Source organism: Myripristis murdjan, chromosome 17, assembly GCF_902150065.1.
Source record: "Myripristis murdjan chromosome 17, fMyrMur1.1, whole genome shotgun sequence".
NCBI lineage: Eukaryota > Metazoa > Chordata > Actinopteri > Holocentriformes > Holocentridae > Myripristis > Myripristis murdjan.
In genome coordinates this window covers 12,490,877-12,621,984 of record NC_043996.1, presented here as the reverse complement: position 1 = coordinate 12,621,984, position 131,108 = coordinate 12,490,877, and the positions used below count along the sequence as shown (strand labels likewise).

At 41.8% G+C, this 131,108-nt stretch overlaps 9 protein-coding genes across 10 annotated transcripts in view; 6 read left to right on the top strand and 3 right to left on the bottom strand.

Annotated features, from left to right (window-relative positions):
- The window catches only part of angptl1b (angiopoietin-like 1b), a 9,895-nt gene extending 1,232 nt beyond the window's left edge, over positions 1 to 8,663 (top strand). Inside the window, exons 2-5 of the mRNA XM_030074067.1 lie at positions 2,048 to 2,894; positions 4,175 to 4,368; positions 5,521 to 5,791; positions 6,039 to 8,663. Coding sequence (XP_029929927.1) covers positions 2,093 to 2,894; positions 4,175 to 4,368; positions 5,521 to 5,791; positions 6,039 to 6,226 — 1,455 coding nt within the window. The 5' untranslated portion in view covers positions 2,048 to 2,092 and the 3' untranslated portion in view covers positions 6,227 to 8,663. The remainder of the gene's footprint in view (positions 1 to 2,047; positions 2,895 to 4,174; positions 4,369 to 5,520; positions 5,792 to 6,038) is intronic.
- A 5,080-nt stretch (positions 8,664 to 13,743) lies between these two features.
- On the top strand, positions 13,744 to 18,749 carry tada1 (transcriptional adaptor 1). The gene is made up of 8 exons (XM_030074068.1): positions 13,744 to 13,901; positions 14,346 to 14,437; positions 14,555 to 14,620; positions 15,535 to 15,629; positions 15,829 to 16,041; positions 16,899 to 17,050; positions 17,270 to 17,426; positions 17,578 to 18,749. Exons 1-8 carry the CDS (start codon positions 13,828 to 13,830, stop codon positions 17,728 to 17,730), a joined length of 1,002 nt encoding a protein of 333 aa, XP_029929928.1. The 5' UTR covers positions 13,744 to 13,827; the 3' UTR covers positions 17,731 to 18,749.
- A 509-nt stretch (positions 18,750 to 19,258) lies between these two features.
- LOC115374915 (transcription factor AP-1) lies at positions 19,259 to 21,461 on the bottom strand. Its single transcript, XM_030074069.1, has one exon. The coding sequence runs from the start codon at positions 21,071 to 21,073 to the stop codon at positions 20,114 to 20,116; it is 960 nt and encodes a 319-aa protein (XP_029929929.1). The 5' UTR covers positions 21,074 to 21,461; the 3' UTR covers positions 19,259 to 20,113.
- A 2,809-nt stretch (positions 21,462 to 24,270) lies between these two features.
- On the top strand, positions 24,271 to 36,488 carry fggy (FGGY carbohydrate kinase domain containing). Of its 2 annotated transcripts, none has more exons than XM_030075350.1 (16): positions 24,271 to 24,370; positions 24,741 to 24,948; positions 25,550 to 25,661; positions 26,807 to 26,958; positions 27,248 to 27,336; positions 27,551 to 27,666; positions 27,831 to 27,959; positions 29,074 to 29,177; positions 30,222 to 30,329; positions 30,917 to 30,978; positions 32,035 to 32,197; positions 33,060 to 33,134; positions 33,485 to 33,605; positions 34,009 to 34,103; positions 35,067 to 35,128; positions 35,856 to 36,488. In XM_030075350.1, exons 2-16 carry the CDS (start codon positions 24,751 to 24,753, stop codon positions 35,935 to 35,937), a joined length of 1,668 nt encoding a protein of 555 aa, XP_029931210.1. In that variant the 5' UTR covers positions 24,271 to 24,370; positions 24,741 to 24,750; the 3' UTR covers positions 35,938 to 36,488. The 2 variants fall into 2 exon arrangements, with proteins under 2 accessions (XP_029931210.1, XP_029931209.1); XM_030075349.1 differs by having other exon boundaries at positions 32,023 to 32,197.
- A 583-nt stretch (positions 36,489 to 37,071) lies between these two features.
- LOC115375199 (peroxiredoxin-6-like) lies at positions 37,072 to 41,149 on the bottom strand. The gene is made up of 5 exons (XM_030074581.1): positions 40,976 to 41,149; positions 40,096 to 40,252; positions 39,096 to 39,245; positions 38,326 to 38,472; positions 37,072 to 37,992 (listed from the first exon to the last, which is right to left on the bottom strand). Exons 1-5 carry the CDS (start codon positions 41,065 to 41,067, stop codon positions 37,864 to 37,866), a joined length of 675 nt encoding a protein of 224 aa, XP_029930441.1. The 5' UTR covers positions 41,068 to 41,149; the 3' UTR covers positions 37,072 to 37,863.
- A 688-nt stretch (positions 41,150 to 41,837) lies between these two features.
- Positions 41,838 to 44,152, top strand: LOC115374840 (phospholipid phosphatase 6-like). Its single transcript, XM_030073982.1, has 2 exons — positions 41,838 to 42,303; positions 43,764 to 44,152. The coding sequence occupies exons 1-2, from the start codon at positions 41,922 to 41,924 to the stop codon at positions 44,150 to 44,152; spliced, it is 771 nt and encodes a 256-aa protein (XP_029929842.1). The 5' UTR covers positions 41,838 to 41,921.
- Positions 44,153 to 46,716: 2,564 nt separating this feature from the next.
- Positions 46,717 to 49,214, bottom strand: LOC115375436 (myocilin-like). The gene is made up of 3 exons (XM_030074824.1): positions 48,671 to 49,214; positions 47,825 to 47,917; positions 46,717 to 47,555 (listed from the first exon to the last, which is right to left on the bottom strand). Exons 1-3 carry the CDS (start codon positions 49,161 to 49,163, stop codon positions 46,753 to 46,755), a joined length of 1,389 nt encoding a protein of 462 aa, XP_029930684.1. The 5' UTR covers positions 49,164 to 49,214; the 3' UTR covers positions 46,717 to 46,752.
- A 7,883-nt stretch (positions 49,215 to 57,097) lies between these two features.
- On the top strand, positions 57,098 to 78,978 carry dnm3b (dynamin 3b). The gene is given in 22 exon segments (XM_030075275.1): positions 57,098 to 57,413; positions 57,935 to 58,254; positions 60,227 to 60,300; positions 60,500 to 60,649; positions 61,761 to 61,964; positions 63,104 to 63,202; positions 63,465 to 63,625; positions 64,028 to 64,170; positions 64,651 to 64,786; positions 64,978 to 65,045; positions 65,894 to 66,032; positions 66,343 to 66,429; positions 66,646 to 66,716; positions 66,994 to 67,048; positions 68,713 to 68,826; positions 73,246 to 73,355; positions 74,830 to 74,944; positions 75,439 to 75,556; positions 75,559 to 75,602; positions 76,211 to 76,446; positions 77,002 to 77,175; positions 77,345 to 78,978. Coding segments are annotated over 21 exon segments (2,502 nt in total). The 5' UTR covers positions 57,098 to 57,413; positions 57,935 to 58,093; the 3' UTR covers positions 77,388 to 78,978.
- A 1,740-nt stretch (positions 78,979 to 80,718) lies between these two features.
- On the top strand, positions 80,719 to 96,283 carry LOC115374838 (SUN domain-containing ossification factor). The gene is given in 28 exon segments (XM_074933736.1): positions 80,719 to 81,029; positions 83,723 to 83,828; positions 84,111 to 84,236; positions 84,665 to 84,917; positions 85,027 to 85,131; positions 85,477 to 85,615; positions 85,707 to 85,815; positions 86,363 to 86,461; positions 86,464 to 86,483; positions 86,601 to 86,668; positions 86,817 to 86,924; positions 87,281 to 87,356; positions 87,358 to 87,387; positions 87,950 to 87,970; positions 88,462 to 88,517; positions 89,552 to 89,634; positions 89,995 to 90,060; positions 90,169 to 90,234; positions 90,501 to 90,591; positions 91,545 to 92,232; positions 92,456 to 92,937; positions 93,034 to 93,121; positions 93,691 to 93,731; positions 93,733 to 93,793; positions 94,219 to 94,376; positions 94,726 to 94,824; positions 94,917 to 95,039; positions 95,209 to 96,283. Coding segments are annotated over 25 exon segments (3,546 nt in total). The 5' UTR covers positions 80,719 to 81,029; positions 83,723 to 83,828; positions 84,111 to 84,236; positions 84,665 to 84,717; the 3' UTR covers positions 95,678 to 96,283.
- The last annotated feature ends 34,825 nt before the right edge of the window (positions 96,284 to 131,108 follow it).

Below are 131,108 nucleotides of genomic sequence, written 5' to 3'. Positions count from 1 at the left end.
ACTGTCACTTGTGTCAAGCAAGGCGCTGTGAGATTCATATTGTGTGGAAGTGGAGCCATGCAGGCGAGCCAATTGCCAAGGCCGGGTTTGTGAGGGTGATGACCTGCTCAAGGAAAGAAAGGAAAAAATGCTCTCTGGGTAATAATAACTGGGTGACAGTGCCAAGGTGTTTTTGAGATGTGACACATGGCCCGTTTCTTCTAAATCCTTTTCCCTTGACTGTCAGTTTTTCAAGTGGCTTAGAACCTAAGACATAACAAGCTGTAGCTTTCTGTTCTTCAAAACTTTGTTCCATATGATGTGTCTCAAGTACAGGCTTTGGAAGAGTCTTCAAAATCTTGTGTCACTGAAATTTTAAGCCAGACAAAAAAGTTGAGGAAAGTTAATCTTGGCTGCGGCACGTTTCTTTCTGTCAATAAGTCATTGTGCTCTGTGAAAACACAAAAACTTGATATCATCTATTTTCTTTGAGGCAAGCATGTTTTTTTTCCCTTTCTGACAATGATAAAAGGGTACAATTATGCTACAGCAGCAGTTTGGGCTTAGGTAATGCTCTGGGATCTGTCCCATTAACTGTGGTCAGACTCTTCAGCGCAACTAAACATCAAGAAGAGACCACAGAAATGATTCAAAGCCCCTGCTGTCTCTGTCTTACACTTATTTAGTTCTTCTTCCTTGGCATCTGTTAAAATACTCAGATGATTTGTTTTGATGAATACTGATGTAAAGTGGGTCATATTGTGTGCCTGTCAAAAGTGTTAGGTGAAGGTTATTTAACCTCCTTGGCCATTTTCTCCACAGACTGCCTTCTGGTTGGAATTGGCCTCAGTGCCAAAATCATTCTTTAGTTGGCCCGCCATTAGCTCCACTTCCAGAGCCAAGCCCAGCTATTGAATATGGAGGGAGGGATCTTTCACTTAGCATGCATTTTTTAACGTCACCCACCCCTGCTCCATTCGTTGGGCTGTCAAAACCAATAAGATCAAAACACAAGCTTCCCTCCCAAAAATAGACTCCAGAAAACATTACTCATAAATCAGGGACTCCTGCTCCTCCTGCTGCTTCTTAAACACATCATCCTCTTTCATTCCTCACCAAATTCTGATTTATCCATTCATACCGGCCTGGCAAAAAATGGCATAAGTTAAAATGAGTGAGTGATAGGATCTTGCGGACTTCTGCCATTCTGCTGAAGATTGATGTTGTCCTTTAGCTCTTAAATCAGGCAGAAACCAGAAGGTAAATTTTAGAGCATTAGGGGAACAGATTCACTTTCATCTGTGGCCAAATAAATTCTTTTTCAACACAATTCATCTTCAGTCTCATCTTTTGAGAGACTTGGTCATTTTTTTCGACATCATTTGACTCCACTCAAGCTAATGTAGGTATGGTAAAAGGCTGTGGAAAAGATCTGAGAATACTCTAACTAGGGGATCTACACTAATATGAAAAACAGATCCTAGCACTTGCACACACCACGACACCTGATACAGATGTGGTATGGGCCATAATGAAAGAGAACCCATGAGGGAACGTATTGAGAATATTAGCTGTGATAACAGAGGGGAGCTGCATGGGCGGCACCGCTTTGCTCCACCGCGAAGGAACGTCTTGCCAAGGTCATGGCTGTCATGACTGCACCACCTGCCACAGTCTGCTAGTTTTCGCTTCACATTTTAATGCTCATACACTTCATAATTAAGCAGGACCCTTGTGTTGAGTCTAGACTGAACGCCATATCCTCTGTCTTTTCAACACTTGTTCCTTAAGCTTTGCAGGCCTCACAGTCATACTGGATTCTATTGGATTAGAGGAGAAAAGAAAACATCTGTACTCCAGTCTAGTCTACTAATTATGTGCCCTTTAGGAGACTCAACAACAAGTGCAAGATGAGGAATGTGGCCAACAGAAATATAAATAATAAAATTAATAAAATTGGAGTGAACAATTAAACAAATAAATAAAAAAGAAACGAACAAAAACTATTTATAATGAATTTATACATACTCAATAAAATATAATAGCACCTTCTCTGTCCTTATTATAGATTGATAGCTCTTTAGCTTTTTTGGTGGTAAAGAGAGGAACAACTATGGGACCTGGAGAGTGGAGCCTATTTATCCTGTTTGGTCTGTCCCTCTGGAGCAGCAGCGAGGGCCTCACCAAGCATCCCATTCTTTCCCGGATACGAAGGGCTCCAGCGGACACTGGAGACGCCAAGAAATGTTCCTATACCTTCCTGGTCCCTGAGCAGAAGATCACGGGCCCCATTTGTGCCGCCCGGGGTTACTCCACCGACAAGGACCGGGTGACGCGCCTGGATGTGGCCGCGGTGCGCGACTTGTTGTCAAAGCAGCGCCGGGAGATGGAGACCCTGAAGCTGGTGGTGGACGTGGACGGCAACATGGTGAACGAGATGAAGCTGTTGAGGAAAGAGAGCAGGAACATGAACTCCAGGGTGACCCAGCTGTACATGCAGCTGCTGCACGAAATCATCAGGAAGAGGGACAACTCCCTGGAGCTGGCGCAGCTAGAGACGCGCATCCTCAACGCCACCGCCGAGTCACTGCGTCTGGCCTCCCGCTACCGGGAACTGGAGGCCCGATTTGCGGCTCTGTCCGCGCTGGTGAACAACCAGTCGGTGCTGATCGGAGAACTGGAAGAACGTTGCATGCAGGTGTACAACCGCAGGCATGAACCGCTGCCCATGGGACCCCCGCTGGTGCAGGTGGTGCCTGAGAATATTCCTGTCAATGTACCGCGTTTCACCAATGAGATCCAGAGGGACCACACCAGAGCTTTTGCCCGGGAAAGGGGTTCACGCTCTGGGCCTTCTCCTACTGGCAGCACCCTGGAGCTCCAGAAACCTTCTCCAAAAAACTTCAGCGCTGAAGGTGAGTGAGTGAGTGAGTGAGTGAGTGGGTGAGTGAGTGGGTGAGTGAGTGAGTGAGTGAAGGAATGAGTGAATATTAGCTGAGTATGTTGAAGACTGGGTGAGAGGGTTAAGGGATTGAGAAGGATTCATTCACTCATCCACCCACCTATTTATTCATCCCTTCATAATCAATGCCACTAAACTACTGTGGCCTTGCAGTCATGAGTTATGGAGGGCAACAGGCCCACCAAAATAATTCCCGTGACTTTGAGTAAAGCTGCAGGTGGGCCTATGGCCTCATTTTCAAAGGTTAGAGATTTGCATATTCAGCTGGAACTAGGTTCTCTGTCCACCAGAAACAACACAGACTATGATGGAAATAGAAATGTTGTAATGTCTAAAATCAGGTGGGGGACGTAAAGCAAAGGAAGTCTATAAGATCTAGCCAGTGCGATTTTGCTCATCAACTGAAATTCCTGACACATTTGGATTGTCCCAGCCCAAAAATAATAAGGTGTGTCGGATTTCAGTGCAGCTGTGCATGAAAATGAATCCTTTGCAAGACTTTCCATTGCATGTGAAGCACAGACAAAATCCAGGCTGGCATTATATTCCTGCAAACCACAAAGCAGAGGCACTTCTGTTTTACTTTATACCCGTAAAGGTGGGTGGACAACCTCCACACTGTAAGCCAGTGGGGATTATTTTCCCACTAAATAAACTCACTGCTGCACATCTGTGCATAATTCATTTGTTAATAAGGACTATGTTGGAAAAAGGTTGATATACACCATTATAAATAATGGATTAACAAGACATCTAACTTAACTTGTTTGTTTAACCACAAGTGCATTGGTTATTGAATTTCCTTACATACTCCCATGCTGCTCTGGTGGTGTAGGACACAGTAAACAAACATTTCTTTGTAAGCCTGTTGCAATGTGTTTTTATTTTATTTTATTTTATTCTGTCTGCTTGTTTGATTTTCTGTCTGCTTCACTATTTGTGTGTGTGTATGCCTTTTTGCTTACCTATTCAGCCCTTTATCTATTTTAGTCCTTGTTGAAATGTACTCACCACTTGGCCTTTAGATGCCTTCTTATCATTTAAGCTTCCCAGCGCTTGTGTTGTTATCTTTCATGGCTAATCTCAGCCCTTCGGCACCAAAATAGGCTCAAACAAAGGGTTTTGCAAAACTATTCCCAGGTCTGCTGTATTTATCTTCATATTGTGCCACCAGTCTGTTTCATTTACAGCCTTCCCCTGTCTGTCTCCCTTTCTGACTGTTCCTTCCTTCAGGACCATACCGAGACTGTCTCGAGGCTCAAGAAGCCGGCCACAGCACCAGCGGCATGTACCTGATTAGACCAGATGATTCTGAAAGGCCCATGCAGGTCTGGTGTGAACAGGGAATAGACAACGGAGGCTGGACTGTTATCCAGAGCAGGAGAGACGGATCAGTTAACTTCTTCAGGAACTGGGATAGCTACAAGGTGATGACAATAACACTTCCTCTACTCGCTCGTTCTCTCTGTCTGTCTTATTTCCCTCCCTACTATTTTGAACCATCCTTGGAACGTACAGTCCATCCAGAGACAACAGTGGTGCCGTTATATGACCTATCCAGAGGAACCAGCTGGGATCATGGGGAATATTTGCTGGGCCAGAATCCTTGTGTTTTCACTTACTGTAAAATATAACGCCTCGTCAGCAGCATTATTCTTTCGAGGCCATTTGGTTTGAGATCCCCATTATGAAACATTAGATGACCTAGTAGGAAGGTATGTTCCACAGCTCAATCTGCAGACATTGCTCTCCAAAACCGCTACTACTATGCTGCCTTCCTGGATGGTTGGCTGGGTAGATGACTGGTTGGTTTACTCCATCATGCTATGTACGCCCACTCATCAACGCTCTTTTTCTGTAAGGACAAGATGGCGTGTATCAGTGCTGGCAGCCTTGGTGATTCAGTATTCCATTCAGCCTGGCCAGGCATGTGCATGTTTAAATGGAAGCTAAATTGCTCTCTTCAACATTGATTTGCCTCTCTGCTCTCCCACAAAGCCACCGCATGCATACACACAGCACCAGAGAGGAGGCCCCTTACTGAAACCCTACATCATTCATCATCTGCTGGCTCAACCAGTTAATCCACGATCACAAACCACAACCTTCTCTACAAAGTGAAGTGTTCTGGAGGCACATGGCCAGACATAGATTGGCCGTGGTTATTCAACACAAGCACACACGCCAGTATCGCTATTACCCGTGATCCAAGAGATCTGTAGAGGTTGGAGAGATGAACCAGTGGAGTCCCTTCAGAAGACTGATCATTATTTTCCATCATAAATTCTATAACATGTCGTTCTTAAGGGTTTCAAAGACAGTGTGGCATTTCCTCGCCACAGCGCTTGTGTGTCGGAACATCAGCTTTGTAATCTCTCTTAACTAGCATAGCAAAGAGCCATCAGAACGACAATTATAATTTGAACTTGTACAATCCCACGGCCCCTTCCAAGAGAAGGTTTTATGTTCCCAAACAGTTCTCATGTTTCCAAACTCTATACAGTACAACATAACAAACAACTCACATTATTTTCCTGTAATCATCGTGTAACCTTCTTTGTAATCTTTCTATGACTCAGAGTGGCTTTGGCAACATAGACGGGGAATACTGGCTCGGTCTGGAAGGTATATACAACCTGGGAAAGCAGGGTGACTACAAGCTGCTGATAGAGCTGGAAGACTGGATGGGCAAGAAGGTGTATGCTCAGTACAGCAGCTTCCATCTGGAACCTGAGAGCGAGGGCTACCGCCTGAGGCTTGGCACTTACCAAGGCAATGCCGGGGACTCCCTCAGCAGCCACAACGGCAAACAGTTCACAACCCTGGACCGTGACAAGGACGCCTTCTCAGGTAGATGAAACTGGGAATCCTGTTTGGTCTCATAGAGTTTCCTTTTAAAGTCCACCGTGCCTGTTTTGTTGAGTTTTCAAGTGTCTCTGTTTTCAGTATTGCATAAGTCCAGATGCATGCCTTTTCTGAAGACCACAGTTATTCATCTGTGGTTGTGTGAATCATTCATTCTATGAAAACCACACTGGAGTAGTACTTCTTGTACGTCACGGAGTTGACCATTGTTGTTGTTCTTTGCCCAACACAGGTAACTGTGCCCACTTCCACAAAGGAGGCTGGTGGTACAATGCATGCGGTCAAGCCAATCTGAACGGTGTCTGGTACACTGGAGGGGTCTACCGCAGCAAGTTCCAGGATGGGATCTTCTGGGCTGACTACGGTGGAGGCTTTTACTCCATGAAGTCTGTCCGCATAATGATCAGGCCTATAGATTGAGGTGATGTTGTAGGCCAGGCTAGTGCAGGGGCAGCTATGAAAGAGAGGGCATACTGGGACCTTATTCTAAATTGTGATTATACAAGTCAATAGTAATTGGATAAAAGGAGGTCATACTCCATAACCCCAGAAAATAAGTTGACATAGTTCTCAATTACACCAATGGAAACAATCAATAGTGACTGGAACTGCCTCCTGTAACAGACATGAACTCAATATGAACGTTGTGTTCTTTATGTTATAATAGATAAAGAGGGAATTAGGTGACATGATTATTTAAAAGCCATATTCCTCCTTTAAGCACCATATGTGGATATTTGTGATGGTCAAGGGGAAGAAACTGCCTGTGCAGTTTAGCAAACGTAAGGTGTACTGCGCAGCAACATAATGTAAGCTATCTGCTTGATTAAGAAACAGCAGTGTTTTCCTCATTACTAGGCCATTACCCAGGTAGACTTCCACATCTTAAGTGAATTTCATTAGTATTGATTTCAGTCATAAGCTTTAATATCGCAGGGTCTAAATGCAGGTCTTCCTACCTCGCCAAGAAAAACATCTGGGGGAAATGCTCATACATGGTGTTTAAGTTGTGCTATAGTTGCTGTGAGCTGGAAAGAGATTTTGCTGGTATGTATTTAGAGTTACACAACTCTGTATCCATTACCACTCACTATTAAGACCTAAAATTACCAGTCCAACAACTTGTTGAGTTGGAGAAAATAATGTATTCTAAAAAGGTTTTATGTGCAACACTGTTCACTTGAGTGTACAAAAACGGATACCTATTTTATGTCTTCTCCCTATATTTACAACGACTTTTTACTGTAATTTGAACTACTTTGTCCTGATGCAGATGGCCGGAAACGATGAATAATTTATGTGTACAATTAACTATCATAACAGTGCAACGGACCAGGCGTCCTGAGGAAACAGTAAATGATCCTATAGAAACAAGAGAGAGCTCATTTTCTCCACTTATGACAATCATTTTCAAAGTGTGCTTGCAAGGCTGATAAGGTATGTAAATTGCTGTTATATGTTTTTCTCATTTTGCTGTTGATTACATTTCAGTATGAGCCAGGGAAAAACAAGCATTGTTGAGAAAAAAAGATGGAATTACGTTTTGTTTTGAGTGGTTTTGGAGCATGAAAAATATGCAGACCAAGCGGGTTGAGAGTTATAGGCACTGGGACAGACAACGAGAAACACATTGCTGAAAGCCGGTCTGGATGGAGAAGAGGGGAGAGAGCGAGTGAGGGGGAAAGGAAAAGAAAAGAGAGAAGAGCGGAGGGGACGAACAGGGATGGACTGTGTCCAAATTTCCATGTTTTTTTTCCCCTTTCCTTTCAAATACAGAGAAATTTACATTCTTTCCACACAAAAGTGCTTGAACAAATATCTTTCATTGAAAAAGTCATGGCTCCCTGCAGTCTGTAATCACTGGTAGGGCAGGAAGGCTCCATCCCGGGGGAAACCATCCCAGAGGAGGGGGTCAGACCAACTGGTGGGACGAGTCTGAACAACAGCATTGCATCCACAGCACACATGAAAGGCAAAAATCCTTAGGTCTCATTGCTGAAAATAGAACCTCATATTGAACTGTTTTCCTTATTGACCACAATGGCCATCACGCCCAACTATTTAACAAACTTTTACAAAGCAATCAACTAACCAGGGACACTGGTCAAACCCAGTTGGGCACTTTGAACATTTCTAAAAGGAATATGTTTATAGACATGCAGAAAAGAACAGTACCTAATAAAAGTGGCATTGTGAAGTTAAAATTAAATAGCAACAAAGGCCAAAATAGATGACTCAGTACTTTGTATTAGTATTGCAAAACAGAATTACACAACTGCAGTAAATAATTGCTTAAGGGGACATTGTTGTTTTTAGGGTTTCAAAAGAACTCCTTTCATCTGTTATGGTGATTTATGCTGTTATCCAGAGCACTATCTGTGCATCAGCCGTTCATTTCCAGCCACTGCTGAGATTACATACACAGCAAATTCAGAGCTTTACTTGTGAGTCATCTAGATAAAATGAAGTTGACTCAGTTTATGTGAGTCTTTATGAAAGCTGATGTGAAACAGTGTTTTCCCATTGAAGTCTAGAGACTCATTCTTTGTTGCAACTCACTCATATTTACACGGGATGGTAACAGGGTCTCTCCCAAATGTGTGTGGCTGTGTGTGCTCCTATTTGCCTGTGAGTGTTTGAGTGAGAAATTTTTGGTGGAGAGAGACGAGCACACCACAAAGACAAATCACTACAAATGGTAATACTTTTCAGTGGATGACTGGACAAGGACAAATCATCAATCCAAGTCTGGCTCACAACTTGAGTCACATAGCTTTCCCCTTAGTCTCTCTCTGCCTTTGTTCTATCCAGTTGTCATATCATAGTGAACTGCGGTTTTCTAAAATATATGCCATTCTATTTTATTTGTGACTCCATGCATATCTGGATTTGTACTTGTACATTTTGAGTCCAGTATGTGTAGTGTACATACATAAGAAGAGTTAACCATGCCCCGTCAACCCACATGAACCCTTTTATTAGGATGTGCAAGTCCAGACACCGACAGTTTCACCCAAGAGGGATAATTTTTTTTAAACCTTTGTTTTTCTGGAGAAAGTCAACTGAGCGCACTTGCCTTTTCAGCAAAAAACTGCACTCCACTCCATTTGACGGATCACCACATTTCCATCAGGACAACCAGTCCTTTACTGTTGGCCATTAAGCAGCCTCACTGAGACAGCCAGGGGTTGAATACTTTGCTCCAGGACACCTTGGCAGTAGTTGCTGAGGGAGGTCTGAGCATTGAGCATTACTTAGTGAAGGGCAATATATCAATATTATATCAACATTGTGATATGACACTAGACATCGTCTGGGATTTGGACATTGTAATATTGTGATGTGGCATAAGTGCTGTCCCTTCTTCTGCATTGCAGTAAAGGGATGCAATTTTCTGAGTGGATTAGGCTGTTCTGTTATTTGTTTCAAGCTATTTGGCCATTAAATCCACATTAGTAATGGTTGCTTATCAAAGATCTTGTATATCTTATGAAGGCAGCGATTGTTGTTCCTACAAAATCATCACAATATTGACATTGAGATATTTGGTCAAAGATATTGTGACATTTAATTCTGTCCACATCATCCAGCCCTAGCGTTACTCATTTACTTTCAATAGCCACATTTTCCCAGCCAGTCCAGGGATTCAAGCCCACTTCTCTAACCTCTGGGCTAACCACCTCAGCTACTGCCAGTATGGGATCCTCTGCCATATGAACCACAAGAGCTGTAACTGAAGTCTTCCGATAAGTCTGCCCACCACACACTGCACCCTCACACTTTACATAGCCTCACAGAGGTATGGAAAACCAAGATTACCCCACATGTGCCAAAACCTTATGCAGTCAGAGGTTGGAACAGAGAAGGTGACATCCTTGGCTCTGGTGAAGGGACCACACTCAGGTTATACCACCTCTGATACCCGGCCAGCAGGCTGGGGATGGACGAGCCCTGCTGTGGTGAGGTCCTTGGGAGACTCTCAGGGGTTTCAGAGGTGAAAGCCGTCTTTGTCACAGAGTGAAGCTCCACTGTCTGTGAGTTTTACCACCAAAATGGCACAGAGCTCGGAAGATTTCTGGAGGAAGCTGGCTCCACGGACCACTGCTGTTTGCTAAAAGGCATCTGCTGTTGGGAATGTCCGTGAGAGTGACTCATTAGTCCGCAAAAGCTCAGTTAGTGTCAACCAGCAAATCAGCGCAGGGGACAAGAACTGTTTTCTTTCAAAATAAGCAGCATGACTAATTTCTGTCTTCACTGAGACATTCAAACAACTCCCTGACTAAGTCTATTCCTAAACACTTCTCAGGCTCAAAGCTTAACTGACACTCATTTAGGATGGATGATTACTTAGGGGGATCTGGGAAAGCTCACTCTGAGACAGCTGGAGTTCACCCCCTCACTTATAACTCTAAAACACAGAATGATATTTCATTTCATCGCACAAAGCACAGAAGCTAGTGCTGAGGATCAATTGAGTTTATTTTAAAAGCACAGAGAGGTAAATCTAAGCACAGAGCGTGATCCAGAGATAACAAAGGAAAACTCAGACCTCGAGAAGTGTGCTTGTCTGCCTTTAGCCAAGTTTCAGCTGCCATTTAACAGCTATTTAGTCTGTTAAAAATGTGTATTAGTGTTCACTTGGGGACCACAGAGATCAGCTTTCACCAGGATATTTTCATTGCTCTTGCGCCTTGGAATGAAATGTTAGTTGATTCTAGACCCAAACCTTTAAACCTTTGATATGATGAACTGCTATCCTTTATGTAAAAAGCCCTTCCAAAGCACTGTAGATTTAAAGCTCGTCAGTGGACTGGAGAACCTCACTAATGGCCTACATGTTGGTTGACTGTATGTGTAATGTGCACACCGGATATATGATTCCAATTATTCTGATGAATGGCATGAGTCATGGAGGTCTGTTTGAGGCCACAGGCTGTATGACTGTCTGTCTCTGATTGGGAATGCAGAGCCAAAGGACCTATTGCCCTAAGTACTCAGCTGTTTTTACGCCCTAGTTAAAACACTGAAAAACAAAAGGGCCTCACAGGAGAAGTATAAACCAATGAGCCACACGGGACAGAAAAAAGAAACCAGAGAAAACTTGGACATTCTACCCGGTGAGAGAGAGAAAGATCTACTGTATATACATTTCTAGAGGGTGAAGGATCTAGAGGATATGACAATGTAAACTTGGAAATGGAAACTCATCACTTGTGAATGGACAAATGACCTTTCACATCAGTTTTAATCAGGTATACATACCTCTTAGCTATCACTATATTTTCACTTCAATGAGGCTATAAACAAGACCTGATGATTTTAGGCTGCTCTCAGTGGTGAAAATAAAGAGTTGTTATTGAGAGCTCTCAAGCCACAAGGAGGCATTCTCTGTTGACTTACAGTACCACAGATTATACAGTATAAAGGCTGTTCCATTTATCTAACAGCAAAATATAAAAACTGCGCATTCAATCACATTAAAAAATAAGAGTGGCTGGCAATACAAAGGTAGGACACAACAAAATTAAATAGTGAGCAATAACATGCCATCACATAAATGTGAGTCTATAAACATGAATTAAAGGTGCACTATGAAAAACTGCAATGGGATGACTGAAGTGAAGAGCCATTGGTCAGGTCAAGTCAAGTCACTTTTATTTATGTAGCACATTTAAAAATAACAGGAGTTGACCAAAAGTGTTTTACAATCATGGCAGAAGGATTAACAGTAAGAGTAATATTTATAAGCCAAGACAAAAATGGAAAACACATGTAATTTTTTTTTTTTTTTTTTTTTTAATTCAAGTCAACTTAAGACTCTACTGACAAAAACATGGAATTAGTGGTTGATCTATCAATGAGCTGGTCCCATGATGAGACCCATGTAGACACAATCACAATCACTTCCATCAACCCTGAGCAATTTTGCATAATGCACCTTTAAAGGTAAACAGGATTTGATGTGTTTATTTGAAACAAAGAACAGAATCAACCTCAGTCTTGAGTCCAGACTGAGAGAGTGAGTCAGAGCAGCTCAGGCTCACATCGTGAATCGTGATCTGTAATGTCGCTAGGAGGAGTCAAACCTGACTGCTTTACATGTGGAAAAAAAATCTGAACATCATGTTAAACCCGACTGGTGACCAATTTTGAGGTGCTCAAACTGGGAATATATGGTCTCTTCATTTAGTGCCCATTTAAATTCTAGCTGCTGCAAGCTGGGAGACGTGAGGGTGATTTTTGACTGAGGCAAGAATATAGAGTCTTAATGAGATGGGATAAAAGATTGATGCTTTCTCCAAATTTATCAAAAGTCCCTCATTAGTTTCTGGCCCGGAGCTTTGTGTTGGAAGCAGACTACCCACATCATTAAGGATAATATTTCTGGAACAAGGAGGGCAAAATGGAACTCTATCTGATTTGTTTTTATTGAGTTATATATATAAATATAAAAAGAGAGGTGTAAGATCGTTAAGAATAAACATTACGAGTGAAATTTCCCAAGCTAGGGGAGAAAAAGTCAAACTCTTTCATATTTGCTTTTAATGAGTTGTAAAATGCTGTAAGATGTCCAGCAGTTTCAGAGTGTCTGTGCAGCTAGGGACACATTCTTGGCAGTGATCAGACCTGCGCACAGCTGCACTGCCTGCGACCCTGATACTGCACCTACACTTTGGCTTAGGCCCTCCTAAGCCCACAACACCACAGCGGGTCACTGTGAAATCAAACATGGCCAGTCTCAGCAACAATAAGCAACAGAACAGGTGATGCTGCCGCCTTTAAAACACATATACAGCAGTTCAGAAGCCACGCTGTATCAGCAAGCAAAAGCTACTGGCAGAGCATGCAGCTCAGAGATATAAATAGCTGGGAACTGCATATTTTGCCATGGGAACGATCAAAATGTATTGAGTTATGAGTTTACAATGAACATTTTAATCAAGAGGCAAAAATAATGTGTCATTGTTCCCTTATTTATAGAGTTTATGGAAACAGGAGAATTTGCAGTTCTGTAGAAGAATCCAAAGGCAGTTAATTATGAAACTCAAGATCTCAAGTCAGTATTTCATTAGGATGAAATCATTTTCTTTTATATATTTTTTTGGAGGAAATATATACCTGATGTTAGTAATTAGGATTTGCTTTAGTGTTTTGATTCAAATCATGTTAATGTAGGGTTTTTTTTTTAGACTGTGTATCTCTAATTTCAGAGGCATTGGGATAATTTCTTTTTCGCATAATAAAACCCGGCTGCTGTACAAAATTTACTGTGCTTTGTAGAATTTACTCCATACTCTAGCACCATCTAGTGGTGGAGGATTGCACTACTTTGCCACGCCATCAGGCTACTTCAGCCGTGGATCCCACAGTGAGGAACATGGCAGGATGGGGGAACATGTGTCTTTGCACTGAGCATCATGGACAATATAAGAATAAATGGCAAGTTTGCAGGTCATCTGTAGATCTGCCACTCCACATGATCCACCCTGGAAGACAACACAAGACATCAGAGACTTTCTCATTACCAGGACTCTCCACATACATACACATCTTACAGTAGAACCCATTTTAAAAATAATTTTGTCCTTTGTTGTTGGTTACAGGATATGGAAAATAGAAACACTGTCACGTCCCTGCTCTATATATCTTACATAAAGAGTGTGTGACACTTTTCTTTTATCAAGTCAATTTCCAGTGTTCAGCATCTCATACTTTGTCTTAATGATAATACTTTTCTATTATAAATATGAAATATGGTACAGAATTACATACCTGCCTGTGATACAGCTGGCTTTGGTTGTGATCCAGTTGATTGGTGAGATAATTAAGAACAGAATTAAATTAGTTTTCGTGCGTGTGGACCCCCTGAAACCACCCAGGACCCCCACTTTGTGAAAAACCTCATGCATGTTGCAGCACACAGCGTGCAACAGGTGGAGCTGCACGCCCTGAAACCGGGGAGGGAAAAAAACACTGATGTCGCTGCTTGATGACGTCTCGGAGAGCCTAAATGAATCGCTATGGCAGGCCATGCTAGCGAGCTTGAGATTGCAAAGAAAAATTTGACTGATGCCATCGGCGATAATGTTAAGCAGTGAGTGTGCGGTTGTTTGTGTTTGTCTTATGTCCGTGCTGTTCATTTTATAACTTGATTTGTGGGCCGGCCGCTGCAGTTTAGCTCTGTTTAAGGTAGCCGCTTGCTAGCATTTGCTAACGTCTGCAGCATCTCTGTCCAGTATCTGCTGCTCCCTGGTCTCATACTAATGTATAACATTAATTAACATAATTCATTAAATATTGACCATTATCAACTACATTTACACTTTTTGAAGATATGTGTTGGTCGCTTTTTCACTGACCAAATTGAGAATATCAGTTGAAATGAGTTGGCGAGCGTTAAACAGCTTTAAATAGTCAGAAACAAACAGAAACTCTTGTGTTAAATTATGTTTATAAAGGCTGTGTGCCAAATTAAATGTAAATTACCTGACGTTACGTGTACATAGTGAGGAGAAATGTCGGTTTTGTCTCCCTGTAGCTACTGGGCAAACCTGAAGCTGTGGTTCAAACAGAAGATCAGCAAGGAGGAGTTTGACATTGAGGCACGTCGACTTTTGGCCCAGGATAATGGTCAGTATACAGACAAGCTTTTTCTTTTTGTGCAAAGTCTGAATTTATCTTACAAAATAATAATAATAATAAAAATATTGTTGGTTATTCTGTATTCCCTGTTTTTCCCTCCTCCAGTCCATGTTCACAATGATTTTCTCCTGGCCATTCTCACACGTTGCCAGATCATCGCCTCCACTCCTGGTAGGCTGCCTCTTAAATATCACTCCTCTCTCTGCGTCTGTAGGTTTGGTTGTGGATTTGTTTGTGTTAGTGTGATAATTATTCACTGTGCTTATGATTTGTGACATGGTTGGCCGTTAACAACCTGCTCTATACTGCACATATATTAGATCTGTCACGGTGCTCTAGTTAAAATATATTTGAGGTGTATTTTAAGGATTCTAAAGCTAAAGTTGCCAAGTTTGTCAGTTACTAAATAGTGAAACTAGGGATGCATGATAATATTGGCATTGGTATTGACCAATATTGGCTTTAAAATGAAATATCAGCATCGATCCAACATGAGGATTTCTGTTGATATGACATGCCGATGTCTGAAATAGGTCATATTTGCCCTGCTTGTGGCTGTTGTCAGGATTGTCTCAGAAAGAGTAAGCCTGTTTGAGTAGGAGGAATCTTACAGTTTTGTTTGAAAGAAAATGTTATTTAAAATACATATGGCGTGTTTTACATAACCTAAGTTGAAGTAGTTGTCTTATTTTGCCCTTGAATGTTTACATTTTGGAAAGCATTGTATTTTATGTCTGCATCTGCCAGCTCAGCATCATAAGAGTAGGCATGATAAGATGTTAATTCTACTACAGGAGTCTTTCCTGTAATGTTTTCTGCAATTAGGTGGAAAAAATATTTGTATATATTGCTTTGGCATCAGCAATTGGCCAAAAGAGTTGGAAAATATCAGCCTAATGGTTAAAAATCCAATATTGCGCATCCCCAAAGTGAAACTAAAAGTGTTGGTGATTTAGAAACCTGTGAGGCTATAAATATTGATGGCTGATTAGAAACTTTGAGAATTGCTGCTTTTAATAGCACCTCTTTTTACTTTGTGTCTTCAATGCATCCACTGTGTTTTGTGTTCTTTTTCTGTCCTCCAGAGGGAGCAGGGTCATTGCAGTGGACAGGTGGCTCTGCTTCAAAGCCTGGCAAACCAAAAGGAAAGAAGAAATTCTCCTCCAGACAAAAATTTGATGTAAGCTTTCAGTTTGAGAGTGAGCACTTAAGCCAAAATTAGCCCTCTGTGATGTTGCAGTAATTCAAATAGCCTAACGATAAACGATGACACTGTGCCTATATTATTCATGTTGGTGACACTGAATAAATTTCTGTGTAAATGACGAAATGGCAGGTAGCTTCATTTGGATGTATGTATTCTCTGTTTTTGTGTTCAGCATCGCTTCCAGCCTCAAAACCCTCTGAGCGCTGCCCAGCCTTTCAGCCCACGGGAGGTGGGAGGCGAGGAGGAAGAGCTGCGACTGAGTGCACACACTCTGCTGCTGCCCACACGGGGTCAGCTGGAGGCCCGCATGATGGTGACGGCCTTTGAGCTGGGCCTCGACAATGTCACAGAGGAAGCTGTCAGCACTATGATCTATGCTGTGGAGGTGTGTAGCATGTCGTCCTGTGTGTGTGGGAATTAAAGACAGATGAGTGAGCGTACGCTTACCTTTGTACAATGTAAACGTGTGACTCTAGGTATAATTGAACTCTATTGTGTATGTGTACGTGTGTCTAAGCAGACATGCATGTGTGTTTTCTATGTGTGAGTTCCCTTCCTTTGCTACTAGCTCAGACTTGATCTCCAGTAGAGATTTGCGTACACTTACACAGTGGTGGAAAATGTGGGCAGAAAATGGTTAACTGATTTAGGCTTTGGCAATATATGGAGAAAATCAAACATTATAATATCTTTGACCGGATTCAATGTTGATACTGCATGGATAACCATTTGTGCTTTCATATATTATTCATTATTATTCATATATTTTATTATTTATATGCATAAGATATTTGGCAAGCAGTTATTAGGAATGTGGATATGATGACCAAGCAGGTAGAGCCAAATACAGTGAATTAAGTTTATGACATACTCGAAAAGCCTAAGTAATATTATTTTCCTTATTCTAACTACTTATCAAGTAGTATTAGGCGTGGGGCAGTGTGGCTCAGGAGCTAGAGTGGTTATCTGGTAATTGGAAGATTCCTGGTTCGATCCCTATAGAGAGTCAAAGTGTCTTTGAGCAAGACACTGAACCCCTAACTTCTCATGATGGACATGGTAGCCTCTGCCATCAGTGTGAAAGTGTGTGAATTGGTGAATGTGAGGCAAACATTGCTTTGAGTGGTCGGCAGACGAGAAAAGCGCTATAGAAATGCAGCCCATTTACCATTTGTAGTACTAACAACAGTGTTTGACTTGGAGATTGAGGAATGTCTCGTTTCGTGGTCTGATTTCTTTCAGCACCACTTGAAAGATGTCCTGACTGCCGTCATCACCCGGAGAAAGGCATATCGGTTACGTGATGGTCACTTCCCCTATGCCTTTGGCAGTGATGTCACACCACAACCTTACCTGAAGAACAGCCTTGCTGCTTACCACAGTGTCACTGAATGGTAAGGGAAAAGCTGCAGCTCTCTTCAGCCAGCAAGTCAGTGTTTGTTCTGGTACTTTTTATAATGCTTCGTTCTTCCTGTAGTAATACAATTACCTGATTTATTTTGGTATCAATAAAGGCTACTGATAACTCTGATCATATTCTTGTCTCCTAGCCCTTTTTAACTTTCTTTGGAAAAGTGCCAGCCTATAGCAATTTCTGATTTACTGTCCTCCAGCCCTCCTCCAAGTGCTTCTCTTCCTGCTGGCCCACCACCGCAAGTGTCACCTGATGAAGCCGAACAACAAGCTGTTCACTTATTGGCTTGTTCGGCTGACAGCCTTCCTGCACCCCTCCCTCCAATTAGCATGTTTGATCTCTTGGAGGCTTTACAGGTAAAAGGATCAGGCTCAGATGAGGTTTGTTCATTCACACAGTGGTTGCCAATACTATTGTTGATAAATCTAGTGTGCTGTCATTTGTACCATCAAATGTATTTGGGTTGATGTTCTTTTAAAACTAAATGCCTCATTATACTCTCTACAGGTTCACCGTGGTGTGATGCCCTCACACACTATGTACGCCCTGAACATGGAGCGCATCCTGTCACGGCTTTGGCACCCCAGCCATGAAGAACTAGAGCAGGACCACGTGCACCGGCAACGCCTTGCCGGGAAGGAGGGCGTGCTCGTCAGCTGAGACACACTGACACAGGCAAAGATGGACTATTAATGCGATCAGCAACAACAAAAAAGGAAGCCAGTCATTTCCAAAGTGAAATTAAAGGGGATCAATGTGTCCAAAAACTGAAAACCTGAAAATGTCTGGAAAAATAGCATCACCAGTGGACAGAAAGATATTGTAGAACATGGAGTAGAGCACTTTGGATGCAGGGGTGATCAGTTAATGCCAACCACAAACCAAATGCAGGCAAATGATAACTGTGTCCAGTATATTTGTCTGCTCTACCAGCCACTTTGGTGGGGCAAGCAGCCATCATCTCAAAAAACCTGTTCTGTAAAATTGTGGTGAAAGTGGTGCCTGGTTAATTTTCAGTTTTACCTGCAACTGTGACCAATGAACAGAAAAAAATGTCAGTGTTAGTTGGGAGGTGCATCTATAATTTGGTGATGACTGTGCCACTTAAGAGCCTTAGACTGAGCCAGAGCTGAGTTGCAGCGCGTACAACATCACGTGTACTAGACCTGTGCTGTAATTCAGTAGCCTAGATTACAATCAAATATTGGACACGACTCATTTTTCTTCATTGTATCAGATTGCGCTGCAGCTGATAAAGAGGTGAAGTCATGGTGCACACTGTGCCAATGCATGGATAACACCTAAATCTGGGATTACATCTAGATTACAATTCACAGTAACCTAAAAAAGAGGATTTAGACCTTTCTTAAAAGCTGTCAGGCAGTGATGTGTTCAAGCTGTCTCATAAGTATTCCTAAAAACATTGAAATTTGTCATGTTTATGGCTAAAGAGCTGGTTCCATCATTGATAATGTTGGTCCACAGTGAGTGCAGTGGACTTGAGGCCCAGTTTTTCTGTCTCGGTGCACCTATTTTCCATTTTTGTGTGCAGCATCTTATTCAGGTAAACCATGTAAATGTATATAAGCTAGTACCTTTTTTACAGCAGCCATGTTTGGATTCTTTTTTTATTAAAGGCAATGGCCACGATTTAAAAAAAAAAAAAAAAAAAAAAAAAACTAGGCTATTACATCTTGTGTTATCTACTGTTTATACAAGTTGTCTTCTGCTGTGATGGCTAACAGACTTGACTCTGAGAATATTCCATGAAACAGAATCTTTTCTTCTGTACCTCGCCACATTTCCCAACATGTGTAAACAGATCTGTCTCACGCTTCAGACTCTGCCTCTAGCAATTACCGGTTGTAGTGCGAGAGTGTGGCTCAGACGCACACCCACCCGTCCTGGTGCGCACTGAGCGCCTCTCCACTGCGCCCCTTGCCATATTTGGCTTGCCTGCAGCTCACTTCCTACGCCCTGCTGGCCAATGGGCGGTCGAGTAGAGTCCCCAGCCATCACGAGCGCTACACTGCACTGGAGTGACTCAATATCCTGTCCGTCCCAGTTCCTCCAACAACAAACACTTAGTGTGATGCATTATACAGACCGTATTCGCTTGTGTAATTATCTTTTCATACACCTGCCTGCTGCTGTCACGCTATTCAACAAGAACACGCACTCAGTCATCTTGCATGTGTCCAACATTTTATTTGTCATATGTACAGTTCTGAAGTGCTCAAAAACGGCGTAAAAATAGTATTACAAAGTATTATTTAAGGTCTAACAGACGTTACACCTATATCACAAACTTATCAATGTAAAGGTTAAGAAAGTAAGGCAGTTTTTTTTCTCTTTTTGTCAGTAAACCTACACACCTATGAATCCGTGTCCTTATTAAAGGTGTGAAATATTTGTAAATGGTGTTATTCTGTACATATCGTCGCTGGTGAGAAAACTCAGTGCTAGATTCAAGTCTATATGCATAAACTGCTACTGGACATAGTGGGAGACTTGTTGGGCAAGGCCTGGCTCACTCGGTGTCACTGGCCATTGCAACTTGATCCCACACGGAGTCTGTCATTCTGTCAGAGCACAAGACTGCATGAGCTTCAGTTGGTTATGGAAAGGTATTGGCACTCGCTGTACCTTAGCTTGACCGAGCCGAAATTTGATTCTGTAGTGTATTTTAGAATTATGAATGGGAAAGATGGAGCCAAAATGCCCCCAAAAGCGCCACATTTCAAAAGATGTCTCAGAGAAGCATTTAGAAGAAAAAACATGCTCCCTCTGCGTCTGTGCAAGATAGTTTGGTGATCTGCTTTATAATCTGTCAAAACTGTCAGTTATCAGCCACTGCTCCACTTTGTCCACAGAAATTTAGTGGATTTAACCTAGGTTTGGATATTTTGGTATTAGATGCAGGGAACTCTGCAACATATACCTTACGGTTTAGTGAACTGACGCCCCTGCAAGGCGCTATCAGGCCACTTGGAGCTGCATTTGGTCCCCAACACAATAACCCTCGGTCCTTTCTCTTGGCAGTCTAGTAAGCCTGAAGCTGCTGCGTCAATATGAGCTGGCAGCCACTGTTAACATGGTCCATGACCTTTTGCTTGAGCAGGGCCAGCTCGTCCCGGAGGACATTGGCAGAGGAAACCAACTCCGTGTGCTGGCTCTTCAAGGTTTTGACCCTCTCCTCTAGCCGAGAGATCCTCTCCAGCTTCCTTTTCCGGCATTTGGACGCGGCCACCCTGTTTCTCATGCGCTTCCTCTCGGCTTTGATACGTTCCTGGGTCTCCATGTCGATAGGGGAGAGCGGCGGGGTCTCGCCGGACATCTCGGGCACCGTCTGCGGTTCCTCTTTGAAGGCGTGTAGCCGCGGGTGCTGCGCTGCCAGCTGGGGGTCGATGTGGTTCTGGGACGGGACGGCTGGGTAACCGGCAGATGGGTGCCTCTCCCCTCCAGCAGGTGCAGGCGCAGAAGCCACGGGGCGACTGAAAGTGCCCAAGTTGGTGTATTCCGGCGGCTCGGTGCGCACGGTGCAGCTGTAGGGAATCCCGCTGTCGGACACGGCGGAGCCAGACGTCAAGTCGTTGGCTACACCGGTCTGTGCGTCAGGGTTGACGCCGGGCATTTGCTGCTGGTAGTGCAGCTCGGCCAGTGCCCTCACAAACCCTTCGGCAAACCCCTCCTGCTCGTCGGTGATGTTCTTGGGACAGATGAACTGAGTCGGGGTGGGAGTCGTCAGCCCGCTGCAGGACTGGATGATCAGTCTCTCTAGTTCAGGCGAGGCCAGCTTCAGTAAGCCAACATCAGGCGACGTCAGGATGTCGATGGCCTTGGATCGCAACTGGGGTTTGAAGTTTTTCGGGTCGTTCAGGTTCAGGGTCATGGTCTGTTTGAGGGTTTTTGGGTTAAACCCATACACCCCCGTCCCCTCGCGCTGAGAGTTAGACGCATTCACTGACTCGTCGTAGAATGTCGCTTCCATTTTGGTGGACATAAACTTTTAATTACCGTGAGGGAGGGTTTTTGTCCGATCAAAAGTCCAAGCATTAAAATGTTCCCCCCAACAAAATCGAGCGATATGTCTAAATGTGACTCGCTATCTCCCACAGCTGCCTTGGATAGAGTCCGCCTATTGTTGAAGTTCAACTCACTTGACAACTTTGTGTCCTGTGAAAACTTTTCTCTTGTGAGCTGTGCGATCATTAAAAAAAAACCTTTTCCCCGGTCGACGAGCGGTCAGCGGTTTCGCAGCTGAAATATCCTCTTTGATTTGATATTTTTCTTCTCACAAAGTAAACACAGTGTCTCGATAATATTTTCTATCACTTCCAACGTGGAGACGAACTTTATCCACCTCTAAGCTGGAGCTCTACTGAAAATAACAATGATGTCATTTCTACAGCCTCTGATTGGCCGAGGATGATTTGGTGGGCGGGGAGGGGCTAATAACATGCAGGTTGCTCTGACAACTAGCCATATCCCCGCCCCCCGCGATGGTTTATGGGATTAGGTAATGCAGAAAGTGAAGCGATGGACTATGGGATTACGTAGTGTTTTTTGAATATTTAGTTACCCGCTCAATTATTAGTTGCCTAATCTGGATAGTCCAAATGGCCTGTTAGGTTTAACACTGATTCAGGTGTAATAGCAATTTAATGAGTTTATTGATACAACATCAAAGCAGTATGTAAATCCAAAGACCAACAAACAAGAGGCTATTCAAACTTTACCGAGATGTTTATTTGGTTTGAAAACATTAATTACACCAAATAATAAGTATATAAAGTAGAAGTTGTAATTTACAGTATCATATGTCATCGATTACAATTTATCAATCATCAGTTTAATTTTACAGTTTGCCATTTAGTATTTAATCAATGCAAAATTGATTTAAAAACACCCTATTATGCAGAGTCTAGGTGATAAGTGAGAAAGACAGAGCTGAGAATGAAAGGTCATACATTGTAATAATACAAATATTGTGTTCTTAATCAGTACCGACTACCGAGGATTTTCCTGTTTCATAATCATGACATGCAAATTTGATGTCTTATAAAATTGTTGTTTTATAAAGCATTGGCAAGTTTCCTCCGCAAAGGATTAATTCACATTGGAGCAAATTAGTTTCCATTCTGCAGTGCTGTTTGTTCTATTGTCCAGCTGCCTCACAGGGCCCTCAGTGGGAAACATGAAGCTCCGCTAAGGGCTCAAGGCTCTGTGCAGCCACAGTCCGGTCTGCTTGGCCTGCCCCTTTGTATTATTCAACACATTCTCTTCAAGCCAACTATAAATAAGTTAACAGAGTACAGCCCCAGACAGACTGGGAGAGCGCTGGCTGCTTGAGGTCAACGCTCTTGAGATGACATGCTTGTCCTCACAACACGGCGGTGCAACACCCATTTGGAGGCATTTGACACCCTGAAGTCGGAATCCAGCTCTGGCTTTGGAAATGTTTGTCGCAGCATTCATGAAAGCAGGCATCAAAAGCTGATTTTTTTTTTTTGTCACTAATTTGATCTCCTCTCCTGTTTTCTCTGCACACAGCAGGCGCCAGTGAAATAAAGCAGCCCTCTTACACAACACACAACACCACTCGCTACCCTGTTTTTAACTTTCTCTCTCTCTCTGTCGCTCTTCCTCTCTGTACACCTGTGTTTAGACCCACCGAGGAGCATTTTCTCATCAAACTGACGCTGTCCACCCACCCCCACCCCCAACCTCCGCCTCCCCCCCGGCTGTGCTTCCTGTTTCTCTGTCAGCTTTTCCCCTCGGCTGGCCCGACGGGGTCACCTTTAGATAACACCACTTCCCTTCACCCTGCCCTGGCCAGCTGTTTCCACTGCATGCAGTTTTCTAATCAGGAGTTGGCCCTGCCTGCCTCTCAACAGGCCTGCTTTTGTTGTACAGAGGTGGGAGCAGTCCAGGGCCCATGGAAACACACCCTTCCATGAGAGCAAAACACAGCGAGGGCTTCACAGTCATATTGCATGTGTTGATCTATCAACAGAGTGAAGTTTAGATTACCCTCAAGCGTGGAAAAGAGAGCATACACACACACACAGGCACGAAGAGCACGGAGAGAGACAGATGAGACTTCAAACATTGTCCTCGCAGTGTTTGTTAAGGACCATCTGTTTCTTCCTGTCCTGCTGCTTGGTTTTTCTCCATGCTCCGTCTCCACTGTTCATCCCTGGCCCAAACAGCCTGATCACAGCCAGCAGTGTTTCCTTTAGACAGCTGTTTATCTCCTCGAAGAAAAAGATACAATAGAGCAGCGATGACGCTGGATGCTGAGAAGAAAGTTGGACATATCCGTTTATGGCCAGATCCATTGTTTTTGATGGCAGGTTGGTTTGCCTCTGCGTGTTTATGTTGGCAGTGAAGTGATTTGTATTGCCCTTTAACAGTGAACCTTTACTGGATGGTTATCAGTGATTTGTCCTCATCTATTCAACTCACATATGCATGTTTACTTGTCAGTGTTGATGTGTGTTTATTTGTTGTTATGGTTTTGACTCGGTGTCCTTAAATTTTCCCAGTGACTAATAAAGTCATCATGCTATACACACTACTTCTCATCATTTACAAAACTGAGTGCCTGCAAAGTTGCGACTCATCTCAAATCAGATGCAAGCCTGGATATGTGCAGTATATGTGGCAAAACTTCATTATAATATTCCTATAATATCCCAGACTTTTAGTGAATGTGTGCTACTCTGTAGTGCCTTCTCTGTGACCTGCTGAACTTTATGGGAGGTTTATCTCCTATAGTTCACCATAATGCAGCTATAATTTTCATATACAACTTACACTATGTAGTTTTTTTTTTTTTTTTTTTTGTAATCCATCCATGTTTCCATACTGTTCCATCATTATTATTGTCATTCCCCATCAGGGTCCATTTGATGGAAGTCAAGCAAATACTTATAACGTAACCTAACATAACATACCTTTAACTGTTACACAGTACTGTATGTAGTTATGCTGTAATATTTACACATTGTCCTAGACTATTTACATTTTTTTTTTTTTTGGAGCAAAATGCTTTAAACTAAAATACAATAACTTTATATTTTTTAAGGGATGTGTGTCTGTGTCAGAAAGAGTCGGACACACAGAGAGAAAGAGCCTGTTTTCCCTAATCACAGTTGGAATAACGCGACCGAACTCTTTTTGTCCCTCTTCGCATTCCGTCCTTACTTTGCTGCTCCCCGGTGTCCCTGTTCAAAGTACGCTGGCTACACACTCCAAAGTGATGTTTTCTGCTTCACATTGACATTTTGGTTATCAGGTAAGTGCAGAAACGTGTTACTGGCTGACGTGCAAGGGTTCACTCTTTTTTGATCATGCGTGGTGTGCATTTTTCAAGTTTAATTCAGTCCAATCCAGATCCCTTCAGTAAAATCCTGGAATCAGTTTCATGCTGCAGCAGCACCGTACCATCCTCAAATCAAAACCGCACTATTTTTTACAGCCTGTGCATTTCTACAAAAATTAAAAATCCTATCAATGATACGCCAAAGTGTAGAAAATGACGCTTTCGAAAATGGCGAAATAATTCGGTGTTTACTTGTATACCGCTCCAAACAACCTGTTATTAACACTGCAATCTGTTACTGCTCAATTCCGACATTCCTGTGCTCCCCCTCCTCTCTGTCCAGGTCTTTCCACATGGCAGGGCCCGTGCCACCACAGTGCTATTATGTCGGGGTGGATGTGGGCACTGCCAGTGTGAGGGCGGCTCTGGTGACCCGGGACGGGCAGCTGAGATGCACTGCAGAGGAGCCCATCAGCATCTGGGAGCCCCAGGCTGACCACTATGTCCAATCCTCCTCAGAGATCTGGGACAGATGCTGCACTGTTGTCAAGGTACAGTGAGCTGAAGCCGTGGGGCAAGCCATTTGTGCCACTGTCACTGCAGCATTTATATGACCAAATCTCCAGTGAGAATTCAAGCTTGTTTTTATTTTCAAGCAGACTACATCACATGTACAAGGGCTGCTGGCCTTATGGTACTGAATACTTGTGCAGAAAAGCTGTAAAACCTAGGGCTGCACCCATACCACTTTGTCAGGGCAGACAGAGATGCTGAGCACTGATCTGATGCATTAGTAGTGAAAACTTGGACCATATAGGTTTGGGTCATTGGATAAAAAATGATCTAAAATACTTTCTTGCACCATTTGAAAAATACAGGCTTTTGTGTGCCACAAATTGAAAAACAAAACAAACAAGCAAACAAAACCAAAACCAAAACTTGATACCAATATTGCATTTCAGCTCAGTACTGGCGTTGACACTTATACCAATATGAGTACTGATGCACAACCATTAAAAAGTGTTGCTGTTGTGTTATGTGATGTAGTGCCACCATTCCTTCATCATTATGCTCACCCAGTAAATGCAATACTGATGTGTAAAAGGAATGAGCTAATCTTACTTTTAAGACTATATTGTATGTCGTTTCCAGAGAGTTACCCAGGGTGTGGAGAAGAGTCAGGTCCGGGGGATCGGCTTTGACGCCACTTGCTCTCTAGTGGTTTTGGACCAGAACTTCCATCCTGTGCCCGTCAACCAGAATGGTGAGTGACACACTGTTCCCTCAGCTCCTCACACATTACCTATTAGTTTCCGTCGTAAGCTGGTGCTATGAAGGTCTTTCTGCTCACAGTGACTTTGTAAAGGCCTGTCTAGAGGCTGGGGGTGAACACCTAAGTGCTGCTTACGTGGTAATATGTGACTTAAACTGACATTTCCATCCAAAATGCCAGAACCTTCAACCATGTGGTTGTGGTTGCATCACCGCAGGGTTTTTCACTGCTCAAAACATTTTTTTTATGTGAATGCATGTGCACTGTTTTGTGGTCCACTTTATTCCAAATGTTTAATCAGTAAGTAAATAAGATATTCAGGTTATTATATCTATTAATTAGGACAAAGTACATGATCAAAGGTATGATATTTTACAGTAACAGTCTATAGGTGATAAAATAAAGACTCAATTACATGTATTAAGATTAATCTTTAATTGAATATATTAATATAATCCCAATCCTTCATCCAAATGTAAACAGCACTAATGATTGGAAACTGCTCTTGCAATTGTCATGACTGACAGGTTGCGCAACATAAAGATGAAGATTAGACAATGCCTGGATCTGTGTTTTTTGATGTTTTATGATACTGCAATTAAACTTATGGAATGGAGATCAATGCTGCAACAAGAGAAGAGTGGCTCTCTAAATATAAAAATGCATAAAATAGGTGTGATACTGTCTCAATATCCCCTCAAAGGTACAGGTTATTATTGGTTAAAAAATACAACATTATGGTTAAGATGACCTTCATCAGACAGTTGGCAACAGAAAGAGAAAACCTATATAATTCAAAGGGAATTTCTAATTGGTATTTTTTTTATAAAATGGACACAAGGTTTTGGAATAAACCCCTGTAATTCATTATTCTAATGTAATGCATTGTTTTTATATCGATCCCCAAAAGAAATTCATCCTTCAGCAGACAATTTACAACCCATGTCAGTGGGCTGAGGGACAGTCTCCTCATTGACATTAGTTATCTATCCTGATTAGACTAATGCTGTATTGTTTGTTTTTATTCAGTGTCTCCTAAAATATCAGTTTTAAGCACTAGATTCTGGAGAATTCAGTCAACCCATTCTTTGTCAGGTATTTTTCTTTTCTTTTTGTTTGTGCTTTCACTGCTCCAGGTGAGAGACAGAGGAATGTGGTGATGTGGATGGACCATCGTGCTGCAGAGCAGGCTGCTCGTATAACCAGCGCAGGCCACAGGGTGCTGCGCAGGGTGGGAGGGGTCATGTCACCAGAGATGCAGCCCCCTAAGCTGCTCTGGCTCAAAGAGGTGAGAGGTGAGCGAGGTCACCACTGGTCACTGGGTGTTTTATTGTTGCACTCTTCACTGGTCAGCTAGTCAGCGTGTGCACATGCTGTTTACTACCTGCTGTCATTTTGGATGTTTTCAACTGCCCCCCTTCTTTCTGATGGTCGGATGCCTCTAAACTTTTAAATCTGGCCCTGTGAGTGAGCGAGTGTTTTATTGTTGTGCTTTGACCCATCAGCTCATGCATGTGCTGTTTATTGCTCACTGCTTAGGAGATTACTACCACCCCTCCTTCTTGTGTCTCAAACAGAACCTGAGGGAAAGCAGCTGGAAGGAAGCCGCACACTTTTTTGACCTCCCCGACTTCCTGTCTTGGAAGGCAACAAACTCTTTGACGAGGTGAGCTCTGGTTGATTTCGGATTTAGGGTTGGGTTAACATTCAATAATATTGATTATTGCGATATTTACAGCTATGCAGTATTTTTTTACCACTCATCAGTGGTAACGGTAATTAGTGTGACCCCATTCCTCTGAATAGACATTTCACAAGGAGCTTATTTCGCTGAATATCTTGTGCGGCATGTTCGAGTACTGTTTTGAAATGTCCCACAGGTCTTTATGTACTCTGGTGTGTAAGTGGACTTACTGCCCTCCAGACGGATGGGATGACAGTTTTTGGACTGCCATTGGACTGGAAGACCTCTTGCAAAACAATTATTCCAAAATAGGTCAGACAAACATTCATTCATTCATTTTTTTGCAATATGAAATACTTTAGAAAAGTAAATATCATAAAAACATAATAGATTCCATCTTATCAAATGTTGTTGGGGTCCACCCAAATACCTATACTAGAGACATTTTCTTTGTTGTTGTGTTTGTGTTGATCCAGGCAGTCTGACTTGTCCTCCTGGGACCTCGCTGGGCCAGGGCCTCACACAGGAGGCAGCAGCTGATTTGGGTTTGGATCCAGGAACTGCAGTTGGTGCTTCCCTCATTGATGCTCATGCTGGAGGACTAGGTATCACATCTAGGAGCTGCTTCACAAACAGATTGAGCTTAGACCAGGCCCTGTTAAAAATCTTCTTAACCAACAGAGAAACTATTTTTAACAGCCATGCTTAATGGAAACCAGCTAATAAAATTACAATGTTATTATGTCTAAGATTATGTCACTAGGCAAAAATAAGGGTTGCATGCATTAAAGCTTAACTAGGCAACTTCACATGGTTGCAGCTTCACATAACAGCGAGAGGTAACTGCTTGAAACATTTCTGTTTTCATACCCAGCATCAATGGCATCAGTGAACTGCACACAGCTTGCTCATGTTTACCAACCTGGCCAGTCTGTGATGCTTTATACGAAAGGAAACCAAGCAGACGAGAGAGGCCAGATATAATGTTGATGACTGAGTTTTGTGATTCATTGCTTCCTGTGATGAAGAAGTGCTACGAGAAGTTCACTTGGGGAAGTGGGCCAATCTGTGGGTTTTCGTTGCAGCCACAGTTTGTGATTTAGGCTGATAAAACAGGCGTATATTTCTTAAGAAATCTTGCCTTGTGTGGCTTTACCATCGTTTGTAAAAGTAAAATAGTGAGCACTCTAGAGCCAGGCCAGCAGCAGACATCTCCTCTGGCTCAGAAAGCCATCTGGTTTTGTTCAGGGAGTTAAACTGCTCATGAACTCTGTCCTCTGACCCTTCGCTGTGACCTCTGCTGATCGCACATTGTTGTATCAGTCACAGGTTAAAACACTATGCAGTTTTAGTTGTTGTACATGTCACAGTGATGTACACCCCCAGGCCCCGCTCGCAGATGTACCTCCCACCTCAAACGCAAACCAGCTTGGCAAACATTATTCTAGCAGTTAGTGTCACCGCTGAATTCCATGTGAAGCTCAGGGAACTACTTCAAAGGATCAGAGAGCTTTTGATCCATAAGACAGACTGATTTGTCCCCAGCGGAGCTCTAATTTGACTTTGTAACCTTTGTGTTTTGTCTTCCAAACTGAATGTGAGAGAAAACCTAAATGTGAACACGGTTTTATTCATCAGAAAAAATGCCTTGTGATATTCAGGGCTTCAAAGTGGATATGAACACATGATTATTTCTTTCAATAATGTTTCTTATTTCAGGTGTGATTGGTGCAGATGTCAGAGGCTTCCACCTGCCCTGCGAGGACCAGCCCATCACCTCACGCATGGCGATGATCTGCGGGACGTCGTCCTGTCACATGGCAGTGAGTGCTTCTGAGCTGCACATCTCATGTTGTCTGACTTGTCAAAAATCTTCCTCCCTAACAATATAATTACAACAACTACAGTTTTATTGTGCTTTTTTTTATGCAAGGCAACATTATTACATTATATAATATTTCTAAAAACATTAATATGGTTATAAACTCCATAAAGAAATTCTGTATATAAAGTATATCCGCTGTTTTGATAACCATTTTGTAGCGCTGGGTGATAAATCAATTAAATAGATTAACTCAAATTTGTTTTAAATTGATACAAAAAAACAGCTGAATCACATATAATGTGATAAGAGCTGCCGAGCACTCTGTCAAACAAGCCCCGACTTATTCATCTACACAGAACCTGCAATGCCAGACATGCATGCGCGAATCACCTGTCACATGATCACGCCCACAAAAACTCCCATCAGTTAATAGTGGTGGTAAGTGAAAGAAAGAGAAAAATCTAGATTGAAATTGTAAATAGTAAAAAGTTGGAAAAAAAAAAATTAAGATTTTATTTTTTTGGTCGTATCGCCCAGCCCCACCCTTTTGGCAGTGTCTTGTTTTGAATCTTGAACACAATGTTGTTCTAAGAAGAAATTTCATTCCATGTCCTGATCCAAGCCCATGCGATATCAGATCATAGACGCAATGCATTTTTGTGAAAACAAGCCCTCCGTCCTCTAGACTGGGAATTTGCCCGTCTGAGTTGATGTACGCTAATCCTGTTATACAGATGAGTAATCTGTCAAGTGAGATTAATCACACTGTAGAGATGACCAGGCTGCTCTTGAATTACATCCGTTTCGCAGAACTTGCGTGTGACGGGTGAGATAAAGGTGTGCTGAGTCACACTGATAAAGGAATGGTCCTTCTCCTCCTTTTCTACTGATGCTTTTGATGTTTATTATACATGCAAATCCTCACAAAATCTTTTTACACAGACTTTTAAGTATTCTGCCCTCATAGCCAGACAGCTCATATAATTATATTAATGTGTAATCTTAACAAAAGCATTGTGTGTTTTACCTGAATGTGCATCAGATCAGCCAGCAGCCTCTGTTTGTCCCAGGCGTGTGGGGACCCTACCTGTCCGCCATGGTGCCTGGCATGTGGCTGAATGAGGGAGGCCAAAGTGCAACAGGAAGGCTGGTGAGTGTGCCTCTGGGCATTAAAGGAATACCCCAGCGTTTTGCAGAAAATACCCTTTTTCTGATTTACCCAGACTGAGACAAGATGTTCGATGCTGTTTTCACCTCTGTACGTCCCGTGGTTTGGATCCTATGGGTAACATTTTGTGTTAGCTTAGCATAAAGACTCGAAGTCTATGGGAGTCATTAGCCTAGCTCCATCAAAGTAAATAAAATAAACCTTACAGCACCAGAGCTCTCCTTTGTTTGGGAAAGCAGATAACTATATGCTGCAATCGCCTTTTAATTTCAGGTTTAAATGTAATCCAGTTTAATCACATCTAGACACAATTCAGATCCAAGATAATGCCAGATGTAAACAGGGCCACTCTTACACGCAGCAGGTTCTTCAGTGATTTCAGACTTTCGAATACTGTAAACTTTCAGGTGGCTCACATAGTGTACATTTTCCCATCTGGTGCAACTTTCCCTTTATGTCCCTTTTTTAAATTTTGTTGTAGAGTCCGGATTAACAAGCCTCTTCTGACTGTTATTCCCTGATCCTTTGAATTTTCTGTCATGACTCAGTGTCTCTGCTCCCTCCCTCAGATTGACCACATGGTGAAGGGTCACGCAGCTTACACCCAGCTCCAGGAACAAGCACAGCAAAGGTCAGTTAAAGCATCAAGGGCTCGGCTTCCCAAAAAACATTTTAGCGTGACAGTCAGCTGAGTCTTTGCCCAGCTGACTTACAGTGAAGCTTCAGGGAACTTAGCAACTTAGTAAGGGTGTGTCCTCTTGGTTGATTAGGTGTCACAATATAAAATAAAAAAAAAATTCATTCAGATGTGTAGCACATCTCTATCACATCGCAACTTTGTGACTAGATGTCAAAGCCGAGATGATTTTCAATTAGTCACCAGTCTCAATTTCTCAGGAAATGTTACAGTGAATCTATCGTGAGAATGACTGTTACGACATCAGCACAATCTGTGTTTATAATAACTGCTGCACCGTGTGAAGACAGCCACTGTGAATTGATGTGAATTGACATAGTCTCCAGAATGTGTCCCCAAATGCAGCTTTCATTTTCGGTCTGTTTTATTTTCATTACTATTTCAAGCGCATTTGTGTGCAGTGGTAATTCCCCGTTATGGATTTGAGTAGCCTGGAATTTACACACAGTTCTTTCAAAATTACTCACACGCCATCCTAAATTAAGACTAAATGATTTCCAGTGTGTAATGACTGTGGCACAGCCTGTGCCCGAACAACCTGGCAGACGAGGCACCACATTCGTTCGGCACATTTTCCACCAATATTTCTTCTTTATCTGTTTCCTGTTTATCTGTTAACATTAGCGGTATTTCCTAAAGATATTTTACCCAGAAGAGGCATGGGCGACATCTGGAATATAATATGACAATATTGTCCTCTGCTTTAAATAATTTTTCTATTCGATATCGTCACCCACCCTGACTAAATACCAATATGTTAGTCTTTTTAAAACTTTTTGAATAAATGCACCTCAACTTGGATAGGCATTTGTATACATAATAAGTTTGGGGGGGTATTTGTTAATGTAGAAAATGTTGCCCTGCAGATATTTCCCCAAACCTAACCCAAAATGTGTGGTGGGGCTTTTTCTAGTGATTAAATATGCCTTAAATATGACCTCAGATACTTGACAGGCAATTATGCTAACAGTTGTTTAGTTGTGGATCCAGATTTCCCAGTCCGGGTGAGAACATCTACACCTTTCTCAACACCCACCTGTGTTCAATGGCTAAGGCTGATTCTGCTGTTGACCTGCTGGGCTCCAGTCTTCACCTGTGGCCGGACTTCCATGGCAACAGGTCTCCTCTGGCTGACCCAACTTTGAAGGGCATGGTGAGGAGACAGGGCTTGTGCCCCAGTGACATTCAGCAGCCCTCTCTTATTCCATGAGCCCCTAACTGGAAATAACTTAGCATGACATTTATCTTGTAGCTGTGCATAGGTGGCCCATTTTAAGTATTTGTACATCCTGCCCCTTTAACAACTTTGTTAAGTAAAGATTTATTTTGTTTTGCTACAGCTGTTGCACCTCTGTAGCCATTTACTACTCTTTTCAACACCAATGCCATTTTATGTTTTTTTTTTTTTAAATGATTTGCAGATATTCATATTTAAGTAGATATGCATTCAGCCAGCTATATCGCTATAGGTTTTGATTTTAACATTTCACTGATAACAGTTTATAGCTGTTGTTAAAATAATACTTTGAATGTCAAATAAAAATGAAAAATAAAAGGTGGTGTGAAAAATGTAAAAGATAATATAACACTAACCCCCAAATTAAAGAGTCATCCAGAGCTCTTGACCCAGAGTCATGTATACTGAAAGAGCTAAACCACTGAAATCAGGAAACGTCTCACTACTTCCTGATAGCCAGGCCACATCTGCACATCTAGACAGAAAGTAGAGTATTAATAATGTTGTTGAAACTGTTTTCCCACAGATTAGAGATAGGACTAGACCCACTGATGCCTCAGCTTTTGGAGATGCCCAGCTTTACTTTTGTCTGCCCTTCATAGTTTGAGGCTGTAGTTTAACCCACTGTTTCAGTAGTAACACACAGCTTTGTTCTTCAGGTTAATGCTAACTCTTATTTCAATGAAACTAGGCTTTTATTGTTACATGAATCTGAAGTCATAAAAGGGCCCAGCTGAAAATTTCAAATGTTTCATGTTGAGCAATTTGTGTTTTCTAGGTGATCGGACTGTCGCTGTCCCAAACCCTAGATGACCTCGCCCTGCTCTATCTGGCCACCGTCCAGGCGCTTGCTGTGAGTTTGCTGTGCTTCACATTACACGTGTCACTGTGACTTGAATCATACACATTCAGAAGAATAGAATGGAATAGATTTTAATTGTCAACAAACACTAAAACTAGGTCACATGACACATTAAGAACAGTTCATGTCAATGTCTGTGGCTTAAATGTAATCAGTCACTTTGAAGAGATAAGAATATTCTTGGCACTCAGGATAAAGGAGCTCTTAAATACATTTTTAGGTGTCAGGGGGACTCTGTAGCACCTCCCGGAACTCAAAGACTCAAGCTAGCTGAACCACAATGCATGGCTGCATTTGTTTTTGTAATCCTCTTCCTCTTGTGTCTTCGTCACTGCTTTCAGCTCGGTACTCGTCATATTCTGGAGGCCATGAGGGAGACAGGACATGACATCACAACCCTCTTCCTGTGTGGAGGACTGAGCAAAAATCCCCTGTTTGTGCAAATTCATGCCAATGCCACAGGTATGAATTGGTAATGACAGGAGTGACAGTGTAATATTGTAAACAACACATAGCTAAAGAGACATTTCACCCAATATGCGTCTGTATATCATTTTGCCCCAGCCTTCAAGATAGCACTAAGAATTACTATTACCATAGAATTACTATTACCATCACAAGAATTTCTGCTTTCATAAGAATATTATCTTGAAAGCTCACACTGGATAAACAGTGACTCCCAACTGGCCTTTATGCAATGCTATTTTTTCCTAACTTTAGTAGTTCACTGGGTTGTAAGAGGTTGAGAGTGTGAGAAATAGACAGAGAAAGATAAAGGTGTATTAATTATTAACTAATTCTGTGGACAGTCCAGGAGGGTTTCACCTTGTTTGTTTGCTTTTGGCTTGATGTTTTGCATGTTCAGGGCTGCCTGTGGTGTTGCCTGACCAGACAGAGGCTGTGTTAGTGGGAGCAGCAGTCCTGGGTGCCTGTGCGTCACAGGACTACAGCACTATACAGGTGGAGTATTACATGAACACATATTAGCCAGGGACAGAAATAAATGTTCATAAAATAATTGTGAATATAAAAATGCCCCTGATAAGTAGGAGTACCCAATCTTGTCCAATATTGTTGTGACAACTCAGACAATGCTTTCTAATATGGACCACTACAATGATTTGTGCCTGTTATCAGAAATTATTATTATTATTATTATTACTATTATTTTTTTTTTTTTAAATCAGAAAACAAACAAGTATGCATCCTGAAGTGACAGAAACTGATCATTATTCGGCAAGTGTTAACATGCCAATATACTATGAAAATGTATTATTTACTGATTGAGTAAAATTAGTCTCAAAAACAACTAAAATGGCCCTCAATTCAGATCTAAAAATCGTCCATGACACTGAAAAAAAAAACAACAAAAAAAAAAAACAGCGAACAGGTCAGATAATTATTGACTCTGTGCTTCCATCTGCTGGGGTGCAACCAAACAGTAATGCGCACAACTCTGGTTGCCCCTGTCTCGGAGAAAAGCCAAACTTGTGCACAGTGTGGATAAGAAATAAAGGAGACAATTAGTCTGTCGCTAGGTCAAGCGATCAGCCGTCTGCATCACACCAGCCGAGCCCGCGGCACAAGGGAATAGCAAGCCTTTAAGCCAGACATGCTAAAAATAAGACGTTATTGTTTGGACAAGATTGCACCTGTTAACCCGTTTTCAGTCATAACCATCCAGGCAGTTGTTGTGGTCTGATCCTTGGAGCTGGACACAGTGAAGTGCCTGGCTTATGTAGGTTTAGACAGGAGAGGCCCTGCACTGCATAAGTCATAAGCTCACGTCCACACTATAACCACTGGAGCTGGCTCATATTGTAACTGGGTCATGGCTGCTCTCAAACTGAATGTGCAAAATATGATTCATTGAGTGATGTTTCTTTTTTTTTTTTTTTTTTTTTTTTACAATGCATGTTTCAGGAGGCAATGGAGAAAATGGCTAAGGTGGGAAAGGTTGTTCAGCCTGATCATGAACTCCAGAGGTGAGATAGCTGTGGATTGAAAGTTGTTATAAAAGTTATAGTTATACTTGCTTTAACCATCCAGATGGATAACAAATGTGTTCATTTGCATTGCTGAAATGCATCACTCACAACTAACAGGATAATTAGTGGCATTTGACACTACCAAAATGTAATATATTGTATAGTAGCATGTCTAAGGGCAGTTGAAAAGATATACTTGACTTTTTTTGATATGCTTTTTCATTATTTATTTATTTTTTTTTCCCTTTTTATCTATCTTATTTGTTTTTATAATTCATTACTATTTTTATTATCCTTTTTTCATCTGGGTTTTATTGTTACTTTCCCCTTTATATCTTCATGTATCTTTTTGTTGACTTTATTTTGATGTGAAGCACATTGCACTGCATTTGACTGTGAAATTTGCAATATAAAATTGAATTCAATTGTACAAAAACTATTTATTGTGTCAGAAATACTGATCTATTTGCAATTTAATGTGCAAATATATCAGCATTTCTTTATCTGTTTGCAGTTTAACTTGTCTCACGGTATAACCAGAATCTGCAGTCTAGTAACCATCAAGACAAGAGTTAATGGCCTATGTTTTGCTTGCAACTGAAGTATGTGAAATATCTGCATGATTTGTTACTATGCAAAAACTAAATTGACTGTACTAATGATATAAAATGGATAGAATTATCTGTTGCTTTTAATGCAGAAATGTCACACTATTTTTTTCCAGCTTCTATGAGAGAAAGTACCAGGTATTCCTGCGGCTCTTTGCCCACCAGAGGGAGTACCAGGCCCTCATGGATCACAGATGACACCCTGGTGGGGGGTTGAGGGCAGCCCGGCAGGATCTGAGTTTCCCTGACGTAACAGTGATGACGAGTCCACACATCGCAAACCAGGACAATAACAAGTGGGAAATGTACACTTTGGTGCCACCTGTGATATCAACAGTCGAGTTTTTTTCTTAATAACCAGGACTTGCTTTAACTGAATGTCTGTCAGGGAGGATAATTGATTCTGAATATCTGATCAGTAGCAGATTTCAGACACACAGAAAAGACCCCTGAGGAGGCCGAGCTCTAGGAAGGAAGTTGTGGCATTCTGTTCACCAGAGCTGTCTGTCCTTTAGATGCACCACCACAGTGTTGCCTAAAGATAGTGAGGAAGTTACAGCAGTGAATGCAGTTACACCTCCTGTTTGACTGGTTTGTTTTAAGACCAACTACAGTTGGTCTTAAAACAAACTTTTAAGTAACTGTGCTAAGTAACTGTGTTACTTAGCTGCAGCCCCTTCGGTCCATCAAAAGTCAAATGCCATCAAATGATGTCATCTTAAAATGTATCTCTAATAAATGATTTAATTAAATGGAACTGTGTCACATAGGTAATGCGATGCATTATTTACAGTGCGTTTTAACTCAATAGTGACTCATTCTTTTTTAAACACCCTCTCCATTGTTCTCGCGCTCTCTCCCTCTTCGTGCACATTTTATCCTCGTCTGATCCTCACATGTTGATTCCCTCCCTCTCCCGCTTCCTTTTCCGCTATCTAATGCCTGCACTGTCCTTAAATTCTCCTGTCCGCTGGTCACAGTGAGATGTCTGTTCCCAGAGATGCCCAGGATCAAAAGACGATAATCTTTTCCCCGATGTAGTCTCCCCGGTGAGAGGAACTCCAAATCCTACACAGCTGAGTTAACAGCCAGCTTCAAACAGGACTAGCTATCCAAATGGACAGATGAAGGCGGGGGGGGGGGGGAAAGGGAGGGCACGGCTGGCCAAAGTAAACAAACTCCTACAAGTGTCCCCAGCCGGTGTGGTGTCCAGAAGTATTTACAGAGCAACATGACCGACATCACCTTCCTGTCAGCGGTTTATGTTTTGACACACGTCACTCTCTTGGTTAGAAAAAAAAAAAATGAACTACCTTTTTGCTGAGCTGAGGACAGAAATATTTATTCCCTCTTTGTGCATGAACATAAGGCAGCACACCGAGGCATTACATACATCATACATTCCACCGTTAGTGCACAAATACAATGCAATCCACAAGACTTTCACTAGACTATTTCGTATTTTCAATCCATATCTCCTCCTTTGTCATTAGTATAGATGAAATACATTTAGTTTAAAAGAAACCAGTAGGAAATAATGGCTTTTACCTGGGTTTACCTCATTATTGTGCGTTAAGGAAAGTTGATGTGTCCATAATATAAATGATACCACACGTGATGATAATTAATCTCTGAAGCATGATTGGAGATGAATAGTAATTACATACTGGCTGTCCTAGTTCAATCCTTAAAATTGTAAGTGAGAGCCCCAACATGAGGTTTACATCCCTGAGTCAATAGCACACGGTTTTCTTTCATCAAATTGTGCTCTACATAAACAGCACCACAGCACTTTTATCTCTTGCCTAAAGGAGAAATATATATAGAAAAATGCATTCAAACATTTATAGTTCATTTATTTATATTCTTAATACCAGGCACTGTCACTGAAATGGAAATTTCCTATTCCATACTGCGTATAATAAAGCAACCTTTGCTCTCATCTTTAAATATTAAAAATATATTATTCCACCCCACCCCGGCAACCACAGAACAACAGGTGGAACTTTACACCCTTTGCTTCTAGGGGCTGTATTTATTTTTGGCATGGCTAAATTAGAACATATTTCCTAAGGTTCAGCCCACTTGATAAAAGCTACCTATTTATGAGTGTTGAAAACCAGCTCATGGCTGAGGTGTGTAGCGCAGGTACTTCTTCCCAGAGGGCAGGTCCTTGGTGTAAACACCGGCCGGGAACAACGAGGCGGCGTCCTCCTCAGACATGCTGGGAGGGACCATCACACTCTCTCCAGGCTCCAGGAGGGTAAAAGAGAGTAAAAAGATGAGTTTATTCTACATGGCAGCAAGGCCACTGAAATCCCTACTGTCATCATCTCTCTTTCTAGGCTGCAGAGAGATGAAGGACAGAACACTTCATTTGCATGCAGAGTCAGCAACACGAGTGCTGATCTGGTTTCCCTCCCCTGTTGAAACTTGTGCATATCTTGCATATACACTTTATGTAGGCCAGATGAAAATCACAAGGGATTATAAACAAAAATAACAATACTTCAATCTACTGTAGTCATCTGGAGATATTAAAGTAAAAGTTCACCCAAAAGCTCAAGTTCAAAAGCTGTGTCGTACCTGCCAGTCAACAGGTGTAGCCACCCGTTTCTCTACTGTCAGCTGGAGTGAGTCCACCACCCGCAAAATCTCATCAAAGTTGCGTCCTGTGGTGGCAGGATAGAGTAATGACAGCTTCAGCCTCTTGTCTGGGCCAATGATAAACACCTACATAGAGAGAGACAGGAGTAGAGGGTATGAGTTCACGCCAAACAAAACACATAAGCTCTAGTTTGCATGGGCATGATGTACACAGTAGATAAGGGAGAAGGCTGAGCTGCCGGCAAACATGCAACATAAACTTCTCTGTGTGCCATACAGTGGTGGAAACAGAACTCAAACAGTTCTGCTATCCTTAAGTAAATGTTACTTCAGTAAACATATACAGGCATTAGCAGTATAATGTACTTCATTATGAAAAGATAAAGGTGTCACTGTGGAGAATTATTTCAGAGCGTTAAATTGTTTTTGAATTAGAATAATTTTAACATTGTAAATTCTGCATATAGCATTGGCTAATTTTAGATCTTTGCTTGTAAAAGTTTAACCTGCAAAGTAACTAGAAACCACTGCCATCAGATAAACATAGTGCAGGAAAAGTACATTTATCTCTGAAATGTACTCCAGTAAAAGTTTTGCAATACTGTCACAAAATGGAAATACTACATAAGTGCCAGTTGACTGTGCTGGGTACAGCGCTTGAGTAACTGTACGTTATTACTTTCCAAGCATGGTCATCAGTAAGAATGCATGTGTGTGAGAGAGAGAGAAAGAGAAGGCAGGAGGCTCACACAGCGGGCTGTGAGCGGCAGGCCATCCTTGTCCTTCTCGTCTGGGTCCAACATGCCCAGGGCCACTGCCAGCTCCCGTTTACTGTCAGCGATGATGGGAAAGGGCAGCGAGCAGCAGGCGGGCTCCACACTGTTGTATGCCAGGATGTCCTAGTTAGTGCACAGACACACCAGCTCCCAGTCAGCAGTTACAACCAGACCGTGCTGTGGGTTCTTTCCCCTTATGTTAGGGAATTTCAATTATATTTATGATAAGAGCACCACAAAAGGAAACATGCATTTACAGTGTAGTGTGTATGGATACACCATTAAGGTTATGAATCTTAAACTTTGATTGTTAGTTTGTGCTTTCATGTTGATGTTACTAGTTAAAAAGGAATTAACTATTCAAAAAGTATAGATTGTTTGTTGTGATGTTGATATGATTTTTGTATGCAAAAACAATAGGCCTAAATTTAGTTTTACATAATGGTGTTCCTCTGGCCCTTTCAAGAAATATACTGTACTTTACTGTACTGAAACTGCTTAATTTGATGCAGTATAATCTTAATTACTTTGCAAACCTCAGTATTCAAAGTAGAACACAGATTAAATTTATATCCCTGTTCCGGTCACATTAAATAAAGTATCAAATTCTAATAATCCTAGGATTTTGATTTTTTGTAGTGGCCACTTTATTAGGTCCACCTGCTCAATCTGTTTTAATCCCATCCAACTATTGTGCCATAAAGTTTACTTTTCTGATGCCTATAATGCTCAGGTTTTCTTTTTGTCACAGTAATAGAGGTGTTCACTCAATTCTATGTTTGGCATATAATGCAGTCCAGTACAAGACCTCTGCAAATTACAGCCTCAATAACAAACACAGAATTGAATTTACACATTCTCCAGATTCTCCTGACCAGATAGCAGTGTGTTATTCCAAGCTCACCCGGTTATTAACAACGTCTCCAAAGTGGACACACAGCTGTGTTGAAAATGATGCAGACAGTCATGATACCTTGATCCAGCCATGATGATCCTCCAGGCTGTCGATGGACAGGGCGATCATCTTGATGTTGCGTTTACTGAACTCAGGGCTGAGTCTGGCTGCTCGGCCCAGCTCTGTGGTGCACACAGGGGTGTAGTCTCTGGGATGGGAGAACAGGATGCCCCACCTGGAACAAGCCGATGCAAGACTGGTTAGGGTCTGGAAGGGAAATGTCAATGACTCAGCTCAGCCCTGCAACATCTTAGTGTTTTAAAGATCCGAGGTTTCACAAACAGATATTTTGTACTGAGTCAAAATCTCTTTCCATCACACACAGCTCATACAATGCAGCATTACACGGTAATATTAAATGTTAATACCACTGAACTGAGGGGGTGGAGGCTACGTCTATCTATGAAAGTAAACTGACAGGATGTGGCATGTGGGACACTTGAAAATAACAAAAATGATGATGTGAGGGATTTGTGTGAGTGTGTGTGTGTGTGTGTGTGTGTGTGTGTGTGTGTGTGTGTGTGTGTGTGTGTGTGTGTGTGTGTGTTATGAGGTCAGCGCTGAGATTTGTGCAGCATCAACTGGAGACATTTCAAGTTGCTGCCTTGTTGAGTTTCCTGACTAATTTTTACCATAGTCAGCAAACAAACTAACCAGGAAAGGGGCAATAAGCAATCGTCTTAACAAGCGTAACATTTCATCATTAAAAAATATTTAAATTAACTATGACATGTTTTTACACTCTATCAAGCAAAGCCACAAATCATAGGTAGAGGCTTAGATGGGTAATCCATATTCAAACAGAGAAGCCAGAAAGCAGAACAGGAACAAGATGAAACGTGCAAGCTTCCCATTAGGTATAACTCTCTGTCTCAACTAGTCGATTAAGTCTACTCACGAATCTCCGAGGTATTCGTGAAGTTTAATGCTGCCGCTGGTGGTCTCTGCCTCGAAATTGGGAAACACATCTCCGAGAAGCAGCCCGGGCATATTTGCGATGACGGAGGTGCTCAGACTGTTCAGCAGCTCTGATGACAGAAGGAATATGGCACAGAGGAGGCGGCGTTCACCTAAAGCGAGGTTCACACTGCGCACACTTTTCAATCTAGGACAATAAAAAGGAACCAAGCGCAGACTCAAAAGGGTACTTTCAGTTTTGGCCAGGTTGTGATCGACCACGGAGGAAAATAATGCAGTTGCAACAAGGGGAACCAGTTGTGATTTTACAAAAAGTCATTCCCCTTTCCACAGAGTGTCATATGCGTAGCTCTGGGTTACTTTTTGAACGACAGTGCAACAATGTTGATATTAAGAAGCCATTAGTCAGTCATAAAGTGGGTGAAAAAAAATCTGCCAGTGGGCTGAGACATACTTCCACTTAGTTGTAGGCTACCCAGTGCACTTGTCAGACTTTCTTGACATAAATGTCAGCAGCCATACAAGACAGTCAACGGCAGGTCATTCCAGGCAAAGCGTCCTCAAAGTGACACTTGACTCATCAAAACAAATGAAACAAGATTCACTGGAAACGAAGAACATGATGTCTTTGATGTATTTCTTCACACGTTTCAACAAATAATTTAAAACCTATCTTTAATCTTCCATACTGGATTAAATGACTTGTTACTAAGTATAATTTTTGCAGTGTAGCATTTTAACCACGTGACCGGAGCAGTCCGGCAAAGATTTGGCAACATTTTATCCGCCGTGTCCGGATCTCCAGTTTGGAGGATGTGATGTTGCGTCTGAGCGCTGGAGGATCAATGGGTTTACTGGCTAAAGATAGCCAATAAATGAAGGACGGATAGGCTATTGAGGCACTTTGTACACTTTGTGGAGCAAACATGTCTTTGCAAATGTCTAGGAGAAATAGCTGTCGTGTAGGTATCTGTGGAAACCGGGCATCATCATCCGAGTGGCACGCGCGCCGCCGGGGCTCCAGCTGTTCGTATTTTTCCTCTGGAGCGCAAAGTGATGATTTTTCAGTCAGTCTGAGCCAGCCAATATTTACTATAACTCTGAGGTTTTTGTTGGCCATAGATCTGTGGCTATCCAAGCGGCTGGGGGTGTGCGCCTGTGAGGAGTCTCCATGGGGCAGCATACGGCCCCTGGTGCGCCTGGTGGAGCTCTCCGGGCATGTCATCCCCTGGCTTGTCGGCACTCTGTACACTCTTTTCCGCGGAGAGACAGTCGTGGAGCAAGAAATCATGTTGAACTTGGCCTTGGGTGAGTGTGTCTCTTTGAATTTAGATATTGTCAAACATTAGACGCGTAAGAGTGAAAGAGTTTATTGTGAAGCCGAACTGTTTTGTGTTTTTGGAATTGCTGCAATCGCAATTTATAAATAATTTTGCGTGCTTTATTTCTTGCCTTTTGCTTAAATTTTTCATCCATGATTATTATTCACTGAGATTTGTTTTTAAGATTGGGGTTTCTCGACTTTTTTATATAGTTACCTCTGCCAGGCTTAAGAGATGTATCCAATCTACGTATCTCTTTATGTGTAAAATAAAATGTATCTACTTTTTCTGCTGACATAAATCGTCGTCTAATGAAATTTAAAATAAAACAGATAATAGGATCAGAACTTATCAGAAAAGAAAACACATTGATGATTTTCAGAAAATGTGTGGTTATTTTATTTATTTATTTATTTTAATTATTTTTTGCATTGTTTGACATTTATTTTGGTCATATTGGGTGATGATTGTCTTGTAATGAGGTCATTGCCTGCGCAGTTTTTAATCGAGCGCCACACCACAGTGGGGTGAGCCAATGCGTAATTACGCACTGTACATTGCACCACGCTGTACAGCCGCTGGAGAGTAATCAGTGGCATTAATGAGGCCCGTTCAAAGCTGCATAATGTTAATAGCAATTGAAACACAGCAGAGCATAAGTGGCCAAAGCCGCATCGATCCAGCGAGGTATCAGATATTGCATGGGCCTGCGGATCGTTTGTCAGCTCTGTGTCCCAGTGACCGTTCAACATTTCAAGCATACCGAAGAACAAAGCCGGGGTGCAGCAATGGAAAGTTTTCTCCTCTCAGTTGCTGGCATCTGTGATCACTGACGGACATGCACAGGACTCACACGAGTTGCTTGCATGGCTTATATTTGCTGACTGACATATTTGAGATCAGACCCTATATTCTTGTGATATTGTCCTGTAGTGAAATGGCAGCGCTATTCCTGACAGGGGATACAGGATGGCATTTCATTTTGGAAACTGCTAAAAGTCTTCTAAACAGGGAAAGAGTTAGATTTGCATTTGCATTTTCTCTAAGAAAGAGTGTTTTTCCAATACAGTTAAATGGGCGTCGTCATTTTCAAAAATCTTTTTTTTTTTTTTTTTTTTTTAAATTTACATCTTACAATTTTATGCATTTAGTTGATGGTCTTATGATCAGTGCAACCATAGAAGTAGCGGCATTTTCTGGATTACAGATATTTTAAACAGCTGATGGTAAGCAGATTAAAGGTCACAGCCTTAGCTGCTTTCTTCTGTGACCATAAAATGCTCATTTAAGAGAGAAATGCAGGGAGAGGTATAGAAGAAAAGCTGAGTAGAGAGAGGAGTCTCTTTGAAAAAACAACGAAAATGAGAGAACACGTAGTGGGGCAAGGATGAGAAGTTTTCTGCTTGCAATGGAAGTTGAAATCCCTCTCTTTTTCAATCCTCGCAGCTCTGCTGTTGGACTTGCTGCTGGTCAGGGTTGTGAAGACCCTGGTGCGCCGTCGGAGGCCAGCCCAGAGCCGCTCTGACATCCTCTCCACCTTCTTTGTGGAGCGCTACTCCTTCCCATCAGGCCATGCCACGCGGGCAGCCATGTGTGCCCGGTTCCTCCTGGCCCAGATGGTGGACACGGCCTCCATGCGGGTCCTGGTACTGGCCTGGGCTGCCCTGGTGAGCCTGTCTCGACTGCTGCTGGCCAGACATTATGTGACAGATGTTGGATTTGGCCTGGTGATGGGCTACTGTCAGTACAGCCTGGTGGAGAGGTTGTGGGTGACCTGGGACTGCTTGCAGGACCTACTGCTCCTGCGGCTGAGAGAGAGACTCAACAGGATTTAAGGTGGACCCACAGACTGGCAGCATGTGTTTTATCCTACACACATTGGCTTTGTGTGACAAAACCCTGCAGCATGACAGTGTCTCTGTTAAAATTCCCTCCTGTTATGAAAGTGAACTGTATTTTTCATCTGAGCAGAAAAAATTTAGAATGTTTTTTTTTGTGTGTGTGTTTATTGTGTTTATTACTGTATTTATTATAGTATTTTATCTCTAATTATGTAGCTGTTTTTTCCTCATTATTTTTCAAGCATTAAGGCCACATAAATGATTTGGTTGAGATCTATAGTCATTGGGATTCTGTTACACATTAAGATGCACAAGCAGCTTGTTGCACTATGTATTTATGATACCTGGACCTATGCTCCTAATACTGCAAGAGAATTTTAACAAGCATATTTTAATATTCCAATCAAAGAAAATTGTGCTCAAAAGTAAAGTTTGTTATCTTCCCAAGAGAACAAATTACAGGAGCAGTTTGTTCTGCAGTATTTGCAATGACACAAATGGTCTGCTTCCTGTTAAAGTTAACTTTTCACCTCAATATGCTGTAGTGTAGTGCCCATATAAGGTGTGTGGTATTGCACTGAGCTGCGGCAGTCCACAGTGGGGTGCACCACACTGGTGTGAATGTGGGTGGGGGGAGACCAACTCACCACTTAACAAAGTTTCCATCAGCTGCCACTGAGTCTCCTGACTGTCATTATAATTCATCCCCATCTCCTCTTACAGTGTTGTTAAGCAGTGCTGGTGACTCTAAAACACTGCCATTCAGTTTCCAGCCCCAAATAATTAGAAACTGTGGCCCTTTAGACAAGCAGCTCAGTTTTCTGTGGCACAATTGGAGCTAATATGACAAAACTGTTGATGGAGCTAGAGCTGGACAGCCTGCATGCAGAATGCAGATGCAGACTGTTGTCTACAGATGGCAGCACATAACAAGAAAAAGTCTGCATTTGCGACCGCTGTGGTTTTGATCTTGGTCACATGTCAAAAGTGACCTTGTAACCCTGGCTGTGAGTTTCTTTATGAAGAGTCACAGCAGCTGCCGCTTCAGTATGGCTGGACGGCAGAATGCAAGAAGTTCAACTGAAGTCAGTTTAGTGCAGAGGAAGCCATATTTACTGTTTGCTAATGGATGGTTTGTGTTGGTGGTCTGCATGCAGACAGTCAGTTGCTGACCTACCCAATCATAATCATAATAATTTTATTCCCAAAGTATGATAAACATACAGGATTGCAATTTGGTGAAACTTGCTCAGTGACTTCCTGACAGCTAACATGAAAATATGCATGCAACAGGACCTCACATTCACTGTTAGTGGACAAGATATATAACATATAATAGACCATGTCACTCAAGCATTTTATTATGGTGTACATTCTTGCAACATGGACAGCCTGCATGCAGGCTGTCCATAGTTGGCATACACAAATAAAGAAACTTTTGTTAAAATATTTAAAATACTTTTTCATGACATGTACAATCTTAGCTTGACAGCCATGACCTTTTGAAAAATCCATTTAATTGTATTCAAAACTGTCTATCTCTGGGTACATTCATGCATACACAGAGGTAATGAATGTTGAGTGTGTGTAGGGATATATGTGGTCTACTATTTATTGTCTATATGTGTTGCCAAACTAAGTTGTTAACTGTATGTGCACAAATCCCTGCTTATTTATTGTAATTAGACTTGATTCTGATCTTTCACATGTTTGTATTTGAAATGGCTGTAATAATATATTCACCTCTGCATGAATTTGTCTCCTCTGTCAAAAGGGAAGAGGTCAGCTTTGCGACTGCTGAGTTACAGCATTGTTGCTGTGAGTAATTCCTGCCGTTCAGTTTTCCTGTGCAGCCCAAAGTGAAACCAGGAAAGCAAAAAACATACCCAGTAAGGCCTCATATCCATTTATAAGATTTACTCTAACTAACTAAGTAACTAACTAACTGACCGACTGGCTAAATAAATAAATAAATAAATAAATAATACCCATGAATGCATACTCTTTATAAAGGCATTGCTTAATTTCATATAATTTGTTTGCATTGCCTCCTTATTATGTGTTGACATCTAAGGGGCACACTTGGCGGCATAAAAAATGTTACATGTTCAATTTACATTATATGTTATATTTTAATTTCTCAAGGATCTGTAACAATATCTTAAAAGTTGCAGACCATATTATTACACAGACAAGCAAATTTGTATCATTTAAATCTTTATTGACATCTTAAATGACATGGACATCTAAAAACAGACAACATTAAAAAAAAAAATATTGCACAATTTTGAATTTAAAATGAAATATTAAAACTATGTTAGCTATTTAAATTGATTATTGAGATCATCAGGAGGTCTATGATAGCTAAATCCACCTTGGCAGACAGGAAGATTTCTTTGTTGCCAAGAAACATCTGTTACATATAAACATGAGTAGAAAAAAATAGGTTCTAGTGAGTCAGTGAACAAACACAAGAGTCTCATATTAATTTTAGAACAGAGACCAGTTTAAATGATGTTGTGTCATTCACTTCCTCTTAGATCAGCTCTGTAATCGCAGTCCAGTGGACACCAGTCCCTCTCTGTCTGTCCTCTTTAGCTGCTGCCATGGCTGACCCGGCCCAGTCTGATGTCGTAGGTGACCATGTGGAAGTTGTCCCAGGCGTACAACTTCCTCTGGCTGTGGTTGTAGTCCACCATGCTGTTGTAACGGTATTTGTTCTTGAGGGGCACAGAGATGGCCCGACCCTCGCCTGTGGCTGTGTCAAAGACATGGTTGATGGTGGTGTTGGGTGCAGTATAGCTGGCCACCGTGTACAGACGACCACACACCATGAAGGCATTGGCCACTGTGTGCTTGCGGATGTTGGTCTGCCAGGTCCTCCTCACCTCCAGGCTCTCGGGGTCTAGCTGGGAAATTACAATGGCACCCTTGGCCTTGTTGGTGCTGTAGATAGCCCACAGACCCTGTTCGTCCACCGCCAGGTCGATGTCAGTGTAGCCACCCCAGGAGTAAGGGTGCTGGCCCTGGAAGCCAGCATGTGGCAGGTCCAGGCGTGATGCCAAGCTCTCAGAGGCCAAGTCGTAGCGGATCAGGGTACGGCTGCGTCGTCGTTGGTAGTAGAAAGAGCTGCGGTACAGTGTTGCACCCGTGCTCTCCACGGGCTCAGGCAGGACCAGCACCTTCATAGGGAAACCACGGGAAAACTGCTCCATGTCTTCATAGGCAAAGAGCTGACGCACATCTTTGCCCACAGTGTCAATGCGCCACACAGTCCTGTTAGTGTACTGAGAGCCCTGGGGCTCAGGGTCCTGCAGCCAAACTCCATATTTCCCTGTGATACCGTCAGCCTTCCTGTGTAAAACAGGCTCTCCCACTGACACCAGCTCTCCACAGCCTACAGGCAGAGACAGAGGTACATGCTTACCTTAGAGGTGGGAAGTCAAAATTAAAATGCAGGGTTCACATTGATTGTAAATTTACAAGGTGTTGATTTGCATCAACATTTGCTGGTGGTGAAAGATTTGAGTCATTTTTTTGAACAATGAAATGCAAAAATCTGTTGGCTTAAGTGTGCAAAGCTCAAAGGATGCTTCTCACTGGGCCACAAGGCTGTTTTGAATTACATCAGGCCAGAGATATGGACATAGGACATAGGATTTGTACCTGTGAAGTTGTGACTCTCATCAGGAATGAGGTGGGATGCTGGAACCTCTGTCACCTCAGCCTTCATCTCTTGATAGGCCGCATAAGCAGGGTCTGTCAGAGACACAACCAAGTAGAAACATGCATCATTATCTTTGGATGAGCACGCAATTAGTAATTTGGCAAAAAAAAAAAAAAAAAAATTGTAAGTGACAAAATAAATAGTTCATCTAGACATTGATTAGAAGGGATTTTTTGGAGGGTAGAGGGAAATAATTATACAAAGTTAATTATGGTTAATATTGGAAGCTCCAGACTCACTAACAGATAAACAGCTTCAATGTGACATAAGTCAGCCCTAACACACCCTGTCAACTTCAAAGTCTGAGCGCCTCATTTTTTGTCTCACGCTGAGGCAGGTTCCCCTATAACCAAGTTACTGCTTTCCCGAAAATGATCACACACTTAAATGGACAAGCATGAGTGACAAAGCCGTAAAAGAAGAGTCTGTGTTGTAAATTCCAATCCCCTTGCTCAACCTGGGCCAGCTAAGTGTAACCTGACCTGTTACCCCTGCAGACTTTTCACAGCCTACTCAATTACAGGGACATTCATCAAAAAAAAAAAAAAAAAAAAAAAAAAAAAGGTTGCAGTTGCAGGAACAAATTCAAACTATCACAACAAACACAGCAGAAATATATTTATGCTCCCAGTTTATTTAAATCCATCTTGGCTCCTCAAAGCAGAAGTCAAACATATTTTCATCAGTCAAGATAAATGTATGTTTTCCTTTTGATGTACCTGTACACTAATAAAATAAAATGAATAATTTCTTTGTGTGTTCCCTCCCTTGGTCACTGTACATACCGTTGGCGGGTCTCTGGCTGCCCTCATGCTGGACCTTCCCAGAGGTTTGTCTCTGTTGGCAGGGTGTCTGCCTCAGGGTCTCTGCCTCCTGGCTCAGCTCTTCCAGCCTCTTTTGCAGCTCCTGGAGCTGTATGTTCAGTTGCTCTGTATGCTTCTGGAGCTGGTCTCTCTCTGCTGTAACCTGGGAATATGCCTCCTGAAGACCTTCTTCACTGTTACTCCCAACCCTTGTCCCGCTGTCTCCTTCTTCTCCTCCTGCTACCAATCGGCTGACCAAAGCCTCTAGCAGGGTGAGCCGGGACAGGACTCCCTCCATCTCTGGTCCCGCACTCCCCCCAAGACAGCTGGATTCTTCTGGACTGGCCACAGTGAAGGTGTACTGGCACTTTCCGTTGTGGTTATTGGAGCGGCGCAGGGAGGCACGGTCATCACCCTGACTCTGGCTAGTCAACACCAAGCAGGACAGATACAAAACAGACACCTGGAGCCACATGGTGGTTCAGATTGAGTGGAGGTTTTACAGGGATGCAAAGGCTTTTCTCCCTCTTCTTGTCTGTTCAGAATAGTGTCTATTTCTTCTTCAGTTTTAGTCTCCTCTAATTTATAATGCCTCTTCGCCTCTGGGTGTCTCTGCAGTGTGCAGGTCAGTGTCTGAATTCCAGCAATGCTGAGAGTAGGATATTTATACAGTTAACTGTCAGAGAGTGGGAGGGGACGAGTAGTATGGTGGGGTAGGGGAAAGCTAAGGGCTGTGGAGTGTGTGTAAAATTCCACCGTTTTTTTGAGACAGTGGGCAGGTGAATGGGATGGGCAATGTGCATGTCACACAGTAACAGTGGAAAAATACACAATCTGATGTCTGTTTTTTCCTGTAGACAATTTTTTCATTGTATCTCAGCAGTTGGCCCGTCTGCAGGTTGTTTTGACCGGACAGCATCACTTTATGTGTCTACTGCCATTCAGCTGTTTGTAAAAATGAGAGTGGCTGTACCACTTACTTCCCCCGTAGCTCATAGTTTTACCATTAAACCACCATGCCATTAACTGTAAGTCCAATATTAGAGGAATTTATCGCCTAGGCTTGAGGGGAGAGTGTCTGTCAGTAGTTTTTGTCTGCTAGATCACAGCAGGTATTGAAAGCATCAGCTGCCATTTGCCAGATGAGCTCAAAAGCAAGACAACCTGGCTCACCAGTAGACCTGGGGGCACGCTGGTGCTATGTTCCCCCACTGCCAGGCCAGCTGGGCAGGATGTCTGGCACAGGAGGATAGGCTGGCTGGCTGGGTGGGAATGGGGATGCGGTGTTTTTGCTCTTCCTTTCTTCCCACCAAATCCATGCTTTCTGCAAAGGCCAGATGCCATAGAATCATAATTCAATGCGGACCATAAATTTAAGGACTTTTATTTGACAGGACACATTATAGTGGAAAAAAATGTTTTATTGCATACTACTCCTCCCTCCTGGTTGGCTTTATATGCAGAGGCCTGTGCCCCACCTGTGCCCCAACTCTCCCCTCTCCTGCTGTCTATAGGGACTTGGCCTGTTCTGCTGTTGTGGTACAGCTTAAAAGACACAGAGACTAAATAGGAAATAGCAAATAAATCACCGTTAGAGCCCATTGCAAATGTGTCTACTTCAGGTATGCAAAGGCCATTTCTCTGGTCTCAAAGGACGTAAAGACAATTAGTATCTGCTATGAGCTGGTTGAACTTCCTCTCATCTGTCATATGGCCTCTCTTTCTTCTCTTTTATGTTTTCCTTAACCCCATTAATTCTGGTTTAACTCTGACTTAAATTTCCCTTTGAGAAGCTTCAAAGTTTGATTTTTTACCCATATTGTACAACCGTGATGCATATATATTCTGTATCTACTGTTTGCAACATTTCATTGAAGCTGCATGAAACCTATACTGATTGAAATATTCAAATCCAAGATGCTGCTGTTTTATGGCTGCACCATGATATCAAATAGAAAATGTAGATGTCTTATGTATCATTTTATACACATTTCCCTGTAATCCAGCAAGACATGTTTGATATTTTTGGAAACTTTAGAATTTAAAATAAAAATCTATGGGTTTGAACAAAGCAATGACAAATGTGCCCATGGGTGCAACAGAGTAGACGTTTGTGGTCTGACCTCTATGACCCAAGCCAAATTCTTAAACATCCTGATGACAATGATCTGTGTTCCTTCCAGAAGCAGCCACTGCAGAAGCACGTGTCTGTGTGTTTGGTTCCACAAGATCAATCTTCCCGCCTGCTTGGCTTGTCGTTTTTATTCCACATGGAAAATCATCAGTGTCCTTCAATGCTTTAACCACAGAGGTGTGTTTTTCTTATGTAACCTAAGACTCCGGCATCCAGTCCCAAACAGTCCCAAATCCTTTACTGGCCCTAAAGAGAAGGGAGGATCGCAAAGCACATGCAACATCTTCCACAGGCAACGTTTTTATACAGTGATGTAGCATTAATGGGAGCCAGAAAATGATGCTTGCCTGCTGAAACAGTGCACATGCACATCTTGAACTATGAATGCACTTTCTAATGATGATTACTCTTCCGGTAGGTTACAGATGTTTGCTCTCTCACCATCTACGACAGTATTCTTGCAATGGGTCACTGACCTGTGGTGCTTCCATCTACTGAAACTACATCAGTGTTTTTTGGGGTGTGCATTTGTTTCCATTCCACTGCACTGTTTCAGCCATAGCATGCATGCATCATTTCATTTTTATTATACCTTTACTGGAATATTTCTCAAAATTTCTTAAAATAACAACACAGATACCTAACATAGACCATTCTGCATGTGAAAGAATTTGCATTTGAGATTAAGACAAAGAGAATAAATACTAGTGATATCATTAGATGGAGAAAAGGGATGAAAATAATAGGCGCCATAATTATTTTTGGCAATGATTTTAAAAACCCTTAGAGGGACAATCCCACTGTTTTTGGCAGTGTAGGATTTCCACTGTTTAATTCTGAAGGGACATTTTACTGCTAAGAATGACATCATATTATGCAACAGGAAAAAGAGGAGGGATTGGCATCATAGAGGAAAAACAAAGCCGATGATGAGAGAAACAGTTTGATTGCTGAATCAGGACTGAAAAGCGGAAAATAAAATGCCTGCCACCACAGCTGTTTACACAGCATCTAGTGCAATTTGATCAGTTTCCATTGATTGACTTTCAGGAAAAGGACGCTTATAGAAAAAGAAAACGAATTTACCCGCAAATTAGCTGACATGCCAGTTCTTTCACACTCAGGAGCTTTTAAGATACTGATAACATTATTTTCCAGTGGCAGGGGAAGATCAAGAGCACCCACACACAACAATTATTGCTCATTGCCTTGCCAGACATGCATTTACAGGTGTGAGGTGTTGCATAACACACATTTCCATGAACACCAGACTGGCCTTGTGATATACAAGGTGAGGAAGACATGAAGCAGTCAATCCTCAGACGAAGGTTGAAAGCTCAGCACAATTTCACACCCTTGGGTGCAAACTTCTCACCTGAATGTGGGCGACATTACACTACCCCAATGTGCCTCAGTGCTTATATTGATACTATAAAGAGCTTGAGCACAAGACTTTATGTTCCCAAGTGTCTTGGTGCGTCAGAGTGAATGAGAGACTGTGAGAGTTAGATGGAGCCCGTACACTTTGCACGTGTTGTGATGTAAGCTGCTGAAAACCAAATGAGTCACTGTTTTTGATTCACACTGCTGGGAAAGGGCCGTGAATAAGTGACAGAGTAAAAGGAAAATGAGAGTTTATGACATGTAAAACAGCTCCTGATTGAGGGAAGACTGTGTCTGAGTGCTCACTAAATGCACAGGGGGTGGGCATGAGATGTTTTTGCAGGAAAGCATTAAAAGTGGCCTGCACTCTGCTGTGACTGCGAGGGTATAATCACAGTGGCTCACACGCAACACAAAACCTCCACATTACAATGCAGTGGCTGTTGTTTGGTCTTTGACGGCCTAATACAGGTGTTGCACCACAGGCTCTCATCAGAGATGCAGACAGACTGGCAGGGCACCAGAACGTCCTTTGCAAGAACACAGCCAGCCACACATGCACGTATAATGTGTACCCACACACACACACACACACAGATCAGACTAGCAGAGCCAGATGGGCAGCTCAGTGCTTGACCGTCAGCGTAGACCTTTCCTCAAACATCAACGCCATTATTGCTTTAGGAGCTTCATATGTTTGCACCATATCCAAATATTGATGTTGATGTAATTTCTATCATACACAGTCACAGCTGCAAGATTTAAATATTTTAGCAGCAGTTTTTATACTGTTTAAAAATATGTCATATCAGTCAGTACCTGCTTTTCTGCTACAAAATGATAAAAGGCAATAGAGATTCAGTTTGTCAAACACCTAGCAGATGTTTTGCATCTCCAGCAGCAGCAACAGTAGTTTGTTTGGGATAATCAGACGAAGTACTGGGCTGCTACTGCAAACATGGGCAGCAGTAACCACTATAACCAAACAGACAATGAAAACACCCACGGAAACTCAAACTTCATATACAGAACATCTTCATTGTTTGATCAAAAGTGACTGCCAGGAAGATCAATGCAAAAACACAGCAGCAATGCTTATCATTAAAGATGTTATCAAAAACAAACAAAATCAGAATCTTGCAGCTTTATCACATTGATGATAAAGATGGCTTTGTCAGTCTGCAAAAGAGTCCATATAGTTTACAGCTCTGTCCCCAAAGTATTTGCTTGTAACCTGTCCATCCGTTAATACATGTCTCTCTGTCTTGCTAACATTACATCATCTAAATACACAGTGTAAAAATAATGGAATTCCTGTCTGTTGTAATTCTAGTAATATATCCACACAGAGCACTGGCCTTTAGGCAAGCTGTTTCATAAGTACAGGTTTATGAGATTCCACTGGTCATAATACATATATTTAACAGTTTCAATAAATTCCTATTTTCCTACCACTTTTTCAAACACATAACTGCCATTCCGTGTGTACGTGTGTGTGTGTGTGTGTGTGTGTGTCATGCAGTTTGTGAGTGGGCAGCTTTAAGGTGCATGTTATGTAATGAGGCAACTGTTTTTTCCCTATTGATGACAGTTTAACAACGGGCCCTTTTTCTCTGGTGCAAGCCGGGCCAAGAAGTAGCAAATTTGCCATCAAACCAGCTTAAAAGAGGAAAATGGAGAAAGGGGAGAGTCTGTCATAATTCTGCCTCACACTGGAGATGAGGCTCACAGAACAGCTGAACAAGTGGAGGCATGGATATAGAAGTTACAATCTTTCATAACCAAACTATTGATCTGTTTTCATTTCTTTAAACAGAAGCTCTTATATTGTCCCTTGGTGCATATCACTGACCATGTTGTAATCTCATTTGAGAGAGGAAGGAGAAGAGTCAGGGTCAACCGAATTCCCTGTTATCTCCGGAAACAGATTTATATCTGCGGTTATATTAATTCCAACAACTGTGTCTTCTGTCTGGACCCTTTCAGGTCACGCATTAACAGTCATCTTACCCACAAAAAGGGCCTCTGTTCGTATGCTGCTCCATGTTGCTTCAGTAAAATCATTTTGTGAGCTGTGACCATCTTCTGTCCAAACACAGCACTGCAATGAAGCGTGGGTAATGGATGATTCAGGGTGACGACAGATTGGCGCATGGGGATCGACATGTTGATACCTACCCTCCCTGGCCTCCCTTTGACCTCAAGCCAATGACCTCTGTCCGCTCTTCACCAGCATCAAGTCATCTGTCTCTAATCTAAAATACACATACTACTGTACATGCACAAATAAACACACACAAACACACACAGTCACAGTCATTACATATACATTTGCTCCCAAGAACAGGATTTCAGTACTTAAGTGTTCAGTCTTCACCATCTGTGCTCATAGCAGAGTATCTACCTCTGTAATATTCTCCACTGAGATGTAAACAGCCAGTAACGAGTGCCCTAACAAGAGCAGCAGAAAAACATTCCTCTGAGGGACTTAATATGCAAAAGCCAGACTGAGCGGTGAGTTCTATGGCCCATTTTAATGGGAATGGATGTAGTGGCAAACTGCCAAGTTAGTTGAAGAGGTCAAATGTAAATACAAATCATTGCAGGGCTGGGTTCAAGTCTGTTTCAGATTTATCAATTCACAAAATGGATGCCTGTTTTCTTTCCAGAATATTTGGGAATCCTCTAACCAACACAGATGACTGTACACTGAAGGTTGTGTACAGGTTTCTCTTCACTGAGGATCACAGTGGCAGTCAGTATCATTGCTATCATTGATGGTAGTGCTGCATAATAAAAGGGAGGAGGCAGACACTTCTGTTTCTGTTCCTTGAAACATTTTCCTAGGCATGAAAGTGACCAGCTAGGACATGCCATGCTTATCATGTTATGATATTCAGTTCAGAGAGTGCAAATGCAAAATGTGATGAGACAATGACAACCCAATAGCGGACACAAGACACACAATTTTGTCAGGTTTTGAATCAAACCAGCGAGGGCACATCCTGGGATCTTAACCACAATATCATCTCTGAGCACCAAAATCTACGCTATAATGTACTGTAGTTTTAAAGTTCTTTTGTGATAAATAGGCTCACAGTGTGGTAGTATTGTTACTACTACACATGTGAAGATATGTGGCTGCATGAGATTGAAATGTGATGTCTGTAAGCAAGTATAAGCTTCATTCAGGCCCAGCCAGGTGACAAGGAGTTAGACAGCTCAGTCTGGAGGTAACCCTGCTAGGTGCTGATCTAAAACCAGGCCCACCTAAACACTGACCTAAATAAAGATGAACTCTGTTGCTGGCTGCCCCAGATTCCTCAGGAAACAGGATCTTTGGCACGAGTTGAGAAGCCACTGGATACCTCTCCTCAGACTGGGACATCCTCTCTCCGGCAGGTAAGGTCACTGGGGTTGAATTTGAGATGGACCACGGACACGATCCAGTCAACAACACTGTCTGTCAATATTTTTTTTATAATATCCTAGAAATATATTGGGTTAGCACCACTCTTTTTTTTTTTTTTTATAAAAACAGAAAAAGCTGGAAAAGCAACCTTACTTATTCAGAGAACTGGATGTTTCACAAATATATCATTTACATACTGAAGACATTTCATAGATATCTTCATTTAAGCATGGCAACTTGAATTATACTGGGAAAAGCAACTATGTTAACCATATACCCAGATGTGGCCAATAAGAAGTCATATATTGAGTTTATAGTGACCTTGTTGTGGTATCAGCATTACTATCAACATTACTACTACTTCCTACAGGGACTTAGTCTTTAAGCAGTAGGTTTACAGTGAAATTACTGTATTAGTCTACTGTGATATTACAATAATATTCTTAACACATCATTATAATATTCCTGTAAATACTAGTAGTGATATCCAAGATAATATTTGTATTGAAATTTAAACATATATAATATTGGATATTTGCCTAGCATTACTGTTGTGCTTTTAGCAAAGGTGGTTACCAGATAAATAAATCACAATTCATCATTCTATACAAGAAGACAGGGTAAGTCTGGACTGCTACTGCCACCTAGTGACATTCCACCACACTACATCATAGTCCAAGACCAAGCTTTGGTGGCCTGACTTTAATGGGAAGGGCAAATAACGACTAAACCAATAGGATTTTTCTTTGATACACTTTAACAATTTGTTGAGTAAGAAGGCGGCGCGCGGGGGCTCATGGGCTGTTATGTGGTGCAGGCGTCTTCTCAACCTGTGAGCAATAATCGCTGTGGAGCAAACGAGATGTCTCCTCAAAGATGCTTGTGCTCAGATTAAACATTTAACACTGATGGGAGCCGATGCCGGCAGCCAGTGGAGGAGAGATAATAGTCCTCATGTGGCACAGATCAGATGCTGGCTGGCCTGACGTTAAGACATAATGGCAGCGTCCTTTCCGCATGACAGCTTCCACCAGCCTCGGCCTGCAATGGCAATGAGAGACCCAACATCACACTTCTCATCCACTTGCTGCAGAACCTTGTAGGCCTCACACTCCATCACGTATACCGATGGAATATGAGATGCAGCAGCCTGTGTTTTATAGCTGCACTGTTTCGATATACAAAATCATGGTGACCAAAATGACCGCCCCCGCATCGTATATGAAATGGGAGTACATGTATGAAATTTTACGCCAGCTGGTTCCTGTTCTTACTGCAGGGATCTACAAGAACGCATCGAGTCCTATTGCAGCGATGCGCAGCCGTGCCGCATGACTCACGACGGCAGAAATGGCACGGATGTAAACAGGAGGCGGGTTTTGATAAGCCTAACCTGTACCAGTTCAGCCAATGAGGCGCTGCGTTTGTCTGCTTTGCCTCCAGTCCCGCGGCTGTCATTGGTCCTCTGGCGCGTCGATTAGGTGCCGAGGCGAGGCGCAGCTTCGCAATTACCGCGGAAAGGAGAGGGGAAAAAATGATTAATCTGGCAAAGGCGAATTTGTGTTCGGGATGAGACCGCTCTGACATCCATCGGACCATAACGAAAGCCACAGGCGGACAAAATTAATGCACAGGACATTGAAATAAAGCCGATGCCCCACCTTTGCAGGTGGTGCTTGTATAATCGCGCAGGGTCTTGTCACTTGTCTTTGCTGCCTGATCTGCGCGTCGTTTCAGCACTGGACAGCGACCGGGACCATCGGACACTGAATACACACAGGCAATCTTGAGGCGGGGTAAGCCAATAACAAATATTTATTGTTGACAAATGAATAATTGTCTTACTTTCATATTTTTTAGCCAGTACAGGTCTTTAAAGCTGTGCATCACCGTGTTGTTTGAAAGCAGCGCACTCAGCGTCATGCATTATTATGTTGTTCTGTGCATTTAGCGACATTCGTGTTTGCTCTGCAGAGCTTTGAGTGCACGGGTTCGTCAATGTGATTATGGAGCCTATGGAGCTCCACTGTGCAAATGCCCTTGAAAGTATATATGTGCCTGCCTTGCGTGAGTGTGCGTGTGTGTATGCGTGGGGGGAGGGAGGGGGTGAGAGAGAGGGAGAGGGGGAGAGAGAGAGAGAGAGAGAGAGAGAGAGAGAGAGGACGTTATGGTTGTGGTGGTGGTAAGCAACTGCGCAATTGTCTGTCCCTGTCTGTTCATCTCTCTCTCTCTCTCTCTCTCTCTCTCTCTCTCTCTCTCTCTCTCTCTCTCTCTCTCTCTCTCTCTCTCTCTCTCTCTCTCTCTCTCGCTTCCCCAGTCGGTCCGACCCTTGCTTGGCTCGGGGCAATGTGCGGCTAGATGACTTCACTACATCAACAAGCACCGCGGTATCCTGGACTAATATAGCAGCGCCACATCCCCCCCTCACCCCCTTCTCTCCGTTCGCTGATCCCGAGTTCCTCCGTCTAAAGGCACCATGGGAAACCGTGGCATGGAGGACCTGATCCCGCTGGTCAACCGGCTGCAGGACGCCTTCAGCTCCATCGGCCAGGCCTGCAACCTGGACCTGCCGCAAATCGCGGTGGTCGGTGGCCAGAGCGCAGGGAAAAGCTCCGTACTAGAGAACTTTGTGGGCAGGTAAAATTGACCACCAGAAATAGGATAATCCCTTCTCCAGTTAACCTTGAGGATGACATAAGAGGCCTATGGAGCCAATCTCTTTGGGCAGAGTTCAGACCATCTCTCCCCAGCCTTAAGTCACTGCTGTTTAACTGTGGAATAGACTGTGCAGTGATGAGCAGAGACTTTCATTTTGGTGCCCCTGATGTGCTCCTCACTACCAGAGCCTAGTCATCACCAGTCTATTTTTTAACACACAATCCTGTCTTATACTATAGGCGAGGGAGGAAGTATTTGGGTTACAGCAACACCTTGGGGATTTCAGCCCAATCAGCACCAACTCTAGGCAGTCTCTTTCACAAACCTAGAAATATCTGTTTCTTTGCAGCTACCAGGCATCCTTTCAAATGGCATTTATGTGTGCCATTAACCCTAAAAGGGACGGTGTTATTTTCTCTTTGGCATAAAAGAGAGAAAGCAGAGGCACATTGCTGCATGTAGCCTATTTTTCAGTTGCATCATACATTTATTGTGCAATGCTTACTCCTCCTGCTAAAAAAAAAAAAAAAAAAAAAAAAAAAAAAAAAAAAAATATGATGATGAATATTCATAATCTTGCCTGGGGTTTTGGTCACACTAAACAAATAATGAGGTCAGTTGCAGAAAGATTTACTACTATTACTATATTAAAACAAATATTCAGTCATTCCCCAAATCCTAGTAGATAGTGGAATTCATGCTGGTAACAGCATCTGAAACAGAAAAGGAGGTATAAAACAACAACAACAACAACAACAACAATAATAATTATAATAATATACTGTCACTAGTGCTATACATGAGAAAGTACTTAAAGCTTGGCCCCCCTCAGGCACCATAAATAAAACACTGAGTCTGGAAATGTCAGATTCAGGTATGGACCAAGGTTCCACAGCCAAAATTATCATTGCTACCCACTGTAAAGTAATAATTAAATCTAGACCTAATTTCTTCAATATAGTGGGGTGTTACAAATTGAAGATTAATTTCTGCAGGACCCTGTAGCTTCCTATAATATAATATAATCCCCTCCAGTAACTTACTTTTCTAGCAGTAGGAAGAGGTAGACCTGGTAATCTTTTTATTTCATTATTGCAATCTGTCTAATATGGTTCAGATAATGTGACACTGGTTATTGTGACTTTTTTTTGTTGCTGTGTGTGTTCCAGTTGATTAGTGCATGCTTGTAAAAAGATAGTGGCATCCCATGAGTTATATTTTCTTGAGTGTGACCAGCCAGTGCAATTGGTACGCTTGTCTCTAGTTCCAGAGTGATGCACAGATTTTGTCCTGTTCTAGCCATCCTTGAGAACCGTGATGCTGAGTAATGGCCCGTCTGTCCAGAGCTGGCTCACACAGCGCTGAGTGGACACAAAGATGTGGACTCCACTTTTTTTTTCGCACCTGAACCTGCTTGAGGGAGTTCCGAGGATCAATATGTGTTAATAAGGTTGCTCACCACAGGTCTTTAGCGTGGGAGTTAGTCGTGATAGCTGTCAGGTGTGTGGCATGCATATGTGCGTGCACACACAATTTCGTAGGTGGTGAAGTCATCGTTTATTTAAATGGGAGCTCCTCTTCCTGCCAGCGATGCAGCTCTTCATTTTGAACTGTTGTTTGTCAGGTCTCACTGTCCTGCACATTTATGAACAACACTCTGTTGTTGCAGCGGCAGCTAAAAGCTACAGGAGTTGTTGTATTTTAAAATCATATCTAAGAATTAAATTTAAGGTACAGTATCTTAAATTATTAGTACAGTATGAAGTACAGTTGACATGCCATCATATGTGGTGTGACTAATAATTGTAAGAAACTTGCCCTTCAAGAGTTCAGAGAAAAAAGCCTGAAGGAGAAGATCATTATGCCGCCTACATCTTGCTCACTCTCTGTAGTAAGTGTTTAGATTGACTGTGCTTTTTAGAATGGATTTTGATTGGCTGTCTTTCCCCAGGGACTTCTTGCCCCGTGGATCTGGTATTGTCACCCGCAGGCCCCTGGTTCTGCAGCTTATCAGTGCCAATGCAGGTGGGCGCACATTCACTTACACACACCCCCACATGCACAGTCTTACGCCTCTTTCCTTTTTTTTTTTTTTTTTTTTTTTGCTGGCTTTGTTTTCCTTTAATACTGGTGGTATTTTCCTCTAAGACACTCACGGCACCCACAATCTCTCTCCCACACACCACTAATCTTAATTATGTATTCTTCATTTGCATCTTCTCAGAATGGGCTGAATTCCTACACTGCAAAGGGAAGAAGTTCACAGAATTTGATGAGGTCCGTCAGGAGATCGAGGCAGAGACCGACCGTGTCACGGGGGCCAACAAAGGCATATCTCCTGTCCCCATCAACCTGCGGGTTTACTCCCCTCACGGTGCGAAACCCCGACTCTTTCACTTCCCAACTTCTGTCATTTCACTGTCATGTGATAGCACACAATAAGATATTTAAGTACACCACGCGAAGCTGTGAGTCATTATAGTCCTGCTCTTTCCATGACTAGTTGGTGGTGCATATTTCAACAACTGGGCTATAATTAAAAAAAGCATATGGTTTTGGGCTTGATTTGCTTGCTGAATTATGTTGCATGAATGACTCCACATGATATTAAGGGAAGAAGCGGAGGTTATCCTGGTAGAAATTAAAGAGATTGTCTTTGGTCTCCATCTTTATTTAATTTCAGCATTCAGATATGTTGGATCAGTTGCTCTACAGTAGTGAGTATGTACTGCCATGCTCTAAAACCAGACACTTGCAGTTAGATAAATTTGAAATAAGTTGACTTTATTAAGGTTTCTGGAGTTTTTCTGGTTCAAAACTAATGGTGCTATTCTTAGGGCCAACTCATTTGGAAATTATAGCTCTCATGAACATTATTTGATGTCATAAACTCGGTTGTGAAAGCTTGTTTTGTTTTACTTTTTCTGAAAAATATCCAAAGACATCAGAATAACACATTTGAATGGCAATGGAAAATGTAAGGTATTCTCTACATCAGTATGACACCATGCTAAGAGTCAAAAATGAAAGTTTTCTCTGTTTCTCTGTTTTATTTATTTTGGGAGGGAGGTGATCATGTTGATGAGCATTGATGGATCTGACAGTTAAAGCAAGCAATATCCACTGTATCCACTTTTTTTTTTTTTTTTTTTTTTTAGCCGTGGGGATAAATTTAGTCATTTTTCTCAGATCCAAAATTTGCTCACGGATCCATTTCAGGATCATTTCCAGTACGTGTCATTGTTTAAGGTTTGGCTCGTTTTTGGAAATTCACATCGTGACCTATGGACATTTATTCTGTAGTTGCACCATTGCACCATAATTGCAAATATTTAGATTTTTCCAGCTGTGGAGCTGCAGGGGGCCAACACAGCTAAATTAATGTAAAGGAGACAACAATTCCCCTTTGAATAATGATATGTCACAGAAATATCACACAGACATGATCAATTCTTTGACTGAGTGGTGTTCCTCTGACTGTGCAGTGTTGAACCTGACTCTCATCGATCTGCCGGGGATCACCAAGGTGCCGGTTGGTGACCAGCCTGCTGACATCGAGCAGCAGATCAGGGAGATGATCATGCAGTTCATCACCAGAGAGAGCTGCTTGATCCTGGCCGTCACACCAGCTAACACTGACCTGGCCAACTCCGATGCCCTTAAACTGGCAAAGGACGTTGATCCCCAGGGTAAGACAAGGGGAATAAGGAGGGGTAAGGAAGGAGAAGGGGGGTAAAAGGAGGAGGAAAGGGAAAGTTAGGAAGTTGGGAAAGGGGATGGAAAAGTGGCTCTGTGGTTAGGGAGTTAAATGTTTTGGGTTCAAGCCCAAATCGGCAAATACACGCCCTGCTGAAGCGTCCTTGAACAAGACACTAAATCTGTACCAGCTCCAAGGGTGCTGCTCTGTGGTTGACCCTGCGCTCTGATTTCTCTGGAGGGGGCAAGTGAAAATAGACCTTCCCTACAGGGTCAAGGAGCTTGGAAAAAGGAAAGAGGAGGAAAAGAATCACACAAAGAATGGGTAAAAGGGAAGGGAAGAAGCAGAATAAATGCTCCTAAAATGTCTAAGGATGCTCACTCCAGGTTGTGTCAGAGGCGAATTAGGCTGGAAGACAGAAGAGAGATGAAAAAGAAAGGTGGATGAAAGGAAAGGAAGAGCTGGAAGTAGGAGAAAGAGGACAGGATATGAAGAAGAAAAGAGCCAAGCAAGAGGGTGAAAAGAGGGGTGTATAATCAAGAAAAAAGGCTGGAGGTGGGAGAAAGGGGAAGAGTCATAAAGGGAGGAAGAGGACAGAAATTAATTAAATGCCTAAAGACTTTGACCCTGAGAGCAAGGAAGGGAGAAGAGAGGGAGATAGTTGAAGGGGAAAGGAGAGAGGCAAGTAGGTTGTAGTGAAAGGAAAAGAAACGAGGGAGCGGATGAGGAAATGGATAGGACTTCTCTTAGAGGAATATAGTATAGTTTAAGGGAGAGGTAAGAGGCAAACGGAATGGAGAGGAGGAAAAGAGAAAGGTCTGGAGATAAAAAAAAAAAAAAAAAAGATAGAAGTAGTAGGTTCAAGTGACAAAGTACCCAGGACAGAGTGGGGAGGGAGTTGGACGGGAGACTATCTTGTGAAAAGCAGAAGTGATTTTAAATATTTATTAGATGATGGCATGAGACATGAGAGAACATATATGGGAATGTTTTTCTAAGTGCAAAGATTAAACCGGACATGCTTACACTCATGCACTGTCACTTGTATTGTAGCAAACAGTGCCACCAAACAGAAAACCTGCAGAAAGTATTTCAACATTTCCAGTCTTTGACCTTTTGACCCCTCACCAGGTCTGAGGACTATCGGCGTCATCACCAAGCTAGATTTGATGGACGAGGGCACGGACGCCCGAGATGTGTTGGAGAACAAGCTGCTGCCGCTGCGCAGAGGTGTGTGTGTATGTGTGTTAAATAGTGAAAAAGATTCACTTTTCATTGCATTTTCTCTCTGTCGGCCTCTATTAATCTTTCACATTCACACTCTCTCTGTGTGTTTTGCTAAATGGCAAAAAGCAACAACTGACTGGATAAATTTGATCCCGTTTAACCACTGCTTCTTGTTTTCATGTTATCCCTGCCTCTCACTCACCTGCCTCCCAGGATTATCAGACATTATTTCTCTTAATCTGGGTCTTTGTTTATTCATTCCCAGGTTATATTGGGGTGGTGAATCGCAGTCAAAAGGACATTGATGGGAAGAAAGATATCAAGGCAGCCTTGGAAGGGGAGAGGAAGTTCTTCTTGTCCCACCCTGCGTACAGGCACATGGCTGAAAAAATGGGCACCCCGCGCCTGCAGAAAGTGCTCAACCAGGTGATCCTAGATTTATTCCCAGTGCTTTTCCCAAGTGCACTTTGCATAATTAATAAGACGCTGACCCATTTTATTTGCTACTATTGTATACGGTGCCCCTTCGTCAGTAATGCAAGACTGTCAGCAGATGGAAAACTCAACAGCTTTTGTCATTTTTACAATTCAGCTGTTAATAATTTAATGCATCATATTCAGCCAGGCATTCCACATCCTTTCTACTTGTTTTTCTGGATCTGTGTTGCTTCCTGTTTGATTACAGTGAAATGATGTGTTGTGCATTGCAGTCTAAATTGGGAAACCTCTCCATAGAGCCAAAATGCCCATAATATAATCTGCTTAGTGATGTCACAGGTGATTATAATTTGTTTAATTTTGGTTGGCTGTTTGGTTGTGTTTCCATAGCAACTGACCAACCACATCCGGGACACGCTGCCAGCGTTCCGCAGCAAGCTGCAGTCCCAACTGTTGGCCCTGGACAAGGAGGCCGAAGAATACCGGGGATACCGACCTGATGACCCGTCCCGCAAGACCAAGCAGCTGTTGCAGTCAGTAGCACTCTGTGTTTTTGTTTTTTCCCCAACAAGTGTCTGTACATTATATTCAGTTCACAGAAGATTATGAATGCTGCAAAATCACTTTACATTGGAGAAATAAGTCCTTACACTACAAAAATCTCCATCTTAACAAGTCATTTAGTCTCATATTTAGAGTTAAAAACCTTGCTTTTTTAAAAAGCAATTGAGAGAAAAATCTCGGATGAGATAAACCCACTTGTTTTCAGTGTTAATGAATATGTTTCCTCATGTTCTACATATTTGCTTGATACTAGTGGGCTGATCTGCCTCATTCTGCCTTGTTCTGTCGTATTTATGCTTGTCCCTGAAAAATTCCTGAAACCAGTGAGACACATTTTTTGCAGTGTTCATCCCAAATTCCCCTTCTTTGACACCTTAAATGAGAGGTCAATGCTTTTTATGTTGCTGTTTTTTTTATTTGATTTCATCTTTTTTTTTTTTTTATTTTAGGATGGTGCAGCAGTTCTCTGTGGACTTTGAGAAGAGGATTGAAGGGTCAGGAGACCAGGTGGACACAGTGGAGCTGTCCGGTGGAGCTAAAATCAACCGCATCTTTCATGAGCGTTTCCCCTTTGAGCTGGTCAAGGTGCTATACCTGAACAAACAGACTTTAAAATTGGTCACGGTGTCTTGTCTGTCCCACTTCTCCTCTTGTTCTTGTTGTTTGCTTCCCCTCTCTCACCTTTACTCCATTTCCTCCTTTGTGTTTTGTCATTTTTCATCCAGATTCTCTCTTTTTTTTTATGTCCTCTAACTTTTTCTCTTTGTCCCCCTCAGATGGAGTGTGATGAGAAGGAGATGCGCCGAGAGATCAGCTATGCTATAAAGAACATCCATGGTATCAGGTGGGAATTTCGTTACCAAGCTGTAAGTTTTTCCTCCTTCATTTTTCACTCTCTACATCCTCCTCTCCTGTGCCACAGCCATTTTTCAACCTATTTTGTGTGCACCTCCCTGCCAGCCCAATCTCACCAGTGTTTCCCCAAGAGACACAGTGCACAGGCCGTGCATATATTCACTAACGAAGCAGCTACTCTCTGCTTTGTACCCGTTCATGATTCATTCCATTTTATAGTTTGTTGACAGACGAGACAGCCAAATGCATAAAAGTTAACATGGCGGACATCATGACAGGTTAACAAAAATACAAAACAGATGTTTGGATGTGGTTTGCCAACAGTCTAAAAATATATGGCTTGGATGGGAATATATGAACGAGGGAGGAGTATGCCATTTTTCTGTTTTTTTCTTTTTTTTCTCGCTCAGCTCAGCCTCTCTGTGTGTTTCTATATTGAATCAGTGGCGGTAGACCACCACAACCCAAAAAAAAAAAAAAAAAAAAAAATGCCACCCATGCTAGATAGAAACTGAAATGAAAGAAACAGGGAATTTTTTCATCGAAAATAAATCAAAAATACTAACAGCTGAAGGTCCGTCATTTAGAATTTGCACTTTTATCACAGTAAAATATTGCAATGAGAGCCGTTTTAGTTCTGCAATGAGTAGAACAGTAGAACCAAAATTGAGATCAAAAGCAGAGATAAATGTGGAACCAAAACCAAGAGTACCACCAAAACACAACTTCTACAAAGAGTGTATTTTCTATGGTATCTAATCACAGACATAGAAAATAGCCTTCATCACTATTGCGTGTGCCTCTCTCTCTCTCTCTCTTTGTCTTGGTGGGCCTCAGGACTGGGCTGTTCACCCCAGACATGGCATTTGAGGCCATTGTGAAGAAGCAGATTGTTAAGCTTAAGGAGCCCTGCATCAAGTGCGTGGACATGGTCATCCAGGAACTGATTAACACCGTGCGCCAGTGCTCCAACAAGGTAACTTTTCGCCACCTCCACTGTGTCTCCCAATGCTACAAGTGTCAAAATAAAGACTTAAATCAATGGAGGAGAGACAGAAGGAAGGAAGGAAAGTAGGGAGAAGGAAGGCAGGATGTAGGACAGGGGAGGGCTTTTGATGATAGATAGATGGATGATGGATTTGAGGATGATAGATGGTATAAAGAAAGAAACAAAGGAGCAGAGGAAGGAGGAAACGATAGAATGAAGTAAGAAAGGGACTTGACTTCAGGTAACCGGTTTGAGTTTGGACTGATGAATACTGACAAATTGTGTGACACGATTTCAGCTGGAGTGCTTCCCCAGGCTGCGCGAAGAAACCGAGAGAATTGTGACCGCTCATATCCGGGACAGAGAGAGTCGGGCCAAAGACCAGGTAACGTCTACTTACTTAGCAAGCGCAAGACACAGTGCTTACACATTTGTCTGCACACTTGCATGCATGACATGCACGCACACGTATGCATGAACAAACACACAATTGGAGCATTATATCCAAATCTATCATTGTAATTTCCTGGAATTATGAACCATATTTAAGTTACCATATTCTCTATGTAATAAATAGAGCTATTCCTATGTATATTTGCAGGTTTTGCTGCTGATTGATGTTCAGCTCTCTTACATCAACACTAACCACGAGGACTTCATCGGCTTTGCTAAGTAATTGTCTCCAGAGGCCATCCATTAGCTTTAGTCCACCATGATTATATATATATATATATATGATGGAGCAGCACCTTAGGGTAGTTAATGGACTATCAATAAGAGATTCATTTAAACATATGACTCACATATATAATTGAAGATATAGTCCTACCCCTGCCTTCTTCTGCTGTTGTTTTTCTTTTCTCTTTCCTCTACTATCGGTATCTTAACGTTTTTTTCTCCCTGTCATCCTTTTTATTCCTGTCATCCCTGTGTTGTTTCTGTGCCCCAGTGCACAGCAGAGGAGCAGTCAGACTAATAAGAGCCAGAGTTCAGCAGGAAATCAGGTGAGCATTTGTCACGTCTTGTGTGTCACACAAAAAACAGAAAAAGCACAAGCTCAAGGGAGCGTACATGCAGCATGCTGCACCCACACAGTGGGAGGATGGCTACTGCAGAGAGAGAGAGATGCTGAAGTGAAAGAGACATGACCTAAGATGCTCTCTTTCATCCGAGTAAATCATTTGCACTGCACATATTATATCTTAGATGAACCCTCTGTGTTCTTTTTTTTTTTATTATTATTAATTTCTGTTTTAGCCATGCATGCTCTGTTTATGTCATATTTGGGCATCATTTGTGCACACTTGCTTGCCTTAATGGTGTATGGTGGTAATTTGTTGATCCTTGCCCCAGAAAAATAAAAAAATAAGAATTAAAAAAAAAAAAAAAAAAATCAAATTGGGTGGTACTGCTTTAAACCACCATCATCACTGGTGCTGTTGTTGAGACATCTCCCTTTGTTTGAACCCCTCCTGTGTCATCAAGGTGCCACTTTGCATTTCATCCCCATCCCTTAGTGAGAATCTCAGCTGCCCTCTTATGGGTGTCTGTTGGTGAGTATTGCTCATTGTGGGTTACGGTTTGCAATGTCATTTCTGCCTGCAGTAACACTTCTGCCCATTGCGGGGTGCTCTACAGCACTGCTTTGTAGGAACGTCTCGTTTTCTGTCTTCTTCTTGTCACATCACATGGGTGGAGCAAGGAGAAATTTGCTAGCAGAGATGTTGCACCAGAAAAGTTGCCTTGCATTTTCTACAGTGCAACCAAGTTTCTGAATTCCCCTCGTTCCTTCCTGTTGCAGGCCTCCTCTCCTCCCGCCTCAGGCCTGATTGTAAGAGTTTACACTCAAACGGTTTACTCTCTAACACCCCCAAGGCCTGCAGACTACAAGGGGTTGCCAGCTAGATTTAGACAGAACTTATTGACAGAATTTATGCTAAACCAAAAACATCTTTTAACCCTTTATAACCCAGATTTGATCATTTTCTTGTGTTTTGCCAGCAATGAAAATGACTCCTATGGTTAAAAAAAAAAAAAAAGATTTATTCTAGTATTTTATCACAGATCCAGTCACAAAAGAGCTCTCTCATTTGTGCTGTGCACCAAAAGGCTTTGCAATTATTTGGGTAACCTCCTTAGTGAGTCTTAGGCTGTGTTAAGACTGACACTAAGCTAACCTTATTATCACTTGGCGCTATGCCCACTGGCTTGTTTATGTGGGGCTTGCAGGGTTAATACACCTAACACAGTAGATGTTCAATACACACATGCTCAATTGTGTGCTTGGAACACTTAACACGATGGTCACTTAACAAGCTAACACGGCCCGTGGCCCTGTGGCACACAGTGCCTTGAATGACACTGCACTGAAATACAGTCACGAGTTAGGGTCTGAGTAACTCACAAAGACACACATGTACACGGCTAACCCGGCGTTCCCACACATGTCATTACATGTTAAGCATTGATGATCTGCACAGATTGATTTGGGTGAGTGTTACCCACGACTTGTATGGTTTTGTCATCGTTTAATAGAAGGGGTGAATTGTCTCTGTAGAAATCATTATGGGATGAAGAGTTGTTGTTGTTGCCCCCCTTTTCAGTTTTATTTCTTTTCTCTTTTTGACAGTGTAGCATTATCTGACCTTTGACCCTACCCTGCCTGCAGGTCATCCGCAAAGGCTGGCTGACCATCAACAACATCAGCATCATCAAGGGTGGAGCCAAAGAGTATTGGTTTGTGCTGACCGCTGAGAGCCTGTCTTGGTTCAAGGACGATGAGGTGAGTTTAGCCCGCTGCTCTTTCCCAAAGTTTACTGTTTAGACTGCTAGATGGAGTTTGATATTTTGATGTTGTGCAGAATGGAACCATACAGACCATAGAGGACCGACACACTGTGCTGATTTGGTCTGTCTTTGGTCCCATATGGCTCTGTTTTCTCATACTGGTCTCTTGGGTGTTTTTGAGAGGAGACACAAAGGTGTCCCTCGTAATTCAACTCTGCCGGTCCCATCGGTGGATTTGTCATTACAAATGCATGCTGCAGGGCTGAGCTTTGTTCCAACCCACGCAGAACTTTATTTCAAATTTTTGTGGACATCCCAAGGTTTCCAGAGATACCACATATGTCATGCTGAATTTAACGGAAATGTGTGCAAAATGATCACAAGACATATAGCTGTTTTCTATGTGATGTAATGGTGCAGCCATAAAACAAAGGCAACATGGGTTTGAATATTTCACTCAATGTTAAGCATGATGTAGATTCAGTGAAGCGTTGCAACCAGCAGATACAGAACGTGTATGTGCTATAATATGGAAAACAATGTTTTTTCTATCCTTGAAGCCAGTTAAGGCGAAATGTAAGGGAAAATCCAACTTCAAAGGTTTATAGCACAGTTTTTTTTTATTTTTTTACGTATAATCATTAGTGAAAAGAGATCTGAAGGAGAAGAGCAATTAATGGAACAATGTGATTGTTTGTCAGGGAAGAAAACAAGTCCTCTCCATTGTGTGGCAATGATGATGAAGCACTGGTAGAAAGCAGCATTTGGTCCATTCTGCTGGCTTGGCAGGCTGATGCCTATCTGCCTGTCTGTGCCTGCTGTACAGGTTGGAGGATATTCTGCACAGCAAGTGTAGACAGGCAGACACACTGCAACTCTCTCAGCCAGTCGCTGCTCTTGCTGGTTTGCTGTTTGTTTACTGGACATTGTTTAGCCTATTGTCAGGGTGCTGTTGCAAGAGTCCACAAGATACACAGTGTAGTCAAATTTCACAATAGCTCAGACTGATAGAGACAATAGTGTCCTCTCCAAACTCCAATATAAAACACATTTTCATGCAGCTGTGATTGATCGCTCTAATTTAATCCTGGCAGTTGGACAGCAGCTGGTCGATCAGTACCACTGCTCAGGGCAGGTGTGACAGGACAATTTGACAGGACAGTTTGTGAGTGCATATTCTTGTTTAAACACAGATGATCAACATGATGGAGCACATTACTCAGCGGAGGATGTTCAAGATTTGGACATAGTCCTGTCATTCACTCTTTCTTTCCATTCATCTTTTCTTTTGTGTTGTAGTTTTCCCTCCTTATTTTCTGCCTTTCTTCTCTCTCCACCTCTTTCCACTGGGAGTTAAAGCATTTGCTTCTTTTTTTTTTTTTTTTTTTTGCAAATTTGGAACAGTCCCAATTCCAACCAAATGTTCACTCACAGACACAAAATAAATGAAAGCATACTCAGCTCAGACAGCACATGGACTGCGCTGCGTTGGGTTTACAGATTGTTATTTGATACGTTAGTGTGGTGATGTAGGAAATTATAGACTCCATTGGCGTCGCCTTGTATATTTCTGTTTTACACTCCTTGAACTTTCTATAGTCTCACACACACATGCACATACACACATACACACGCACCCTCCTCCCTCTCTTGGTGTGGTTGGCAGTTACTTTGGAACTGCGCACATTCTTGGCAGGAAAATCACAAGTTTTTAATCCAAACATCAGCCTTCAATGTTTTAGCGAGGAGAAACCCCTCTATTAAATATCAATATCCCCCCTTTCTGATTCTGAACCTTCAGCTTCATAAGCAGCGACTTCTTAATGACGATCCATTCACTGTTTTGAGTCGATACTACAAGTTATGTCCCACATATTAATGAGGAAATATTACCAAGTTATATGGACATTCTCACTTTTCATAATTCATACTCACTACTGGCCAACACAAACACAGACTTTTAACAAAGTGACTTTTTAAATTTGCTAACAAGTTGACTCTATAGTCAAATGTAAAGCAACTTCAGGCTATTTGCCTTCTACATTGGGGGCTTTTGCTGAGGTATTTATTGCAGCATCTGCAAAATACTTTTCTTACCACCCCTTCGCAGTCATTTGACACCACAGCCATGCAGCATACATCAGTGTCTTTTGTATTAAATTTACCAGGTCTGCTTTGGCTGCCCACCTAAATAACTTCACTGGAGGTGTCTGACTGTATTTTCAAACTCCACTTGATTGATTGGCCCACGTTCCTTTGGCCTGTGTTTGATTCTTTGCAGCCACAGTGGCTCCTCCCCCTTCAGTGGACCACATCTTCATCAGAGCACCAGGCTAGCAGCCTGCACACTTACTCATTCAGCTCTTATACAATAAATTTTGTGAACTTACTATTTTATGAGGCTGTAACATATTTTTGGCTTTACACTTAAATCTTTTTCGGCATTGTGGCTCAGGATTGAGATCTTTACACGGCTTAATTTCCACAGCAATTTGTCCAAATCTGGAAAATAGGAAATCTGTGATATATGTTTATTCCACAAAAAGTGAAAAGGAAGTACGATGATGTTAGAATGCACTTATAGGACAAAATACAGACGAAGAGCATGGATGCCTAACAGTACAAATGGAATCAAATAAAACAGAAATAAAAATAGCAGAGGCTGAAGACGGAACAGATTAAAAAAAAAAAAAAAACATCTTTGAAACCTGGATTGCCCACATCATGGGCCCATAGAGAGACAGACAGAAAGACAGACATACAGACAGACAGACAGACAGACAGAAGAGGGTCCGTGCCCAGTCTAACCAATGTGCAGACTACTGTACACCAGTATGACAATGAACAGGTAGTCTGAACACTGGGTGGACGGAGCCGGAGTCAGAGCCAGGCCTTGTGGTGTCTCTGCCATTCCAGATGCTCGCAGCTCTGCCGTCTGTGCCCTCCCTTCGCCCCTCTCCATTTTGGCACCAAGGAGTTGGGATCCCGTCTATCGAGCCCCCCAAAACTGTGATTCGCCCCCATCCGTGTCGCCGCTTTCCCCCTTTTGGTCTACGTTTGTTGGTTTGTTTATTTGTTTTGGTCGGCCTTTCGGTTCTCGGTCCCCTCGCGGTCCATTTTGGTCATGCCGGCCATGTAGAGTATCCAGTCTTGACGTGGCACATTCGCTCAGACGACTGGGACAGACTGGCTGCACGTTCAGGGAGGGGATATTACAAAAAAGAGGGAAAGAGAGAGAGCGAAGGAGGGGGGTTAGAGTGAGAGAGGGAGAGAAATAGGGAGGAAGAGGGAGGGACCCATGTGACCATATATGGGCTGCAGTGACCCCTTGGGGAATACAACACAGAAAGGGTCTGCAGCGTTTTCTTGCCCTTACTTCTTCCCTCCTATCCCTTTAATTCTTACCTGCAACCATCTACCATCACTTTCGGGGAACATCAGACCAGACGCGGGCTTTCTTTCACAAATCTTTCGGAAATCCACCTCTTGTTTCTTCTTCTTGGTCTCTCTTTCTTCACCAGCCGTCCCTCTAACTTCTCTGCTCTCCCTCCTTCCTTGGTTCTCTGTGTGCTGCTAAGCACTACCAGATGTTGAGTTTTAACGCCAGGCTGTCATTTAATCTCTCTCTCTCCCTCTCTGCCTCTCTCTCTCTCTCTCTCTCTCTCTTCAAAAAAAAAAAAATCAGGCAGGAAGTGGGCCCCTCTGGAATGGAAAGAAAAAATATCGAAGAAATATAGAGGGGGAGGGATAAAAGAAAAGAGACAGAGAGATTGAGGAAAAGATGGAGGCTAGGATGGAGCGCAAACGAATACTCGGGTTTTCCTCCTTCCTCCTGAACTCCCTGAACTTACCCTCAGCATCTGTCACAGGCTCAGTGAGAAGCTGTCATAGCCTTTCTCGGGTCTGTTTTCGGGAAGATGGACGTTGTGCTCGAGCAGTGTGCTTTCTCTGGCCCCTCCAGTGCTTCTGTACATCTGTATTTTCCCTCTCTTTGCCGTAGCCAGAGAGTTTCCTCACTCCTCGGCCCTCCCCGGCAAAACTCACCGTGAAGAACGACTGTGTCTTGACCCACACTGTAATGACTTCCACATGTGCTCTCTCTCTCTGTTTCTTTCTTTGCTCTGCTTCCCCCTTCTCCACCCACAACCCCTCTACCTCCCACTCTCATTTCTCCCCCATTCCTCCTCCCTCCTGTCACCCCCTCTCTATTCCTTTCTCTACCCCTCTTTCCTCTCCCCGTTTACCCCCTCTTCCTCCCTTAAACCCCCCCCTCACCTTTCTCATCACACAGTAGTTGTTTGCACTTGTCTCTTAGCACAAAAAGCAAAACAGAGAACAACAAAGAAAGCAGATTGTCTGTATCAGAGCAATAAAAACGCTCGTCATCCCTACCTTCTGTTTTCCTCATTCACAGGAGAAGGAGAAGAAATACATGCTCCCCCTGGACAACCTGAAGGTCCGCGATGTTGAGAAGAGTTTCATGTCCAGCAAGCACATATTCTCCATTTTCAATACAGAGTCAAGGTCAGTCAAGACTCGACGATCGCTGTTTTAATTTTCTGCTTTCCATTAGACCACTTAATGCTTTTGCAATTCATGTAGCTGCCAATAAAACACAGCTCTTGATCGCAATCACATACGGTAGAGGGAGTCAGAGAGTTCAAGGCCTGTGTGCTGGCGGAATGATGGAAATATGTTTTGGGTTATGTGTTATGTACTGTATGTGTGCATCCAATGCGAGTTTCTACAGATGGGCAGCGTTTCCATACATGTGTTTGACACTCCTTTTGTGAATTTTGTGATTTGTATTTTGCAGGCATTCAAGAAACAACTTGTTACAATATATTTTTTTAAGGACAGTATTCAGGGTTGCGAAATACTAAAATACCTCATCTCAATTAAATCATGTCAAGTCAAAGTTTATTCAAAGTACAACATCACACCAAAGAATGTCAGTGCAATTAACAACCATAAAACAGAAAAACAGAAACAAAAGGAGACTTCAGTAAAAACAATGTAACACCACAAAAATGTGCAATATAATATAGAGAATCTTACATGTTGCAACAGTAGAAAATGAGGTATTTAAGATTTATGATTACAGCACAGTGAAAATAGGTGGGTTTTGAGTTGTTTCCTAAAGATTACAAAAGAAGGGGCAAGAAAAAGCTTGTACATTCTGAGATAGGATAGTAAACCAGAATTCATGTTTGAAAGCCTGAAAATGTTGTAAAGTTACTTGAATTGAATTGAGAAACCTATTGCTCTCATATGGCTACATCAAAAGACCATGGACCTGTGGAAGATATACAGCATCAGGTCTGAAGTTAGTTAGTATTGGATGTCCCATTCAAGGGAAATAATTTACTCTCTACTGTATATCCAACTGTTGGAGTCATAAGCCATTACAGTATGTCATAGTTTACAGTGCCTTGGTCTACAGGCATTCAACAGAATGAAATCCTCCTGGAATCAAAACCTAAAAAATGAGGCTAAACAACAACAAATCCCATATGAAGGGAGGCACATAACCTAACTGGACTGTCATTGGCTACAGGTTTTAAACATTTTTTTGTTCTGCGGGCACAAGGAAAGAAAGAAAGAAAGAAAGAAAGAAAGAAAGAAAGAAAGAAAGAAAGAAAAAGAAAGAAGAGAAAGAAAGAAAAAAGACAGACAGAAAGAAAAAGAATCCAAGGTGCACATGCAAAAGGTAAAAAGCCTTTATGTTCAAGGGCGATTGCTGACAAGATGCTTGGCTCACCCTTCTTACCATGCGTCAGCCACTGCAAATAAGGGTGTGTGCCTCGGATTTTTTCTTTTCTCGATCGATTTTCATTATTTGTTTAATTAAACACATGCCTCCTCACCAGTACCTTGGGGTTAATTATGACACAGTTGCTGTTTTGTTGTATTGGAGCAAGATGAGGTCTTTGGTGATTTCCGCCCGTACTTTAATTGTGCCCTGGATGTAGTTTATATCTTGTGTTGTGGTGTTTAGGAATGTGTACAAGGACAATCGCACCCTGGAGTTGGCCTGTGACTCTCAGGACGATGTGGACAGCTGGAAGTCCTCTCTCCTGCGTGCTGGGGTATACCCTGAGAAGACTGCCACGGTTAGTCCCATTCATTTCATTCTTTAGCTTGTTATTTGTTCGGTGTGTGTGTGTGTGTGTTGTGTGTGTATGGACTACTTCTCAGCCTTGGTTAACCCATAAAGCTGTACTCTATCACTCTTACTCAGTCTGATCCTAATATATCATCTATTTCCTTAAAATTATCCTCTAATTGGCCTATTGCATGTGACTCCTTAGCTCTCACTTCCAATGTTACTATTTGTCTCATATATCTATAGAATCTTATTGTTCAGTTCATGAATCGATTTCATTTTTCAACCTTTGAAGATGTGGGAAATACCTCTAAAATGTTCTGCATTTTACTTTGTAAAAGGGACACATTGCATTATCTCAAGAAAAAAGGCATCAGTCCCACAAAATACAAACATCCATATAATCCCATTGATTACTGCAGATCTAAGTGCCTCAGTCATTTCAGTTGACTGTTTTTTTTTTTTTCTTTTTTCCCCTTTCTCTCATATTTCTGTCTGCAGGTTGAGAGTGAGACCTCCAACACCTCAGAGAACTTTTCCATGGACCCTCAGCTGGAGCGTAAAGTGGAGACCATCCGTAATCTGGTGGATTCCTACATGGCGATTGTCAACAAATGCATCCGGACCTCATGCCCAAGACCATCATGCACCTCATGATCAACAATGTAAACAAGGACTCATTCAGTGCTCACTGATACAGCCCTTTAAGATACCTTTCCTGGTTTGTCACTGTATTAAATGAATGGACACTAATACACAAGTACTACACTACTATACTATACTACCTCATACTACCTCATACTACTACTACTATTTTTATTATTGTTAAGAATAATAAGAATGATAACTTTTTATAAAAACCTTTCTGAAAATTTTTTATAAGGTGCTTCACAGTAAAAACAAATGAGACAGAAATAAAGATGCACAAGTTACAAAGAGGACAATTGTGAAAAAACAAATAAGCGATAATGAAAAATAAATATTACATAAAAGCGCACCAGCTGAATAATTCATGCATAAGTGATTTAGACTGATTGTCTGAGTGATCAAAAGATATGTGCCTTGAAGTGCCCTAGATTATGGTCATCAGTACCAGATGTTTTCTGAAAAAACTTTGCACTGCACCTTTTCTGCCCATGACTCTGTCCTTCTTTCTTCCTTCTTTCTTCTATGCAGAATTTTCTGCCGTTTCTCTTTTTTTAAATTTTGATTGTAATCTCTTCATTCTTGTCATTATGCTTCATCAACTTGCAGTACCTCTCTGTGCCACTAGGTGAAGGACTTCATCAATGCGGAGCTGTTGGCTCAGTTGTACTCTGCAGGTGACCAGAACGCTCTGATGGACGAATCCCAGGAGCAGGCCCAGAGGAGGGACGAGGTTCTGAGGACCCACCACGCACTGAAGGAGGCCCTGGCCATAATTGGAGACATATCCACCACCACCATCTCCACCCCACTGCCTCCGCCAGTCGACAACTCCTGGGTGGGCGGATCCAGTGGTGGCCGCAGGTAAGCTGCAGCTGAAGTAATTGCACACAAATTGATGTCTCTGGTTGAGTTTTTTCTCTGCGACTGTCCAACATCATTAGTGAGTATACAAGTTCTTCAGCCGGATTTTTTTTTTTAAATGAAAAATAAATATTTAGTTCTGTTCCAGTAAGGGACACTTTATTAGCTTAAACCTATATGCAAATGAGTCACTGTGCAGTGATTCTTGAGGCTGCTCTCGGTGGCCTTCAGCATTTTCAAAGGTACAAAAATGTTCAGAGGGTATGAAACTAAGGAGAAAACAGATGCTTGCTTGCAAAAATAGCCAGTGGTTATGACAGCAGATTAGCACATGCACAATTTCATTAGTTTTCCAAAGGGGAAAAATTAATCATTTGAAAGTTTTTGTTCAACATGAAAGCTGTTTGCTGTAATTTTCACCAAATGCATATATTTTCAGTTGCAATCAAAATATATTTGTGCATATAGTTAGTCAGCACTATGTCTTATACTGTTGAAAACTGTGTTCTTTCCTCCCTGGATATTAATCTATGCTATACCCTTTCTCCTGCTCAGGTCTCCCCCACCCAGCCCCACTGCCCCCAGGAGGATGTCCTCAGGCCAGCGTCCGGCTCCTAGAGGGGCCCCGCCACCCCCGAACCGCCCAGGACCCCTTGGGCCCTTCAATAATAGCGCGACAGCCCCCAGGCTCCCCAGCCGCCCCAACAGGGCCCCCCCTAGTATCCCTAGGTGAGCATATCCTTCACACACTGAAACCCAACATGATCTTCCTTATTTTTATGATAATGGTAATGCTAAATAAATTAATTTTGTTGGTTAATTGTTTGAAGACTAATCTCTTCTCTTTTCTTGACACTTTTTCCCTCTTCATTCCATTATTACTGATGCTCTCGCCCAGTCGGCGGCCCCCACCATCTCCTACAAGACAAGCCCCACCATAATCATCTCATGGGGTTCTTCATATCTCATTGGCTTAGGCCTCCACTCACCTCTCACTCTCCCTCATCCATTCCCTCTCTCTTAGCCATGGCTCTGCTACCCCCCAATTTCTTCTTAGTGCAGACACTGAAGTCTTTACCCTCTGACCCTTGGTTTCCTGCCAGGTGACGATGTCCATATATCTATGTACAGTATGGTACTTGTCTTGTGGTGTACGTGTATGTGCGCTTGTTGCTCGCCATTCCCACTTGCTGCTTATACATAAAAATACACTCAGCAGTGGCACTGCCCTACTCATTCCAAAATGCAGCATGGCACATAAGCTGCTTTTATTGCATGTGAGTGTGTGTATGTAGAGTGTGTGTTTGTGTGTGTGTGTGTGCGTGTGTGTATGTGTCTGGGGGGAGGGACTAATTTGCCTATATGTAGGCTAAGTTTGTTTTAGTATTGTATTATTTATTGTACATTGCCCCATAAGTGTTCATTATCTGCTTGATGTTCTCCTAGGAACAGAAGTTGTATCTTAGTATGTGTGTGTGTGTATATGCGTGTGTTGTGTGTGTATGTGTGAGTCATACTGTGCGTGTATGAGTGTGCAAGGACATGTGTGCATGTGCCGTCTGTCTGCACGTTTGTTGGCGTTTCAGTTGTGTTTGTTTTCATGGTCAAAGCTGTTAATAATGAATCATCAACCCTTGGGGGTAATTTAATGTTGGACTTTTTGTGAGTTGTTCCTGTGATGTAGTAGCAGCCATACACACATAGCAAGGCTGAGGAGCACTTTCAGTATTCTCTATATGGAAACAGCCTCAATAATGCGTTTAACCTTGTCATAGGTGTCCACCTGTGCTGTATCAATGGTCAAATTGTGACCCTCGCAGCCTTAAGCTCCGATTCAGATGCTGACCGGTAAGATGGATGGGATTGCCACTTAAAAATAAATGTCAATAATGCTGATTAACATGGCAAAACACAAGTCCCTCTATGAGCGATCAAAGTACAAGCACTGAGACATTTCCATTTAGTCTTTTCCTCAGGTTTGAAACATCCATATCCATGCACATCAAAAAACCAGCACTCTTTCCCCTCTACTGAAATCCCCTGCTCTCTGTCCCCTCTTCAGTTCTCACTACCACTTCGGCCAGTCAGTCAGCATCGGTGTCGGAGCTTAAGGTGGTATTGTCAATGTTCAAGTGCTCTCTGTCAGTTTGTTATCGTGTACGTGGGCCTAAACTGTGTTCTGATGTATATAGGTAATGATAAGGAGGTACTGTACCTGTGGACTATAATGACCTCATCAAGGATCTAGCGCTTTAATTGTTCTCTACGTCTCTATTCACTAAATGCTCTCTTCTCTCTAATTTAGATTGCCTTAATGGCATGAATAACAATTCTGTATTGCCAAAGCTATTGTAGAAAGAGAATTACAGTTAAAATATCCAGCTGAAGACAACAGCAACAACACCAACCATGGTTCCTGTAGTAGTGAGATGGCATTGTTTAGCAGAGGGCATAACGTTTAATGGGGAATTGCATCAGTTGTTATTTCTGTGTCTCTGTATCGCTCCTCAATAAACTTCTTCCTCATACGTCTTCTTTGCTGATGGTGATGTTGATCTTTTAGTTTAAATCTACTGGGTATTTGGTGCGAGTGTTGTGTTTATATTTGCACACCCTTCTACTGGAATGCAACAAAACAAGGGTCTTTTCACAATATTACACCAAGGCTTCAGTATGTTTACCAAGCATACATGCATTGTGGATGGGTGAGCTGTCCATCACACTCCCATAAAAAGAACGATGGGATACAAATAAATAAATAAAACATCATATAACATCATGCAGCTATACATGTGGGAAAAAGTATCACTGAAGCAATTTATAGGTCCTTACATTATAATATCAAACCCTGTGGTGACCTAATTTTTAGTTATAAGGGGCGTAGTACCTTGTTTTTGCCAGAAGATGGCGCTAATAACCCTTTTCATGGCTACTTGTTAAATGAATTGCACACATATCATTCAGGTGCAGGACACATAGAAAGCACCGAAGTTCAAATCAAATATGTCTTTACTTTCTCTGGATATGCTAAATAAATAGATCTCAACAAAATAGTAAAAAAAATACAACAGGAAAAAAAGTGTGCGGATGAAATTATAAATTATAGTGTATTATCTTAACAATTTGCCCTTATGATCAATATAGAGTTGACAGCTTTTGGTTTAGTTAGAGATGTTTTAATTGTCCTCGTGTTACAGATGATTTAATTGGGGAGTCAACGAAACCTTAATTTAAAACAAGAAAGGAGATAATTAGAAACTGGCACTAGCCTCTCCGGACTTGTCAGTATGAAATTTGCCCAGGAGCAAGAGACTCAAAGCCTGCTTTACGCGAAGAGACCGTTAAGGCCTATTATTAAACATAATAGGGCCATGTGTTAGGTGTTAATTTAGCAAAACTCAAAAAACAGAGCTCTGTGCTGGCTTAAAGAAAGTTAGGTGAACTCACCTTGAAGTCCACAATAGGACTCTCTGACTGAATTTCCTGCTCTAAATGTACTCAAAGCTATATCTGTCCTACAAGTTATTTGACACTTGGACTAATATAAACGTGTGAATGCAGTTCTTGGTGCAGCCCACACAACACTGTACATGATTCACTTGTCTGTTAAGATATTTGACAGTTTCGTAATAACTATAGAGTCGATATGAATTATATGTCACTATTCTAAAGTTAATTGAACATCAAGGACCGTATTTGCTGCGAGATCAAATTGATGAGTGCCACAGCTGCGATGACGCCTTCAATTACTCCTGGTGAATTACAGAATTTCCATTCCGGACGTTATGCGACTTTTTGTGCATTCGTGTGGTTTTGTAAGGAAACAGCAACTGTAACATAATCTATTCTCTCACCTCAGAAATAAAATAGTTTATTTTTGCTGCAGCGGCAAAATGTGCCTTGTACAATCTAATCAGTTAACTAGCTATAAGTTAGATACGTAACACTTATGCCTGCTTTTTCCAAGGCGTCCATGCTCTTCACAAACTAAACATCGCCTCGGTTTGTGGCTACTGTGTCAAATCCTGAACTTTCCCAGTCGTGTGTACCGTGCACACCATGCACAAGTTTCATTATTTTTCCAAAAAAATTCCGTGCGTTCATCTCATAGTTACGCTATTTCTGACAGCATTTGAAGGCAGCACGAAGCTTCAGGCCGCTCCAAAACTCAAGCAGCGAAGCTCCACCCATGCGGGCAACCAGAAGGTCAAAAACGCGCCATCCCAACACTAGCTCCGTTTGAACTGCGCAACAGACACCCTGCCCTGTCATTGGACGGAAAGCTGACACGCGCTGTCTAACAGTCGGTGGCAGGTTGTGTGTTGAGTGTCACAGATAGCCAAGCATCACACTTCGTCACCCGGTGAAACAGCTGACATTAGCTTGCTAAGTTCACTAGAAGACAGCGGGTGAATCAATGCAACACGCAGCTAATAAACGGTTACGGAGAGACCGCTCGCAGGAGTAAGAATATATTTCTCACGCCGCGGCGAAGATGTCGGTCCCGGCAGGAGGCGGATGATGATGACACCACTGTTATGGCGAGTTTTGTCAGTGTGGCTGTTTGTAGCTTTAGTCTGGTGGTAAGTTACCAACTTCTGTAAACTGGTTTGTTTTAATAGGCAGTCATCATCCTATGTACACACGGTGGCTGTGCCTCCAAAGGTGCTGTCTACTTAACCTTAACATCAGCTAAATCACATTAGCTAGTTAGCGAACGTTAATACGCAGTGATGTGGCACCTGGCTGACTGCTGCTGCGTTGGTAACGATACGCGTTAGCTTCAGCTGCAGCTAGCTAGCTCGCTATAGCACAACAAATGAACAAGTACCTCCACCTACGCATTGAAGACTAATTAGCCCATAGCATTCAGTTTACAACATGCTTATATAGTAGAGTGAGGCCGAACAGCTGTCATATGTGTGAAATGAAACTCATCTAGGGACTAGCCGCGGAAGCCCAAATGTAACTCAACATTAGTTTACCAAGGCAACCTGTCTGGTGCTACTGAATCTACACATTGTCAGTAGCTGTTGATTTTCCTTATCCGTAATGTCATTGAGCTAACGTTAGCCGACGTTACGCCGATTTGTTCCTCGTCTCTTGACACGATTAGAGGCCTGTCACGTCGGTCATCTTGAAAGCTGCAGGTTGTTGGGTCTCAGCAAACCGGATAGCGCCTCAGACAACGGTCCAGCCTGCTGGGAGAGAGGGGGATGTTATGTAAGATGGTGATGTGGTGGTGCTGGTGATAATGGGCTTCAGTCATGATACTTAAGGGATTTTAACTAAACATAACACCACACTGACTACTGGGAGCAGAATTAGTGGATAAGAGAGGAAGAAGTAGGGAGAGGTGATGTAACATGATCATAAGATCTATGCAGGTGATGCTGATTTGGTCTACATTCACCACTGTTGCCACTGACTAGCTCTCAAAAGTCAAGAGAGAAGTGCCTCTCTTCTTAGACTATGAATATCCCATAGCGGTATATTTCAGTAAACTGTAACTAGATGACTTGTTGTAATATAGTCATGGGAAGTTGGCCAGATATATCATGTCATATGGTGCCCAGAATAACTAAAGACTCAAAGAACTGCCCTGTTCCTAGAAAGACACAGGAAAATATATTGAGCTTTGTGATATCACTCCTCCTCAGTGTAACCACAGACACACACACATTATGAATGATCTGTTAGACAGAGGCATGTCTTAAGGATAGACCGATCTGAATGGACACACACACTTGATCTTTGCCCCAGTATGACATGTTTATCTCTTTCGCCCGGCTGCATAGTTGGCAGCCCTTTGCTTGATATCCAGATTACTCTCTACTCAGAGGGAGGGGGCTCTGGTATGGAGTGGCAGTCCCACCCTTGAATTCCAATGGGACTTTATTGTTTTTGTCTAGGAATAGGGTGAGGAGCCTTGCTTGGCAACACTGAGGCTCTATTGTGCCAGTTAATACCATCTCATCCATATTTCAGGGAAATGTTTTTACAGCTGGTAAATCCTGTCTGTTCTAAAGTGTGGGACAGCGCCTGCAGTTTGATAAAGACATGTCCTGCTTTATTTCATTATCTATCGGTGTAAATCAGAAAATAATACCTAGACACCTTAGTGGCCATTTCATCATTAAGGATAATCCTTAATGATGTGTGTAAACCAAAATAGAATTATATCTGCTTTTGCACTTTCTAGATGAAACATTTCCTACCATGATGAATGTGCAGTCTACTACTTTAACCCTGTGTTCATAACTATTCATTCAATTATTCATGCAAGCCATGCCTTAAACCACTCTTGTTCCTTTGGGAGTTCATTATGGCTGTTGGCTTTCAATTAGAGGACAAACACTCTGTTGTTCATTTCAGTGTTTATGACCAGTCTAGCTTTTCAAGTCAGATCAACAAAGGAGTTGCACCAGCCAGCCCAGTAGCCAAGTAAATACATGACGTGAAATCCTAAGCAGAAAGTCTAGATAATGGCTGGATTGTTGACGAAGCGAATGATGATGGTGTTTGATTGTGGCCTTTGAAAACTGGACGCACAAGAACCTTTTCCTCCAATAGAAACGTGAGATTGTTGTGAATTGTTGCAACTGTTTAGGGCCTTTTTACTGCTGATTTTGGTGTTTAGCTGCCAGGACTGGACAAAAGTCACTGTGACACTGACCACTTTATGACACAGTGTCACCCAACAGCAGTATGTTGTTCATTTTTAGAATGAAAGTAGAGAGATTTAATATTCATTTGTATATCCTGTACATGAATATTACTCATGAAGAAGAGGTGACTATGGTTCTGTTACTCTTTCAGATTTTCTTTAGTAAACTGGTTACATTTATATTTCAAGCAGTGTTATATAAAAAAATATAATTTAGTAGCCAAAACGGATGCATAAAAAAAACTATTTTTTTCTGCACACCTGGCTCTGGTTTGGGGTGTGTCATTTGACTTGGATTGCATTACCTTACTCATATATAGATAAGATAAATTGTCCACGTCAGTGTCCAGGCCACCTGGTCTTTCACATTGCATCAGACTATGACATTGGGGCAGCAGCTTCCTCTGTTTGTGACTCAGCATTAAAATGTAATGTTTAGCTTGTTTGGTTCAAGACCCTCTGAGTGCCATGTGCTTCCAACTGAAGCCTCTGCCCCAGATGCTTGGATTGTTTTCCTTGCCTCATTACCAGATATTCACAAAACTTGAAAAGAAAATACTTCTGTTTGTGACTCTGATTGTCCCTCTCTTTGTCCCATATGCATCTTAGTTGCTATGTTGACTGCACAGAGCCGCACCAAGAGGCCCAGAGGTCCCTGCCCACACAGGACATCAATTCGGAGGAAGAGACAGGGGAGAAGACTCATCATCATAAGGTAGGGCTAGCTGCCTATTGATTGCTGCACTTTGCAGGCTCTCACAGGCTCCTGCATGCCCAACCCACGTATATCATCATACACTCCATTAAGTTTCTATTAGTGCAGGAGGTTTGCCAGGATGCCAGCTGCAAATCAGAATATCAGCAATTAGACAACAACATCTGAATGTGTGGACCAAGCACGGACATGCTGTCCTTGGCTTTGCAAATTCATGGCGAATTTAGAAATGAACAGGCCCCTTCACTGTTGTTCATGGTGCATGTGAATGTTTTTCTCTAGGTTGAGGAGAGTTGGGTGTTACATGTCCAGTCTCTGTCTGAAGATGAGCAGCTGATAGTGGAGGATGATCACGCAAAGGAGGAGCCGATAATACAACAAGTGGACAAACAAGAACAAGATGCAGAGGTACAGCGGCAGTTAGTGTGCAGTGTGTGTTTAAATTAATCTACAAAAGTAAGAATTCATCAGTAAGAATTCAACAGTTTTTCATGGACATTTTGATTTGGGGCATTTGTGATTCCATGTGGCACTGAGACCATTCCCATCGATGGGAATATGCTATAAATGGATTCTGTGCTGGGACATAGCAGCTCTGTAGGCATATGAAACTTGGTTGATTCATTTGACAAATTGCTCAAAGACCTGATTGGATTGTATTCTAACAGATTTAGACCTGCACATATGTTAATCTTTCTTTGCCAGTTTCTTTTCATCAGTCATTCCTGAAGATGTGAAGCATTAGGAGTTTAGGTAGTTCACTCCTGCTCTGAATAATTGACTGTTTTAATTGCCACATTTCTAGACAATTCAATATCTCTCTGAATATCTGTCAGGCCTTGGAGTGGTGGAGCCTGATGCATTGGCAGAGCCTGAGCCAGAGAAGGTTATGCCAGAACCAGAACCAGAACCAGAGCCAGAGCCAGAGCCTGAGCAAGACTTAGAAAATCAACTTCCAGAAGCCTCCATGACTCAAGACCAGGACTCAGCCTCCTCTTCTGAATCCTCAGCCACATCTTCTGGGCATATCACTGCCCCTGCTACTGAAGCTGAAGACAGTGTGGAGTCCCAAGATGACACCCCTAACATGTATGCCAAAATCACCATAGCACTTGTTTCAAGGCTTATGTAAAGTGCTTTTGTTTTTCTTTAACTTTAATCAATGTAAACTAAAATCTAGATTACTGTATCTCTTAAGTGTTTCAGACCATGCGTCAGAAACTCCTCCACCTGAGCTCAGTGACGTGGAGCTGGCCCCAGCTGACTGTGAAGCAGGAGAGACTAACTCGTATGATAGTGACAGGTGAGTGCCGTTGATCCGATGTCCCATTTAGTGAGCCATGTAAGAAACCTGTAAGAAAACATGAAAACCGTGAGAAAATAACAGTTCCCTGAATTGCATTTACATGAATATCAGTTGTGATAAGGTTTTTAAGAGCAGGCTTAGTTACAGTTAATAATTTTAAATGGAGCTCTTTTTTAATTGTTAGGACAGACACTGTTATCATCTTGTTTTACTAACTTTTATACCTTGTTGATACCCTGCTGATTACAACTGTCTTTGTAATCGGTCCTTTATTGTCCAATGACACATTAACAGGCATATTTGAAGGTTAATATCTCAATATCTCTTTTGCCCCTGCTGCAGTCCTCCAGTGGTGTTGGAGAACACTTCCAATGCTCACATTTCAGGTACCAAAACGCACACCGACCCATCACTGAGTCCTCAGCCGGGTCCTGGCACCCCTCGTCTGGAGATCAATGGATCACTCCCGGTGAAAGAGGACGTATGTACCTAACAGTCCTGAACACAGATACGATTTTTTTTACTTTTTTGACTCTGCCATACTAGAAGAGAATTCTTGTTATTGTTGACAGGATTTGAGCTCCTCCGTCACAGATTCCAGTGGGAGCAACAAAGACCCTGAGGACATCCCCACCTTTGATGAGTGGAAGAGGAAGATGATGGAGGTGGAGAAAGAGAAGAGTAAGATTATATTTTGACTGACTGATTGATTACCTTTATTTATCCACATTGGAGAATTAATTTACCGCCACTGAAAAGATAAACTGCCTGTAAGATAAACAGCTACTTCATGAAGACAAAACACAAAAAAACCCTACAAACAAGACCTTAATGCATGGATTAGCTCTGTTCATTAAAACCTTTACAACAGGAGAGACAAAAGACCTGCACCATCCACTTTTGTTTACAGAATGAACTTCTGCAGCCTCTAAGGAGTTCATGTTAAGCCCAATAATTGAGCTTGCCTTTTTTATGAGCTTATTAATCCTATTACTGTCATTGGCAGTGGTGCATCTCTCCAAGGAAAGCATTTTGTTCCTGTTCATAATGCTATGTTAAGCTTAGCGAGCACAATCAAATCAAATTCTGTTTATATGTCATGCACTTACTTTATTTTAACCTGCAGGACAGTTAATCAGTTTAAACTGAACATCTTTTTGGGGATCCTTTAAAGTCCAGACTTTGAAAGTCCCCAAGAATTTTCTGTGTTGTGTTTTCTGTTCTTTAGCTCAGGCGACTCACACCTCTACCAAGGGAGGCTCTCATCCGTGAAGAAAGTGCAGAAGAACTTCACAACTATGCCTCTGTGAGTGTGGAGCTAAGATCCTGGTGCTAACCCAGAGGCTAAGGTATTTATGATGCTATATTTTCTACTTAGCCATCAATACAATATCTTTCATATTCTGTTGATTTATTGTCATGAGTACAGGTGGATACTGGTTCATATATTATTTTTTCCCACACAGAGCACTTCAGCCATATTGAAGGAAAATATGGACTTATACATGCTAAACCCCTGTAGCAATAAAATCTGGTATGTGTTCTGTGTTTTTTATACATATTTGCATGAAAAAATCTGATTCTCTCTCTTTTACAAATACAACATAAATAATTCCTTTCACTGCTTACTAAATGTGAATTCTTTACATACCTCTCTCTCTCGCTCTGGCTCTGGCTCTCAGGTTTATCATTGAGCTCTGTGAGCCCATCCAAGTGAAGCAACTGGACATTGCAAACTTTGAGCTCTTCTCTTCCACTCCCAAAGACTTTTTGGTCTCCATCAGCGATAGGTTTGCACTGCAGCTACTGTTTTGATATTGTTTAGAAAAAAATTATGTCATCACATCATCAGGCCTTGGAATCAGCAGTCATTACTGTACTGATGTTTAGTATCTATTTATATCTTACAAAGAGATGTCTAACTTTCTACTTATCCAAGGTCATTTTTATAAGTTGAAAAATTAATTTGAGCATGATTCTATTTTAATGTGTGTTAGACAGAAAATGATCTATTCTAAGCAGGGCTTGATTCAATAGTGGGCACCAGAATTTGATACAGAACCCTAATCTTTAGTTCTCAAATAACCTTGTTACTGAATTTTTTTTTTTTTTTTTTTTTTTATGATGGATGAATCTGTTTTCTCAGATATCCAACAAACAAGTGGCTGAAGCTGGGGACCTTTCATGCCCGGGATGAACGCACAGTCCAGAGCTTCCCATTGGGACGAGCATCTGTACGCCAAATATGTTAAGGTGAACATAACTCCCTTCAGTACCACCTCATCAGTTCCTTCATTGTATTATATTCATGTAGCCTGGAGCAATCACTGTAATGTTTTAGGGTACCAGAGGCCTGAATATTCAGATAATTCACGGTCGTTTGTGTCAGAGTTCTGAATAGGCAATAAAACGCCTTTGCTTTACTCTGTTTCTTTCTCTGGCACTTTGTTTTGGAAGATTATTTATTTAGTCAGTGAAATGAAGTAAATGTATTTGGGTCTATGACCTCTGCACATAATATTTTGCTTTCTTACTATAATTTTTTGTTGGTATAGACCAATGGAAACAACATTATGCAGTTGCTGACATATAGGTCACTTCTGGATAAGTCCCTTAAATATGAATAGCACATTTGGACAGAATGTGTGTGATATTACAGCCTTCATCTTAGCTCAGTCTGAGAGACAAAGGCACTTGCTGGCACTCTGTCTTTAATGTGTCTCAAGTCAAAACAACACACATTCTTTGTCCTGTGTTGAATGCATGTTTACATCTTCTTATTTTATTCTTCTCTTTTCTGTCTCTCCTGCTTCAGATGTTCACGAAGTACATAAAGGTTAGCCTGTTTTTCTTGTAGAGGTCTGTGGTGGACTAAGTTGGATAGAGAAGGTGGAGGGGAATGTGTTTTGTCTTTGTTTCTTGAGTGGGGTGAATATGCTTCAACAGAATCAGGCCCAAGAAATAGTCCTTTAAAATAAAGTTTTGCAGGGCAATCATATTCTATCATAATCATTTTTTAGTCATGAAATAACAACTCTTAACCTATTCACTTTAATATTATGTCAGTTATTGTGACCTATAACTGAGGTGATCCACTCACAGCTTCAAACTGCTCTCACACAATAACAAACTGCCAAGATACTGTCTTAAAATTCAATATCATCTTTTATATTGTGTTGATTTTTCTACAAAACAAAATCATTGCTTTGCACTTTGCATAGAATACAATGTTGCTGAGAGTGGTGAATGGCTTGGAGCATAATACTAACCACAGGCTGGCTGTTGCAACATGTAAAACATTTCCATATATATATATCTTTTTTTTAGGTGGAGCTGGTCTCTCACTTTGGTTCAGAACATTTCTGTCCCCTCAGTCTCATAAGGTGAGCATAAATAAAGTGGCTGAAATTATGAAAATGTAAAGCTTTTATGACATAGTGTTAAGACTGCGTAAAACATGACAGGCTTCCTCCAGAGCAGGGGTTGTTCGTTCATCAAAAAGGAAATGAAAGTCTTACTGAAGAACAAATTGAAAACTTGCCAGTAAGAGCAAAATTAAGTGTCATGTAGATCTTTGGATTTGGATTTAGCTTTATTTTCATATGTAAGTCGGATTATTGTTGTTTAGTCTTCCATGGAAGATGACATTTTAAATGAGTGTTTAAAAGTGACAATTTCTTGTATTATGCTCTGGAGTCATATATGTATGAATTGTTTGGTGTTTGTTTGTTTGTTTATCATGTTTTTTTTTTTTTTTATTCTACAAATCATATGTAGTCAGCCAGATATGTTGAAATTCTGGTGTTTTCCAAGTTCTAGCTTGTTGTACATTGCATGAGCTCAACTTGTGATAGGAAGTGTCAAATCTTTGGAAGCACTTGTAATGATTTAGTGTACACTTGCCCCTCGCCCAACCATAAAACACTCACTTGGCCCAAGGAGAACTAATGCATAAGGAACCGACTGTTCTGTTGAAACTGGCACGTCTTCAAAACATAGAAGCAAAACTGGCTTGAAGTAGGGCAAGGCAGAAGTGTCGGTAATTTTTGTGCAACATATTTTACCACAGTATAGTGATACTACCTGTGCAGACCACCAGACCCCTCTGAACAGCTATTTTTAGAAACTTGTTAGAAAATTGGTGCCTTAGTCTAACATCAGTTTGATATTTGTGTTAAAAAATCTGTATGCAGAGGAGGATGGACCTGCTAGAGTGAAGACATTTCATTTAACATATATGCTGCAGGGCTATTAATGTAGCTCTGTCTGCCCCCTAGTGACCATGTAAGGTTTTTCAGAAATAAAACCTTTTGAAGTGCTATTAGGGATCTTCCTTTTTAGTTGATAGATAATATCGGTTACATTTCACTGCATGAGCATGTTCATTGAGTGTCTTTGATGTACTTTTTTTCTCCAGGGTGTTTGGGACCAGCATGGTGGAGGAGTATGAGGAGATAGCAGATCCATCTGAGAGACCAGATGATCAGGATGACGACTTAGGTGAGAGCATCAAATGTTTAATAGCTTAAATAATAACTAGCAGTCTCAACTTACGATCAGTTGAAATCTTATAATGTGGTAGTTACTTTCATTGCAGCATAATTTCTTTATTCAGCTGAATCCATTAATGGGTTTTGTTAATATGACAGACCTGTCCCAGTAATGTTTTCATCAGTTTATATACAGATTTAAAAACTGGATTTAGGCAGGGGCTTCTTGTAGTCTCATAAAAGTAGAGATGATTTACAAATGTGTGTGTTTTTTTTTTTTTTTTTTTTTTTTTTTAACATTTATCGGTTTGATATTAATTTGTATTATTACATTAATAGATTGCAATAATGAAGTCTCTGCTCCTTACAGTTTATCCTCCTGGGTCCGTGCCAGGTGAAGTCAAGTCTTCCAACAATCTGATTGGATCAGCTAAAGGTAAGTCTGGCAAACGTAGATGCTTGGTGTATTTAGATCACTATTATGATCCCGAGCCTGGATTACTGTGTATTAAGTTTCACTGGTGTTTTTTTTTCCTCTTTTTAGATGTCATTCTGAACATGGTAAATAATATTGCCGTCAATGTTCTTGGGGGAGGCCCAGAGGTGCAAGGTATGGCTAACTCATCATGCAGTCATTTGAACCACCCTGTCCACTCACTTTAACAAACAGTTTCATCTCACATCATCAGTTTTGTGATGGAAATGCCAGCGCTGTTCTGTTTTTGCAAAGATAAAAGGAAAAATTACCCTGAAATCCAAAAGTTGATGTCCTCTGATGTGCACGTTGTTACCCTGTCAAAATAATTTGATGATCTCAACTTTTGCAGTAGTTTGTGCTGTCACTATTGATGTTATGTTTCCATTTATATTTTGAAGGAAACCTTTCATCCCAGGAATTGAACATGACCGAACTATCATCCCAACTTGAAACCACCACTCAGACTACCACTACAGACCTTGCCCCAGTGTGAGTACCAGCCAACACTTTTATAACATCACTCTACTCTTGTAGTAACAGTACTGTAAATGTGCTTATTGGCAGGTCTCCACACTATTTTTTTCCCAAAATAATTACATGTGCACTTAAATGAAGAAAATTTAGGAGCACAGAAAGAAATTTTGGAGCACAGTGAAAACTGTTCAAGGGACACAGAGTTTATTAGCAAACAGGTTGTTACATACATATTTATTGTTCGTTCATGTGTGTGTGTTTGTATGTGTTTCTGTGTGTGTGCGCGTGCACTAAGGCACACACATCTGTGTATAATAGGACATACTACCAAAATCATACATTGGCTCATATCTGCTGAATGCAATGGCTGCTGTTTCACATTAAATTTCATAAAGCTACCGGTGAACAAGTGGGAGGCTTTTATTATGAAGCAGCTAAAGGAAATGCCATATACGTTTGCATGCAAGTAAAAACATATTTTTAAACAGCCAGATATTTGGGGCTACTTTGTTCACGGACCAGTTGTCAGTGTAGGTGACTGTACTGTAAGCTTGAGGTAACGTTACCACCTCACATTCTACTGTTGTTTAGTAATCACAGATGTTCTCTATTTTTTATTTTTTCACAAAAGTTCCATTGCTTTTGAGCAGGACAAACTGAAACTACACAACTTATTTCTCATAGGATGCATCTTGCTGGGACACAAGCCTACTCTCACATACAAGCAACAAAATTTCACTTCTTTATGCATAAAATGTATAAAGTCATTTTTTCCATTGAAATCAGTGGCAAGTGTAATTTGCATGCAAACTGATAAATGATCACAACAATAATTATATGTTAATTTGATTTTTCTGCATGTTAATAGTGGTATAATGGTGTGAAATGCTGATACTAGAAAACTCTGCAGCATGTTTTCCCTAATTTGGTAAATTTGACATCTAATTAACGTCTTCCTTCTTTTCCAGTCCTGATCCTGAAGAGTTGGAGACCTTTCTCGACCCTGATATCCCTGCAAGTGAAAGCCAATCACAAGAGGCCTCTGGTCCACACACAGTAACCACTGATGCTACCAATGTAGAGCTCCCCCCAGTGGAGGAAAAGATCATCACTTCTCTGCAGGAAGATGAGGAAGAACCCATCAGTTCTACCATCATCCTACTGGACAAAGAAGAAGAGACAGAGGAAGAGAAGGGGGAAAAGGGGGAAAAGGAGCAGCATGAGCGACAGCAAGAAAGTTTAGACTATTGTGTAATAATTCCATCATTTTCATCATCCCCCCTTGCTCCCTCTTGTTCTTGCTGGGCTTCCTTCCAAGAGTATTTCCAGCGGCAGTGTTCTGTCATGCTGTCCAAAAAGAGAAAATGCCAAACCATGGAGAGAGAGCAAACGATTCCTCCCCAAATTCATACACCCGCATGGCAGCTACCCGTCTCCCCTTCCATCTGCCCAGAACCTCAGCAGCACCACAATGAGATTCATCAGCCCCAGGAAAAAGAACAGCTTCCTGTGCAAGGGGAGAGGGGTGCCAGGCCCATCAGAGGAACCACATCCTTCAGGGGACCCAAACAGAAGCTCAGAAAGAGTCCAGGTATGAGCCACCTGCCGCTGCTGGAGCCCAGTCAGACGTCAAACCCTCCCCAAACCCAGCAGCACTGACTCTTCCTCTGCCAATTCCACCCCAATTGTGGAGCCACCACAGCTTTCCTCTAAAGAGCCACCCAAGGAGCAAAAACCAGAAAGGAGCCGGATTGTCGGCCTGAAAAAAAGCCATAGAGCCTTCAGTCACTGTCAGCCCTCCCACCTCCACAAATCCAGTGTTGCTGTGACAGTGGACAATTCTCAGTGCCCCAACAGAGGAGAAACCTAACACTGATTTTTACCTACCAGAGTTAGACATTCCCATCCAAAGTACAGATACAGCAGATCAAACTTTCCATCCCACCACCCCCGCCCCTTTGAACAGCAGCCTGCTCCTACAGCTGCACCAGAAAATGTTAGCACTACTGTCGAGGTAACTCCGTCTGCTACCGACACCACCGCAGAAACCGAACCCTCTGGTGGCCACTCTGTCACTGCAGAAACAAAATTGGATGATCTTGTCGAGGAGATCATCTTCACATCATCAACAGGCAATGGTCAGCTGCCTCGTCCATCCTCTGCAACTTCCCCTCCCCCCTCCTCACAACCCCACTCAGACTTCTATGCAGAGCTGCACAACGGCACAGAGCAGGGAAACGGCAACCAGGTGCACGGCTCCAGCCAGAAGGAGTCTGTGTTCATGAGACTCAACAACCGCATCAAGGCCCTGGAGATGAACATGTCACTCAGTGGACGCTACCTGGAGCAGCTCAGTCAAAGGTAAGGAAGAGGGAGTGCGACTGAAGTGAGCTCTTGAACTGAGTTGACTCCTTAATGCAGTCACAAGCACTGCTTAATTTAATGTTTTATTTCAAGGTACCGAAAACAGATGGAGGAAATGCAGAGGGCTTTCAACAAAACCATAATTAAACTTCAAAACACCTCCAGGATAGCAGAAGAGCAGGTAAGTTGAGTGAGGGATTGACACAATTGAGGGAGTGACACAAATGTTGGTCCAGATATTTTGGACCTTCTATTACTTTAATTTAAGTTTGTAATAGGTTTCGCAAAGACATTATAATCCTCCAGTCAAAATTCACATCAAAAAGATAGAAAATGTAAAAAACCCCACAGACCTAAATCACGCAACCAGCACAAACATCAGACCTTACATAACAAATATGTAGGCCTGCCAGTAAAACAGCAGTTGTCTGGAAGCACTTTGTGACAAAATGACATTACCTGCTGTGGCAGTCCACACACGCATGCACACACGCACACATATACAGGAACAAACTAACCAATAAATAATAGACAGTTTTACCAACAGCATCAGATCAGTAGGCTACTGTATTGTAAGTTGCACAGTGGATAATTGTGTGCCAGTTATAGTGGCATGGCATTTGACCGGTGGTTGGATATCAATGTCCCACTGAACTGATAATCCCTCAACATATCAAATATGCTTTTATGTGTTTTGTTCTCCTTGTGTGCTGTGCTGGCCCACCCGATTTATTGTCCTTTTCCCTCATAGACCAGCGTCAGACAGCGTCCATCCAGTGCTCCAGGGCCAGCTGAGAACTGGACTCAGCTGGTTCTCAACCTGTCTGTCAGGGTCAGCCAGCTGCAGAATGAGGTTAGATACAACTCTCCAGGGACAAAGCCTTCATCTGTAATCAGGGGGTTCCAGCTCCAAATCCAGACTGAGTAAATTAGTCCCATCACCTTTGGAACATGGTTCATTAAGATGCACGAGTACTCTTGCCCACCAGAAACGACCTTGGTCCTGGACACATCATTTGAAAAACATCTTTTAGTGTAGTTCTTGCGTTGATGCTTTACTGATTGTCTTTTTGAGCTAGCTCACAGAAATGTCTTAAACAATAAGTGTCACAATGTTATCTCTTCTGCATTACTTGGGGTACTAGAAAGATTGTGTATCAGTGTTATTTCAGGTTATACGCTCTGTTTCCTGCAGTCATTCTGTCCATCCTTTTGTCACATCATGCATTGCTGCCATTTTGCGAACAAGCTGTTGATAATGAGTGGCCTGTCCCGTAGGTGTCAGACAGGCAGACTTACCTGCTGCTGTCTCTGGTGTTGTGTCTCCTCCTTGGACTGCTGCTGTGTGCCAACCGTTGCCGTATCTCCACTTCGCCACCAGCTACAGAACCTGAGCCAACCTTACCCAAGAGCTACAGCTACTGCTGTCCTGAAAGGTAGCAAGGCAACTGCAGTGTTAGTTTCCACTGAAAAACATAATCAGATGCATAAGTATCTTAAAAAAAAACAACACTAAAAGGAGAAAGATGCATCTAAACCACCAAAGTAAACGCTGTAGTGGAGAGTGCATATTTAAATAAGAAATGACTAACTGAGCCAAATGGGGTATTACAGCTAATGAGCAGAGGTTATAGTACTGTTAATGGCTCTTACTTCTTAAGCCGGTTTATTGATAGAATTATTTATCAAAAACAGCAGATGGAGTCTTAAGAGATCACAGAGGGTAAATCGTACTCAAACAAATGTGACATGTGTTCTTTTTATTTAACATTGCAATTTTCTCAGCAGGCAGTTCCCTTCCTGTGATGACACGGGCTTGAAGAGGAGAGCGTCCTATCCGCTGCTGAACTCTGAGTCATTCCAGTTGGCTACCACCGAAGGCAAGTACATTTTTAACTGTCGTAGCACATCAGTGCCAGAGGGATAGTAATCCGTGTAACCTGCCTGTAACCTGTGTGAAATCATATATTGTGAAGGCTCATGAGTCCTGATCTTAACCCTTGGTTGGCCTGGTATAAATGTTTCTCATTTTCGGGCTCACAGGTCCAGAAATGCTGCACACAGAAGAGGCACAGAGGCTTTCTCCTGCTAATAGAAAGGTGTGTAAAAGTGATTTTTTTTTTTCTTTTTTTGCATTGCAGAATATGTTCATTGTCTTAAATAAGTAAATTTAATATAGGTTATAATTTAATAGCAGCTAGAGAACATTCATATTAAATGAGTCTCCTACTTCTCTTTGTCTTTCTCACCCAACCATCCCCCATGCAGAGGAGACGCAGTAAGATTAAAACACAGTGAGAAAATAGAGACTCTGAAACCCTCTCTTCACACTGCTTCAGATCTGGCTAATGGAGCCATTCTATGTAACGGTGTGCCTCTCATCACAAACCCCACATCCTCTTCAAGAAGGTTACTTCAGCCGTCATTTAGAGACTCGCCCTCAGAAGGTAGCTCCGAGGGCTCCTCTCACTCGGATGACCCTTCCTTCTGTGGCATTGCCACAGCCTGCACCCGATTCTGCGACGGCCTCCCGCCACCCAAGACCAGGGCCGAGAAACGGGCGTTAAGACGCAGGCGTCCCAAGCCCAGTTATGTGGTGGTGGAGTCGCTTCAGGCACCCCAGATGGACAAGACCGAATCCTTGTCTGTCTCCAGCCTGCAGGACCTGATGAGCAGGCAAAAAGAGCAGAGCTCAAGGACAATCGGGGTGAACGCCACCCTCTCAGGTTCTGTTTGACATGGAAAAACTCTCACAAAATCTCCACTCCCTTTCACTGACTGCCAAACTCTCCTGTAAGGAGGGTGGATGTTCTTTTCTGTAGCCACAGGCAGCTTAAAGCTTTGAGATGTGACAATCCCCTCACTCTTACCTTTAGTTTTGTGTTCTGTTCATGTTCTTTGTTCAGTCATTGTCAGACTTTTATATTTGTCATGCTTCAGACAAATGAAACGTCTTCCCAGCTGATCATTAAAATTCTGTTTTCTTCTGTCTGGCAGTAAATATTGACTCACTTGAGCAAAAGGGATTCAATAGAATTTTGAAACTTGTTAATATGCCGCAAGCCATTTCCGCTGTCCCTCACATTGTTCAATATAAATTTATTCTGTCTTTGAATTTGAGTAATTGCTCTCTGTAGAAATTTTAATTTTAGTTTTCCATCTGTCCTTTTTATTTATAAAAAATTTAGAGCTAAGGTCTAAGTGAACCTACTGCCAGCTTGGCACTGAGTCGGCTGAGAGGATGAGGAAGGAGATGTGAGCGCGGCTGGCCCAAGCCCACTAGGAAGAGAAGAAATAACACTTTTCCAACAATTTTCCGTTCAAAAAAAAAAAAAAAAAAAAAGCACACAAATTGATATGAAAAATATTTGGCATGTACAGCACAGTAAAAGTGGGAAAAGACAACTTATAAATAAAATAAATTGAAAGTGGAGTGAAAATAGAACTACAGTGAGAGAACACAAACGTCTCAATATGATATTTTGATTGGTAAGTCTTGATTTGTAAGAGCCTGAAAGACTGCAAAATGCAAAATTTATTACAAACAACTCTGAGAGAAGTCAAACTCAAGCCAGCAATTTAAAAAAAAAAAAAAAGATCTGTGAGAAAACAAATGCTTACTCTTGCGCTTTTCTAGAGATGCACTTGCTTCACACCTATACAGTCAGTCAAGGGATTCGACCCAGCCAACTTCTGGTCACAATCCTGCTTCTGCAACTGCTTGGCTACAGCTGCCTCTGTTTATCATGCTCTATGTAAAACACTTCTGTTACATTACAGTTTGATTGTTCTCTGCTGTCAGAACATGTGAGTTTGATGCATACCAATTTTGGCTGCTGGTCTGAGTTTGAAAACGACTATACTTATCAGCTCAATTTAACCTCTAAAAGGATAAATAAAATCTCAAGCAGGCTGAAACACAAAACCATACCAGACAAGATGGAAAGATGTCTACTATTAGGAACAAGTGGATTTACGCCTACTGCATTAGATATAGATTACTTCTCACTTTTTACTCCAGCTGCCATTTAACCAAAATCAATGTCTTAAAGGCTTAAAATAAAGGCAAGGAGATGTTTCTTGGGTTGTGATGCCACTAACACCACTCTTCTTTCACTGGTTATCTCATGTGTGGCTGTGGTGTAACTGAAGTATTCATCACAATGTCAGTGTTACAGAAGGCATGATCTTGGTTCTGTTGTCACAAAATGTGTGTGAGAGTTAAGGCCGAACATCAACAAGCACTTAGGGGTGCAAAGAAGACCCCAAAATTATGAAATGTGAGACAGAGTAGCACTTGCTTGTGTGCGTTTCTGTTGATGCTTGCCATAGTCCTAAGAACACTTGAGCTAAGAGGAAAAGTGCCAGGAGTGTGACAAAAACACCCATAACCTTGAATAATCATGTTTTCAATCATCTTGTGTTGATGAAGTGGTGAAGAGAGAAGAGTCCTCTGCTGAAAAGTGAGAAAAGACGTACAGAGACCCAGCAGAGGAGGAGGAAGTGACAAGGGAAACGAGGGCCTTGGGGGAATTTTCTGTAGAAGAAACACAAAATGCAGAGCTTTATTATTGATAGCCTGATGAAACATTATAATATGTAGTTTCAAAAGTATGGTTGGAGGAAAATTAACACCTAGAGGGGCGCGCTGGGTGTTTGTACAAAGGAGTGAACATCTTAGGAAAGATCTTGCCTGTTTTTAACAGTCTCTTTCCAGACTTAGTCGGCAGTGTGTCTCCGGTCAGGTCACACAGCAAAGACGAGTATTTCAACACAATCAAAATATACCTGTTTAGACAAATAAGTATCTGAATTTCAATCCCAATGTATGACAACTAGCACCCACTTTTTGAAAAGTCCTTTTTTATTCTTTTTTTCCATTAAAGTGTCCTTGAGCAAGTCACTGAGGGTCTGCCAGTTTCAGGGCTTCTGTTATGTAGCTGACTCTGACCTCTGACCTCACAAATTCCCTGCAGTGATTGGTTAGCTATTGCATTATTAATACTTAAGAGGTAATAGTTCATGATTGTCCCTAACTGTATGAAGCATTAGTCAAATAGTATTTGCATATAATACCTTTTTGTTAGTATTTGCTTGGCAAGAGGACCAGATGGGCAGCATTTACAGCATTAAGACATGTCACAAAAAATAATATAGTTGTGAAAAAGTATAGTAAGTGACATTCAAAATGTCCCAATCTGTGTTTTGAAAAGAGATGAAAATGTCAAATAAGAAAAAAAAACAAAACAAAACAAAAAACTCTTATGTTCCTTGGGCTGTTTTGAAGAGCAGGTGCAGATGGATATGTCAGCCAAGTTTGGTGACTGCAGGTCAAAAGGTAAGGTCTTTTGTAGTTGTCAACTTTCATCTGGAGCTGTAGTGCCACCATTTGGCCAGCTGTTTCCATATTGCATTGCACAACATTTTGTCTGGGACCATGTGCACAATTTCATTCATTTTCATGCCTGGGAAGGCAGAATTAACAGGACCAACACTGGCAAAACAAAAGGGGACCGGCAGCACTGCTGTCCAGCTCCCTCAGTGCTTGAACCAGGTCTGGTGGCAACAGAAATCTGAACCACAGTAACCTCCCTTACGTAAGTGTTTATGTGCTCTATCCACCAGGGGGCACTGTCATATTTGCCAAAAACCTACAATTCATGATGTTTGATTTACCATCCCCTCATTTTCCATCTGATGAGTCATTAATACGGATGGCTAAGTAAATTGCAGAATAGTTGAAAGACTAATACCATCCTCCACCAAGCCGCCTGTTTTGCTTTTGTCTCCCTCTTTGCCACCATAAGAGCACTGAAACGGCAAGCGAATGCTGCTCTGTGTTCTTGTCCTGTTAAGCTTGACCTTCGGCCAAAACATGAAAATATACTTGTTGGACTCTAGCATACAACCCAGCAAGGAATATTCCTCCTCAAAGAGCTTGCTGGCTTGAAAGATACATTTAAAGAAATATTTGGTAGAAAACTAGAGAAGAATGCAGGCTGAGAACTTGTTTGAAGACAGTATCTTTTTGATGTGCTGCCTCTACCAAAAGCATTTATCATATGGTTACAGCTGTATTTTTATGTATAAAACTGGATTAATTCTATTACTTTTATAGTGTCTCCCTCTCTCTCTCTCTCTCTCTCTCTCTCTCTCTCTCTCTCTCTCTCTCTCTCTCTCTCTCTCTCTTTCTCTTGCTCTTGCTCTCTCTGGTCACGCAGGGTGAGAGTGGTTGTGGATGCGAGAAATTAGGTTAAAACCTCTTTATTCATCTGACCCGGTTGGGTAGCAGGAGCCTTTCAGAGATAAGCATGCCTGATGCTCTTTTTTTTCTCCTTCATTTTGTTAACAGAATTCCTAGGTCTCTCTTGCCCTGCCTCGTCCCACAGATTATCTGTAAATGCAGGGCTGCAATCCTCTTTTCCCAGCCACTCTGTTTTCATCCACTAGGTCTTTTATAGACTACTCTCTGTATGCTGTTATTTATGTTTTTCAGCATAGCATGCCTATAAAGTTGGTTCACTCTTGTCAGATTGCTCTTGAGAAAAAGAGGCAATGAAGTCTATGAGCCCTTTTGGCAGAAATGTTTTTCCTGACACTCTTGATCAGCGCTTATATGATGCGCTTTTTTGTGTGTTTTTAAGTTAATCTGGGATGTAGAGGAGGGTAAACCCACCTACACTCATTTCCTCCGCCTTTTTTTATTTGCAGAATGTTTTATCCACCGTTTTAGACTGACACAAATCTTTATAATGCGAAATTCAGAGTATGAATCATCATTAAACAGTGTCAAGCAGATATGAAAAAATACACTTGGTTTCTGTTGTGGTTGCTTTGCTTATGATGAGCAGTGACTGGAGGACCTGGTTACCCACCTTTTGTTTTTACCTTTGTATCTCTGGTGTGTGCATGTGTGTGTGTGTGTGTGTGTGTGTGTGTGTGTGTGTGTGTGTGTGTGTGTGTGTGTGTGTGTGTGTGTGTGTGTGTGTGTGTGTGTTAACCATTACGAGTGTCAGTTCTCATTGGCCCTGAATCCTGATCTGTCCTTTAAGAGGTCAAAGCACTCCTCTCAGGCTAATTCTCATTTTGTTTCTCCATCTACTTGTTTTCCTCCTTAGTTCACTTTCTCTCCATGTCTGCCTAAATCTCTCTCTTTTTTTCTTTTTTTTTTGATTGACTGGCAGCTTTAAGTTGTATTTGTTCTCCACAATACTCCTTTACCTCTTCCCTCCTACGCTTCTCTCCATTTTGCTCTCTCTCCCTACCTCCCTCACTCTCTCTCAGTGTCTCTCTGGGAGTGGGAGGGGGTCTGCGAGTGCGGAGTGGAGCAGCCAGTCATATGTGATTGGAGGAGAATAATCCTTTGAGTGCTGGGCTTTCTTAGATTTGTGTGTGTGTGTGTGTGTGTGTGTGTCTGTGGGGACTGTGGGGCGGGAGGGGGTGTTCTTTGATGTTATGCGGATACCATTTAAGACCGCAGCATAAAATGCGGATTTACAATTTCTGTCATAGATTCTCCCTTCCCCTCCCTCGACAGTCTTTATGAGCGTTATTGCTCATTTCCCTCTTTTTTCTTTACATCAGAGCATTCATTGTATTTCTACAACCCAATTTCCTCCCCTCCAGTGTTGGACATCACAATAAACACACTTGTAGTGTGATTTAGGAGCAGTTAAATCTTCTTCATGGTTGGGCTACAATGGCATTCTGACAGGGCCGTTTAGCAGGGTGCTTAGCAAGAGGCCGATAAGACGTTGGCAGCCACTTGAAATCAATTCGGCCATGCCTTACCCCCAGTAAGCCCGCTGTTGCTGCAGTCCCATTCCCATGCGCTTGTGATTAGGCCCAGTGCGTAGGGCTGAAGTAGCCATTCAAATAGCTGAGGCAGACATGCCACATTTGATAAGCCCTGAGCTGGCGATGTATGTATATGAATAACAGTCTCCTCCGGGGGAGCTTCTGCTTAATGTTTCATGGATTTATTTCCTCTGTGCCTCTCTGTCGTCTGAGATTTGCCGCTGTCTCTGATGAGACACACAGGAACATGAGGTGTTCCCTGTGATCACGGTCTGCTCTGACACACACTCTCACACACACAGATGCACCCAGGCCTGAGGTGTGTGAGGAACAATAATGGATAAATTCCAAGACATATATCCTATATATCCAGATATGGACATACTGTACAATACTGAGTCCTAATATAGTGGGTCACGCTATGCTCTCACATGAAGCCCACGAGGATGAGACACAGTTGAGACACACACACACTCACACAGATGAGATGTGACATGTTGACTAATCACAGGATTGGGTGCACACACCACCCGGCCTGGAGTGAAGAATGATCATGTATGACATGCACTTTCACAGAAGCATGTAGCCTAACCTTCCCCCTGCTGATGAGTGAGTCACAACTCTGATGCCAAAGATGACCTTCTAATCTGCGGATCACATCTCTAACAGCCGTGCCGCGTCTTCAACACCATGTCTCCACGCATTTTAAGTCATAACTAAGGGCGTTCTTAATTTTGAAGTCTTCATAATATCGGACTGATATGCAGACTTTGAACTAATGGGTTTCATTTCTCCAACTATGGCTGTCCTTGGATCTCCCAACAAGAACAACTTTGAAGGTTTGCAATCTCTGTAATCAGCTTTTCAGAGGACAGTCTGGGCAGTGTACTGTAGCTCAGAAAAGTTTGTGTGAAAAGCAGTGAGAGACCCTAGATTACTTTGCAAACTCAAAAACCACCACGTTTTCAAGATATAATCCTGATTTAGGCCTCGGTTTTCATTTCTTAGTGACAGGATGGCGAGTCAGAGAACTCAACAATAGTACGTAAACAACATGTTGAGAGTATACGCCACAAGATTTTTGCATCAGCAAAAGAAATAATTGATTGTCCTGTTTGCACTCTTCTTTTACTTTGTCATTCTAAAATGCAAAATTAATCCATCAGCTTGATACCAGAATCATGAGTGATTGTAAAGGTGTGGAAAGTAATGCCAGCTATTCCACACAGTAAACAAAGACACCCAACATTATAATTGTTAAAATTGTTAGAAAATAGTGAGACTTGATTATGACTGATTAAATCCCTATTGCAAACTAATAACCCCTATTACAAGTGATCATCCTCAGAGGAGCACAGAAGAAATTTGAAGGATAGGTGTGGTATTGTTCAACCCGGGCCGCATTAAAATGTTGGTTCCCATCATTTATAATGGAAATGAATCTATTTCTCTCATGCACTATTTTCAAACAGCACTTCAGACATTATTTACTTAGCAAGCACTATCAGATGCATTTTGTTATTATACCAGAGGACATTGATATTATGAACATTGTTTTTGTTTTCAAATTGAGGGAGCGTGGGATTGGTGTTTCTAATGCCATGCCAACACTGTGTTCCAATTTTGTTAATATTTTGTAATGCTAATAAAAAGGGATGTTTGAGTAAGAGTATATCTGGAAGTAGTTTGGCCATAACCCCCACTGCAGATATCAATTACCAAAAACATGCTGTCAGATTGTACATTTTTGTTCATATAACAGAGGTATGGATGTTATTCTAACTTTTTTTGCACCTTGAAAAAATTACATAGAGGTTCAGGGAAGCAGGGGCGGATCCAGATTACTGTTTAATTGTGGGAGTCACCTAAAATTGTACAGTTACACAGTGCATTTATGTCTTCATCGTATTTGTGTTAGCTACATTAACTCTTTCACCTTACAAGGAAGTTGCATATGACCTTTTCATTTTGCGCTGTCAACATTAAAATTCCAATGGACTCTGTCTGCTTGTTTCTCATCAACATCTGGCTCTTATGTGTAATTAGTAAGCTCACCAATAGTAGCCTAAGGCAGATTAAGTGGGTGCAATGTATTGTGCAAGAATAACACTGCCTATAACAATTTTCACATATTGCAATATTTATGACTATTATGTTTAAATACTACTGAACAATTTAACCATTACATGGGCAACATTATAGGGAATATAGAAGGCTAGGAAGACAGAGCCCTGGCAATACAGGGCAATTGTTTATAGCACATCCTCACCACTATTTTTTTTTAGTGGTGACAAACCTACCACTCTGCTCCAACTTCTCACTAGCTTTCAACACAGTCCAGTAGGCCACTTGTTTCCAGCCTCAAAAACCTTTATAAATGTCCTTTTTGAAAATGTCCAAGTCATAGTACAGTCAAATTCATCTTGAAATTGTCCAAGTTCAAATTCATGTTTATCTAGAGGAATTAAATCACAGTTACAGTCTCAAAGGGCTTTACAAGCCCACAGGTGATAGAAAACAAAAGGACACACTTTGACCTAAACCCTGTGATGGGTGAGAGGGAAAAAAAAACTCCTCCCAAAAGACCCAAAGGCAGGTAGGGGAAAATGGAAAACATAAACTGTTATTTCTAACAGGTTTTCAAAATGTGTTCTGAATAAACTAAAAAATCAAATACTTGCATGCGTGTTGTGTCTCTCCCATTTTCTAAAAGAACATTTATAATCGTTTTGCAGAGGCTGAAATTGGCCGTGTTGAAGGTTAAGAGGCTGCAGCAAAGTGCTAACTTTCTCGTCAGTAAAGCCGGCATTGAAGTTGTGCTAAGTACCGGTACTGACTGGTAATGACTATAAAGAATGGGAATCAACATTTTAACACAGCCAGGTTAAAAAATACCAAACCTGTTATTTAAAAGCCACTGCACTGACCCTGACATTGCACTGGCCTCAAGAGTGGCCTTCCCTTACACACCATTTGTCACCATGGTTACATACCACGGGGTGGGGGGTGGAGGGTGTCTTGCAGATGAAGATGTGAGGATGATGATGATGGTTATGATGGTGCTGGTTGTGATGGTCTGCCCTTGAGGCCTCTGCTCTCGCAGCAGGCCCAGCTTCCTCCTCCCATGACCTCTGTCACCTTCCCTGGGGAGACACTTGCCAGGTGAGAAAAGCACACAACAGGAATGAGGAGGACCGGCTCGACTATATGCAGTCCCCCGAGCAAGGTTGTGTTCTGTTGATATTTTTGTCCTTTTAGTTCATTTTATGAATACAGAGCAGGTTGTTGTTTTTCCCCAGTAAAAACAGGAGTGGGCACGCACAGAAGGGAGAGAGGATCTGTTCTCAATGACATTTTACCATCTAATTATATTGTGTTAACATAAACTTAGAACAGTTTATTCAAACGTTTATGTGAAATTAACACTTTCAGTGAATGAGCAAGTTGTGGTTTTAGTTAAGTCAGTACAAGCTGGTTTGTACCAAGAAAATATTGAGTGTTGTTAATGGCTACTGTCAATTCTGCTGTAAGCCTTTATTCCTATATAGAGGACATGTTAAATGTGATATATCTGGTGAGTCTGGAAACTTTTAATGTTTTGAATGTCATGTTATTATATTTTATTCTATTCTAACTGTTACTCTAACTAAAGACAAATAGGATGAGACCTGGATGTTGCTCCATTGTAATAAATTGGATATCCTCTCTATGAATGTTGGTGCTTTTTGAAGTGACCTTAAAGGACCATCCCGGTCCTATTTTGACTGCTTGTCAACAGCCATGATCATATCTGTCCATCACAAATATCGCTTGCATAAGTGTGCACAGAGTATGCTTTGATAGTTTGGAAATCAAAGATAATTCAGCCCAATTCTTCTTCAAAAAGTGTGGAAAAAACTGCTCTGTGATATTCAGAACTTACAGATAATTCCATCTCATGAATACTTGATTGACGTCTACGTGCACTAAAATACTAAATTACTGTTACTATTTTCAGGGTAGATTAGGCTTGACTTACAGCTACCAGAGCATATTCTGTAGACACTTATGCATCCAATATTTCTGACTGTCAGATGCAATCATGATATTGAAGAAAGGTTAAAATAGGAGTATGGTCCTTTAAATTCATTGTAATGCCAACTGTTGTGCAGCTACCGGGACACTTGCCCATAGTCCTATTACATAATTACTCAGGGTTCAGTTACTGTGTACACAAAGTCTCCCATTTGCCAAAAAATGGAGTGACTCCAGGATTTTTCTTTTGATGACTCCATCGCTGTCTAGCTTTGGGTGAGAATATGTTGTTACCCACACATCTGCGGTGAACTTTCCCAGATCATGAGAACAACCCAGGTGAATTGTGTTTCTCTTAAAAGGATTTCAGTGGAGAGAGAATCACGTTCAGAGGCAGCAACTTGAAGACTAAAAATACCTTAATTGATATGTATCTGGAGTGAAACAGAGAGCACTCTGAGCCCCCGTGAGCCTCTTAGAATCCATCATAATTAAACCTCTCTTCGTCTTTGGTTTTGGGGGGATACAGGGGGATGTTGTTAGTCACTTTCACCATCCACCAAGCTTGTATTGGAACTTGGTGATGCCGTGTCGCCCCTTGGCTCATACATAGTGTAATGAAGGGTGGATATTTGGTTTGAGGCTACAACAAGGAGGTGGTGGAGAAGAATCAGCCCCCACAGGTTTTTCTCAGGGGCAAACTCAGAAACATTCATTCTCTTGTTATGTAATTACACAGCATCTTTAATTTTACTTCCTGGAATGAGACTGTGACAAAAATCTTCTCTAACTGCCTCTTTGTCTCTGGTTTCCTCTCACAGTCCCGTCCAAACCAATCCAATCCCCACACCTTGTTTCTGCTGAAATGGGAGCAGCATTTTAATTTTCCTCTCTGGTTTTCGTCATTGCTGTTTCCCAGTTTGTTGTGAAAAGTGCAAAGGAGCTTTTTGTGTTTCATCTACAGACAGTAAATGGCTCTGGCCTTGCATAGGTCCAAATTAACACCATTTGTACAACCTCTGGTCCTTTGAGTCCCATTTCATAACTGTACAGTTTTCCAGATCTGCTTGGTCACACGTGTGCATGTGAGTGTTTTTATATGTATTATTGTTGTTTTTGTGTCTGTGTGTCTGTTTTTGTGTACATGTTTTGCCTCCCAAAGAAGCCTTTAGTCAGCTGGACAAAGTGCTCTCCTCAGGAAAACCTACTTAAAAAGCCGTTCATTTAAAATGTATTTGATAAAAGTTTGGTTACTTTTAAGGATCATTAGATATAGTCTTCTCCATGCAGTTCTGAAATGACAATGACCAGTTCAAAATACATTCTTTTACTTGTCAAAACTATAAGTTACATACTAGAGACACTACCAAATTTGCACATTGTAATGGATGCCATTTAAATGCAGCCAAGTACAATATGACAGCAAAAAACATGCTAAAGGAGCATTCTGCCAATTTAAACCCAAACTTTTTCATACCAGCCTGGTCTCCCATGGCAGTTTGTGTTAAAGTCACATTTTATTGTGATGGGCAACACAACTTTAAAAGTAACGTCTTTCACTACCGAATACATTTTGTGCCTGTACCATGTACCATGTGGTATTATAAAGCACAAAGTCTGCATTTGGAGCCTGGTGGGGTGGTAGATGGGTTAGTCAGCATGACTTTCATTCAAGCAACCCAGGTTCAAGTCCAAGGCAAGGCAAGGGTTAATTCTCATAAACCCAGATCTTGTCCAGTTTCTGTGTTTTTATGCCTAAATGTAACCTTTCCCTAACATTAACCAAGTGGTTTTTATGCCTCAACTGAACCTTTCCTCACATTGCTATATGTTTTTGTTGGCTAAATCTACCACAATTATCCCCATGTGGAAGTAAAGGAACATCTGTGTTTATGGGCAAGAATTAAATTTGTCTCCTTATACATGAAAAAAAAAGCCAGTGCTTGTCCATGGAAACGAATCTGTAGATTTCATGACACTGCACAAACTCCCATCACACGGGGTTGTTCGTACTTTTGTTTGAGTTACACATGCAAAAAACAACAACAACAACAACAACAACAACACACAACCTGTCAATACTGTCTCAAAAACAAAATGACTGACTTTAAACAAATGCTCAAAAAGTACGAGTGCATAAATAAGCGACTCAGTTACAGTAACAGGAGTAAATGCACTGATTTGATACCGCTGATTTTTTTCTTTTTATAACATTTTGGTCTTATGCAACATTTTTCTCCCCGAAATATATTCATGTCAAAGCCTACATGTGAACTGTGCTTGAAGGAAAAAAAAAAAAAAAACTTGGACTGTCTTAAAAATTTCCCCCTGCCAAAATGAGAAATTGCCTCTAGGCCCAAATTCATTAAAACATCACGTTAATCTTATTGTGTGGGGAGCCATAAGAAAAGGGGGCTGCGACTCATTTCGGGCATCGACTCATACGCTTTTAGGCTATGACTAATCATCACTCAGTGACTGTGCAGCCAGTGACGTTCTTGGTGCCCTTACATGATGCCCGTTTCCCTAGGCAGGCTCTCAGGAAACAATAGGCCATCTCATACATCGAGAAAAGCTTGTTTCACTGAATCATCAGCCCATTCACAGATCCTGTATGAAGGGAAAAGCCAGCTGAGTGACATAAAAGACTTACTACAATAGTTCTGCGTCTAGCTGGCTGATCCATTATGTATAGTTACCAGCATAGGCTCAGACAGAGGACTACACAGCCATCGGCAGAACTAGGTTGCTCCACATCGAAGCAAATACTGGGGGACTCTTTAGGCTTCCTTTCTGACATACCCTATAAGCAATTTAATTCCTCCAGAGTTACTTTGTGCTGCCGTCCTATCCACTTGAGAGCCTTGACATCATTAATCCATTAAACTTTAAATTCCAGAGGATTTTTAGCCCTCCTGCTCCCAGATTAGCAGTTCAGTGCGTTTCTGTGTCAGTTCACTGGGTTGAAATTAATTTCTCGACTAATTTAGTAATTGCACACGAAAGCTTTTTATCTGTGTGGTGGATAAACTGCATCACACAGGCGCTGTATATTACAGGCAGGTTAGCTGTTTCTAAAACTGCAATTATTTTCACACTGCAACACAGGCTTATAACACTTTTGGCATCAACACTACTCCACTCGTAACACTTCATGCATGGGCAAATAAATGTCTGAAGTGATCAAAGGCAGCAAATATTAAGTGTTTTTTTTTTTTTTTTAATGCAGCCTCTGAAATCCAAATTGTAGAACTCAGCATACTCTGACCTGTCCCTGCTGCCAAAAAGTCTGCTTCAGGAAGTCAACACTAAAACATGACAATTTGTGCAAGCTTTTAAGCACCGTCTCCAAATGCCTGGTCTAACTGTAAGTATGGTATTATACAGGATGGCTGCTCTGGATAAGTGCTTGATTCAGAGCTGCAGCCGGCTTTACCCATTATGGCTAAGCTCCACTGACACTCAGATGTACAGGCTACTTCTTACATATGCTGTCATAACTCTGCATGTGTGCGTGTCTGTGTGCAGCCTTGGTGCAAACATGCTGTCAGTACAGTGTGTGTGCGTGTGTGTGTGTGTTTGTATGTGTGTGCATATGTGACGAACACTTATCACAGAGGGTGGTATTAGCTATTATGGAGGAGGGGGATGATGTGGGGACAAGTGTGATGATGACTGACTCCCATATTCCTTTCGCTCTCTCTCTTTTTCTGTCTCTGTCTCTCTCTCCTTCAATCTTGCCACTTGCTGCAAGGCCTGTCTGACTCATTGCGCCTCCCTCGGTGCCCCCTCTGCTCTCCAGACAGAATGCACACGCACACACACAGCAATGACAGTGGCTTGTGCTGGCATGGGACGGCTGGACCCTGTCCCCTCTGATCATAAACCACGTCTGACATCTCTGCCTTTCAGCGTGACTTCAGCTCACTGGGGCCGGGGCATCATATGCGCATCGAAACCCAAACTCGGAGCCTCCAGAGCTGCTGGCTTGCAGGCTCTGACGAACGTGACGGAGTTTGAAAAAAGCCCGTTTGTGTTGCTGTGACACAGACTAGCATTACCCGAAATTACCAGCTTGTAGTGAGGTGTAATGGCAGCATTGTTAGTCATTGTTCTCATGATGCCAGCTGCACTGCTTTACTTGTATTGAGCCCATCTGTCAGCAGAGATGTGTAGCTCTGTCTTACGAGGCCCACAGGAACATGAGGTGTACCCTGTTATCATGGCTTGCTCACACACACAACACACACGCACAGACATGAGGTGTGAGAGTCGTGATAATGGTTTGTCATGCAAACCCAGTTGTCACACATCATTCTTGATAGTCATAGACCTCCTCCTCGGTGCACACACTCACTCACACACACGCACATAGTCACAAATATGTGACTAGAGTTGTTCTGGCACAAAAGGAAGATGCAGATTAAAACCTGTCTCATTACATTGAGAAAAGGTGTAATATTCTTCCATATTATGCAAAAGCACAAGGGAATATGCAGCTCAGATATTTCATAGTGTGACTGTATGTAGAATGTATATTCCGGCTACATTGGACGACAATTGTCATGTTTGTTGGTGTATTCTTATTATTTCCCTTCCAAGCCTGTGAGCTCTGATATCTTTGGTGCACTAGCTCTCAATCAGTGGGTTGGAACCCAAGAAAAGCGAGGGCTGAGCTGTTTTAGCAAAACTGCAGATGAAGAACATCTTAGATAGGGGGGATACTGCTCTATCATCTGTTAATAATACTCATGGTATAATCTCAGGTCTTGGGGCAGCTTGCCAAACTGGCATTAGTGTAGCCAATGCCAGGAGCTGTGCAGTTGCTGTGTAGAACGGTGTTTCCTCTGCCATCATCCCTAGTCATCCCTAATCCTGTGACTGCAGCTATACACAATGGGTAATCCCATCATGACTCAATTGTGTGTGGAAATAAAGACACACGTTGCCTGTAAAGGGGAGAGTTATTTGTAAAAGCTCAAAGGGGCAGGGTCTGTTGTGTGTTTACTGAAGAGCGGTGAATAGCATTAAATGCTCACCTGCTAATAACTCCCTTTTGGAGGGAGTCCAACATCGCTCCCATTGGCACCAGTTTTTAGAAGAGAAAAATCCATTCCGCTCTTCTCATAGAAAATGAGTTAGTGGACGTTGCTGATTAATGTGCACCAAACTCTATGGCAAACACTGGCGTTCCTCAGGGTGGATGGATCTTTTTTCTGGTTTATGCTTAGAATTATTATTAAAATTTATTATTGAAAAAGTAGATGTAAATTAAGAATTAACTATTTTTGCTAGCGAGGTATGTGTTCAGGAAAAAAAAAAAAAAATCAAAACCTCTAGTCCAAACCATATGTTTACGTAACTGTTTAACCCTCCTGTCGTGTTCGCGGTCAAATCTGACCGGTGTACAAGTTTTCTCTCCAAAAAATGCAGTTAATTTCATCTGTTTGTCATGAGGTTCCATGACTTTGTTCACACATGGCATCTGAACACATAAAATAAATTTGGAGAATTTTTATTAATTTTTGAATGTTTTATTTAACTTGTATACACCCATCGTGTTCCCGGTCACAAATGACCGGTCATTAGAAATGAATGGGTAAGACTACAATTAGTGTATAAAATAGAGTTAAACACATTCCCACACTCCTTTCCCACACCCCAACATGCAGGTGTCTCTGAGCAGACACAGATGTGTGTGAACACACACACACACACACACACACACACACACCATATACCCCTTTCTGGCTTCCATGGCAACCCCCACAGGAAAGTATCTCTCTGACTTCTTTCCCACACCCCAACATGTAGGTGTCTTTGAGCAGGCACACACACACACACACACACACACACACACACCACACACACACACACACACACACACACACACACACCTTATAACCCTTTCTGGCTTCCATGGCAACCCCCACGGGAAAGTATCTCTCAGACTTCTTTCCCACACCCCAACATGTAGGTGTCTTTGAGCAGGCACACACACACACACACACACACACACACACACACACACACCTTATACCCCTTTCTGGCTTCCATGGCAACCCCCACGGGAAAGTATCTCTCAGACTTCTTTCCCACACCCCAACATGTAGGTGTCTTTGAGCAGGTACACACACACACACACACACACACACACACACACACAAACACACACACACACACACACATGGACACAGACACACACAGACACACACAACTTTGCCCCTTTTTGGCTTCCATGGCAACCCTCACGGGAACCTACCACGGGAACTGCCAACACCTGTCACCTGACACCTGTCAGGTGTCAGGTGTCAGGAAGAAGACCCAGCTGAAGTTGTGGTCACCTTTCGGTCCAAAAATGGTCATTTTTCCTGGACCTCATCCCCACCTGAGAGGAACGGTCAGCTTCCATGTGAAAATGTCATGAGGATGACTAACTAAATCATAGTGGTCAATGCTGACGGGAACACAAAAGATGCTATTTTTTTGCCGCTATTTAGAAAATTTAAATGTTTTCAAAACAGTGTCCTTAGAAAACATTGAAATGAAGTACTCTGTGATAAATACTACAATATGTTTCATCTGAGTATTTGTTATAGTCAAAATAATATCTATATAATGGTTTTTTCCCTAAAAAACGAATGGTATGATCTAAGGTAAATTAGGCCTACAGCACATATATAGCAAATAGAAGTTCAAAACTTGTCATTTTCACAAGAGCAGAAGTTGATAAAAAGATCTAACACAACATTAGGTGATAATATGTATCATAGTGGATTTATAATCAAATATAATGTTACCGGTCACATGTGACCGGGAACCTCATGAGTGTTAGCCCAAAATGAACAGAATAGGAGGGTTAACAGAGGAAATTACTGTTTACAGAGAGATACCACACATAGCTTGGTAGCTGCAACCACAGGCTAACTGTGTGTTAGTGGTTCAGGGAGCCAGTGACCATGCTTGCATGTGTGAGCCTGCCATGGCCTCTATTTCTACTCCTGCTTGACTGAATGGTGCACTGGCTCAGATAATGAATCGTTCTCCCCAAGGGGGACAATTAGCTTCTTAATGTGTCTGATCTGATAGACATTTTCACTCTGGTAAATTGTGATACTGTGGAGCAGTGTGTGCTGCCATGTTAAGGCCATGCAGCCTTTAAGGCTGGCGCCCTGAGACAGAGAGGATCAAACTTAAAACGCAAGCCTTCTGTCTGACACTGCTGTGTCTCTCAGTTGTACAAGAAACATGAACCCACTGTGCATTTGGGAATTGCTGTCTGAAAATTTTTGCAGAGCACACCCCCACAGATTCCCACTGCACTTAACACTCGAAGCTGACAATTGCCTCAAGGAGTTGAATCCAGTACCTTGAACAGTTTTTGTCTTGAAACCCCTTGACACACCAATCAAGCGAAGAGGCTGGGTAGACCCTTGGAATTTTAATCAAAAAGAGAATATTGAATTTGTAGAATCTGAAAATGTGCCTCTCAAACAAAACGCTCCCAACCCTCTTTGATATGGAAAACCAAATACTCCGCTCTCTCCTGTGTGAATGAAATTATTTTTGCTGTCTGTACAGCCGTGTAGCCCAGGGCATTATGACCCTAATTACATGAGTTGAGCATATGAGAGAAAAGCCTCCATGTCTTTTTTATTTGCCCTTCAATTTATTCCTTTTTTTCCCCCTAACTCTACACTGTACATTGACTCCCTAACTATGCTGTGACACGGCAGTAGCTCAGTGGTGACAGTGTGTTAAATAGGTTGTGAGGGGTTCTGGAGGTTATATAAGGGATGATTAATCATTCATCATAATTAACTACTGGATAGAGAATAATTCATGCTGTGTACAGCCACTTATATTTTCATTAATCCCCTGCAGCTAAAAATAGAGTTGGCCTCGCTGTATTATATGGCAACATCACACCAACCAGATTCCCTATAGATGTCTAAGATATTTTAGGACTTAACTTCCTCTCTAATATTGTCAAGAGCTCTCTGTCCCTTTGGTTGTGTCTTTGATAGCTTTAATAAGACAGCTTATTTTCAGCCTCTCCTCAGAGACAAAAATGGGAATGATCCCTCTACTCCTAATAACTAGAACTATTTCAACATTACCCTTCATTTGCATCAAGTCAAACATCAACCTTTTATTTGCCTGGTGTTATGCACGCTGATTAAATACTAGTGCATTTGGTGCTCACTGCTAGTGTAGCCTGACCTCAGTGCAGTATTTGATATGGCAGACCATAATGCTGTGTCTTTATTCTAGGCAGATCAAGGCAGTGGGTCAGTATTTCAGAGACTGTCCTATATTGTCTCTCTTCATTGACGGCTATATCTCCCTCTTGAGCGAGTGGAGTGCCACGTGCCATTTCATCACGTGTGCCTGTTTCAGAATTGATTTTAAGATTTTATTCATTACTTTTAAAGCTTTGCATGGCTTGTTATCTTTCTGACCTTCCGACCCCTTTTAACTGCTCCTGTGTCCGAGCTCAAGACGAAAGGTGACCAGGGCTTTGGGCTTTGAAACAGCTCGGGCTGGCACAGACAGCCTCGTCTTTTAAATCACTTCTTTTAAGTTAATTTTATCCTGCTGCTTCTTTGAAATCTGTACTTTCTATTCATTTTGATGTATGCCCTTAACCCTTAGATGCATAAGTGGGTCCAGAATGACCTTTGGATACCGTTTTTATTCATTTTTGTACATTTTAAGAAAATAGATGCTTTGTATTACGACCCCTAATTTCCATAAGTGGGTGAAAAATGACGAAAAATTTTGTGAGAACATTTGATCCTTAAGTATTAAAGCCTGTTTATTCTTGAGCACTCTTCAAATGCCAGTGGGGAAACCACTTATCGAAACTATTTTATACATTACTTTTTCTATCATATCATATCATATCATATCATATCATATCATATCATTTGTCAGTATTATATACACCTTTTTCATGACACTACACTAGCAACTAATAACTAACTAATAACAGGTTGTAGGAGTATTTATTTATTTAATCATCAAATCATCAGCCTCTCTAGATACCCAGCCAATACCATGTAGATAGTTAGTAGTAATAATAGTAGCTTTATTTGCTAACATTATTACTGGTTGGGTGGGTGTTTTGTAGACAGAATGGAGCGGCAAGAGAGAGGTAGATGTTCAGGCTACTAGCCCAGGACATAGATTTCATGGCCACTGACCTGCAGCTGAAGTGGATAATCAGGTTGGAGGCTCATATAGTAGGTGGGTTTGCAGGTTGATTTGATTGTAAATATAGGTGCCTGGTATCCCCTAGTTAATTAAACGTTCTACACAAATACCATATTTTAAATTATAAATCATTGTTGTGCATACCAAATATGTTTATTTATTTAGTTAATTTAGTTAATCAGCTTGATTATTGAAAAGTACATTGAAACTAATAGACACATTAGACTCCCTCCATCATTGCTGAAAATGCCATATATATATCCCGGGTAGTTTGTCTATCTGGACAGACGAAAGGTAAACTGAAATTTCATTTACTTCATGGATGCATGGATGTGTGCGGATGTATGCACATATGGATGTCAGAATTTAGAGTTTATTCAGTGGCAGTATGGTTTAGTAACTTGAGCTATCATTGTTGAACTGAACTGAACTGAACATTGAGCTGGTTATTGTTTGGTGTGCATCCTTGCTTGTATGCACAGCTGCAGTGGCGGTCCTAATGAAGCAGACTTGCCTAGTATTGTTTCCTTGTTGCCTTGTTGTCATTTCCCCCCCTTACTGTTCTTTTTAATATTTTTCATGGTTGTCTAACTTTGTTCTGAAAACCGCCATACATAAAGAAATTTTAGTCTAGATCACAAATAACAATAACAATAACAATAATAATAATTAGAAGAAGAATAAATACATAAATAAATGAATAAATAAAACAGTAGTCCAAACATTAGGAGTGTTGGTAGGTCTGGTTAAAGGATGTGCACAGGGTTTTGTGATTTGGCTGTGGTGAGCAAAGGCTTGTAATGTATTTTAGTTCTGCTCTAACAGCTACGTCTGATGCTCCAGGTTGTGACACTCTGGAGTTACTGTTGGCTAGAGCATATGGCAGGCTCTTACTCTGGTTTGTGGACCCTTTAATTAGCCCAGTGGTCCAAATGAGGTTACTGCAGCGAAGGAAAGAGTAAAAACAAGTGAAAAGGGGGTGGAGAGAGAGGAACAGATGAGTGAGAGATGGAGCGGTTGTGTACCGTAAGCATAAAAAATGTTATGCAATTCTGAGCTTCATTATGTAAGGGATCAATGGAGTAACTTCAGGAAGGCTCACGTCCCCCCCAACCCGCCAATATCTGTGTGCACAGATGCTAAACATTGTTCTACTCTGAAGTTCACGGCTAATTGTTTCTCAGGAGAGGTGCCTGGCATCCTCCAGCTCCTGCTGTGGAAACAGCCTTGGTATTGCATGCTATGTTGTCAGAGACACACAGGAAGAACGATCCAGCTTTATTAACCAGGGTTTCCCAAAGACTTGTTAGCACTGAAGCAATAGGTCACCTATTTTATTTTACGTGCAGTTATTCTTCTAAATTCACAGTAGGAGTTTGGCAGATTTTTTTTTTTTTTTTTTTTTTTTACCTTAAACTGTTCCTTTGAGGAATCTTTGCAAAATGGATGACCTACATTCTCACTTTGGCTGTCCTACTAAAGCTTACAGTAGGAAAAAAAAAAAAAAAAGATAATATCAAAGATGTGGGTGCTGTAGGGAAACCCAGCTCTGTACAGTACAGTGCCAAATTGGCGTTTTCAGTTCAGCTGAATGTCTATACAGTTTATGTGTCAGAAAGCTGACATCATGCACTGCGAAACTCTACATGACACCTGTCAAGACCAGGAAATAGCTGTTCTGTGTTTTGCTATTCCCCCTGCTCCATCAGGATGGCCTTGTTCCTCACTCACTGTAGAAAGACAGAAAATCACAGGCACTCCTTCTTCTTACATCTTGCTCGCTTTCGTTCTTAGTATCTTGCCTTTGCTATCTCTTTTTGGCACTCTGCCTTCGTTCTCTTTTTGTTTCCTCCCCTCTCTCTCTCCCTCTCTCTCAGTCTCTATCCCTCTCTCTATCGCTCTCTCTCTTTCCGTCTGTCCTCCTGCCCAACTCTGTTTCACCCCTCCTCCTCTCAGCTCGCCTGCTCTGGGATTGTCCCTGATCATCCTACATCAAAATATCTTCTCCTCACTGTTGCCCTGTGTTCCTCTCATCTCGACCATGTAATATTAAAGTCAGGCGGGAATGCCCTGCTGTTTTCAATGAGCATTTGTTCGCGGCGGAGGAAGGAGACCCAGAGCAGGAGAGGGGAAAGCGATGTCACACACAGCCAAACCAGTGAGATGAATGCACTTTGACTAAATCTCCCCTTTAGCCACTTATTATTATTCAGAAAGTCTAAACCCTGCTCTACCGCAGCTCTAAAACCGAATACAAAATTTGAGCTATGCATTTGCAGAAGGTCAACAAACAAAGCTTTTGCAGGATGAGCTGAGATTGAGAACAAGCCTAGGTGGTCTAAGGCGATACTTGGATTGATGGGATACATGTTTACAATATCAATGGTAAATACAACTATATTGCAGAAGAGAATGAGAATTGTCTTTTTTTCTGTTGAGAAATTTGGACGGCTTTTGAACTGCACATCAGCGATTGACAGGTGACCAACATTTTGGGTAGGAAATGAACCACTCGCATTCACCCATTATCAAGAAAACCTTAGGGGCCTGCCTGTTGGAATGAAAACATAGACTTTTATTATGGGTCCCTCTGTACTCCAGCCCATCCAATGGGGCTACATAGCGGCACATGTGCAATTAACGCGGGACAGATGGTGCAAGTTCACATCAAATCAATGCCTGGGATGAAGTGATGGGGAGGGAAGCCCAGATCCCCCCCATGGGGGTGCCGTGGCTTCACGGTCACTGATGCATGGTCCAATTTGACATGTTTGATCAGGTGACTCCTTGCAAGTGTATTCACTTTGAAATTGAAATGCATGCCTGAGAGTAATTACAGTACCCTAGGTGTTTGTAACACAGGTGGATCTGCATCAGAGGATCTATAATTTTATAATTCTCTCATACATTATGTATGGCAACATGCCATTAGTGAGGACAGGTAGGGGTTGGGCCGTGGGATTTTAATGAATTTTTAAGATGATGATGATAGCAGGATTTGCATTTGAGGGAGGTGACATTGTGTTTGTTCTGGAAAATTGGTTGAGATGAAGGTTCATGGTCGTGGCGTACCACAGCCAGCTAGTACTATTATGAAGGACTAGAAAACATCAAGCTGTGCTTTGTGTGTTTTCGTATCATGTTTTTTTTTTTTTTTTTTTTTTTTAATTAATTACTCTTTTTATTGGTACTGACCTTGCGATGTGAATTTCCATGCTAGTGGACAAATTAGGCGTCCAATCATGTTGGGTCATGCCAAGTGAACTGCTGGAAAGCAGTTCATACACTGTCAAGGTTGTCCTCTTACCTAACTATAGCTCAAACTGAAAACATAACTTGTCAAAGTAGTTTAAGCAAGTCTGAAGACATATGTAGACATGGTTAGTTTATTTTATTTGTTTGTTTGTTTGTTTTCCAGGTAAGGGGGGGCTAAATGAGTAAGGTCAAGAGCAGGAATTCACCTTCTTATCCTCCCTTTTGTGTTTTAGTTGTCATAACAGTAGTAGAATTTTTATTTAGTCATCAAACACACTACAGTAAGTATGAACAATATATACAATATACAGTCTGTTATACAACAAGTATAAACAGTCTAGACAGTATACTGTAAACAAAGTAATTAAGAGTGATAGTTAAGTAATGACTGAGAAGGCACAGGCAGAAGTGTAATTAAGCTTATTTATGCCTGTCCTACATTCTTAGCAATTTAAGAGAAATAAATAGAAAGAGACAGAAATAGCAATAGAAATTTTATCATTATTATTATTATTATTATTATTATTAATTTTATCCTATTCCTCTGCCTGTGTTGTAACTCTTTAGTTCTCTATTCATGTAACTCAGGGCATCTGATGATATGTCTATGAATTTAATCCTGGTCCTCAGTACATGTCTGAGTGTATCTATCTGTAAATGTATTTGTTTTCACAAAAATGTTATGTTATGTTGCACTACTTTATTTCATTAAACTGCATTATACTGCACCAGTTCTCATTATACCATGTTATTCCCTTTTATATAGTATGGTATCATATTTTATAGTATACCATGCCCATCATCAGTCAGATACTTGCTACACATGGTCACGGTGTTCACTCCTTCTTCAAAAAGTAAAAGAGACATGATTAGTCCCAGTCTAGTTGCTGTTGACTTGTAACATTGCACCACTGGTCCTGGGTGAAAATCAAATAGCCTTCACCGATGTTTGTGTCCCAAAAGAATATTTTTATCTTACCCTCTCCCTGTACAACATCAGTGCTAAGCAGCCGTGATTATAACTGAAGTGTTATGGTAATGACCTTGCTTCGGGTGCTCAACAAAATATCTTACATTAATTAGAGATTGCTGTGTTTCTGAGTCAGCTGTGGCCAGTTATGCAACCCAGGCGCGCAACAGCCAGCTTTCTCGACGCAAACTCTGGCTGAAACCACAAATCTGTCAGTTTGGTCTTTGTGCATGAAATGAAGCTCCATTTTTACACACCATTGTACCATTAGTCAGTGTAAAGAACAAGTTTTCTGAACACATGCTAATTAAGCCTGATTCTTCACACAGTCATTCAGTAAATTTTATATTGTCATCTATAGTGATAAAAACTAGTGATTTAAACAAAACAAAACAAAACATAATTTAATCCACAACCGGTCCTGAAGAATCAATAAAAAAAATTAAAAAAAAAATCCATCCTTGGGCAATTATACTAGCAAGTATTTGACTGTGACATCCACCATTTTCCTCAGTTTCTCTACCTGCAGACACAGAGGAAGCTGTTTTGCGGGGAAGGATAGGCGTTAGCATAGATAACATTGCGAGCACCCTGGCTAATTACCTGTTTCTAACTGTTTCTATTTGCCCTAACCAAGGCCTGAGGGAAGTCGCTTTGTCGCTCTGTCTCCATCTCCTCTCTCTGTCTGTCTCTCTCTCTGTCTTTTAACCACTCCTGCCCTTCCTCCTGGTAGACGCCTGAGTCTGATTTGTATTCCGGTGGCTTCCTCTCCTCCCTGTGTGTGACTCTGCAGAGCAGGTGTCCATGGCTGTGGCTCAGACAATGATAGCCCACTGATAAGCTGCCTCACACACACTGATAGATAGGCACAGACCCTGTGCTTTCCACTGACAAGAATGGCATGTTTTCACTTTGGGTTTTTAGTCGTGTGCTGGCACAGAATTAGCATGTGCACATGCATGTACACACAGCGACTTGCACATCCCAATGTGTGCAAATGCGCACCCACAGATAAGTCATGTTTGGCCATATGTGTGTACATGGCAGTTATATGGTAAGCAGGTTTGCTTTAAGCCCACTAAAGCCTTGGCTGCCCATACAGTCTTATCTTTTAACAGTGTCAGTTTTCAGACTGACAGAGTCCGCAGGTCCAGGCAGTCCTACTTGCCCCCAGCCCAAGTGAACTATTCTGCACATGATGATATTGTACTGGCTGATCCTGGCATGCAGCATGATACTACAGCGATTATCTCCTGTAATCTTTAATAACGTCCCACGGAGGAAGACAGAGTGCAATAAGCTGCATCTGTTCCTGCTGGCCTCCGCAGTGAGAAAGAGAGAAGGAAACAGACGGACAGAAAGATGGAGAAAAATGAAGAGAAAGAGAATATAGTCTTTGTTTAGGTGCAGCAGTTTTGTGCAGTGTTAGCCTAGGGTGGCCCATAAGCTCACTGAAGAGTGAGGCAGCAATGAATCCTGTGACCTCAGTCCAAGGTTATAAGTGTATGTGCATCTGTTCCACTGCAGCTAATTTTTCAAATGAATGGGGAAATACGTCTGCATTTTCCTCCCTAACAACCCACAAAGGTCAAATAAAGTAAAGTTATTAAAATGAAACATTCTTTGATTGTGTCCTGGATTCCACTGTTGATCATTCAAAAACAGAAGATAAAGAACATGAGTCAGAAACCTGAAGACCAGATTATTCCTTGGACAGCAATATTACTTTGTTTTGGTTATAGCAATAAATTGTAATAAATACCCATCAGAGTGCCGGCTCTTATTATGCACATCATACAGAGTGCGCGGGGCCCCCTCCCACCTGCTGATGATATAAGTTTCTTGTGAAAAGTCCACTGCGTTATTATACTGATGCATACTGATGTGCCTACATCCTCATCGCTGGTTTCTGAGATTGCCCAAGGCTTCTTTTATTATTTATTATAATACTTTCTTTTTGAAGCCGTTTCTGAACATTTTGTAAATGCATCGGAAATTATCTTATCATCCTGCGTGCCCCCTATGGGCTGTCTATCTGTATTTGCTCCAGTCGCTCTCATTGTTGTTGTTATTCATTATTATTCAGTCTTTTGCATTCACATTGGCTGGCAGGGTACTGTATAGAAGTCGACTCTCCTACGCACAAAGAACAAGCTCTGCCCCGACTGTCTTATAATGGTAACCATTTATTTCTCCCCATATGTCAAATTTCCTGAGAAACTTTGGCTGTAACTTTTAATTGGATAAATTAATATGACATAATAACTATGCATGCTATTGATGGTATAACATTTATGAGGTATGCAGAGATATGTTTTCTGAAAACTACACAGATGAATTTTTTTTTTTTTTTTTTTATAGCAGGAGCCATATTTTTGTCATTGTGTCCTGTTCTGTTTTCATGGAGGTGCAAATGGAGAGCCACTTCCAAGACCAACACATTGTTGAATGACCAAACATGGCCGCGTGGATGACTGCAAACTCAACAGACACAAAATGTCTCTGTTGATGCAACTCACGTAAGGTATATATTTCAAAGGTAGGGTCTAAAATACGGAGATTATTGAACCTGTTAGGTGGAAAAATCAAAACGATTTGATAGGACCAGACCAGTAATATGAGACTGGGCAAGGGACTTCTGCAAATAACATGCAGATTTAAAAAACGCCTAGAGGTACAGTCACACATGAGCAAATGCAAGCCAATGTTCATCACCTGCTGAGGTAAAATTTATATCTTGGCATGCTGAAAGTGGGAGGTCCAGGCCAGAAATATGTCTGTCAGTTTGTAGTCAGAGTAGCTGGTGGTTTTCCCTCAAGAAAATGTTTTCTGAAGATGCAAAAACGATATGTAGGGTGGTTGTGGGCAGGCGGAGATTGTGCCAGGTAAGTCTGCCATTTCCTTGCTATTGATCAAGACTACTGTCAGTCCAAGTTCACCAAACTGAAAATGCATAATTGTTTCTGCAATACAAGTGAACATTTACCCCTTCATGCATGTAGCATGGACATGAGTTGGAGGTGAATGAGCATTTTGCTTATGTCACTGCACCACAATTTGACACTCAAGTACTGAAGAGACTCTTAAATCTCATCTTTTTAAAGCCCCAAAAAAGACAAACAAATTTGTAAAGTCAAAGACTGAAATTCATCATAAATTTAAACATCATAAATTAAAATTTTGTTTAAAAATTAATAAGGGATGGATTGACTAGAGGGTTTAACTAATAGGTTAAGAGCCAAAGGCCTTCATCAATAGCTTCATTTTAAAATGTTAGAAAGTGCCAGCTTTTTGTTCTATATGAGCAACAGAAATTTTGCTGGTGCCTCTTAACATGACAGATGCAAAATGCCACTCGGTCTTTGATTAATAAAACTAATCTTTGCTGCTTATCCAGAATTACTATTATTATTATTATTAAAATTAGCTGCTGAATTAATGTGCTGTACATATGCTTCACACTAGCTGAAGGGGCTCAAAGTGGATTCCAAAGTAATGTTGTTTGTTTAGCTATCAATAGCTAATGTTAGCTGACACACAGTTTACGCTTCAGCCAGTTAAAAGCACGCTTCATGTTAGTTTAGAGGACAAAGTAATGCACTGTAGCCGCCGGCACTGCTCTTACTTAATTATTTTAAAATAAACACAGAACTTTATATTCTACGTTTGTTATGTTGTTATGCCGATACACCACAAATAGCTCTGCTTTGATGTGAAAATACAAATCAGAAATGTTCCGTGCTGCTGCACTGACTCTCCCACAGGGGGCCCCCCTGAGACATTTGCACTTGGGCCCCAAAAGCCGTGAGCCAGCACCACCAATGATGGTATGATCATCAATTTTTCATAAAATCATAATTTTTTTACTTGAATTTGGCTGTAGGAACAATATTTTTATGCATAGGTTTCTTTAACAAATGATGCTCCAGGGCTTTTCAGTCCCACGAGGGAGTTTCTGTGATGTTAGTATCAGTGTGGGCACTGGGGTGTATGATTTAAAAATGACCATATACTGTATAAATTAAGGCTATCAGTGCATCGCTCTGTGATGTAAATGGAAACTGAGAAGGTCAAGGGAAACGTTAATCAATAATTATGTTCTGCAGGCATGAGAGGATAGAGCCATACTGCAGGTGTAATAGCAGTGGTTCATGTGAAAGGAGTGCACATGCTTTCATTCTCCAAAGAAACTCAACCTGATTTATTCAGGGTTAGCAGCTCTTTAAGCCAGGATTGTTCAATCGAAGGGAAAATTCTAGGGGGGGATTAGAGTCATGCATTTAAAGCTACAATATGGAACTTTTACATAGAGATGAACTATATTCAATCCAGGGCCGTATCAGTTGACACAATGACGACTGAGCGTATAATCCACCAATAAATCTCCCTGCATTTTGCATTATTGCAAACACTCCAAAGCTGGTGTGTGTTGTGACACTGCTGCTCTGGTACACAGTCGACCTGCGTAGTGATGCTTTTTAAGTCAGCCACACTTCACAACTTCAGCCGAAATTGCATAATTAACATTACAGCAAGGCTAATTACCTTGTTTGACGAATAGTGATCTTTGCACTTGAAAAACCGAAAGCAAACCGGAGCTGTATTTTTGAGGCAGCATTTCATTTACTGTGAGAAATGGGAGTGAAATCATACCAAACAGTGAAGTTCCATACAGTTTGAAAAATAATTAATTTACAAAAAACAACAGCAACACAAATGAACACATAAACATTTCTGGTTATAGATTTGGTGTAGCTGTTTGTAGGGAAAATCTCTACCCGTTATGGATGACACGACTGGCCAGAAACTGATTTTTAATAAAAAGCCAGCATCTGTCTAACATTCTGCTGCGTGTATCCCTCCAGCAACTGGCATTACACGTCTGTGTAGGGATACGAATGGGCAAACAAACAAGACCAGATAATATTGACAGTATCTATCATGGTGTTACAGTAGTGGGGAGGGGCGGAGGCTGCAGCGCAATGGGTTGTGGGTGGTGGTGGGGTTTTCAACTGCGCTGATGGCTCATGTTCTTCTGACTGTGATCATGTATGAAGACTCATGGTGGCCATGGCTGCTCCATGTCCGACGTACAGCCAGGAAGGATATTTATGTTGACAGTGCTCCTTCTCCCTCCAAGCCCGGGGGGGGGGATCACACAAGCTGTCAGTCAGATTGATGCCTCCCCTGACGGCACAAGTTAAAAGGAAGGAGAAGAGCTACTGAAGAGCGGATAGAGGATGGAGAATGCTCCCAGGGTTAGAGACGTATGAAGATGATCTCGCCGGTGCATCATCAGTATTCAATTCATCACACTTGCATTCATTCACACACACACACACACACACACACACACGCATACATGCACACACAGACACACAGCACACATGTACAGGAGTGATAAACTGAGCGCTGCTGTGTAGGGGCAAAGCTACTCTTTTTCACAGTGGAATCCCTGAACATCTCTTTGATGTGGAGAAGACAGGGAAAAAATGTAGAAAAGAGCTCAGTCATATGATGTGGGTCAAATATAAAAAGTAACATAGCTAGATGGTGATGTAATGCCACACACGTGATCTCACTGTATATTGTTGTAGTTTGTGTGTTATTGGTATATGGTGTAACCGTTGGCAACATAACCTAAATCAGGTCACTGTATCTTTAAAATGAGATGTCGGTTATTTTTCCTACAAAGCAAGAATGATTTTCCACCTCTGTGTGCTTCAATATCAAAAAATATTTATTTTTGCATTGTGGCCCTGCATTGTGTAACAGGCAATTTTTTGCAGGGTGAGTGCCTCTACATAATGATGAGGGGAGATGTAATGTAATTTCTACTTTCATTTACAGCACAGATTGTTCAAATGGAGTAATAACTATCCCTCCCGTGCTGTCTCCTCTTCTGTTTCCTCATCCTCGCCCCTCTTTCGCTCCCTCCCTCCCTCTCTCTCTCTCTCTCCCTCTCGCTTTCTTTGCCTATTTCAGCCCCATTCACTCCTCGAAGAATGCATTTCAGACCATGCAAATGAGAACAAGTGAACAAATGAATGTTTCATGAATGCTTTTATGATGAAAAAATGCAAATGAGGATGAGTGAATGAATGAATGTTTAATGAACGCTTGTTTAATGAAAAGGACTTATTAAGTAGAGCGCTGACTTAGCGCTGCGCCACAGACTGGGCCCACCACGCATGAAAGGATCACATTATATTTTGGCAAGGAGGTGATACAATACATTTAGATGAACAAGCGCCGCTAATCAGTCGGACCTGATTGACAGTGCGGTGGCATATTGAATTAGCATTAACAGTCACTTTCACTCACCCTTCCATATGTTTGGGATAACCTTGTACAAACACAGAATCTGATTATGTCAAATTGGATGGGATGTGCCCAGCCACATTTTAGGCCCCTCTTGCTGAGTTGGGGATAGAGGCTCACACATAAGGGAGATTTTTCACTCGCCTCATTAGCTGTTGTTGTCATATTTCCCCTACACCTCGCACAGTGAGGCAGAGGAAATAATGGATATTTAATCTCACCATCCCATCCTCCAGAAGATACTTGAGAGAGAGAGAGAGAAAGAAACAGAGAGAGAAAGAGAGAGAGAGAGAGACGTGTGTGTGTGTGTACTCGTGCTTGTTTAAGTGTATGCTTCCATAGGCTCAATGTGTGCGTGTGTCTGTGTGTGCACAAACACTATCCACTTATGCATGCATGCTTGTGCATGATGAATGAGTGTCTGTGTGTTTGCGTGCCTTCGTTTGAGTACATTCTTGTGTGTGCTTTGTGTTTAAAAAGTCTGTTTGACTTTGCCTCAAGGTGCCTTTAATCATAATCTTTAAAGCCGATGTGGTGCTGGCTTCTCTGTCTTTATGGGACTTCTCGCTGTCACCATCACTCTTCCTGCACTGCCTCCATCACCAAAGAAAACACACAAGGAATGATTGGCTGATAAATTGGAACCGACTCAGGACTATGTATGCATAGCCAGTTGGTAAAGTACAAGAATAGGCTAATGTCATTATGACACACGGCACTGAAGCTTGACATCGACGTCTTTTATTTTATACAGTATAATCTGACAAACTGAATAAGCAGCACGTCTAAATATTATACCAGCAAACTAAATTGGTGTACCTCAGGCCCCCCTGACAGCCATTTTTTTTTTTTCAAAAACAGTCCAAGTAGATAGATGTGTTATATGTAAGAAATTAGGGAATTCAAATAAAAAATAAATGTAATAAAGATTAAATATGTATTTATTCGCTTGATGGGACAATGCAATTTAACATAGTCCCTCTACAAAACATGAAAGTGATGTGCTGCACAGAGTTTATAGCTATTGCTTAAGCCCAACTCTTGTCCCTAGGTAGGATTTTACATCCACACTATAATTAAAATTCACATTGCACTGCAGATATGAAAATGAAAAAGAATAAAGTGCACATAATAAAACACAGTAGTACCATTTCAATTCGTATAAAAATGCATAATAAGCTAAAAATAATAATAATAATAATAATAATAATAATAATAATAATTGGCTAAAGGTGAGTGCAGCTCATCCAGCACTTCTAGTCTGACATCAAACTGTATTTCAGGTCAGCCAGTGGACGTCGCGGAAGCTCATCATGCGGTGGCATGGTGGCACTGTTTCATAATCCCTGAATGAATTTAAACCTTTTAGCTCTAAACGGAACCATATTATTCCAATGACCGTCATCATCCCCCATATTAGCTTAGCGGAGAGAACTTGCCAAATGGCAAGGGCCACTCTGTCTCCTGTTTGACCTTCCCACACCCACACTCAACACTCCACCGCATATGCTCTCCCCATTCATCCCCAGCCCTCCCTCTATCTCCCCATCTCCTCTCCCTCCCTGTTGCTACAGTTGCGTTAGGGGGAAATGGGGCTTAACAAAAATATTGTCAAACTGCCTGGAAAGCCGAGGGGAGGAAGCTGGGCGAGCATATCCAAATAGCCGCCATTTGAATTGCTAATTTGAGCTCCAAAATAATAAAAAAAAAAAGTGTTGAGAGAGCGAGGGGAGAGTAGAGGAGAGAGGAGTAGGTCCTTAATAAAGCAACAGTGTTAACCCTTGGGTGAGCTGCTTCAGAGAGAGATCAAAGCATTTTAAAACAGAGCGGACTTAAGCTTCTTCAGGGGACCCTTCTCACCCAAGCACCTCACCCACTCCTCTCTCCCTCTCTCGCTCGCTCTCTTTCTTTTTCTCGGTTTCCCACTAATTCTGTCCCTCTGTCACTAGCCTCCACAATCCCCTTTTCTCACAGCTTGGGCTTTTGGATGAGAACCTCTATTTCCTCAAAGAGCATGCAAATGTGTGAATGTATGTGCGACAGAGACAGAGAGCGAGGGAGAGAGGAAAAGGGAGGAAGAAGGCAAGCTTTGTTAGAAATGTCTAAATTGGGTTGGCTTTGTGCAAATCCACTGATCTTTTTCAAATGAAAAGGGAAACATGTGCTTTTGTCCCGCTAATAGGCTGTCCACATACCGTGAAAAGGTCTGCATTGTGTCTGCATGTGTGTGTGTGTGTGTGTTGGCTTATGCATGCATATCTGTCAGTACACGTGCATACATACATGGGATTTCATCGGATGCTCACGTGTGTGCATGTGTGTTTGTGTAAGTGGTTGTGCATCCATGTATGTCCGTGCTACCTGCACACAGTGTACACTTGCATGTATTGCGTGACTGTGTGCATGTGTGTACTGTGTGTCTTTCCTCTCTAAAACACACAGGTCATCGTCCTTTACTTCCTGGATACATGTGGTCAGACAGGAAGGGCCCGCACATCAGAGGGCAGATCTATTCATGCGGAATAGGGGTCAGTCACCAGTGGAGAAAAAACACACACACAAACACACACACACACACAACTGTACATACAATACATCACCTTCACACAGTTTACAAGAGATTGGTGGGGAGTCCTGCAGCGTGTAGTATATTCTCTCTGAGTGGTAACTCCCCTGCATTATATGACTAATACATTCAGCTGGGTATTGGCAAGGATGTCAAGATACAATACGCATCATGATACATCGGTCACGGTCACACTTGGTATCACAATATATTGCAATGCACTACAAAACTGATCGAGAATGCATGAATTGAACTTACACAGCTGTGTTTAAAGGGAGAATGAATAGGATTTCTCCTAAAAAACAATTTTCAGACAAAAATAATCCCACTCAATCATCACTCATGAGCCACTAGAAGTGTGTGGTAGTGTCTGTATCTGCAGAGACCCTGCCCTCTGCCTGGATTTTCTTGCTTTGCTGCTATGCTTTTTTTTCCTTAGGACAGCGATGGAAAGTTTTATATTTTGGGTGGTTTCATTTCATTCCGTTGTTATCCTAGGAAACGAAAAACCACTGCCAGTGGTTAGCTTAGCCAGGGAGGAGGGGCTAACTTTGAATGTTGTGTTTACAAACTGAAACCGTCAAATCCTGCTCATTCTGGCTTTAATACTTGATTCTGATTGGTCAGTTGTGGCATTCTGTGGTAGGTTATTTCTGAATAACATGCTGTGTTCAAAACAAGTGTTTTCTCCATGTTGGAGCCAGAGCTCCAACATGGAGATTTTTTTCCTACATTACTACATGGCAACCTCGAAATGTAAATATGTATATGGCACTGCGCAGTCATGCAAAAATATGTGATTATAATTTCTATGTTTTTACTACTGATGCTGGTGTGGAGACAGCTGTGTAATGAGTGGGATAATCCACTCCATGGTGGTTTTGTATCGGTGAATAATGACCTCGATGGAGCTTCTTTGCCTCCGTGTCGGTTGTTATTTTGCAATAGCAGAACAACTCGCTGTGGATTATCCCTTACTTGAAATACAACCTGCTGCATAATACTTAGGTTGACTAACAAAATATAGACCATATATAGGCTGATAACTCGGGTGACAAACTGACAGAACAATTTAATTAAATTTAATCAGCAATTTAATTAGCAATATAATAAAACAAAATTAGTACGACACACTTAACACAACTAAGATGCAGATGTCATAACATTGTATAAAAATGAAGTGCATAAACAATACACATCGATTCAAGGCACTAGAGAAGTGATACAATATTGTGGAAAAAAATTCACGGTACTCAGCTGTATCGATTTTGTTTGTTTTTTGTTTGTTTTTGTACAGCTATATGAATTCTTCACATTGAAATATTTTTTTTCTTTGGTTTGTTTTATCTTGCCTCAGTCTACTTGTAAGCAGTTATCCACAGTTTCACAGGGTATCTCCACACTGAGCTCCACTTAACAAGCACGCTTACTGTACATCAGATTCTTCACCCAGATGAATGTAACACAAGCACAATCTACTTTTTTTTTGTTTGCACACAGAAACCTCCAGGAACGCTTTTAAAAAAAAAAAAAAAAAAATAGCAAAAAAACCAAGATCAAATCTTCCTCTCTCAAGCAGAACCAAAACCAGCTATGAGGAAGATGGAGCCAGATAGGGACTCTATTGGAGTGCAGCACATCCAGGCAGGCTGCGTGAAGTGTAATGTAGGTCAGATGTGTGAGCTGCGGCGCAGGTTCACAGCACTGACCCAGAGACAAGTCCTCCCTCCTGTCTGCCCGCCTCACCTGGCACATGAGGCGAGGTTAGTCCCTCTGACTGTGTCATGCAGCAGGCCGAGGACAGATGACGTGTGGCCATCCAGCCGTCTGTTCCACTGTAGGATCGGCCGGTGAAGACCTCCAGGATAACAGCGGCCTAACAACGGTTCAAAAAGTGGAGTGCAGGAACAGCCAGGGCTGCTTGAGGGGTCTCCAGGGGTTCTCCAACAAAATGAAGAATAGTTTAATTTCACCATAATTTAACAATTCACTCCTAGGAGCCAGCCAGTCTTCTTTTGTCTTCTACCTCAGGGGTAGTTGTTGATGGATGGGAGAGCATTTCATTAACTTTTTCCAATCAGATTTTCACTGTTCAATTCAGGGTTCAAAATGATCTCCTGCTGTTGCTTTATCCCTCATTTTTGTGCTGTGGATCCTCAAATAGATACGCTCCAAACCTCTTTTAGAGGGTTTTTTTGTTGTTTTTGATCTTGCATTGAATTGAAAAAATGTATTATAGTGGTGAAACTGTATGATTCAAGATTCAAAGATTAATTTGTAACATACACATTTGTACAGGTACAAAGATGCAGTGAAATTATTTTTGTGGCAACCCCGGAGACTGTGCAAGAAATAAGGGCCATCACAATAAAGAATGAAAATAGTGCAAACCAGTGCTGAAACACAATGCAAATGCAAGAAAAGAAGTTTTTGTGCATAAGATAAGAACATAGGATAAAAATAAAACAAGGGTTAAGAAAAAATGTATGTAGTACTGTATGTACAATGTAGTGGCAGTTCAAAGTAGATCATAACAAAGTGGGGCATATGGACATATATTTAAAAACTGACATGCTTGTATAACAGCAGCAGGTAAGTGGCATGTGAGAATATTATTTTGTAGTATGGGGTGTCATGACCCAGCTTGTGAGCCATGACAAAAACAGGAGCCATGTGATTGTTGAACTGAAAAGTTAAATTTAACACAATGTATACAATAACTCAAGGCACAAGTAAAGGTATGAGGTGTGGAAATCAGTATTATCAGTGTGTCAGAAGATGGATGAGTAAGTGGTGAATGAAGAGTGATGTACGATGTAAAACCTAAACAAAACATGGCCGAAGCCAACAAAACAAGAATACGGTGCTGGGAGGATGGAGAGGGAGACGGACAGCCAGGTCTTATATAATCCTGGGAGACTGGCCAGGTGCTCCCAGTTGCACTGATTAACTCCGCCTACCAGGTACCTGCAAGGACACAGACAAGGAGAACACACACACAGAGCAGGCACTGCTAAGACAGGGGGGGCATGACAAGGGTGGTGTCTTTGATTATCCTGTATGCTCTGGTCATGCACTGCCGGTGTAGATGTCCTGAGGGGTGGGCATGGGAATATTGCCGGCTGCTCAACAGACTGTACAACTCTCTGCAAGGCCTCAAGAGCTGCAGTTTCCATGCTCCCAAACATTATGCTCTGAATGGTGGCAGTGTAGAAAGTTCTCTGTTGTACTGTCATATGTGGTGAGGGCGTTGCCTAGCCTTTTGTGTGGGGGTTGCGGTGTAAAGGGTGCTTGTCAGGTCCACAAGATCCCTGAAACTGCTCATCCTCTCTATTATGGGGGTGTAAAATCTCTGCCACTCCCTTCTGAAGTCCACAATCAGCTCCTTGGTCTTTGGTCTTGGCCCTCCCATCATTACTGCAGATCAGGCCTACCACTTCACAATGGTGTTGGAGCTGCGCGAGGCTACACAGTTGTGTGTACAGTGAGTACAGCAGGGGGCTCAGGACACATCCTTGAGGGTCACCGGTGCTGGGAGAGATGGTTTTGGAGGTGCCGTTGCCTTTCTTCACCACCTGGGGTCGGCCAGTAGAGAGGGAAGTGCAGTGCCAGGCTCCTGAGCTCACCAACCAGCCTGAGGAAGATAATGATGTTGAAAGCTAAACTGCAGTCAGTGAACAGCAGTCTCACATACTTCCCCCTGCCGGTGTCGTGGTGGGAGATGAACGACTTTTTTTTTTTTTTTTTTTTTTTTTTAAATAATTCTGTTTAAATTTCTCCCCATTTTAGGCTAAAAATAATACTTTTGCAATGCTTGTTTTTTTTTTTTTTTTGTAAAGGATATAAGTACATTTTGGCAAAAACGACTGATTAAAATTAAATTGGTGACTTGAATCGTGGTTTACACTCAAATGGAACTGAATCAGTACAAGTTTAAATAAACTGTTCTGAAATCAAACTGCCAATTAGCGGATACTGAATCTCACTGAATTGCTGTTAAGCCAAAGATTCACACCCCCGTTGAATAGT

Bases quoted from the DNA above. Each gene is read 5' to 3' on its own strand.
- LOC115374840 (XM_030073982.1), top strand. From the start codon at position 41,922: ATGTCTTTGCAAATGTCTAGGAGAAATAGCTGTCGTGTAGGTATCTGT. The intron at 42,304-43,763 runs GTGAGTGTGTCT...CAATCCTCGCAG, and splicing joins CATGTTGAACTTGGCCTTGG to CTCTGCTGTTGGACTTGCTG.
- LOC115375199 (XM_030074581.1), bottom strand. From the start codon at position 41,067: ATGCCCGGGCTGCTTCTCGGAGATGTGTTTCCCAATTTCGAGGCAGAG. The intron at 38,473-39,095 runs GTGAGCCTCCTG...CTCTCTATGTAG, and splicing joins TGCCGCTCACAGCCCGCTGT to GTGTTTATCATTGGCCCAGA. The intron at 37,993-38,325 runs GTACGACACAGC...ACCCTCCTGGAG, and splicing joins CTACACCTGTTGACTGGCAG to CCTGGAGAGAGTGTGATGGT.
- tada1 (XM_030074068.1), top strand. From the start codon at position 13,828: ATGGCAGGCCATGCTAGCGAGCTTGAGATTGCAAAGAAAAATTTGACT. The intron at 14,438-14,554 runs GTCAGTATACAG...TCCCTCCTCCAG, and splicing joins ACTTTTGGCCCAGGATAATG to TCCATGTTCACAATGATTTT. The intron at 17,427-17,577 runs GTAAAAGGATCA...TACTCTCTACAG, and splicing joins ATCTCTTGGAGGCTTTACAG to GTTCACCGTGGTGTGATGCC.
- LOC115374915 (XM_030074069.1), bottom strand. From the start codon at position 21,073: ATGTCCACCAAAATGGAAGCGACATTCTACGACGAGTCAGTGAATGCG.
- fggy (XM_030075349.1), top strand. From the start codon at position 24,751: ATGGCAGGGCCCGTGCCACCACAGTGCTATTATGTCGGGGTGGATGTG. The intron at 32,198-33,059 runs GTGAGGAGACAG...TGTGTTTTCTAG, and splicing joins ACCCAACTTTGAAGGGCATG to GTGATCGGACTGTCGCTGTC. The intron at 35,129-35,855 runs GTGAGATAGCTG...ATTTTTTTCCAG, and splicing joins CCTGATCATGAACTCCAGAG to CTTCTATGAGAGAAAGTACC.
- LOC115375436 (XM_030074824.1), bottom strand. From the start codon at position 49,163: ATGTGGCTCCAGGTGTCTGTTTTGTATCTGTCCTGCTTGGTGTTGACT. The intron at 47,918-48,670 runs GTATGTACAGTG...TGTCTCTGACAG, and splicing joins CAGCCAGAGACCCGCCAACG to ACCCTGCTTATGCGGCCTAT. The intron at 47,556-47,824 runs GTACAAATCCTA...CTCTGCCTGTAG, and splicing joins TGAGAGTCACAACTTCACAG to GCTGTGGAGAGCTGGTGTCA.